At 45.7% G+C, this 141,496-nt stretch overlaps 9 protein-coding genes and 2 long non-coding RNA genes across 18 annotated transcripts; 2 read left to right on the top strand and 9 right to left on the bottom strand.

Moving 5' to 3' along the window:
- Positions 1-4,249: 4,249 nt before the first annotated feature.
- On the top strand, positions 4,250-6,170 carry LOC120666323 (polyol transporter 5-like). 2 transcript variants are annotated; one of them, XM_039946149.1, is made up of 3 exons: positions 4,250-4,435; positions 4,544-4,890; positions 4,991-6,170. In XM_039946149.1, the coding sequence occupies exons 1-3, from the start codon at positions 4,315-4,317 to the stop codon at positions 5,939-5,941; spliced, it is 1,419 nt and encodes a 472-aa protein (XP_039802083.1). In that variant the 5' UTR covers positions 4,250-4,314; the 3' UTR covers positions 5,942-6,170. The 2 variants fall into 2 exon arrangements, with proteins under 2 accessions (XP_039802083.1, XP_039802084.1); XM_039946150.1 differs by having other exon boundaries at positions 4,318-4,463.
- A 12,371-nt stretch (positions 6,171-18,541) lies between these two features.
- On the bottom strand, positions 18,542-20,566 carry LOC120666324 (polyol transporter 5-like). Of its 2 annotated transcripts, XM_039946152.1 has the most exons (3): positions 20,344-20,565; positions 19,886-20,232; positions 18,542-19,772 (listed from the first exon to the last, which is right to left on the bottom strand). In XM_039946152.1, exons 1-3 carry the CDS (start codon positions 20,495-20,497, stop codon positions 18,813-18,815), a joined length of 1,461 nt encoding a protein of 486 aa, XP_039802086.1. In that variant the 5' UTR covers positions 20,498-20,565; the 3' UTR covers positions 18,542-18,812. The 2 variants fall into 2 exon arrangements, with proteins under 2 accessions (XP_039802086.1, XP_039802085.1); XM_039946151.1 differs by having other exon boundaries at positions 19,886-20,566.
- A 6,379-nt stretch (positions 20,567-26,945) lies between these two features.
- Positions 26,946-29,850, bottom strand: LOC120666325 (stress-associated endoplasmic reticulum protein 2-like). The gene is made up of 3 exons (XM_039946153.1): positions 29,710-29,850; positions 28,019-28,175; positions 26,946-27,234 (listed from the first exon to the last, which is right to left on the bottom strand). Exons 1-3 carry the CDS (start codon positions 29,710-29,712, stop codon positions 27,188-27,190), a joined length of 207 nt encoding a protein of 68 aa, XP_039802087.1. The 5' UTR covers positions 29,713-29,850; the 3' UTR covers positions 26,946-27,187.
- Positions 29,851-32,231: 2,381 nt separating this feature from the next.
- LOC120663516 lies at positions 32,232-32,850 on the bottom strand. The gene is made up of 3 exons (XM_039942362.1): positions 32,754-32,850; positions 32,569-32,679; positions 32,232-32,495 (listed from the first exon to the last, which is right to left on the bottom strand). The coding sequence occupies exons 1-3, from the start codon at positions 32,776-32,778 to the stop codon at positions 32,314-32,316; spliced, it is 318 nt and encodes a 105-aa protein (XP_039798296.1). The 5' UTR covers positions 32,779-32,850; the 3' UTR covers positions 32,232-32,313.
- A 4,212-nt stretch (positions 32,851-37,062) lies between these two features.
- Positions 37,063-39,766, bottom strand: LOC120666326. Of its 2 annotated transcripts, XR_005671673.1 has the most exons (4): positions 39,306-39,765; positions 38,921-39,239; positions 37,747-37,999; positions 37,063-37,353 (listed from the first exon to the last, which is right to left on the bottom strand). It is a non-coding gene; the product is annotated as an uncharacterized LOC120666326 (long non-coding RNA). The 2 variants fall into 2 exon arrangements; XR_005671672.1 differs by having other exon boundaries at positions 37,747-39,239; positions 39,306-39,766.
- A 27,505-nt stretch (positions 39,767-67,271) lies between these two features.
- LOC120666327 (CASP-like protein 2U1) lies at positions 67,272-68,280 on the bottom strand. Its single transcript, XM_039946154.1, has 2 exons — positions 68,020-68,280; positions 67,272-67,903 (listed from the first exon to the last, which is right to left on the bottom strand). Exons 1-2 carry the CDS (start codon positions 68,187-68,189, stop codon positions 67,513-67,515), a joined length of 561 nt encoding a protein of 186 aa, XP_039802088.1. The 5' UTR covers positions 68,190-68,280; the 3' UTR covers positions 67,272-67,512.
- Positions 68,281-70,050: 1,770 nt separating this feature from the next.
- Positions 70,051-70,920, top strand: LOC120666328. The gene is made up of 2 exons (XR_005671674.1): positions 70,051-70,469; positions 70,573-70,920. It is a non-coding gene; the product is annotated as an uncharacterized LOC120666328 (long non-coding RNA).
- Positions 70,921-72,969: 2,049 nt separating this feature from the next.
- Positions 72,970-77,635, bottom strand: LOC120666330 (OBERON-like protein). Its single transcript, XM_039946155.1, has 3 exons — positions 77,420-77,635; positions 75,714-76,917; positions 72,970-73,948 (listed from the first exon to the last, which is right to left on the bottom strand). Exons 2-3 carry the CDS (start codon positions 76,891-76,893, stop codon positions 73,341-73,343), a joined length of 1,788 nt encoding a protein of 595 aa, XP_039802089.1. The 5' UTR covers positions 76,894-76,917; positions 77,420-77,635; the 3' UTR covers positions 72,970-73,340.
- Positions 77,636-82,781: 5,146 nt separating this feature from the next.
- Positions 82,782-88,911, bottom strand: LOC120663525 (ankyrin repeat and SOCS box protein 14-like). Its single transcript, XM_039942373.1, has 8 exons — positions 88,771-88,911; positions 87,586-87,666; positions 87,300-87,422; positions 85,827-85,979; positions 85,602-85,700; positions 85,089-85,259; positions 84,933-85,001; positions 82,782-83,240 (listed from the first exon to the last, which is right to left on the bottom strand). The coding sequence occupies exons 1-7, from the start codon at positions 88,828-88,830 to the stop codon at positions 84,948-84,950; spliced, it is 741 nt and encodes a 246-aa protein (XP_039798307.1). The 5' UTR covers positions 88,831-88,911; the 3' UTR covers positions 82,782-83,240; positions 84,933-84,947.
- A 685-nt stretch (positions 88,912-89,596) lies between these two features.
- LOC120667934 (ankyrin-1-like) lies at positions 89,597-91,095 on the bottom strand. The gene is made up of 3 exons (XM_039947913.1): positions 90,886-91,095; positions 90,547-90,735; positions 89,597-89,748 (listed from the first exon to the last, which is right to left on the bottom strand). Exons 1-3 carry the CDS (start codon positions 91,043-91,045, stop codon positions 89,597-89,599), a joined length of 501 nt encoding a protein of 166 aa, XP_039803847.1. The 5' UTR covers positions 91,046-91,095.
- Positions 91,096-92,712: 1,617 nt separating this feature from the next.
- Positions 92,713-102,216, bottom strand: LOC120666331 (poly [ADP-ribose] polymerase tankyrase-2-like). Of its 5 annotated transcripts, none has more exons than XM_039946157.1 (12): positions 101,878-102,216; positions 101,565-101,744; positions 100,623-100,754; positions 99,651-99,790; positions 98,820-98,906; positions 98,400-98,492; positions 98,161-98,283; positions 96,632-96,784; positions 96,449-96,550; positions 95,893-96,063; positions 95,721-95,800; positions 92,713-93,149 (listed from the first exon to the last, which is right to left on the bottom strand). In XM_039946157.1, exons 1-10 carry the CDS (start codon positions 102,044-102,046, stop codon positions 95,935-95,937), a joined length of 1,308 nt encoding a protein of 435 aa, XP_039802091.1. In that variant the 5' UTR covers positions 102,047-102,216; the 3' UTR covers positions 92,713-93,149; positions 95,721-95,800; positions 95,893-95,934. The 5 variants fall into 5 exon arrangements, with proteins under 5 accessions (XP_039802091.1, XP_039802090.1, XP_039802094.1 ...); XM_039946156.1 differs by having other exon boundaries at positions 92,713-93,156; XM_039946160.1 differs by lacking the exon at positions 101,565-101,744 and having other exon boundaries at positions 92,713-93,156.
- Positions 102,217-141,496: the final 39,280 nt, after the last annotated feature.

The following is a 141,496-nucleotide window of genomic DNA, read 5'->3' on the forward strand; positions in this document are numbered from 1 at the left end:
GTAGTATGTGCTCATCCCATCGTCTATACTCGATCGCTGTACGTCGCGTTCCTTGCCCTAGGATGCTGCCGCCGGTCGACTGCAGGTGCGCCGCCGCCCCCAGACCCTTGCCGCGGGCGCCTGACTGCGCAGGCAAGCCATTCCGTCCTGATAGGCCATCACGACTCGCTCCTCCAAGTCGCTGGCTTTACAGAGTTTCCTCTGCACCTGCTCGTGCCATCTTCCAGACGGAGCCTCCTGATCCAGCAATACTCTCAGCTCAGTACACCGTAGTAGAGAACAAAAGCTCCTGCAAGTTGCAACCGGAGGAAGCTACAAGAGACGAGAGAACGGGCAACCGCGCCCACATGCGGCCTGCGACCGCGGCAGGCCCAGATCTGCGCCCGCGGCTGGGGCCGCCCGCAGCAGGCAGGGCCCTGCGCCCGCGCTGGCAGGCGCCCGCGCAGGGGCGGAGCGAGGATGTCAATTTTTTCATTGTTAGGAGGGGTCAACCATACAAATTTATATAAAAATTTAATCAAAATTTAAATTTACAATGGAAATTTGGGGATGATAGGGGGGCCAGGCCCCTGCCCGCCCCCTGTCTCCGCCCCTGCGCCCGCGGAAGGGGATGGCAGCTCAGGGCCCCGCGCCAGCTCAAGAGGAGGACAGCTCGCGCAGTCAGGCGCCCGCGGCAGGGATCTGGAGCGGCGGCGCACCTGCAGTTGACCGGCGGCGGCACCCTAGGGCAAGGAATGCGACGGACAGCGATCGAGTATAGATAATGGGATGAGTAAGGATGGATTCGGATCGGATACGGATGAAATCGGATCCGAATGTCACCTTTTACTACATTTTAATTCGGATACGAATACGAATGCGGATCTCATCGGATACGAATACAAAACGGATAGTTCGAATCCGGATACGAATCCGGATACCTTCTCGATTTGAAACATAGAGCTATCATGAGTATCAGTTTATTTTGTCAACAATTTTATAGTAGATCAAAATTACTATACAAGTAGGGAGTAAAGGATTATGAGATAGCTAATAAAAAAGAATATAATTATCTATGCATAGCTTTTATATTAAACATATAATACTAATTATAAATATAAAATAAATAAATATTTAAATACTTAATAATTAAGATATATAAAAAAGATTTTATCATTAAATAAATAATTAATTTGACTCGTATTAAATAATTTTAATCATGGAATAAATATATTAAATAGTTAAAGTTAATTTTTATATCATTACTAATTTTAATAAATATATTATTAGTTATCTAGCTTTCTAAATAATTTAAATAGTGTACATCATTAGGTAATAGGTATAAAGATAAGTTTAAGATTATCTCACTAGTCACTTTTTCTTTACGGATACGGACGGATACGGATGTGATCGGATATTCTTCGGATACGAATATGGAATCGGATAGAAAAAAGTTCTTAAAATCGAATTCGGATGCATCCATATGATATCCATATTAAATTCGAATACGAATACGGATATCCATATTTACGTTTTAAGCGGATACGAATATGGATAATTCGGATGTTCAGGCATCCGGATCCATCCTTAGGGATGAGCGACGTTGTACAGAAGAGCAATACGGTCCATACAAAAAAGTCAGAGAAATACGTACCTTGCGGGTGGGCTTAATATGTTGAAAGACGTACGAGAGTAACATATCTCCAATATTAAAAGTTATAGTAGTATTTCTCCGACTCTTAAAAGCTACAATAGTATGCTTCCAATTAACTAAAAAAATTTCGAGAAAGGCTTGTGCGCCGAAAAGCTCGCGCGCAGGAGAAGTAGATACATGAGATGAGCATGGCGGCGGGCAGCGCAGCCGATCGAGGGGGATGAGCAAAATGCGGGGGAAAGAAACAATGAGTCCAGCCCAACGCGTTTTTGTCGCTGGTTTCTACATCTTGGAACAGGCGCCGAAATGGTCCGCGTTTGGTTAGGGTGAAAAAAATTTCGCGAAAAGGAAATATTGCATGCATATAGTATGAAATGAAATCTATTTGTAAAATCTTTTCACATATAGATGAAAATTTACGCGCCGAATCTAATGAGCCTAACTAATCCATGATTAGATACAGTAATATTACAATAATCATACTCCAATCATTCTCTAATCGTGTGGTCAAAAGTCTCATTAGCTATAGTACGGCTACAGTAGCCATGGTTGTGGAGGTGGTTTTATAATTAGACTCTATTTAATATATCCAATTAGTGGTCAAAGTTGCGAAAAGTTTTCGCAAAATTTTTTTCGCCCCCATCCAAACACATGCCTAGTCCGCGTTTGGTTAGGGTGAAAAAAATTTCACGAAAATGGAATCTTACATGCATGGAGTATAAAATGAAGTCTATTTGCAAAATCTTTTCACAGATAGGTGCAACTTTACGCGCCGAATCTCATGAGCCTAATTAATCCATCATTAGATATAGTAATGCTACAATATCCATAGTCTAATTATGTGGTCAAAGATCTCATTAGCTACAATACTGCTACAGTAGCTATGGTTGTGGAGGTGGTTTTGTAATTAGAATTCATATATCCAATTAGTGGTCAAAGTTGAGAAAAATTTTCGTGAATTTTTTTTCGCCCCCATCCAAACACAAATACATAGCTAATTTAGAATTTTTTTGCCAAAAGCTAATTTAGATTTCAATATGAACTAGCTAGCACATACATATACATAGCTAACTCCCTAGTCCCTACTAATATATATATATATATATATATATATATATATATATATATATATATATATATATATATATATATATATATATATATATATATATCACCTTAATTACATCCATGGTGGCCGACACCTTGGTAGAGCTGTGTTTAGATCCAAAAACTTTACACCCAAAAACATCACACCAAATATTTGGACACATGTATAAATTATTAAATAAAATCTATTTACAAAACTTTTTGCACAGATGGGTTGTAAATCATGAGATGAATCTAATGAGTCTATTTAATCCATAATTTGCAACAGTGATGCTATAGTAATCATCAGTTAATTATAAATTAATCATGGATTTATTAGGCTCATTAGATTCGTCTCGCAATTTACAACCTATCCATATAAGAAATTTTGTAAATAGATTCTATTTAGTACTTCAAATTAGTAAGATTCTTTTTCAAGCCCACGCCATGTCCACGTCAGCTCCATGCGGACTCACTTGGTGGCCCATGAAACGCCACCTCATCAACCGGCTGGTCGGCTACTTTAGCCTGGTCGCAGCGGCATACGCTACCACGTCCTGCAGGATGCTGATAGTGAAAATTTCACTGTAGCGGCGTACTGCAAAGCGTCCGTAACGATAGCGGACGGGGGACATTTCCTCCAATCTAACATGATGGCGTTCCTCCGCTACGCGCCGCATCGGGCCCACCTTGCCTCCGCACGATGCCGCGCGCGCCATCCCAACGACCACGCGCTCCTCCTCCGCCGCCGCTCCACCCAGCCCCGCGCCGCCGCTCTACCACCCGACGGGCCGCCGCGCCCTCTAGGGAGGAGACGAGCTTGTGGCAGAGGCGGACAAGAACGAGCTCACGGCGCGACGGAATCGAGCTCGCGGACGTGAAGAGAGAGGGGAGGGAGGCCGGGAGCTCGCGGCGGCAGGAGCTGCGGAGCACGCGGAGGCGGGGGCGAGGAGGGCGAGCTGAGGAGTAGGCGGGGCCGAGGAAAGGGAGCAGGGGAGCTCGCCGGCCACCGCTCGCCGTCCTGCGTGCCGCCGTTCCGTATGCTCGCTGTTCTGCGGGGACGAGCCGAGCCCAGCGCAGATCCGGCCTCCGCCCTGCTCCTCCGGGGCATGGCCTGCTCCGCCATGGCCGCCGCCCTTCCCCAGCTCGCGCCGGAGTAGGGGCGGGCCCGCGCCTCCTCGCCCTGCAGGCCGGCAAGCCAGGGAGGGCCGCCGTCGGGGAGGGAGGCTGGCGCGGGAAGGGCCGCCGGGGAGGGAGGCCGCCGTCGGGGAGGGAGGCTGGCGCGGGGAAGGCCGCCGGAGGAGGGGCAGGGCCGTCGGAGAAGGGGGAGGGCGGCCGCCACGAGCGACGCGGGGAGAAGTTTTATAAATAGATTCTATTTAGTACTTTAAATTAGCAAGATTCCCTTTGAAGCCCATGCCCGCACGTCAGCTCCACGCGGACTCGCCTCGTGGCCCATGCAATGCCACGTCATCAACCGGCTGGTCGGCTACCTATATATATCCGTCCGCGACAGTCGCCTACTCCCCTGTCCGATCGGCTACCTAACTCCCGCTGTCTCAGACAGGTCATCCTGAGCCCGCCGCCGGCAAGCCATGGCGCACCAACCAGGAGACGCCGAGGCGCCGCTGCTCGCCAAGCCGGCGGCGAAGCGCAACAAGTACCCCTTTTTCTGCGCCGTGCTCGCCTCCATGACCTCCGTCCTCACGGGCTACCGTACGCATCCTGCTTGCTCCATCTCCAGGTTATTACCCATCTTTTGCATATATATGTATCTACGCATGCTGACCACCCGTGCACCGTGTGCCATGGCATGGGCGGCAGACATGGCGGTGATGAGCGGCGCGCAGATCTTCATGGCGGAGGACCTGGGCATCAGCGACGCGCAGGTGGAGGTGCTCTCGGGCGTCATCAACATCTACTCGCTCGTCGGCGCGCTGCTGGCGGGGTGGGCCTCCGACCGCCACGGCCGCCGCCTTACCATCGTGCTCGCCAACGTCTTCTTCCTCGCCGGCCCGCTCGCCACGGCGCTCGGGGGAGGGTACGCCGCGCTCATGGTGGGCCGCTTCATCGCCGGCCTCGGCTCCGGGTACGCGCTCGTCGTCGCGCCCGTCTACGCCGCCGAGATCGCGCCCGCGTCGTCCCGCGGCCTCCTCACCTCGCTTCCTGAGGTTTGATTGAACAGACTATTGTGCAATTAGGATTCGATCTGAGAGCAGTTTGATTGTTTTTTTCTTGCGGTAATGTTGATTTCTTTATCGGTTCTTGAAGATCTTTATGAACACCGGAGCGATGCTCAGCTACGTTTCCAACTTGGCCTTCTCGGGGCTACCCGTGCACCTGTCGTGGCGGGTCATGTTCGCGGTGGCGGTGGTGCCCACGGTGTTCCTGGCGGCCGGCGTGCTCACCATGCCGGAGTCGCCGCGGTGGCTCGCCATGAAGGGCAGGGTCGCCGAGGCCAAGGCCGTGCTCGACAAGACGTCGGACACGCCCGCCGAGGCCGAGCAGCGGCTGCTGGAGATCGAGGCAGTCGTCAGCAGCGGTGAAGGCGGCGGCGGCGCGTGGAAGGAGGTGGCCACAAAGGCCGGCGTCCGCCGCGTGCTGGCCATCGTGCTCACGCTGCAGTTCTTCCAGCAGTCGTCGGGCATCGACACGGTGGTGATGTACGCCCCGCGTGTGCTGGCCATGGCCGGGGTCACCTCCACCACCCTGCTCCTGAGCCTCAACGTTCTCTTCGGCATCGCCAAGGCCGGCTCCGTCCTCATCGCCATGGCGCTCGCCGACCGCGTCGGACGCCGCCCGCTCCTCCTCGCGAGCACGGGCGGCATGACGGCGTCCCTGCTCGTCCTGGGCTCGCTGTTCGTGGCGTTCGCCGGCGCCAAGGACGACGCCGCGGTGGCCGCGGTGAGCGCCGCCGCCGTGGTGGCGTTCGTGGTGGCCTTCTCCGTCGGGCTCGGGCCGCTGGCCTGGGCGTACAGCTCGGAGATCCTGCCACTCCGGCTGCGCGGCCATGGCGCGGGGCTCGGCACCGCCTTAAACCTGTTCGTGAGCGGCGTCGTCACCATGACCTTCATCTCGCTCTACAAGGCCATCACCATGGCCGGCGCGTTCTACCTCTACGCCGCCGTCGCCGCGGCCTCGTTCGTGTTCATCTACACGTGCCTGCCGGAGACCATGGGCCGGAGCCTCGAGGACATGGAGGAGCTCTTCCACACCAAGTGATTCGTGTGATCTGACCAAACCATCAATTCGATTCGATTCAGTAGCATTGCCAAATGCCAATTTGGCATTGTCGGAGCTTCGTCTAGAATTTTGGTCGATCACGGACGCAAATATGACTCCTGCAAATACAAATTTCAACACTGTAAATTTGTATTCTTTTTATCAAGACCACGGGAATAAAAGAATTTGCACTTCATCATGCTGTTAATGATGATGGAGGCATTATTTACGCAGCAGCATTATTTACGCAGGAAAAAGACAGGTTGTCAGTTGATGAACACAACCGCTCTTAATGATGATGGAGGCTCGATTTGACGGGGTTAGGAGAGGTGCAGTTGCTCCGAGCCTCCAAGTTAAAAGCCAGACGTCCCAATAATGTCCTCTACTCTAATGAGATGTCTGTGCACAAGTGGACTGGAAGTTTTATGTGGACGGCTGGCGGTTGCTAGTTTGCACTAGTGGAAATTATAGCTTTGGTGATGAATGGATTTCATCTTTGTGAAAACCAAATCTGTCATAAAGAAAAAATTCATTGACGAATTTTAAACCATCAAAAACAAAGCATCAAGTTTGTTTATCCATGATGAAATGGGCACAAACGTCACAAAACTATTTTTCCATGACGAAAAACCTTTCATCACATAAACCTTTTTTTGGTTCTATGATACCTAGCAAAAACTCACAGCATGTCCGAATCCATGTGTCCACATGTCAATTCAGTAGACCAGCACGTGTCGTCTTCTTGTTGTTTCATGTGTCGCTTTCTTAGAGTTCTATGTATCTTTTTCTTATTGGTCCACGTATCTTATGCCTATGGGTCCACACATGTCAGTTCAGGGTGCCCACGTGTCATTTTCTAGGTGTTCCATGCATCGTTTTCACAGAGTTACACATGTCACTTTCTGATCAGTCCACATTTCATCACGGAACCATTGCATCATAGAACCATTTTATCACAGAACACCAAATGATACAGAAGAATTATGTGCCAGAATCTATACCATATGTAAGTTACAACAAAATAAGTTCATCACACCACCACAATTAGCAAACTGACTATTCAGAACTGCACATTAGGACATCACACAAGCACTAGAGGTCACGACAACAGTTCCACACACATGATCAGGGATGAGAAGAGGTATTGTCGAGTACCATAATCAGGGGCACCCTAACCTAGGGACTAAACCACCCTCAAAAGTGCAAAACGCAATTAAGCAACAAGGAAAGAAAAACTACTCGGGGAAAAGTGATTACTCGATGGCGATCCTGGAGAGGAAGAAGTCACCGAACCGGCTGGTAGATCACGAAGCCACCAATGATGACAACTCTGTCGTCGTTTTGCACCCGGATACCATGGATCATCTGCAGCTCTCTTACAACACCCAGATCCTCTCCAGGCTCCCAAGAGGCCCAATCCACACTCGGCCCATGGCCCAGCTCCGCGGTATGGCCCATTCGAGCCCCCTCCCCCCCTCTCGAATCCGCAGAGCAATCTCTGCTTCGCTCGAGGCCTTCCCGCTGAGACCCTTGACAGCACACCACATCTCCGCCTCGCTCGAGGGTAGGAGACCTACCCTCGGAGAGCAGACCAACTCCGCCTTGCCTGAGACCCCGCGAGACCCCCTCGACCGAGCCCTCTGCGGGGCCTCGGCTCAGGGGAAACTCCGCCTCGCTCGAGGCCACCCCTCGGCAGATGGAACTAGCAACCCATCTGCTCACCCACCCGACTGACGGAAGCATTCAATGCCAACCACTCCACCGCAGAGCGCGGAGTAAGCCAGTGTAAGGCCACCATTCCACACAGCAGGTGTGACTGGAGTCCCGTCCACCAACTCCGGCCACAGTACCGCCATTCCCGGCACTGCTCCGGTCCTGTGGGAACCTGCGACGCCCTATGCGGACGTGCCCTGCACTGTTCTCGCCGCTGTGCTGCCTACTCCTTGTACTACTTCAATTGCAGGACCCTCGGCAAGCATGGGCGCTACCCTCGGACGTGGTACGGACCTTGACTAGAACAAGACCTCTGCCAGCAGGACCCTCGGTGCTCCGCCAACTCAGGCGCAGAGGACGGTACTTTCAACAGATGACACCACACCGTTCACAGGAGTCACCATGATGCCGGCGCGATCCCCGCAAGGCTAAGGAGCTTCCCAGGACGACTGCCACGCCCGGCGCCATACTCTCTAGTGCTCCACAGTGTACTTCCTACAGCAACCGACCACTGAACACCCCGATTCGGGGGAAGACGACGACCTCCGAGATCTCCCCGTACATGTACCCCACCCCTCCTTGTGTCTATAAAAAGAGGAGGCGGGCTCCTTCCTAAGCCATTGTTGTCGTCCGAAACCCACCGGCGAGCAACGACGGGCAACACGAAGAGCCGGGAGGTCGCTAGGGCGCTAGAGGCACTGCTTCCTCATCGACGGCCCGCAATTTCCGTCACGCGCCCGGAGGTTTTGTGGAAAACCGGGCGTGCCACCTGACCTATACCCGATCAGGAGGGTGCAGACGTTCTCCAAACAGTTTCCTGCATATAAAGACACGTGTAAACGTAAGTCCGAGCCGTGGTCGGCTCCCCGGGATGACTCTTGCATCGGCTTTGAAGAGCCGATCGAGTCCCGGTGTCAGACAGGATCTGATTGTATCTGGATATGATAAATAGAGCAAATCACTATAAAACTGCTTCAATCAAATCTAATTGATCTAATCCACGATGGTAACAGCTTCACTACTAGATCGGAACATCCTACACGTGACTGGGCCTAGCGAACGTAACAGACAACTGAACCATAACCTAAAACAGAGGCCTAAGAACTAGCAAGAGCCGATTCCCGGAACAATCCCTATTAAGGCTAAGATAAAGCATCTACTACGCCACCGGATCATCCAACCCGTTTGCAAGGCCTAACCTAGCAGATATTATGCCAACTCTTAAGATAAGAGCAAACCACAACAGATCGGATCTACTAAACATGAAAGAAGCAGGGTGTTGTCCCTGTGCGACTAATTCTATGCGATAAGAACTAGCATGAGATTGAAACGTGATTGCACAGAGACAACATGATATTCGTAGATGATAAGCAACAAAGCACAATGGATCTACTAAAAGCCATGCTACGAACATCAAGATAACTAGTACTACTCGCCATAAAAAACGCTTCAGTACGAGTAATACCAAGGTAAAAGCAAGAACAATACTGCCCTGATCGCAAGAAGCGATCGGGGCAGCATGGCACTTACTTGGATGAAACCCTAGAATTAGGGGTGGCGATGCGCCGAGAGTTGTTGTTTGCGAGTCGTGATGACGCTCTCTTTACGAATAACAAAGGATACATATTTATAGTCCGGAGACTTGGGAAACAATCTAAACTAATCTTGTCCCGATTGGACTCTATCTCTAATCTCAAACTAAATCTAAGGATACACGGCCAATGTGGCCCAGACGCTCACGCAGGAGCCGATTTACAAGCCTTCCTCATCTTTCGCTTTAAGCCCATCTTGATTTCGGCCCATAAATTAACCCTGTTGTTAATTTATGGCGATAACAGCCATCTTCTTCATCTCTCTTCATCCGCACACCATTCGCAACACACACCCGCTCTCCTGAGCACGATATTGGCACTTGCCTTAATCATCCGCTCTTCTAGCAGAGACTTGGGAGCTTCCCTCCCTCTCTCGCCTCGCTTGTACCCCCTACTACAGGCACCCCGGTGCAAGATAATATAGTGCACTCGCACACCCCTGCTGGACGTACGGCCTCGTGGCCGGAACCAGGATAAACTTTGTGTTACTGTGTTACCTCTTGCATCAACCATGTAGGATTAGGAACACGCAGCATCGATTACTAGTTGGTGCTAGGCCGCCGGGTCTAGACACCGATAGGTATCAGGCGTGTTCACCTGCAAGATTCTCTTAAGTATGAGATTGCTCTCTTCATGTTACTTCTTCAGCTCCTCAAACTGTCTTGAGTTCTCTCCAACGCTTCCTCTACTGCTTCACTCCTCTTCTTTAAATCTTCAACTTCTACATGGAGAACAGTTGCACCTTGTTTTTCAGCATCAAGTTCTTATTCTCTAGCTGATGGAGTCTTCAAGGAGGGAGTGTTTATACCAACATTCTTGAAGAAAATGGCGTTGGAGTTGTTTGGCGAGATAACCTTGGAAACAACCTCAGCACTAATCAATGGGGGCTCTGTCCATCAGCAACAACTTCTGCACGGATAGTTTCCATTGACATCTATAAAATACAAAGATGAACTATTTTACTAATTGTAGTAAAAGAAAGGAGTGTATTAAACCAACCGGGAAAATGCAGATTGGAAAACTACTACTAAATATTGTTAATATAACACACCATCGAACAATAGGGGCAGACATGAATGTTATAACTATATGATGCAACATGTACAAAGTCATGGAAATCTTGGTGGTACTAACTTGTTGAGCAATGTAATGAACAAATTTTAAAACTGTAAATGTCAACCAAATTATTAGCTAGTACATGGACTTACAACGATTTCTATGGCCATGTCACTCATACCCGTCTTACTGTTGTTATGCAGACCTTGAAGGCTTCCACGACATCGATTTCTTTATCATCTTCGGCAACTGTCTCATAGGGTTCCTCCTCGTTGACTTTAGTGACTTCTATATTGTTGTTCTTGTTCTGATGTAACAAAATAGCGGTCACATAAACAGTAAAACCTTAACAATCAAGCAGGAATATATGATAATGAGACTCACTACAAGAGATATTCGAAGTGCAACTCATTTAAGGAAGCATAAGAATAAAAAGGTTACATTACAAGAGTGTTGACAATTACATATGAATGCACATGTGCAATGTAGTAGCAAGATCCTATTGCTTGAGGCCTCTTGACTCAACCACGGTTTCGCTTGTTTAGGTCAGCAACTCCCTGCATGAGACGCATGTGTTAGTCTCCATCATAAGTACATATTTGAGCACAGCAAGAGAAATTACATGTTGTGTGCATTTGACCACTTGTCAACAAGTTGACACCACTGTGTATCATTCATGTAGGGGACATGAGAGGCTATGGGGATCTTATTAGCAGGACGTCAACAAAGTATTCTGCTTTAACTTATATCGCATCTGTCGTATGCTTGACTTGAATACATTCAAGCATCTATTGTTGGCTTGTGCCTTTTCTCAATTGCTAACCTCCCCTGGTGATTAGAATTGAAATATGAGTTACACAAGGGCCATAGAAGATTTTAGTGTAAAGCAGGGACCTGTCAAGATGTTATGTTACTTGTATTCTTTCTAATGGATTAAGATAGGAACTTGAGATCTAACAATAACACCAGCCAATAATGCAAACTTCGTAGCTTGCACCGGTTCATGCAGCCTTAGTTCCCCTCAGCAACAGATATGGGCATCCTTCTTCCCATAGCTTTGGTCATCTTGTAAGTGAATTTTCCCTGGTTGCTTCCCACACCTTCCTTAGGCCACCTCTTTATGTTAGATACTGCAATTCAAATTCTCATTATTCAACAATTATAAACCATTAGCGCACCAGCCTTCAGGGTAGCATAAGAACCAACCTTCTGATCTGGAATCCAATAGCCCAAAGTCGGTATTATGCTCGGCCTACGTCCAGTTTGTGCAGGGCCATGTAGACTTCAAAATTAGAATGTGTAAGCACTTATAAGTATTGGAAATATATAGTCCTAGCATTTGAAATAATTATTGTAGCTTCTAATCATTGCAAATATTGTAGGGTCGAGATGGTGGACTAGAGGGGGGTGAATACTTCTTTCTATAACATAAAACATTGTCGGCTTACTGAAAAAATGTGGAATTAAACTAATCGGTCTAGTCAAGACTACACCCCTCTATCTAAAACTTGCACCTTACAAAGGATGCTAATTGAGCAACTAAGGCCGAGCTAGGTAGAGTTCATCTACACAATTCTAGTTTGCAAGGTCACACAAGTCTATGCAACTAGTACTCAAACAACAGGGGAGCTCCTACACATACTAGTATGCATAGCACACAAAATCTAAGCATAACTAGTAGTTATCAAGAGCAAGACTACACAAACCAAACTAGAGAGCTCAAATTACTTAGCTGCACAAACTAAGCAAAGTGACTAACAAGGCTACTCAAGCTAATTAATCACGCAAGGGAGCAGCTACTATGCTACACAAGCAAGGAAGGAAACTAGCAAGCTACACAAGCTAACTAAGTGCAAGAGCAACTACTCAAGAACAATATATGAGTAAGTAAATACAAGCACAAATGTTGACACGATGATTCTATCCCGAGGTTCACTTGGTTACCACCTAGCTAGTCCCTATTGAGACAAGCTCCAAGGTTGCCGTCAGTCCTCTTGCTAGTGGTGACTCTCAAGTCACACTCTCCCACGTGGAGTGCTCACACGAGCTCTAGCACTTGACCCGGCCGAACCACTTGTTGCTCTTCGAATCTCACTCAACTAGAGTTGCTTTTCGCGGCTCCCGTGGGTGAGCACAATACCCCTCATAATCACGGTCCCGGAGCCTTGCACAATCTTCTTGCAAGCTTCACGGAGACACCACCACAAGACATCTAGGAGGTGGCAACCTCCAAAAGTAATAAGCACCACGAGCTTGCAACTCAATCACCTAGTGCCAATCTCTTGCAAACTCTCAATGCAACACACTAGAATCACTATCTCACTTAGCGGATGTGAATTGCTCTAATCACAAGTGATTTGGGGGGGGGCTCTCAAGCACTCTCACACAAGGACACCAAGTCCCCAAGGTGCTCAACTCGTCAAATGACCGGCCACCAGCTCTATTTATAGAGGAAGGCCACAAACTATCAGTTACACTCAAAACCCATCAAAACAAAGTTATTGTGGATTATCCGCCTCACAGAGACCAGACCGTCTGCCATTTCAAACCTTAATGGCTTTATTCTCAATAAACTCTCCTTGGAGTCCACCGTTAGAGCCCGGGCGACCCGTCTGCAGTTCAAAACACTGAGCACACCGAGTTGGAAACGTCTCTGCTAAATTTGGAAGTGACTAGCGGACTGTCCGCACCCCAAGGGTGGACCATCCGTCGTTCAACCTACACGCCACACCAGAAGCCACATAGTTTATGTCCAAGAATTTTCAACATGGGGCTGACTGTCCGCCCCCAAGGGCCAGACTGTCCGCAGTATAATTTCAAACATCATCCAGAGCCAAGAACGGTTCTATTCGAGCTCAAACAAAAAACCGGCAAACTGTACGCCCCCTAGTAGCGGACGGTTCGCTGGTCCATTTCCAGCAAAACCGATCCTTGGTAAAACGCTCATACCTTTTAACTCCATCAACCAAATTAGGTGATCTTGGACTCTATGGAAAGCTTATTTAGAGGACTACACAACCCAACTGAATAAAGGTTCCAAAACAAAATGGATCAACCCAGAAATCCATTTCAAAACAAACCCATAGTTAGGAGCACAACAAAAACTCTTTTTCCAAAGCATGCCAACTACAAATGATCTCCCACGTGATGATCAAAACCTTTAAGCCTTAGGTAGCATTTTCAAAATATTTTTGTAAAAATTTTGATGCCGCTCGATCCTAGCAACGTATGCAAAGTTAGTTCGCTCAAGTGGCACTGGTGACGATATGCAAACAAGTTTGCCCCTCTTGATAGTACGGCCATCTATCCTAAATCCGGTCAAACACTTCTCTACACAACCCTTGATTGGTAAAATGAAATGCCCTACAACTCATATCTTTGCCTTGCGCATTCCATTTCATCTTCTCAAATGTTGATGCTACACAAGCACCAATCTCCATCAAGCCTTTTTGATCATCATCATGAGTCAACACTTGGCTTGATCTTCCTTGAATGAATATGATCCACTTCATATCATCATGTGACCTTATTGGTTCATCGATCTCAACTTCGCTTGGTCTTCACCATTGCCTTGGTCCATCGGTGCCAAGTCTTTGCTCAAGCTTTCCCGCCACATGTGGTTTTTCACTTCAAAGCCTCCAACTTACCCTTCACACTTGCAACCGGTCCATCGACGCAAAGCCTTGTCTCGATCTTCTCCATCTAGCCATAAGACTCTATATCATGTCTCATATGCAATGAATTCCTTTATCACACTATATGAGCATAGCATTAACACTTAGCTATTTTTCCTCCATGGCACATGTTGCTCATACTAGTGTCTTTGTGTTGACTAATCACATGTGTATGTCAACATAAACACTCATTAGTCCACCTAAGTTGTCACTCAATTACCAAAACCAAACAAGGGCCTTCAAATATCTAATCCCTGCATCCCCCACCCCAAGTTAAGATAGAAGGTGCACCTTAATTGCTAGGGGTGTCGGCTCCTCTTCTAAGTCTATATCATCATCTCCATCATCAGGCTCCTCAACTTCAGGGATGTAATATGATAAATCAGACCCTTCACCCTGACTAGCATTCTTACAAGACTTGTTCCCTTTGCTACCTGGACGTCCCCCCTTTGAAGTTGATTTTTTTTCTTGGCAACGAACTAAGAGCCGATGGCAAACTACTCATGCCAAGCTCCTTCATTATTTTGTTATTGTTCCCGACGTTCACATCCCGTCCCATTTCATATTCACATTTTGACGGTTCTTACATGTGTAAAATAGAGTTTAGTGTTAGTAACCTACATTCACTACATATTCATGATAGGAAGTAGAATACATTCCCACTATAGCCACTAATCTCGAACTGTGGATAAATGTGTCACTAGCAAGAACCATATAAGGTGGATGGATTTCCATACCTCTTGCTGTGGGGCATCAGCGTTTGACTAGTGTCAATAGTCGGGGTAGCTGCTCATCGAAGGTGGTGAGGTTGCTATGATGCGGTGGCAGTCGTCAAAGTGGGAGCAGATCCGTGCGGAAGGCATCATTGAAGGGAAGCAGATCTTGTGTTGTGATCATCATCGATGTTGTAGCACATCTGATGCGACGGGCGGTGTCAAAGGGGTGCAGATCTGGTATGGTGGTCATCGACGATATGGAGTACCCGATCTAGTGCGGAGGTAGTGGCCAACAGAGAAGCGGCTCCGGTGTGCTCAATATCATCAATTAGGTGGAAACTCCAGTGCCGATGGCATTCGTTGGAGGGGAAAGGTGAGAGGTAGAGGCACAACTGAGCCAAGCGATAGAGAAGGGTTCATGGATATGGGGTAGGGATGGAAGAAACTCTGCACAAATGCATAATGGCTCTATGACAAATAACTGAGCACACCCTATAGGAATCTTTAGTGTCTACAATGATGATGGTGTTGGCGGCAAGCTTTTTTTGAATTGACTTATTGATCTTTCCTTGACTGTGGATAAGATCACTCAAGCTAAACTAGGATTAAAGAATTTTAATTTCTATTACCTCCTTTGTAGTATGGGCGTGGTTGGTTCCACCCCTGATCTCCTTGTGGACAAAACCCATTATTGTTGCTTATATACATGACCTCCTCTTGGGTTTCGGGATAGTCATTCCCCATCAGGTGCTCCTGCATACCTCACACATCATGCGAGCATCTAATGCTTGGATTGGTTGCAATTGAGCCTTGTCTTGGGGATAATCCTCAATTTTCTTGAGGAGGAGATCAATCTTTGCAGCGAGCATGCCTGTCTCATTGACGGTGTGCATACCCTGCTGATGTGGCTGGAGCCTTTCATCGCTCCATCCTTGGTTTGATACCAGCTTCTTGATCAAAGTGGTAGGTCCTTCAATGGTCAGCAAGAAGAAGGCTCCATCTGCAACAGCGTCTACATGATTATGGGCTGTCAGAGTCAGCCTGTTTTAGAAGTTCTAAAGAATGGTCAATGATGTCCACCAGGGTGAGCTGGACATCTATAGATTGAACTTTGCTATAATTACTCCAAGTGTCAAAAGAAAAAGATGCTTGTGTGATGAGAAAGTTCAGACCCATAAGCTTGCTCAACTGTAGCTATAAAATCTTTACCAAGTTGTTAACTAATAGAATAAACAAAAGTACTAATAGGCTTATCTGCAGCAATCAAACAACTTTTATAAAGGGGAGATACAATCTTGCAAGTGTGGTAGTTGCCAATGAAATTTACATATTGTGCATCGTACTAACTGCCGGAGCAGTGCTTAAGTTAGATTGTGAGAAAGCTTATGATAGGGTTAACTGGGACTTTCTGCTGGATAGATAGATGTCCTTAGGAACATTTTCAACTATCTTGTGGCGGCTTTCCCAATAACATATCTGGGTATCCTTCTCCACTTCCAAAAACTTAGAAGGGAAGGCCTGCAACCATTACTTGAGAAAATGATCAAAATAATAGCTGGTTGGAAAGGAAAACTCTTGTCATATGCAGGATGGTTAATCCTTATTAAAACTTGCCACTCTAGCATCCTAATTTACCTAATCTTTTTTCTCAAGTTCCCAAAATGGGCTCTTGATATCCTCAAGACCCATATGGCTAACTTTCTATGGGATGACGATGAGGGTCATGGTAAAATCCATCTGGCCAACTGGCAAATGGTGAACATGAGAAAAGAAAAGGGAGACTTGGTAATCCCAAACATGCGAGATTTGAACCTGGTCCTGTTGGGATTCTAGGAGAAAAAGGTTTTTAAGAGATGAAGGGAAGCTTTGGCATGAAATCATTAGAAGAAAATATGTAGGCAGGCTGTGAATATTTTCTGGCTCCTCCAAGTCCCTTCTTCCTCTTTTTGGAAAGGTATCATCTAGGCAGCCCATGCCCCTAAATTTGGCTATCGATGGCATGTGGGAGGATACCTGGTTTGGTACTGCTCCATTAATTAGCAGTTCAGTTCTCGGAACTCTATAGCATTAACAATCAAGTTGGCAAATCATTGGCTGAAATCTGGGATGGCCAAGAGGTCAAATTAAACTTCAGAAGAAATTTCTTTGAAAATATAATGTCAAAATGGTTGGATCCGGTGGAAATAGTCTCTGTTGTTCAGTTTAGTCAAGAAGGAGATGCTCTAGTTTGGGCTTATGAAAGCTCACGCATCTACTCAACCCATTCCATTTATGCCATCATTAATTTCAGGGGGGGTGCAACCAGTTTACATCCCATGTGTGTGGAAAATTGAAGCCCCACCTAGAGTGCTAGTGTTTTTGGCTCCTATCAAACAATAAGTTGATAACCACTCGAAGATAGGTGTCTCAAATCCTTTGCTTTGTCAATTCTGCTCTGAACCAGAAAGTATTCGACACCTCTTTTTTAATTGTATAGTGGCAAAATGTATGTGGGGCTCTATGAGAAACATTATTAGATTTTCAGTGGAAAATTATAATAATTTAGCAAAAATATGATTATGTGAAAAAGATTTGAAAATCTAAATTGCATCTCTGATAGAGTTTCATGGATCATCTGGCTAGTTAGAAATAATTTTGTAATTTTTGGGCAGAATTGGGCAGATATCAAAATGGTGTTGAGAACAAGCTGGAGGCTTGTGAAAGTTTGGATGCTAATGTTCAAGCCAACCCTGTAGGTAACCCTGCAAATGGATTGGAAAGCAAGCTATACCCATACTAATCTATTCTCATGATGAAAATTAATATTACCCTCTACTCCAAACCACCACCACCACATACCAATCCAGCCCAAATATTTCAGCTCATAATATAATAAACCATTAGCCAAACTATGGTTACAACCCAATAAAAACCCATTTTCCAAAACAATTATAGTGTAGGTCTTGCCATACTATTTTTCACATAGTAGCTACAAGTCATACTGAGAATAAATTTCAATAAAATTATAGTGTGATCACGAGATTTTATTTCTAGAGTCCGACTCTTTATGTGGGGCCCATGTGTAGGTCTAGCCATACTGCTTTGCATAGTATACCTACTAGTCATACTGAGTCATATCTAACAAATTTCACTCAATTTTGATAAAACTTTATAGCGTGAACGTGAGATTTTATTTCTAGGGTCCAGCTCTCGACGTGGGGCTCACCTGAAATTCTAGCCACACTGCTTTGCACAGAGTAGCTGCTAGTCATACTGAGTCATCTCCAACAAATTTCAGTCAGTTTTGATAAAATTTTATATTGTGAATGCGAGTTTTTATTTCTAGGATCCCGCTCTTGACGTAGGACCCACGTGTAATTCTAGTCACACTGCTTTGTACAAAGTAGCTGCTAGTCATACGAGTCATCTTTAATAAATTTCAGGCAATTTTGATAAATTTTATACTGTAAATGTGAAGTTTTATTTCTAGAGTCCGGCTCTTAATACATTACCGATATCTATATATAGTCATACTATTTTGCACAAAACATCCATTTCAGCCACGCCAACCCACATTTACATAGAACTCGCCCCACCTTATTACCTAATCCAATCCATTTTAACCCACCCAAATACACTTCGTATCAAAACCCAATCTATTAAATCTATTTCAACCCAACTTATTTGCAAGGCTAGTTGCAGAGAGAGCATGCTCGAGTGCTCAGGACCCCTTCGGCGATCGACAGTTGACTGGAGGGGTGAACGTGGGGCTGATGATGCAAATCGTCGAGGACTGGAGGGGTGAATTTGGTTTAGCACATGTCACACTGTACCAGCACATGTCGCACTACTGGTACAGTACATAATTAATTGAATTTGTAAACAAAACCAAAAGCCTTCAATAATCAGTCATGAAGGCTGATTATTACAGGAAATTATTTCCTGCCATTAGTTTGATTTCCTCTCTAGACTGCTGTAAACCGAGTGGATAGCTCCAAACCATACCGTGGAGTAAGCAGCAACAGAAGGCCTAATTTGGTTTATATGGAAACTTATTTGGGCCAAAGCCCAAAACTCGAACATTTGAATTGAATGATTACAACCGTAGCCTCCATTTGAATGATCAGAAAGATGACACGAATCACTTGGTGTGGAAGAGCTCCTCCATGTCCTCGAGACTCCGTCCCCTGGTCTCCGGCAGGCACGCGTAGACGAACACGAACGCTGCTGCGGCGATGGCGGCGTAGAGGTAGAACGCCCCCGCCATGGTGATGGCCTTGTAGAGCGTGATGAAGGTCATGATGACCACCGCGCACATGGTGCGGTTCATGGCAGTGCCGAGGCCCGCGCCCTGCCCCCGCAGCCGGAGCGGCAGGATCTCGGAGCTGTACACCCACGCCATGGGCCCCAGCCCCATGGAGAAGAACACCACGTACGCCACCACCGCGGCCACGCTCGCCGCCGACGCCGCGGCGCCGCCCCTGGTGCCCGCGGACGCCGCGAACAGGGAGCCCACGAGCAGCAGCGATGCCGTCATGCCGCCCGTGCTCACGAGGAGCAGCGGCCGGCGGCCGGCGCGGTCGACCAGCGCCATGGCGATTAGGATGGACCCCGCCTTGGCGACGCCGAAGAGGATGTTGAGGCTGAGGAGCGAGGTGTTGGAGGCGACGCCGGCCGCGGCGAGGATCCGCGGGCCGTACAGCACCACCGAGTCGATGCCGGACGCCTGCTGGAAGAACTGCAGCGTGAGCACCATGGCCAGCACGCGGCGGACGCCGGGCTTCGCCGCCGCCTCCCTCCACGCGCTGCTGCTCCCTTTCCCTTGGGCGCCGCCGGAGACGACGTCCTCGATCTCGAGCAGCCGCCGCTCGGCCTCGGCGGGCGTGTCCGACGTCCGGTGGAGCACGGATTTGGCCTCGGCTACCCGGCCCTTCATGGCCAGCCACCGCGGCGACTCCGGCATGGTGAGCGTGCCGGCCGCCAGGAACACCGGCGGCACCGCCCCCGCGGCGAACATCACGCGCCACGACAGGTGCGGTGGCAGCCCCGAGAAGGCGAGGTTCGACACGTAGCTCAGCATCACTCCCGTGTTGTTAAAAATCTTCAGAAATCACAAATTAATCAAGTCAAGTAATCTGCTCGAGTTTACATGTCAATTATTGTTCTTGACAGACACGCGCACACATCTAGCCAGTGTGAGCTTGCATAGCATACCTCGGGGACTGAGGTAAGGAGGCCGCGGGAGGACGCCGGCGAGATCTCGGCGGCGTAGATGGGCGCGATGACGAAGTCGTAGCCGACGGCGATGCCGGCGATGAAGCGGCCCACCATGAGCGCCTTGTACCCTCCCGCGAGCGTCATGCACAGTGGACCGGCGAGGAACAAGACGTTGGCGAGCACGATGGTGAGGCGGCGGCCGAGGCGGTCGGAGGTCCAGCCCGCCAGCAGAGCGCCGGCGAGCGAGTAGATGTTGATGACGCCCGAGAGCACCTCCACCTGCGCGTCGCTGATGCCCAGGTCCTCCGCCATGAAGATCTGCGCGCCGCTCATCACCGCCACGTCTGCCGCCGGGCATGCCATGGCACACGGTGCGCGGGTGTTCAGCATCCGTACGCGGAGACACACATATGGAAAGATGGGTAACCTGGCGAAGTAGCAGGCAGGATCCGTACTGTAGCCCGTGAGGACGGAGGTCATGGAGGCGAGCACGGCGCAGAAGAAGGGGTACTTGTTGCGCTTCACCGCCGGCGCCGGCGCCGGCGCGGGCGCGGCGGCGTCGGGCTTGGCGAGCAGCGGCGCTTCGGCGTCTCGTGGTTGGTGCCCCATGGCTCGCCGCCCGGCTCACGGTGACCTGTCGTGTGTCGCCGGCAGCGGCTTAATTGCCCCGGGGGACAGGCGAGTAATGAGCGCGGACAGATATACAGGGAGCCGGGCAATGACGTGGCGGTGCAAGGGCTGTGAGGCACGTCGCGTGGAGCTGACGTGGACGCGAGTGTGGATGCTTGGCTGCCAACGTGTCGTCCACCTAGGATGTAAAAGGTGACGTGTACTGATGTTTTTGTCAATTGGCCTGTAGGCAGTGCCGAATCTAGAATTTTGGGTTAGGGTGGTCCAACTTAACATAAAAATTTTATGACGGCAAATATATGGTACTATACTAGTATAAAACTCATCAAAGATACCTAATAATATAGTAATAAGGTATCGTACAATTTTAAACATTAGAAAACCAACAATTAAATCTTAAATTTGCATACATGTTATTTGATAGCTGAATAACTTTTATTTGTATACCTTGGAGATGCAAAGTTTAGGATGGGCCTGGGCCCACCCGTCCACCCCGCTAGATACGCCAATGCCTGTAGGATGCAGAAGTCGTCGCATCCCTCACCCATCATGCTCGTCGTGTGGACCGACGAACAATCAATTGCCTTTATTTGGATTGGTTGGGCAAAACAGTATTTTGTACAAAACGTAAAACAAAAGAAAACTGAAGCCTCTCCTACTAGTTGTGTATCGTAAGGAATGGCATGGCAGTCTATATGAATACTGCTCTATAGTCGTCCATCCATACTCTATGATCTGTTGCAGCATGTGTGCCTTTGATCTGCTAGCTGCTCATGTGTGAACTGTTGCAATTGTTGCAGGCTATTTTCTAATGCTCGTGTGAACTCTTGCAATTTGACTGTGAATTGATGCCCATGTGTGTTGTTGCAATTCCCGTGTGTGGACTGTTGCAATGCTCGTGTGTACAAGATCAAATTATTTGAATATATTCTGCATATCTTATGTATGCAACACAATGGTTACAAAATCAAATTATGTGTTAGATCATCGTGATTTATGTGTCAAATAATGAATTAAATATCTTGTAGACAGCCAAACAGACGATTCGTTGTACAGACTATCTATTTAGATGTCTATGTATATCAAATAGACAACAGCTGTCTGGACTGTTGTACATACCCTGATGAGGTCAGTTTTAATACAAGTTTCATAGAAAGTTAACTTCCATAGCAAATTTCTTTATAGGATTAAATGTTATATCACATCATCAATTTTGCTGATAAGATGAGGAGAGAGAAAGGGAAGTTTTATAGGATGAGACGAGAATTTCATCCCATAAAACTCAGAAGGAACAATCACTTACTCCCTTCGGACTGTTTGTTTAGAAAATTTCAAACATACTATTAGTATTAGAAAATGAGCATGTTACCCCTAATTAACTATAGCAGTTGTGATTGAAGACCGTGTTGTTTATTTGATTCCCTAAATTCTTAATAAATGAAACTGCATTGGAACTAGAAAAATAACATCTACTTAAGCATTTGATTGGCTTCATATCCTTCTCTATAATTATTTCTTGGTACTTGGTATTACTTTAATTAGATAAATTTTACTATAATCTAATCGAATAGTATTTGTGGAACAAAATTTGAAGTCTAAATGAAATATTTTTGTGAGATAGAGAGAGTAGTTACACTGACGTGATACGCTGTCGTGCTATGCTACAACTCTATCGGTGCTGCAGATGTAACGGCCTATCTTCCAATAAGATTGCAAGAACATGCATGCGTGTTCAGCATATACTGTATTTCATTGGTCGGACAAAAAAAATATCACTTGTCGCAGCGGCATTTACTCAGGAAAACGAAAAAGATTGGTTGTCCGCAGAGGAACAGATCCGCTCTTAATAATGATATGGAAGCTTATTAATTTGACGGATTTATGAAATATCTACTCTGATTAGAGGTCCTCTACTAATTAAAAACAGAAACCGATTTGGCAGATGTGACTGGAAGTTTTATGTGGACGGCTGGCTAGCTACTTAGCTGCTCCCTCCGTCCTGAAATATAAGTCATTCTGAGAGTGTTTTACTATATCCAAATTCATAGAATCTTAAATGAATCTGGACATACAGTTTGTCTAGATTCAGATAATGTTCAATGAATCTGGCAAAATGCCAGAATGACTTATATTTCAGGACAGAGGGAGTAGTTTCGTTCCTAGATACGCTACGATCTAAATATGTAATTGAACACATCTAGGATGGTAAATGATCTTAATTTTTTTTGTCTAGATAATCTAAAAGCTGAACCCTAAAAGAGTCGGGATCTAGTCTTATACAATTTTGAGTTCAAAATATTAAGAGCCAAATAAAATTGGGAAGAGAGCATTATGACCATGAATTATTACCACCCCTAACACGCCCTACAAGAAATTTGAATGTCAACGATGATCGGATGGAGTTTTTCTTTTTGAGGCACATGGAGTTTTGTTATATATAATAATAGAAGTGGATGCAGCTAACGTACGGCTAGACGTATATTAGACCTGCCGCACGACCGCTCACAAAAGGCAAATCATGATTAGAAAGCAGCTGTTCGGATTTGAGTCCCCACGCGCAGCTCGCGCCCCTGATAGGCCCCAACCTGACGTTAGAAAAAAGCAATTCCCGTGCAGCCAACAAACGAGTAGCTAGGGCAAAAAAAAATCCAAACCGTTTTATTTGGAGTTGCATAGGTGGCTGGCAGCATTAAACATCAGAACTGAACAGACAGAGACTGCATGAACCAATATTAAGCATACAGTGTTGTAATGACAGCATGAGGCATCTTACAGCTACACAAAAAGTTAGAACATGTACTCTCAAGATGAATGAACACAATATTTGCTATCTGACTTAATAGTAGCATACTGTATGCTTCTTAGAATATTATTGTACTCGTATTTGCATTCATGAAAACTCCTTGGTCGGACCTGCCATATACGAGGGAAAATGCATATGATATTTTAGTTGAACGCATAAAAAATAGCAAAAATAAACGATACAATAAGGTGGAACCAGAATGTTGCAAAAACTATATTGTTACACACATATTTTTAAAGAGTGGCAAGATACAGCTGCAAAATTGCAAAACCTGCATACTAGCTGTGGATTTGAAAATGGAAAGGGAGGGGAAGGGAGAGAAGTGGAGGGGAGGGGAGGGGAGGGGGAGTGGTAGAGAGTGTTGGCCACCCTCGTCGGAGTCGCTCGCTGATGCCAGTCGCTGCCCCCGCCGTCCTCAGTGAGGTTCTGAGAGAGAGAGAGAGAGAGATTGCCCAAAGTGCGCAGACTGCTGACGGAAAAGCCTAGACAAACGGACAATACGATCGCGGGCCGATGACTGATGGAGCAGGCCGTTCCCAATGATAAAAATACGGGATAAGTCTATTTTACAATCTCGAACTAGTCAAAAAGTCCGTTTTTCAACCTCCTACTACGAAACCGGGTAACCTAGGCCTCGAACTGGCAAAACCGTCTGAATCACCCCATCGAGCACTGTAGCAAGCTGTTTTGAAGGCGGTTTTACTACAGTAACATTTTCGAATTTCTGGAATTTCACACCTCTCTCAATTAAATAAGAAAGAAAGCATAGTTAATATTGTCTAAAAATCATGATATTTTTTTGGGAGGTAGATAAAAAGACAAGGAATTTATTTTGGCTAGATGTGATACATTAAACATAATGAAATTTGAATTATAAAATTTTAAAAATGGGTAGAATTCAAAATTTCTTGAATTTTTGGGTTAGCTAAACCTTTGATAAAAATGAAATAAAAATATGATAATTCATAATTTTTTATTTAGTTTAATAAGGTATTTTTTATTGGCCCAAGTTTTTATGAAAGTTTTTGAATTCCTTCGCAATGCTCAAATTTGAATCAAATTTGATTCCTCAAATTTTAATTTATGAATTTTCTATAGAACTTGGGCCAATAAAAAGTACCTAACTAAACTAAATAAAAAATTATGAATTATCATATTTTTAATGCATTTTTATAATAGGTTTAGCTGACCTAAAAATTCAAGGAATTTTGAATTCTACCTATTTTTAAAATTTTATAATTCAAATTCCTTTATGTCTATTGTAGCACATCTAGCCAAAATAGATTCCTTGTCTTTTGATCTACCTCCCAAAAAAATATCATGATTTTTAGACAATATTAACTATGCTTTCTTTATTATTTAATTGAGAGAGGTGTGAAATTCCAGAAATTCAGAAATTTTACTGTAGCAAAACCGCCTTTGGCTGAGCCAGGGTTGTTTTTCAAACGGTTTCGTTAGTTGGAGGTGTAGGATGTCCGGTTTCGTAGTTCAAGGGCCAAAATCGGACTATCGTGATAGTTCAGGGTTGAAAAACAGAATTTTCCCTAAAAATACGCCCGGCTGGAATGGAGCCATTACCATAATAGAAACTCCTTCATCACACAGTTTGTTATTAAATTGGTGCTACAAAATATCTAGAATAAGTGCGAGAGCTAGTGTAGCCAGGGTTAAAAATCCCGACCGGAATCAGTCTGGTTTTACCAGTAACCAGTCAAGCCGGTCCGGTCCGGTTCCGGTTCCGGCCGGTTTCAAACTGGCCCAAAATTCAAATTTGAATTCCAAAAAATGAAAAATTCCCAAAAAAATCCTAAAAATACTTCAAGTTACGATGAATCTAATGGTATCAATTTTTTTTCAAATATTCGTTCATTTAGTATACTTTGCGAGCATTTGAAGTTAAACAAAAAAAAAGTGTGCATACAAAAGTATACAAATACAATGTAAAAATAGTACAAAAGAGGGTTGGAGGGTTCATTTAGGCTAAAATATGTTATACAAACATTCATTTAGTATGCTTTGCGGGCATTTGAATTTAAACCAAAAAAGAAAAAAATTTAAATTTGGCCGGTTACCACTCAAACCGACTGGTTACCACTCAAACCGGACCTGTAAACCGGTCAAACGGGTCGGCTAGCCGATAGGAACCGGTTGAACATGAGTTTTTTGTTTGGATTTTGAATTTGGCCGGTTTTTCCGGTAACCGGTCAAATCGGTCCGGTTTACCGCTACCGGTGGGCGGCGGTTTTGTCCCACCGGTCGGTAAAAAAACCCTGAGTGTAGCTCAGCTGGTAAGGTTTATTAGGCTGAAACCTATCCACTCGAATTTGAATCCTCAGCTCAACGTGGATGCTCGTATTTTCTTAAATATATTTCAGAGTTTAGCCATCACTATTCTTTCAGGGTAGATGATGTGCTTGTCGACAACAAAGCGATTGTGGTGTCTTCGTCAATCTCGAGATCTGGCAGCTTAATTTTTCAGAGGTGCTCGTGAGAGTAGGGTTGGATACATGTATTCAGAAGAATAAGTGTGCTTGTGAGCGTTTGCTTCTAAGCATGTGCAAAAAAAATATCTTATAGCTTGCTTACATGCCAGCTTTGCACACAATGGTGGAGGGAGACGAGGGGGAAAAAAGTGTGTTCCTCATGCCATTGGAATGATACTCTCTTTCATTTGTTTCAAAATTTTAGGTCGTTTTAGTAATATCACAAGCCAACTATCTAATTTTGGAGAAGTTTTATGTAGTCTGTCAAGTGAAACTAGCTAGTTATTGGATGGTGTAGATATTTGCTATAGCATTTGTTATAGAGTGCTGACAAAGGTTACTGTAAAGAAAATTGTGAAGATGTACCATGAGATTCTAAAATCGGCACTGATTGCACTAACTATATGGCAGAAAGTCTTCTTCGTCAAGGTGGTTCACCAAGCAAACATATGTCCCTATCCGACCGTTGCTTTATGACTTGTTCACCTATCCGCCAAGCAAACATAGTTTAAGTTGTTTCAGTAAACCTTGTTCACCTAGGTTCAAGGTACTTTTAGTTCATCGCGTAACATCATCAATCTTAAGATATACCCGTTTAACCCTCGTAATCATTCATATATGTGAGTACGGTTGTGTGTGTTATAAAGAGGAGGAACAGCAAATGTTTTTAAGCCGTGTGGGTTGGCCTCGGACGATATTTGTGAGAGCCCTTTATTAGCAGCCTATTTGGATGGTTTAAAATTGACTCCTAAATTATAGCACTACTCGTATCCTTGCTAAAAAAAATAATCTTAGTTGAAGTTTAGCACATCCTATAGCACTACTGCTTGGATAGGGTAGTGCTAAAATTTAGATTGGGCATTAGCCCTAAGCAAGCTAGTACATTGCGAACCTCAGCCTCACACAGGACCAGTTAGTCCTTTGTGTACGCGATGGCAACGGAACGCAACGCAATAACACTTTGGTGAACCAAGCAACCTGGAAATCAAGCGAGGATCTGCAGTCAACGCAGCCAGTCTCCAATAGCATAGCACGCTTTCTGCGCAGCATGTCTCAGCCTTAGCACAACAATGCACCCAACCGCACGCAGACCGACTCAACAAACGGCACTGCACAGTATCGACATGCAGATAGAGAGAAATTACAGCTGCTTTTCTACAGATCAAGGTTCTATATCATCATATATTTAAACTTTTAGCCTGTGCATGATCCAACATCCATTTAAACTTAAAACTCTTTGATACTCCAGACAACAGAAAAGAAACGCAAGATTCGCAACACTACAAGACATCATCCAGGAACAAGTTTGCTACAGAATACAGACACTGCCTCCCAGCTCCCGAACACATGCATGGATGGACATGCTTCTGAATTTAGCTCAGTTCAAGCCATCCCGCCGCTTGTCGCTGTCCTGATTATCTGAAACAAGGCTGCATAGAGACCGCAAGAACAAGCTGTCAGATTTCTCTTTGCTTGGATCACTGCCTTCTCTGACATGTTGAGGAAATGAAGGCCTTTCTTTAAAAGCATATAAGCGTAGTTTACATGATTGTTTGACATACAAAGGAAACAGAGACAAACAAAAAACACACATTCGAGGAAAAAACAAAAAACAAGTTACAGCATGTTTGGTAGGCAACTAAATTTGAAGCATACAATGTGTTAGAAAAATAAATTTGCATAATCCATGAGATCAACTCAGTAACGTTGACTTTTTACAACTTCGAACAAAGTGAATAATCTGGGCCAAAATTTTTATATCCTAAATGACAAAAGGAGGTCATGCCAACAAAGCTGATTGCAGTACCCATTTTAGTTTGGGTGATAAATGGTCAGCAAGCAATCCATGGATTTCAGGTGGATAATGTAATGAAAATGACCAATGCTCTATCCAACATCTTTGCTAGGTAAACTGGTCAAACACGTTTCAAACAATATTTCATGCACTTACTAGTGATGACTAACAAGATTTCAGGTTCCATCAGTCACAAAGGACTGAAACTGAGAATCGCTAAATAACTCTTAAAAGGATGAGTCAAACTAGTTTTGTAGTTACACCTTACACGTAAAGTTCATGGATGCAAAATTGTTTGAGCTGTATTTTGATGTGCTACCACTTAAAGAATCATGAGTTCAACCAATTAAAAAAACTCTGGTAACCTAGGAATACCAAAAAAAGAAGGGAGAATAGTTAAGGTTCGGTGCAATCTTTACATGATCCAATGACCACAAAAATGAAGAATCCAAGCAGGATTGGTCCAACAGGGTAGTCATTCCCCTTCTTCACAGTAGTCTCAGGCACAGAACCCCTCTTTGTGATATTCTTTTGGAACTTGGCACTCTTCCTGTCAGCAAGACGCCTTGAAGTAGTCTGGATGAATGCAAACAAAATTAATTTAGAATACAGAATCAAATAAAATTTACTAATTGGACAAAAGTAACATAAGTGACAACATTTATCCAGTTAAGAATTTATATTTTATAGGTTAAGAAAGGACAGCTGAATCGTGTCAAAGCTGAATCATGTGAATCATGTCAAAACTATCTTCTGTTCAATTTCAGCATTTGATAATTACACAACAACAACATAGCCTTAAGCATTTGATAATTATATCACTTATTTCTACAGTACCAGATGTTTACTGAAAAAAAATGAACAACAGTGCAAAATAAATCTTACTAATTCCCTATAACCTAACTGCTAAAGGCACACGTCGCCTGGTGAATACCTAAAACTGTCAAAATAACAAGCCAATATAAAAAAATGATGGTTGTTGGTCCAACAACCAAAAATAGCAGCTACAATTTGAAGTCACACTGAGGAAACCAAAATGCATCAGCTTAGATCATTGTGACACAGCAATAGACATATAGATTGACACAGCAGTAAGCATTACAATTGAAGATAAAAACACACCAGCCACAGAGAACCAAATTGGAGATCACAAAAAAAATGGAGATCACAAAAAAAAAGATCATCCAAAAAAGGTTTACATTTATGTCAGTTCCAAAGTTGGCAAAGATTGCTACCAAACAGGCAAACAGTCTTCCAGACACTGATGGTTTTTCTATTATGGATCACTCCTAAAATAGTAAAAATGACTTCAAGCTTCAGATTGGATTGAAGGTTATCTGATGCCAAACATTAAATGACTCAGCCCCAACCGAAGAACATGATTCCTACATTCTTCCTAAGAAAAAAAAATGTAAGATTAGTGTTTTTATGCAGTTAACAGTTCGAAATAAAAAGCATCATTATCTCCAACCTAAGATAAACTATATCCAGACTTTAGACATTCAAGCTAGAAAGCACAAATTCTCGTCGTCATTGCATAATCCATGACACAATATCCATATCTATTTCAAATCCACATAGGCCAGCACTGGGGGGCGAAATATATACACCCAAGAATATGTCAGGAGCCTGGACTTGGCACCGTCAATAACTATCCTCATTTCCTTCTAGATTCACTTCCCCATTTTTTAGATCTCCCCACAATCCCCTCATGAATAGTTATCCCTGCGAAGATGATCTCCCCCACTGAGACACAAACACAACACCCTCGGCACCGCATCGCTGCGTACTCGCAGCCGGAGAAATGACGCAGGCGGCATCCACCGGACCCGCGCAAATCCCCGACGAGAGATATTACTAATCAAACCAGTCCCCCGCTGGACCAAATCCAAATCGAACAATAGAAGGAACGACAGGCCAGATCAAATCACATGGGGTTAAAAAAAAGGAAAACAAAGCGGAAATTCAACTGATCCTCCAGGCCCGCGGCCGAGGGATCGGGTCAGAAACGCCCCCCCCCCCCCCCCCCCCCCCCCCCCATCCTACGCCAGCCACAGAGCCTTACGATTCAAGAAAGGAGCGCCGGTTCAAGAGGTTTCTCGACGCTTACCATCTTCGCGTGCCGCCGCGGGGTTCGGTCGGGGCGACGGGGGGCGGCGTCCGACGGCGAGAGGCGCGAGGCGGGGCGGGCCGGCGAGGAGCAGTGGAGCGGGAGGTGCGCGCGATTTGGGGGCCGACGCGGGGGGTTTTATGCAAGGTTGCCCTCTCGAAACCGCCAGGCCGTTGGGGACGTGGTCCGGGTGACGTGGCGGGAGCGCATTGGGCGGGACCTGACGCGTGGACTAGGGAGGCAGGGGAACAGTTTGTTTCGCCTCGAGATGCGTGCGGCGCGCGATGGGCTTGGTTTGAGTAGAACGGGCAGAGGCCCACCACTTTGTAGCCACCGGGTAGTGGATTTTTTTATTTTTTATTTTTTATTTCCGTTTTTTACAAAAATATATTTTCGATTTGGAAATTTACAGAAATATACCCCGGCCGCCCCGCTGTCGGGCGGCAGGGGCTTCCCTGCAAAAAAAAAAAGACGAAAACAAATTGCAGACAGGTCTCTGGGAACCGGCCGCCCGGCAGGTGGGCGGCCAGCCTCCTAGGCCGCCCGGCTGCGGGGCGGGCGGCATTTTTTTTTGCAATTTAGTCCTTTTCGCGAAATAATTTCACATATGTGCTCTTTTTGTAACTTTTTGCAGAAATAGACCCTAGGGGTGGGCGCTGTAATATGTGGCGCCGAGATAACACGTCTTGGCGCCACAGATCACGGCGCCGAGGTGCCACGTACGCACAAGCAATCTAGTGAATCTTCGAACTTGCCTTTAATATTTTCGGACATTTCCAAGAGACTAGAATACTGTGAACCACACATCAAATATAACGGTAAGAATTAAGAAATAAAAACTACATTACACAATATAAACCATAGGAATTACATCATAATACAACGTTAATGAAACACACATCAGACATGCAGTGGCATGGCAGAATCCGTTGCAACTACGGTAAACAGATTCTGAACTAAGCTAACATGCCTTAGTTAATTTAGAAAAACACAACAAACACAACGATACAGCATGTGACTAGCAATAGGTAGTCCTAGTAGCCGTACCCCCACGTAGCAAACTGCGTTGAGCCTTCTCCACAGTATCCACCCATTGCAGGTGTTGCAGGCGGTGGTGCCGGAGGGGCAGGGCCCTTCTTCTTGTGACAAGGGCAGTTGCAGTAAGGAATAGTGCATGGTTCATCCTGTGAAGCGGCAGCATTGCTGGTATCATCATCTTCATCGTCTTTGTTACCCTCGCTCAATTCCTCGTAATGGTTTACCTTGTATTCCAGATCAAAGATCTTTATCTGGAGGTACTCGATGAACTCCTGAACTGAATCAATTGGTGCAGGATCGACCCATCTAGTAAAACCACAGTTTTCTGGAGCATCTGAAGACTGCAAAATAAATTTCATGTAAGGTATCTCAACGATGATAAAGAAATAAAACAACCGAGTATTACCCATGCGTGTGGGCATTTGAAGAAACGCCGACCGTCATCCATCCCGTCGGTGCACATCTGCACTAAGCAGTCCTCATCATGTCTGCATTTTGGCCACGGTTCTCTACGGTTATCATATTATCGTAAAGGAGTTTCATTGGTAAAATCACTCTCGTGCTGTGGCGGAAACTCAAACACTGGTTCCGGAAAGGAATCAGGTCCAAGAAGCCCCTCCCATATTATGGGGTCTCCCTTTCTTCCCCCTTTTCCTTTCCCAAAACCGTAGTAATTCTTCCCGCTAGACCCACCTCCAGACATTGGGTATACAATGAGCTTTGTTGTTTGAGTGCTGCTGGGACTTCACAAACTTCGGAGTATTTATAGGCGCACAAAGGTCTGATACCCGGAGTGTGAAGCGTAAATGGACCTGAAAAGCCTACATGACAACACAGTGAAGAGGCTAGCTGACCGAACACTGAAAAGGCTAGATTCAATTATCGAACTGACTACTCGATGCATCTCGGTGCATGCAGAGTATCTAAGTGCATGCAGACTCACAGCACTGCATCGCTGCCGCTCGGTCGATTGTGCCTAGATGCCGCCTTCCCTACTACACGCCACAGACCTTCGCTGTAGAATGACAGTTCCGTCGTCCTCGCCCGAGAGACTGCTTTGAATGTGAGCTGATTGTGGTTGCCGTGTTGTCACACCTTTTTGAAATGGTGAAAGGGCACTACTATTGGGCTGCCGTCTTTTGTCACGTTTGTGTGGGCAAACAATGCGACATATGCAAAACCCGTGATCGCCGTGCTGAGCAGTGGCAACCTGTGATCTCGTACTCGCAGATAGATACACTATGGTCCCTATTTTGAGCTATACGAGCGTGTCACGAAGTTTACTCTGTATGTGGTAATCGTCATCATCGTCGGCGGGATCTCGGCCGCTAACTCCTCCCGCAACTAACTTGTCCTTCATTAAATCACAGAAAAAATTCGCAAGAGATTCCCTTATTTCACGAGCATTATGTAACCCACAAACATAACAAGTTCACATCAATAATATCTATAGAAACAAATGACAAGTAAAATACCACAATCATAATCCGAACAATCGAAACAGTCCATAATGCCGCCGGAGAAACAAGTGCAAACAACTAACGACCCCTACCATTCCGACCTCTCTTACGTTGTGCGTGTACGTGATCTGTAGGGTAGCTTTGACGTTCCGGTGGCCCCCACGTTTCTGACAGGACGGCGTAACTGAGCCAGAGGTGTATGCAAGCTGGGATCATCGTCCTGGGTAGGCGTAGCAAACAACCGTGTAAACTCGTCCATGGAGGCCGCGGCGTTGTCTTCAGACCACCCTACAGATCACAAAAAAAAATTTAAGTAACATTCAAAAGATGAATGCAATTCCGTATAAATTATTGTACGTACCCTGTGTTGGAGGAGGTGGTGGTGGTGGATAGGAAGAAGCTCCTTCATATCCTCCTGGTGACGGCATATGGTGATACGAAGACGGCCCCGCTCCGGTGAACTGTTGTGATCCTGAGTATAAATAATAACGTATGAGCCTTCGACCATAAAACATAAGCAAATAAAATTATGCACCACATATTTACCTAAAGTCCCTCCAGCATGTGGCATAGAGGTAAACGGGGTTCCATGAAATGGAGCCCCTTGCGAGGCACCTAGCCCTCCATAGGGCTGAGAACCGGGGTACCCATATCCTGTGTGGAGTCATATTTAAATAATGCATATAAACATACGGATCGGTAAATATCACACCATACCTTTTGCCTGTCGGTGGTATAAGGGAGGCTGCTGCCATGCGGGACCACAAGGAACCGACGTCGATGCTTGCGACGATCCGTAGGAATCCTCGTACTCCGTCCGCGTACCAAAGGCCTGAAGCATACCTCGGGCTCTATCACGTTGAGTGGTCCAGGCCTCGAGTTGTGCCGGCACGCTCATCGTAGACCCGCCATGAATCCTCATTACATTCAGTGAGCAATCTAATTCAAGCAGCCTGCATGCCTCGAACTGCAACAAAAAAACTTAGTATACAAATATTAAAAGATCGAAAATGCCGTTAACATTTACTCACCGCCCCAGCTAATGCCTCATCCCTATGTCGTGCATAGCGATCCTGCGAAGTCGCAACATGCGGCTGTGGATGCATGTCAACATACGTCAAACGGCAACGAGTCATCGGTTCGTACTAGATCAGGTACGTCCGAAATGAAGGCTCAGTGTGTGGACCGGTATCCTCAGCCAACTGCTCGTCTGCATCATCCCACGCAGCCACCCATGGTTGTAATCGAGTGACCCACATTGTCGAGAAAGGATGCCCAGCCCTTGATAAACTGCACGTTAAATAGAAATTAGTTTCACGTTATTAGTACATGGGTGCTCATACATTTTTGTTACCTATGATCGTGGCGCTGAACACGATCCAACGCTGAAGACACAGGGAAAGACTAGCGTCGACCGAACTGTCTCATGACTCTATCCGGGAAGTGGGCCTCAACTGCAACGTCGTACACCAATGCTGCAGTGGTCATCCATAGGACCTGGTCCTGTGTGCACACCGAAGATATTCCAAGCGGTGCACGTGCGGCTATATCCGAAGGACTGTATGGCTCCCACACAATGTCTTCTGGGGTCAATCGATCAAATTCGGCAACAAACTCAGGATAAGACCACCGGGCCTGTACATGTGCCCATATTTTCTGCAAAAATAAAAATTATGTGTCCATAAGAAAGGTATTGAGGAAACAATGTATGACCATAGTACACATAGAATATAATTTTTTATCGGGTCCATACTTGTCGAGAGTACCAGAGAGTCCCCATGGTGGGTATGTCGTCCTCCATGTCACCGTACATATCCGGCGTGTACGGTGACTGGTCAATCATGGGACGACCGGTCGCAATCCTCTCGCAAGACCAAAGCTGTAGCAGAATTGGGCACCCCGTTAGGACAGCATTCCTATCATTCTGCCGTGATGCCTTGCAGAGTCCACGATATGTGCATGTAAGAGCCGCTGAACCCCAACTATATAAGGGTATGGCATCCTCATCTGCATCGGCGATCTCCTGTGCGTATGGCAGAAGCACCCTATCCACACAGTGCCTGTGTGAGTTGTTGAACAGGATGTACCCAAATAACCACAGCAGGTATGCCTCAAGTGATCTAGTCACGCTGTAGTCATCAGCATGGGCTGCCAACAGATCCGGCTGCAATGAAGTACGAACATTGAGAATAAGAAACACATGAGTTATTTCAAAGCCATAAAATACATCAACACATCGTTTTGTATGAAATTGTACCTGAAACTATAGGAGCCATGACTTGGAAGAGCCTTTCGACTGTGGGTGCTCATTGAAATCTTCAGGATCAATCGTGGTGGCAACACCTGCAAAAAGTTCCTCAAGATCCTCCAGCCACGTAGAAGGTACCACGCGGGGGCCGACGGCGTCTCCGGTGATAGGAAGACCAAGCAGCATCGCAACGTCCTGCAGGGTCGGTGCCATCTCTCCACAAGGGAGGTGGAACGTGTGTGTCTCAGGTCTCCATCTGTCAACGAGAGCTGAAAGTAGAGACCTGTCTAGCTTCACCAAAGCACTCTCAGCAAGACGAGCCACTGTGAGAATACCTGCCTCGCTCAGCCTGCATCATACAGTGCTCAAATGTTAATACATTATATAACAAAATGTATAACGGATAAAAACAGAAAATATATGACATATCACCTGGGCACCCATCGTGGGTCTACAACAACCAACTCTGCAGGTGGACGTGGACGCAGCACATTTAGTTCTTGGTGCTGAACCTTCGCAAGGAATGACCGGTGACCCGAGTCTATTGTTGGGTCCAGCAACGCAGGAGTAACCCCGGCCATACCTACCACGTAAGATCAAAACAATACAATACAATCACACACATCTAAATATTTCTAATATTTCCTTATATTTCCTAAATAATTTATAAGATTTTCTAACCATTAATAATAATTTCTAATATTTTGTAATATTTTAGAAATTTTCTAATATTATCTTGCAATTTTTAAGATTAATTAATTAGATTTCTAATGTACTATATCAACGCTAATCACTACAATTAACTACACCTAAATGTACCATTAATCAGTCCTAATAATAATTAAAATGATTGCTAATCTACTGTTTAAACAAAATAGTTTCTATAATTTTTTATATTTTTCTAACATTCTCTACAATTTTCTAACATTCTCTACAATTTTCTACAATTTTCTAACATTTTCTACAATTTTCTAACATTTTCTACAATTTTCTAATATTATCTTGCATTTTCTAATACTTCTCTAACAATTTTCTAGTATTTTCTAATACTAAATCTAACACTTAATGTACTATATCAACGCTAATCATTATAAGTAAATGCACCTAAATGTACCACTAATCACTCCTAACAATAATTGAACTGATTGGTAATCTACTGTTTCAAAAAATAATTACAACATAATCTATTTATAAAATGTGGAAAATTTTAGTTACCTAAAGTCGCCGCCTTGAAAATCCGACAGGGCTTCGCCGCTTTGCCTCTCCCTCACCCCTCCTCTCCCTCCCTCCCTCTCTTTTCTTTTTTTTGGATTTTTAGCAAGCCAAATGAGGGGGGAGGGGCAGCCAACACCCTTATATAGAGGTGGGGGGCGGCCGCCCCCCAGCCGGGCGGCCTGGGAGGCCGGGCGGCCGGTTCCCAAGGACCTGTCCGCAATTTTTTTTCCTCTTTTTTTTGTAGATAAGCCCCTGCCGCCCGGCAGCCGGGCAGCCGGGCTATATTTCTGTAAATTTTTAAATCGAAAATATATTTTTGTAAAAAACGGAAATAAAAAATATAAAAATAAAAAAAACCGCACCGTGTAGTTTTCCGCTCCCGCTGGCGTCCTGCTAGGCTGCTAGGCCTCTGCTGGAGCGGCTCCAGCTCCGTACTCCAGTGTCCGGAACACTATACATTACTGTAGCACGAAGCTCAAATAATTCAGCTCCACGCTGCAATCAACTACGGGAGGGGAGCAGACTGTGGAGCTGGAAAAATGCGGCTCCTCCGGCTCCGTCCTACATGGATCTACAGTACCACTGGAGTAGCTAGAGCTGTCGGAGGCAAAACCCTCCCAAATAGAGCCACGGGGCTAAAGGCCCTCCATCATCATGCCTGCCATGGGGCTAAAGGCCCTCTCTCTGTGTCCGTTCTATTACAATTTTCCATATCATGAGGGGTGAATGGCTGAGCTTGAGCCACCAAGGGAGGGTAATCATAGATGCACGTCATGAGGAAGTTGTTAGGGTAAATTTAGTGGGCTATTTCAATTTTATTGGGCTGCTCGAGCTCCAAGGTGACCTGCTTGGGCCTCAAGTTTCCTAGCCTGTTTAGCTCACGAGCGAGCCAGCTTTGTTATAGTAATGAGCAAAAATATTAGCTCGAGCAGGTCGTAACTCGTAAGGTAGCCGACGAGTAGGCATTGAGTCAAGGAGTTAACGAGCTATGAATTTTTTATCACTACAAGAGATTTGACATTAGGTGATGTTCTATTTGTCACAGAATAGTTATTTTTGTTATGATTTATATTTTGTGACGTTCGGGTGACGAAAAATATGATCGTCGTCTAATGTGGGTCATAAAATATATTATATAATGAAAATGTGTTTTTTGTCACAAATTTTATGACAATCCTTACGATATCACTAATTTGTGACGGTAACTTTTTGTGACTACCAAACCCGAGAAACGTCACGAAATCTATACCATGACTGACTAACTATGCTAGTGCCACGTAAGATGATAAACATCACAAAAAATTGTCTACTGACGTCGCGATGATTAGGATATGACGTGGCAGACCCTTTGTGACGATTTGATTCGTACAAAACAATGAATAACCCAACACATCAATAAAACATAATTTTTTGCAGGCCTATTTTCATTGGCACAAACCATTTTTAATCACCATCAAAACATTTACAACACATCATCCTGAACATGTAAGGTACAAATTATACCCAAATAAGAGATTACAGCCACTTAATCATGAACAGGAGTTATAGATAGACCAAAACCATCAGTCTCCTCTGTTGCCTTCTTCAAATTTCCTATCTCTTCTAACTGCTTGTCACTGGATGCATCGGATCCTCAACTGATCTGTTCTAACTATTGGTTCCTTGGTACATCTGATCATTTCCCTAAAAAGAGCACATCACCAAATACTTATAGCTGACAATATTGACATGAAAAATACTAAAATGCTCTGTACAGCCATCACAACTGTCCATTCTACGAAGCAAAGTTGTATCACCTCAAGATAGCAAAAACACAATAGCACATCCATATGGTACAGGACACTACATGGTATGTAGCCAAGAAAAAAGAAGTAGCCTCCAAATCACACTAACCAAAGAGATTAATCATGAATATGCAAGAATAAGTGATTGTTTGTCTTCTGAATCATGCTAAAAGTATATACAGATGAAGCACTGGTTTCTCTCCCAGTCTTGCAGTGTAAAGTACTAGGTAAAAAGAAAACAGATAGCATTAATTAAAAAAAGTTCTTAGCATTAATTAAAAAAAGTTCTTACCTTCATCGTGCTTCATTGCTTGACCATATAGTGCGTGCACCATAGCATGTCCAGTTCTGTCGGCATCACATGCACAACTGTAGTTGCTTGAAGCTATCATTTAGAAACTATTTTAAGATAAATATGTCGCTATCTTTCCAACATCAAATACATGGTGACAACTATTATAAATTAGCTTATCAAGCCAATCGCCATACACATGCAACCTCCAGTCATCCTCAGTCATGATTCCAAGTGCAGCATTTATGCTTCCCTGATAACACATTCTTGCAAGCAAAGTTCAGCTAGGCGCTAGGCGGAATCTAGGCGCTGACCCATTGCCTAGCGCCTAGTCGGGAGTACTCGGTCCTAGGCGCTCCTAGGCGTTTTCCTAGGCGTTTTATATATATATACTAATATACATATATTATCTTCTAAAAGAAAAAAATAAACAGCTGAATAGTGGGCTCAGATAGGTAAAAAGACTGATTTAGGGAGATAGAAAGGCCCAAGAGACAACCTGTCCAGTCCATAGAAAGGCCCAAGAGAGAGGCAACCTGTCCAAATCCTATCCATCTCCCAACTCCCGCATCCTTCGTGAGGCTCGTCTCCAGCCTCAGCCGCCGCCGCCGACGATTCCTCTCCCTCTCCCTCTCCCTCTCCGACATCTCTTTCTCCTCTGCTGGGCGCCCGCGCCTGCGCCAGCAGCTGCCCGTGTAAGCCCCTGCCGCCGCCCGCAGCTCCTCTCCCCCCCCACCCACCGGCGACCTCCGCCAGACGCTCCTCCACCCCTACTGGCTCCGCCGACGAGCTGCCGCCGCCTAGAAGAGCGACTACGGCCAAATCGACGCGGCAGGGCTTCGACTAGCGCCTAATCGCGCCTAGGCGCCGCGGAATCGCCGCCTAGCCGAACCATGCTTGCAAGTTAATGGATAACTGAAGCTCATAAAATGGCAGCACATGGTACTAGAGCAAAAATATTCATGTGTCAAGGAAGCACATAATTAAAAGCAGATGGCCTATAGAAAACAGAAGCGAAAAATAACCTACAGCTCTCTTATATATCTTGGGGGCAAGATAGCAAGTAGCAGATAACAAGCAAAAAGACCTACATTACAATAGTTATATATCACAAGCAAAAGGACCTACATTAGAATAGTTATGTATCATAAGCAACAGGAACTGAAAAGAAAACCTTAAGAGGAGGAGCAGGCTGCCGACGCCAAGAAGAGGCAGAGCAAGCCGACCTCACAGTTGTCGACGTCGCCCACGGTTGCAAGTAGGAGACAATATATTTGTAAAGCAAGAACATAATTTCAGGTTAATATTAAAATACCCTCTTTGCAATGTTCGGCACTTCATTTATGGCATGTCAGATGGAGTTCAATTGGTACTAGTTCGATTCAAAAATTAAGCATCAGGGAATGGGAGAAAGGGAATCAAAACTAACCTTCACTGCTTGAGCAGTCGTTGGGGATCCCCGTAGTCCAGCAGCAGCTTCCATGGCCCAAACCCTAGATCATGACCTCAATTTGAGGAAACCAGAGAGAGGGAAAGGGAGGGAGACAGACATGCCTGACCTGAGCGACGAGGATGGCCTACAGTGGAGCAAGTTCCGCATCAGCAAGCACACGAGGTTGCTCGGAGGCGTGCGGGCAAGCGCGGCATAGATCCCGCGGCGGCGCTGGACCCCCTGGCGGCCACGGCGTGGGGGGCTTGGCGCGGCAGCGGCCGCGCGGGCTCACGCCGGCGGCAGCGGCTTGCGAAGGCGGAAGCCTCGGCGAGGCCCTGGCGGCGGCGCTGCGCGCGAAGGCGGCGCGCGGGAGGCGGTGACACTGCGCGCGAGGGCGGCGCGCGGGAGGCGGCGGCACAGTGCGAGCGGTGGCGCGCGCCAAGGCGGCTGCACGCGTGAGAGGTGGAGGCGCGCGGGAGCAGCGGCCACAGGGAAGGGGCGGCGCGCAGGGGTAGGGCGGCTAGGGTTGGGGCTGTGAGGTGAGGAAGAAGAGCGTGAGGGGTGTGGGTGCTTGGTGGGCTGGGCTAAGGTGGGCTCTTCTTTTTTATTTTTGTATTTTTCAAAAAAAAATTACAGAAATATATTTTTGGTTTTAGGTTTTACAGTTTTATACCCCTACCGCCCGGCAGGGGGCGGCAGGGGGCCTACCGCCCGGCAGGGAGGCGATAGGGACCTATATGTAAATAAAAATAAATTTAATTTGCACAGAGGTCTTTGGAGGGAGCCTGCCGCCCCCCTGCCGCCCCACCAGTTGGCGGCAGGGGGCCTGCCGCCCGGCAAGGGGGCGACAGGCTCCCTCCTCAAATATAAAACTCCGGCCCTTCTCTATGAGCCCTCATTTTCTACCCACGAAAGGGAGAGAGGAGGGGTGAGGGAGGTAAAAAAATCGGCGAAGCCCTGCAGGATTTTGGATCTGAACCGCAGGTAACCAATATTTCTTAATTTTATCATTCCAGATTTTTTTGTATGTTTAATTTTATGATTAGTATTTTTTATTATTGTAAGCACTTAGGGTTCGGATTAGTGGTTATAATTGAAAGCATAGTATATTTGTAGATATTAGATTAATTAAAATGAAGTCTTTGCATGGCCAGATATGTCGAGCAAAGTGGCATTTCAAGTTCATTACGGTGACTTCTATAGAATTACTCATGATTCATATGGAGTAAATCTATCAGCATTGGAAAGAAGACAGTACAGTCTAGATAAACCCCTAGAGAGGAGTTTTGAGTCCATACGGAAATGTCTTCACAAGATGTTCAATGTGAATCCAAAGACCCATTTGCTTACGGTTCATACCTTAACTTCCTGGGAAGTTAATGAGGATTTCTGGGAGTTGACGCATACCTTGACTTCCTGGGAAGTTAATGGGGATTTCTAGGAGTTGACACATATAAGTAGTTCGGAAGAATGGCAACATTACATGCACGCAGCTCTTGAAAGTGGGTGGCCTCTCGCAATGGTAATTCAGATTCACCAGAAGACCACTGATTTAGGTGAAGGGTCAACACACACAACATCTGACTGCAATGAAGAGATGGAAGAGGATAAAGAAGAAGAGAACATGCAAGCTCCAGAACCAGAACCAGAACCACAAGGTTTAGCAGATGAAGGCGAGCGGGTACCTGGAATTTTGGAGGACATGGAGAAAGAAGACCAGGATTCACAAATAATAGAGCAATGTGGGGACTCATCGGATGATGAGGACGATGAGCGCTTCCCAGTGTTAGGTGAATGGCGTAAAGAGGGTTTTAGTAATCCAGTGGTACAAGATATTAGATGTCCGGAGTTTGAATACAGAGTGAATGAGGTCATACAAGGGGCAAAGTATCGTACCATTGAGGATGTGAAAGATGCTGTGAAGCTCTGGGCTGTATCTCTGAGGAAGGAATTCAGAGTACTGAAGTCTATCAGCAAAGAATACGAGGTGAGGTGTGCAGATAGAGACTTTACATGGCGAGTGCATGCATACAAGGGAATGTTCAAGACACACTGGGAATGTTCAACTGTTACACCACTATAGCAGCTCCGTTCAAATTAAACCGGCTTAAATGCACCAACCATCATCTTAATACTTAATCAAGTTACTGTGCACTTAAAACGGTGTAACCTGACAGGCTGTCGGGTAAAATCCCGATTAAACTACTGTACTCCAGGATCACAATTGCACTTAGACCCGTACGAAGACGAGCTCAGGTGTTACCAGCATACAGAAATCTTCAAATTAATTTACAACACCAGTTTTACATAAAAGTCTGAAATACAAACAACAGAGTTCAAACGCACAGCGGAAGTTTAAAACTGAGTTCCAAATACAATACGATAGCTACGACGACGATAAAAGGTGAGCTCCACATCCTGCCCACCGATGTGACGCCAACCTGCCCAATCTTTACGGGGAAGACGGGGCCCACCCGACGGTCCAACCTGGAGGAAGCGGCTGTCCAATCCAGGACGCACAGATCTCCTTGAAGTCCGCAGGGACACAACCTGCTCAGAAGGGTTACAACAACAACCCTGAGTATACTAATACTCAGCAAGGCTTACCCGACCTTGGGTATACTTAGCCCATTACCTAGACATGCAAGGCTTTTTGGCTCTGGAGTTCTTTTGCTGAAATGCTACTAGGAGTGAATCCTTACTTTCAATATTTTAGCTCCATTTAGTACAGTGAGTATTAACTAAATTCGCCTAAACATCTAGAGCACACATGGTGGAGAAGATTATTCTTCAGAACAACATATACAACATTCCAATGCTACCTTTCAATACTTATTTCACTTCTTACTACGATGTGACGCAGTGACCAAGGTCCTCTTAACCGAGAGAGACGGCGAATCGATCCGATTTAACCTTGCAAGGTGGACCTAACTCACACGACACATGTAAGCCCCGCCGGGCCATGCGTGTCAACTGTTTCCACATTACCACGGCATCTGAACTACGCCTGCTAAAACCCAGGTGATGGGCCCCTCGCGGTGAACTCCCGGAGAACCCGGAGGCGGCATCCTATCCAACACCCGCCAACTCCCACGCCCAGCGTAGCATGGCGGAATTCAAATCACCGCTGTAATGTGGTACACAGCTTACCGGTTTCGACTACCTCCTACTTCCGGTATGTGGTTAGTACTGTTCAAACTCGGTCATCAGGGCCAACAACGGTACGGTCCTCAATCGACACAGGCGGGAGTTCATTTTCTCACATAAACCAACTCATTCCCGCCCGGTCTCCAATTCTTTTTACTCATCAACGTATTTCCAAGCCAAAGCTAAGGGATCAAGATCCTAAACTCGCGAGTGACAGCAATCACTCGACTTCTACCGAAATCCTATTTAGCAAAGCATTTCTATCGACACCTGCATACTAGTATATGCCCACGGTACCTAGGAAAAACATGCATACTATGGTTTCATTCAACTCCTAGAACATAAATGCACAATACTTAAATAAATATTGAATAATTTTAAATTATGGTTATGCTCCGGGGCTTGCCTTGCAGGTCAGCGGGGTTAACAAAGTCTGCTGGAGCATGCTCAACGACGTCCTCCTGCTGCGCTCCTGCTCGTGGCTCCTGGATCGGCTCAGCAACTAGCTCGTGGACAGCGTCGTTCGTGGCGTCTACACGAATAAAATATGTCATGCAACAGATAGGACACAGAGCAATGCATAAGTGCTTACGATGCGAAACCAAAGATCAAACATTTAGCCTGAAGTGATTCCTTCCAAAAACAACTAACAACACTTAAATAACGAAAAGAGCATGGCTAGGAGCAAACTATAAGCAAAACCCTAACTTGCAAACATGATCTGGCAACACAATTAACCAGCGTAACGTGAAGACAGTAAAGCATGCCACAGAATTTTTCCAACAATTAGCGACGATCGAAAGCATTTATCTTAACCCTAGAAAAGCAATTACACAACAAATAGATCCACACACTTGCATAAAGAACAAGCACCTGAAACTTTTTCAGTGAACTACACATGCAAGAACTAAGCCACTACAAATTTTTCATAATTTTTAGAGTTCTAGAACAAGTGGTACAAAATAAACTAGGTTAAACACAAATTAAATTTTCATCAGAGAACAAGTGATAAAAAGCATGCTTAAGCATTTTTCCTCTGAAGATCATGATTTTAGAAACCTAACAAAATTGGTTTGGCATTTTTCGCATTCTTCTATGAATTTCTAGGCAATTATGGAGTTTCAGCCGAAATAAAGGAATAAAAACAAAAGATAAAACATAAAAGGGATGGGGGGCTGACCGCCGGGGCCCACTCGTCAGGGAGCCCGGCCCAGCTCCCGTTCCCCCCCTTCCTCTGTTCCGCCCGCACGGGCGGCCGGCGCGCGGCCAGGCAGCCGCGGCGGCGCTCCCCGCCGGCGGTGCTGCTGGCCGAGCTGTGGCCCGGAGCGGCCGGGGGTCTGGGGCGGCAGGCGGCGCACACGGCGAGGCACAGGGGCGCGCGCTGGTAGGGCGGCGGCGGTTTGCAGCGGCGGCAGGGGTGGCGCGGTGGTGGCGCGGCCGGGTCGGCCGGGGCAAGGCCAGGCGGCGGCGCTGGGCTGGCGGGTGAGGGCCAGTGGCCCCAGGCGGCCGGGCGGCTCGCGGCAGCGCCTCGCGAGCGCGCGCAGAGGGCCCCCGCGGCGTGTGCCGGCGGCTCACGGCGGTGCATGGCCACGGGCGGCGGCGGCGGCTGCGTTCCGGCGGCGGCAAGGCCAAGCGGCGGCAAGGCGAGGCGGGGCGAGCACCAGGGAGGTTAAACGGCGGCGGGGCGCGCGGTGTTGGCCCGCGGACGGGCACAGGGAGGCCCGGCGGCGCACGCGGGCGGCGCTCAGTGCGTCCGCGGCGGCGCGGCGGCGCTGCGGCGGCGTTGGCCGCGGATTTGGGCGGGGAGAAAGCCGGGGAGTGAGATAGGGTTGCGGCCGAGCTCACCGTGGATCGATTTTGCGCGGAGGAAGGCCGGAAGAGGGTCGTCGACGTGAGGGTGAAGCTCGGGCGGAGCTTGACGGAGGTCGGCGATGGCGAGCGGCGGTCTGAGCTCAATTTCGGCCGAGGTAGAGCACGGCCGCGCTCATGGGGGGATGGAGGAGCTTCGGGGCGAGGTCGCGCAGCTCGGAGTGCGACGGATTGAGGTGGGGCGGCGAGGGTTGGCCGGAGCGACGAGCGACGGCGATTTCGCTCGGTTCTGCTCGCTCGAGCTCGACCTAGCTCAGAGGGAGGAGGAAGGAGGATTGGGACGGCACTGGAAGCTTCGAGGCGTCCGCGAGGTGAAGAGCGGCGCTCACACGCGATGGCCGACGCGTGGAAGCTCGCCGCCGGCCATAGTCGCCGGTATGGCGTCGGGCGTCACAGTGACGAACACAGTGGAGACACTGTTTCTTCGTTTAAATGATTTTTGCCCGAGTTTGACCAGTTGAAACTCAAATTTTCATATGGGAACATGAAATTTGGCCAAAATAAAAGTTGTAGAGAAAAAGAAGATCTACAACTTTTATTTTGGGCGAAAGTTGATTTGGAGCTCGGATCAAGGACAAAAACGAGATCGAACACAGCTAAGAAGATGCTTACTATGCGAACGCGATTAGCGTTAACGACGAATTTGAGTCCACGATTAGCGAGTTAACTCTTGATTAGCGAGACGATTAACACAGGGGTGTTACAACCACAGACTTGTAGATTGACAGATGTTGTGGGACATCATCGTAATATCACATCAACTTTCGTGGCTAAGAAGATGTATGAGGTGATTCTTGACAAAATGGATTATGAGCCTGCATTGATAATTAGGGACATTGAACAGAATTTTCAGTATGTGATCAGCTATGCAAAGGCTTGGCGGGCTAAACAAAAAGTATTTGAGATGAGGTTTGGCACTTATGAAGCATCATATGACAACCTACCTCGTATGCTTAAAGCTATTGTGCACAGAAATCCTGGAAGTGCTTTTGATACATACAGTGTACCGAGCTTGTCAGGGGGGCCAAGCATTCTGCTGCGAGCTTTCTTCTGCATTGGAGCATGTGTGAGGGCATTCATTTACTGTCTTCCTGTTCTGTGTATTGACGGCACTTTCCTGACAGGGAAATATAAGGGAACAATATTGACGGCAATCGGAATTGATTGCAACAAGCAGATAGTTCCCATCGCCTTTGCCTTTGTTGAGAATGAGAACACAGAAAACTGGTACTGGTTTCTTGAATGTCTGAAGATTCACGTTGTTGCTGGAAGGCCTAATGTTTGCCTTATCAGTGATAGGCATGCAGGTCTACTTGCAGCTATAAGGCAGCTCCAAGAAGGTAGTCAATCTTCACCTCCTATATGGCCAGATGTTGTCAATAGGTGGTGTGTGAGGCATATGGCTGCTAACTTTTATGAGCGGTTCAAGAATAAGGATCTGATGAATTTGTTCAAGCGATTGTGCACTCAGAATTAGCAGAGGAAGTTTGATGCTTTGTGAGGTATAATTGATGACATGAGCGCTGAATTGCTTAAGAGTCAGGCCTCATCATCCAGCAGGAGACGTTCTACAGATTCATTAGTTGGACATGCTAAGCCATTTTCACAGTGGATTGATGGTGCGCCTAAAGAGAAGTGGTCACTTCTGTATGACACAGATGGGAGACGTTATGGGATCGAGACGACCAACCATGCTGAATGTTACAATATGGTAATGCGTCGTGTTCGTAGATTTCCTCATGTTGGCATTGTTGTGTTCATCATGTATGGATGTATAAGGTATTTTCGGGAGTGATACGCATCGGCCGCTCCCTTACTTAATGATCCAGGAGTGCATTTTTGCAGAAGGGTCAATGAGTACATGGAGAAAAAAATTGAAAAGGCTCGATTTCACTCAGTCATATCGATGGGCACAAAGGAGCAAAGATTTGAGGTATCATGCAGGGACAGGACCGGACAGGGTGTCCGCAGACAAAGGGTAATTCAAGAAGTTTTGATTACCATTGACGGGAGGGTGTTCTGCCGATGTCAGAAGCCAAAGGTGCATCACTTACCATGCTCCCATGTCATCGCGGCTTGTTCTGTATCTGGGTTAGATGCTGCGTCCTATGTTTCTCAATATTTCACAAAAGAACCCGCAGCACAGACTTGGTGTCATGAGATATACGGCATTGGTATTCTAGGCCCATTCACTCAAAAAAATCCCCATCCAATGCTCATCCCTAATGCAGTTACGAAGCGGGGCATAGGCCGACGGCAGACACGTCGGATCCGGAACGGAATGGACGAGTCCGAGGCTGGAAAGAAGAAAAAACATTGCAACTTGTGTGGAGCGGACGGTCACACCTACAAGAAGTGCCCACAGCTTTCAGTACCCACTGTTGCTGCCGAGGCTGGACCTTCCGGGAATCCGATGGATGGATCGGCTCCACCTACAAGAATTCGCCGCATCTAGTTGTGCACTTAACAGCTTGCAATGTATTTGTGTGTACGAAACTAAGTATATTATGTATTTGTCTCAAATTTGGTTGTAACGAATGAAACCTTCAATGTAATATGTTATGTGGTATTTTGTTTAACGTTCTATTTATATTTCGTTCATTGTATCTTATGTGGTATTGTATCATAAATATAATCATTACAATCAAACATAGCAAACATATAAGTATTGCAATTAAAGGTACAGGTGTCCCGTCACAATTTACATCACAATCTAAAATTGATGTCCATCATAAGTTACAGATCATGTCATGAAATTATCTAAATCGTCATCCTAGTTGACAGATGGTGGTGTTGTAGGTGGTGCAGCATTACTTGACGAATCTCTCGACTTTCCTTTTCTCTCTTTTCTGGTTTTAGGTTCATGTACAGGGGGAGGAACATCAGGTGTTCGAGGCCATGATTTGGGGGGCATGAAGTCATCCATATCGTCATCCCAGTTAACACAACTAGGTGCTCGAGGTGGTGCTGCATGACTTGACGAACCTCCAGTCATCTGTTCTTGCGGAGGCCGAGAACTATCACCCGAAGATCTTTTACACCTCCTTCCCTTAGTTTGCGGCATAACTCCACTGAAGATACATACCAATTTACGGAAATTTGGTATCGATTTGTTAATCAACTCCGTGTCCTCGGGGTAATCCTAGCATATAATCACACAATAATTTTACTATTTCGTAAATATGGATTACAAATAACGGACGTGATTAGAACTGAATAAGAGTTACCTTAATGTGCATCTCATACACCTCTGGCCGCATCCATATCTTACAATTAGTTTGTAAGAATCCAATAACATAAGGATGATTCGCTTGTTCACATACCCTCATGTATATTTTCCGACGTTCTAGCAGGTGTTCCTTTAAATCTTTCGTTGTAATACCTCGAAACAATGTCAAATCTTTAAACTCAACTAATTTGGACAACACCATCTCTATCGTACCATCCGCTAATGGATCCAACTTCTTACTGATTACAAGATGTGTCATGATCTCAAAAAATATACTAGATTTTTCTTCGGTCCATGAAAATCTAACAGAATTCGAGGCAGCCATTGCCTTATGCTGCAATAACAATAAGGTACTGTCATTCTAAGTTTACTATTCTATATTTCACTATCCAAAAACAAAATCTATTCTAATTCATAATTATTTTAGAAACAAGTCTATAATAGTTGAGAAATATTGATTACCTGCGGTTCGGATCCAAAATCCTGCAGGGCTTCGCCGGTTTTTTTACCTCCCTCACCCCTCCTCTCTCCCTCTCCCCTCTCTGGATCTCGTGGGCAGAAAATGAGGGCGCATAGGAAAGGGCCGGAGTTTTATATTTGAGGAGGGAGCCTGCCGCCCCCCTGCCGGGCGGCAGGCCCCCTGCCGCCAACTGGTGGGGCGGCAGGGGGCCTGCCGCCCGGCAGGAGGGCGGCTGGCTCCCTCCAAGGACCTCTGCGCAAATTAAATTTATTTTTATTTACATATAGGTCCCTACCGCCTCCCTGTCGGGCGGTACGCCCCCTGCCGCCCCCCTGCCGGGCGGTAGGGGTATAGAACTGTAAAACCTAAAACCAAAAATATATTTTTGTAAATTTTTTTTGAAAAATAACAAAACCAAAAAAAATGCTTCTGGATCGCGAGTTGAGTTGGGCGTCTTTTTATTTTTATATTTTTGAAAAATATTTTTTTCAGAAATATATTTTCAATTTCACAATTTACAGTTTTATAACCCTACCGCCCGGCAGGGGGCGGCATGGACTTATATGTAAATAAAAAAATTATTTGCGCGGAGGCCCTAGGCGGGAGCCTGCCGCCCCCCTGTCGGGCGGCAGGCCCCTTGCTGCCACTCCACTGGGCGGCAGGGGGCCTGCCGCCCGGAGGGGGGCGGTAGGCTCCCCCATACTGTATAAAAGGCTTATCTCCCCCCTCCCCCCTCATTTGCTTCCCACGACATCCAGAGAGCGGGAGGGAGAGAGGAGGGGTGAGGGAGGGAGTTGTAACGGCGAAGCCCTGCCGGATTTTGGATCCTAACCGCAGGTAATAAATATTTCTCAACTTTCTCAATCTAAATTTTTTGCATGTTTAATTCTATAATTAGTGTATGCAGCAGTAATGATATTTTAGCGATTTAGGTAATGTTTTTAATATAATTTAGGTAGAATTAAGATTAGTTTTTAGAAAAACCAATTAGGTTTACCAACAAATTTTGTGGTATTGATTAATTGTTTAATACGAGAAAAAAATTCGAGAAATAGTCAGAAATTATAGAAAATGTTAGAAAAGTATATGAAACATTCAGATAAATTGTAGCAAATGCAGAAAAATTTAGAAAATGTTAGAAAAATATATTTATAAAAATATATTGTCAAAAATTGTAGGAAATGCAAGAAAATGTTAGAAAAGTTTATGAAAATTTAAGATAAATTGTAGAAAAATGCAGAAAAATTGTAGAAAATGCAGAAAACTTATATTTTTTATGTTAGGTATGGCCAAAGATACGCCAGCTCTATTTGACGGAGTCATAGACTCATCGCACCGATCCTTCCTTGCAGTGGTTCAGCGCGTGAAACTTAACGTGCTGCGTCCACGTCCACCAGCGGAGTTTATTCCTGTTGACCAACGATAGGTGCCCAGGTGATATGTCGTCGGATTATGTTTCTAAGAATACATTTGTTTCGTATACGTTTCGTACATAATGTACTTACCTTTGATCGTTCTATTTTTCAGGTTGAGTGAGGCTGGTCTTCTTACTATAGGCCATCTTGCTGAGAGTGGTTCAGTAAAGCTGGACAGGTCCCTACTGACGACTCTGGTTGATAGATGGAGGCCTGAGACAAACACCTTCCACCTCCCTTGTGGGGAGATGACACCGACCCTACAGGACGTTGCGATGCTGCTGGGTCTTCCTATCAGTGGGGATGCCGTAGGGCCTCGTGTCGTCCCGCCTACGTGGTTGGACGATCTAGAAGAGCGTTTTGCAAATATTGACATCGCGATTGATGTAGAAGAGCACCCAAAAGCAACAGCGCCTGCCAAGGCATGGATCCTGTAGTTCCAGGTACATACCTTGTTTTGTTACGATTAATGTTAGAGTTATGCTTTTGACTAGTGCAGTTATGATTTTATTTTATAATTGATCTCGTACTCATAAATGTTCATCTTTTCTATGCAGCCCGACAATTTGGCACATGATGCTGATGAGGATAGCGTCACTCGATCCCTTGAGGCATACCTGTTGTGGTTGTTTGGATACATAATGTTCAACAACTCACACGGGGCCTATGTGGATAGGGTGCTTGTGCCTTACGCATTGGAGATCGCAGAGGCAGCTGTGGAGGAAATGCCTCAATACAGTTGGGGTGCAGCGGTACTTGCAGCCACGTATCGTGGCCTCTGCAAGGCATCGGTGCAAAATAAGCACAATGCAATTCTTATAGGATGTCCGATTCTGCTACAGCTTTGGTCATACGAGAGGATAGCAATTGGTCGCCCGCTTGTCGACCACTCACCGTATGAGCTGGATATGTACGGTGACACCGAGGACGATAGGCCCACCATGGGGACTCTCTGGTACGCTCGTCAGGTACGGAAATGACTGCTACTCATACTATTCTGTTGGCAATTCTGTTGCTTTGTTTCACCCTCTTTGTATTTCTTATTTGTACATATTATTATTAATTTTGTGCAGAAGTGGTGGGCCCACGTACAGTTTCGTCGGGCCTATCCTGAATTTGTGGCTGAGTTTGATCGGTTGACACCTGAAGACGTCGTGTGGGAGCCCTACTCCGAGTTGGCTATAAACACTCGTGCACCGATCGGGATATCTTCGGTTTGCTTTCAGGACCTGGCCTTTTGGATGACAACTACAGCGTTGGTGTACGACGTTTACATTGAGGCTCACTGCCCGGACAGAGTCAGGAGACAGTTCGGTCAAAGGCAGTTGTATCCTGTGCCGTCAGCATTGGATCGGGTCGAACGCCATGACCACAGGTAACAATTCATATACTATTTCAGTGACTATGCATTATATAGTTAACTAATCATATTTGACTAAATTGTTTTCAATATTTAGTTTATCGAGGACTGGGCAACCCTTCTCCAACATGTGGGTGACAAGGGTGCAGCCTTGGGTCGATGGCTGGGACCAGGCAGAAGAGAACGTGGCGCTTGCGACCCCTGCACACATGGAGGCTTCGTACAGGGCGTACCTGAGCTGGTACAAGCCTCAGACTCGTTGCCGCTTGATATATGCTGACATGCAACCACAGCCGCATGTTGCGACAGCACTGGATGGCTACGCACGACATAGGGATGAGGCATTAGCTGGGGCGGTGAGTCAAAGTTATCATCGCTTTTCAAATACTTTGCATTACAGTGTTAATGACTTTCTTTTTCTTGCTTGCAGTTTGAAATGTGCAGGTTGATGGACGTAGATGCCAGGGCGAATTTGATGAGGATTCAAGCGGGATCTATGATGGATAGGAATGAGCAAGAGTCGGCCTGGACCGGAGTTTCACAAAGAGCTCATTCCATGCTTGAAGCCTTTGGTAGCCGGACATCGTACGATGACTCGTATGGTTCGTCTCAAGCCTCGACCTCGTTTCCTTGTGGTCCCACACAGCAGCAGTCTTCCCAAGCACCTTATTGGTCTCAGCAGCATTATCCAGGTACGTGAGGATACTTACTAACTTTCTACTTTCAAGCCAACAATTAATTCTCAGTCCATACAGGTGATGCACACCCACCTTATCAACCTCACGGAGGGACTCAGTTTAGTACCATGGCACCAGCTGCAGGGATGTCATTTCAACCAACACAGGCACCACCACGACCTTTCGGTAGACATATAGTCAATATCTTAATTTCAATTAATTGTGGTATGAACTCTAATTCCTTTTGTATTTACATATAGGATCACAACAGTTATATGATGCTGGACCTTCTTCGTATTACCCTACGGCGACAGTAGAAGGAACGCAAGGTAAATACCTAATATGTAGCCCGAATTTATCATGTGCTTCTTATTTCTATGAATATTTTAAATAATTTGAACGGTTTACAGGATCGCACCACCAGCTTCCTGATATGGGTCATTCTTCGTATCCACCACCACCAGGTACGTATGATGAATATGTAACCAAATATATGACTTATAAGACAATGATTAAGATATCTTAATTGCTACTGTATAGGGCCCACACAAGATACCTTTGAGGCGAACTTCGAAGATTGGAGTCGGTTATTTTCTACACCTAACCAGCAGGCCGATCCTACCTTCCAGACACATATGGCCACCGGACGTCCAGGTAGAGACGTAGGGCCTCCAGAGCGGCACACCTACTCTACAGACCACGTCCACGCTCAGCGTAAAAGAGGTCGACATGGCCGGGGTGGCCGGGGTGGTTAGGAGGTGCTTCTAGCTGTTTCCGTATTTTTGTTATGGACATGTCGTCATGTTATACTTATTTCGTTCTCATACATCACCTATTTCGTTCTCATTTGCTTATGTGTATGAATTGCTAACTTATACTTTTCATATTCATATACTTTACTAATGCTTTTTATTTGTATCTAAAATATCTAAAACCACATCTAATGGCCCATTGTGCGGGGAGGGGGAGCCTGCCGCCCCCCTGCCGGGCGGCAGGCCCCCTGCCGCCCGGCAGGGGGGCGGCAGGCAACCGCCAAGGGCCTCCGCGCAAATAAATTTTTTTATTTACATATAAGTCCCTGCCACCCCCCCTGCCGGGCGGTAGGGGTATAAAACTGTAAATTGTGAAATTGAAAATATATTTCTGTAAAAAATATTTTTCAAAAATATAAAAATAAAAAAGACGCGTTGAGTTGGGTTAGAGATAAGCAAATGGGACCGTGGGTCGGGCTAAGGTGTGGAGTAGGTTTGGATCAGGATCAGTCTGGGTTCGGTCAATGGGTTAGGCCGGGTCAGAGTTAGAGGGTTAGTAATTGAAATTAAATTTGAAGGGCACACTTCAATTTTCAATTTAGTTTCCACACAATTCCTATCAAGCAAAAGAATTAAATCCAATTCAAAATCAAATAAACAAAGTAGATTCAATAAAATCCAAAAAACTCCAAATATAGTTACACTAACAATTTATTTTCTTAATTAAAATTCAGACATACAAGGTTAGTTCTGAAAATATTTCAAATATTTTATTACAAATTGAATAATAAAAATGACTTGTGCACCTACTTCTCAATTATTTGGAAACAAATTTTATGACGAATCAATATTGTTAATTTGTCGTAAATCTGTGACGTCTGTCGATTATCTTTCATGACGACATAAAATTTGTCATAATTTAGAACAGCAATCGTTTGTGACGATTTCGAGTTGATCTTAGTGACGGACAACTCATTTTCGGCACTAAACTACTAAACTATACTGCTCAATAGAAAACGTCACAATGCAAACTGTCGTAACGACGAATAGCCCCGATGCCACGGGGTATTCGTCACAAAAGGTCATATTTGATGTAGTGTATCCAGCTCCACGTAAACCCATGCCATCGCGTTTCAAATTGAAGTTAGGTTTTGTTATTGAACTCGTGATGTTGAAGAAGGAATCACAATTGATCTCTCTTAGGGTGTATACTCCAAGAAAATAGTTAATGGCTTCATGATTTTTTTATTATAAATCTGTTCTATAATTTTGGTCAAGCATAAAAATAGTTTGACTCTCCCAAGAAATTGGAATGGCTACAATTTGAAACGGACGTGTATAAAATATATGTGTTGTCATAGGTATTTTTCCTTCTCCAGTTCTTATTCTTAAGAAATAAAGAAATGATATCACTTTTACAAAAATGAAAGGCAAGATACGATCACCATTTCAATGTTTTTATTAATTAACACGCACATATATCTAAAGAAAACGTCAAAAAAGTGTTTGGTATCACAAACTGAAGCGAGGAACTACTGTAAAAGGCATCACGTTGTTGTTGTTTTTTTTTGCTCCTTTTCCTGCAGCAAAAGCAACACGGATGATGTCCGTAGTGGAGTTGCTGCACGCGTGAGTTGCTTAACACATCAGGGACGGGCCACTTGCCCCTTTGCGCAGGTGGCTGCCTGACCTGCCTCGCCGCCCGGGATTTCGGGTCAGATTACGTGCTGCGACGCCACGGACGACCCTTTCTTCATCGGTATCCAACCTACATGGGCGTTTCCAGTTTCCACGATGCGACTCTGCCGTGCTACTTTGTGTTACATTTTTTATGTGTTTGTCGAGTGTAGGAAAATATTGATATTAGAATTTAGAAATAACAATGACCAAATATGCTCCTTTTTCTTCCATTTGTATCTTTGTATTTGTGAGTACTTTTATGGAGCATGCATTGGAGGGCCATAGCCATGAACACTGTTGGTGTAGTGGCTCCTTAGTGCTAGAACAGGTGTTCATATAATTTGGTTCCTCTATCCACAAGAGAATGCAATTATAGAGTCTGTGCCGGCCAAATTGGTTCAAATTTGACAAATTTTATCGTAAATAGTATTAACATTTATATCATCAAATAAATTTATTGTAAAATAAATCCTAGAACTAATCTAATGATACTTATTTTGCATCATAAATGTTATTATTTTTTATATAATTTTAGTCAAATTTTAAACTGCTTGACTTATCGAGAATTGCATTCTTTTATGGATGGAGGAAGTATTGTTTATTTCTAGGTGATTTGAGTTTTGATATTGCATTTATTTTCTACAGCTTAATATTACTAGTTTGAGTCCCTTTTTCAAAACAAAAATATTGTTGAAAAGTTTTGCTTGCTGAATTCAAATATTCTAAAATCCCACAAAAGTCATGTACAATGGTTCAAACAATGAAACTATAGGTTCTTTTTAAGAAATTCTAAAACTCTGTGGGTATCTACACTTTCAGATTTTAGCTAATTATTTTATTTATAGTTGCTGATAATTTAGCACCCGCATCGAGGCACTTGAAATGATTTATCTCAAGATCTGCTATAGATAGGTTATGTGTATGTACACATTTACGCGCATACTATACTTTGAAAAAAAAAGAAAAAAAGTATAGTCTTCTAGAAACTTTCCTTTTATGTCCAAACACCACTCCTTGAATTCTTTGTTTGCTCATGTGGTGTATCCAAACACTTCAATACAAATTTCATGGATTTTTAACTTAATTAAACTCGTGTATACATCACAATGTAAAATGGCTGGAAGAGTCCTTTCCCTTTATCTAAAAAAGTTAAAAGTTTTATAAGACCAGTCTCAGTGGGAGTGTGAAGCGCCCCGACCCCAAAGATCGAGGCTAAACCATGTATTAATAACCGAAGCAAGTCTCCGGTACAATACATGTTACATCAAGTGGAGTCCAAAGTCATACAGAGCTTTATTCAACCCGCACACGAGTAAAGTGACAACACAAAGCTACCGCAAATAACCACAGGATAACGAGTAGCATAACGACATGCAAGACTATCTCTTCGTCCATCACGGCTCCACACGATCAGCTTGGGTGCGGACACGATCTACTCGTAATCTTCAAGCACAAAGTCAGGATCCTCTAGAAAAAAAATCAACGAGGGTTGAGTATGAAAGTACTCAGCAAGTCCCACCTCACCCTTACGGGGAGGGAGTTACAGATTAATACACAAAGGTCCATTAATTAACCAGAATAAATAACAAATGTAGTATTAAAGATAACCCAAACAGTCATCCATCTCCGGGGCTAGGTGGCTCAACTAGTTGAGATGTCCACACCGTAACCTGTCCAAACCGAGGACACGGACCATTCGAATGGATTGTACACTCTGCAGAGGTTGTACGCTTTACCCACACACACTTCACCGTCCAGAGACGGCTCCGTCATAGCTGACACCCAGCCATGGCTCAAACCCCGACTAGTCGCCCAGAAACCCCCGGGGTCTTGACCAATCCAGGTATCACCCAAAAATATATCCACCCCGGACGACTAACAGGTTAGCCAGTGGGATTAGACTAAGGTTTGCCCATACAAACTCATGTGGTCGTACTGATAGTAGGTTAGGTGAGATGGCACCACAACACACGGTCCTTAAGGTTCATCAGGGCAGTCAACAACCATAACCAACCAAACCCGAGGTGTCATCACGACAACGCTCGGTCGCAAGTCTACCACCACGGTAGCGCATGCTCCATCACATTCCACACTGCCCTGGTCTCATTTCCATTCCAGTTTTATTAATTAACAAGGTCTGATAATATGCCAGTCTGACAGTAAATCGATATGCAACATGGTTTCAGTCAATGGTTTCTCTCAATCCCTCAGTGTATCGTCTCATGCAATCCCTAAGTCTAGCAAATTTTTTATTTAACCTTACTTGGGTTCAATCATAGTCAACGTAAGAGATCGATGAGACTTGCCTTCGCTTTCGTACGCGTCGGCGGCGGTGGTCTCCTGATCTCCCGGCTCCTCTGGTTTCTCTTCTGGAAACGGTTCTACTTCGTCATACGCGGCGGGAACAGCACAACCGACAAACAACATAAGCAAGCATAAACATAAAATAAAATGAGCTCGAATTGGAAACAATTTAAGATATGGGGACAGGAATAATATTTTTGGAAGATTTTCTAATGGCATGGCCAAAACTATGTTAGAAACGGCGTGATAAAGTTTTAGGTCGATCGGAGATTGTCTGACGCATAAAATGATAAGTTAACAAGGATCCAGGGACTTGTTTGTAATTAGTGAAAGGACCTGATTAGGATTCTGGGAAGTGTTTTGGGTTATTCTGGAAAAGGTAGGGGTTTATTTAGAATTAAGTTTATATGGTGGAAGGGTTTATTTTGAAATATAATAAAAGAGGGGTTTCTTTTGCAAAATGGTTAGAAAGGGGGAGGGACTCTTTAGGAAATAGAGAGAAGGGGAGGGGCTTAAGGGAAAAATAGCCCTTCATCCCCTTCCTCTCGATGCAGAGCAGGGGAGGGGGCTCTGGGCGCAGGCGGCGGCCCTCGCCGGCGGCCCAGGGCACGGCAGCGGCCGGAATCAGGGGAAAAGGGAGAGGGAAGTGAGGGGGTTCGATTCCCCACCTTGGCTCGGGCTGGGGTGGAGCGAGGAGGCGGCTCTGCGATGGCCGGTGGGAGGCGGCGGCTGTGGTGGTGGTGGCGGCGCTGTGGGCAGTGGGAGGGGCGCTGGTGGTGGCGACCGGGGTTGTGGGAGCGAGGGCGACGTCGAGGACCCTTTTATAGGCGGTGGCAAAGGGGGCCGCCGATGGCCGGCCGGTGCTCTGCGCACGGGCAGTAATGGTGGATGGGGCCGGTGTGGCATCGTGGAGGCGATGGCGCGTAGCGGCTGTGGGGACGAGGTGTGCCGAGGGTGGTGGCGTGGGCGTCAAGGACGTCGTCGAGCACGTGGAGGAGGGGGCCGGTTGCGGTGCCTGTCGTTGAGCTGTGCGGCCTATGCGGCTCGGCGGGCAGCGCGGCGTCGGCACTGTGCTCGAGCAGTGCGAGTACGGCGGCGTGAGCGGCGAGATGGCCAGGTGATGGGACAAGTCCGGCAGCAGCGAGCGGCACGGCCGCATGGAGCGCGCGGGCGCGTGGGCGGGAGGCGGTGTCGCGGCGTCCGGTGCGCGTGCGGTGCGTGGAGCGCGCGGGCGCGTGAGCCGGTGTCGCGGCGTGCGGTGCGCGGCGGGCGTCGCGGCACGTAGAGCGCGTGCGCGGGGGGGTGCATGGGCGCGTGAGCACGCGCGAGCTAGGTCGCGCGGCAGGGGAGAGGGAGGAAGGAGAGAGAGGTAGAGGGAAAAGGAAAATGGGAAAAGGAAAAGAAAAAGAAGAAATGGAGAAAAACAAAAAGAAAAAGGGGAAAGGGAGAGAGAGAGACACGGCGGGAATCGCGGCGGCGACCGCGACTGAACTCGCACGCGCGCCGGTCGGGCGTCACGCACGGGATGATGACGAACAGGGAGATGGGACAACGATGAATTCGGATGTCGGGTCCGATTTTTCGGGAGATCGGACAGGGAACGATTTTGAGTGGACTGAGCTCAACGATTGAAAAGAGATTATTTGGCGCGTGATTTGATTTGGTAAATTTTCGGGATGTTACAAACCTACCCCACTTAGGTCGAATCTCGTCCCCGAGATTCAGCTAAACTACTAAAGAGACTAGGAAATTCAGCTCGGAGTGCGTCTTCTCTTTCCCAAGTTGCTTCTGCTTCCGGATGTCTGCTCCACTGAACTCGACAAATTCTAACTATTGAGTTGCGGGTTCTTCTCGTCACAGTGTCCAAAATTTTCACTGGCACCTCTTGATATTTGAGATCATCTTGCAGGTCGATTGTCTCTGGGGCCACTTGTTCTTCCGGTACTCGCAGACACTTCCTGAGCTGGGACACATGGAACACATCGTGCACATCTAACATCTCTGCTGGCAACTGAAGCTTGTAGGCTACTGCTCCCACTTTCTTGATAACTGGAAAAGGTCCAATGTAACGTGGGGCCAACTTCCCACGCACTTGGAATCTGCGTGTGCCGCGAATTGGGGAAACTTTCAGGTACACATAGTCTCCAACTTCAATGCTGAGAGTACGTCGTCTTTTATCGGCATAACTTTTCTGGCGGGATCGAGCTGCCTTTAGATTCTCTCTGATTTCTGCTATCTTATCTTCTGCTTCTTTTATAAAATCTGGGCCCTCAATGATGCGGTCGCCAACTTCGGTCCACATGAGAGGTGTGCGACACTTCCTCCCGTATAGGGCTTCGAACGGCGACATCTTCAAACTTGACTGGTAGCTGTTGTTGTAAGAAAACTCCGCATATGGCAAATTGTTTTCCCAATCTTTGCCATAAGTAACAACACAGGCTCTTAGCATGTCTTCAAGGATCTGATTAACTCTTTCTATCTGGCCATCAGTCTGAGGATGATAGGCTGAACTGAAGTCCAACTTTGTACCAAGTGCTTCATGTAACCTACTCCAGAATCTCGAAGTGAACAGGGTGCCTCTATCTGACACAATCCTCTTAGGTACTCCATGTAACTTCACAATACGCTCAATATACAACTTGGCTAATTTATCACCTCCATAAGTGGTACGCACTGGGATGAAGTGTGCCACTTTAGTGAGTCGATCAACAATCACCCAAACTAAATCATGACCGCTCTGGGTTCTTGGTAGACCGGTGATAAAATCCATACTAATTTCATCCCATTTCCATACTGGAATCGGCAACGGCTGAAGTAATCCACTGAGCTTCTGGTGCTCTGCCTTAACCCTTTTGCACACATCACAATGAGCGACGAATCGAGCGATATCCCCCTTCATACCATTCCACCAATACTTCTCCTTAAGGTCCAGGTACATTTTCGTGGTGCGGGGTGAATGGAATAAGCTGAGTTGTGGGTTTCGTCCAAAATGGTCATACGGAAATGTCCTTGCTTAGGCACACATAATCTCTTCTTGAACCACAAGACTCCATTTTTATCTACTCTGAAATCTGGGGCTTTGCCTTCGCTGTTGCGACCTTTGATCCATACCAATCATTTATCCTCCATCTGAGCTACCTTGATCTGGTCGTCCAGGACGGGATGAACACTAAGGTTGTAGTTGTAAGAGCGGCGTACAACCCTTAGGTTCAACCTTCTCATTTCTTAACTCAGCTCTGGGGCTTGTGTAACTAAGTGATGGCAATACGCTTTACGACTGAGCGCATCAGCCACCACATTAGCCTTTCCAGGGTGGCAGTGCATTTTCAAATCATAGTCTTTGATCAACTCCAACCATCTTCTCTGTCTAAGGTTGAGATCTGACTGGGTGAAAGTGTACTTCAGGCTCTTGTGATCCGTGTAGATTTCACACTTGTTCCCGATCAGGTAATGTCTCCAAATCTTGAGGGCATGCACAACTGCTGCCAACTCCAAGTCATGGGTGGGGTAGTTCTGCTCATGTATTCTTAACTGTCTTGAGGCATAAGCTACAACTCTTCCTTCTTGCATAAGTACACAACCTAATCCTTGTCGGGATGCATCGCAATAAACGACAAAGCTCTTCTGATTATCTGGCAAGACTAGCACTGGGGCAGAAGTTAGTCTCCTCTTCAACTCTTGAAAACTTCTCTCGCAAGCTTTAGACCAGACAAACTTTGTGTCCTTCCGGAGCAACTCGGTCATAGGTCGGGATATCTTAGAGAAACCTTCGATGGATCTCCGGTAATAGCCGGCTAATCCCAAGAAACTCCTGATCTCCGAGGCTGAGGTTGGTTGTTTCCATTCTGATACTGCCCTGACCTTTTCTGGGTCCACTTCAATGCCTTCAGCTGTTAAGACATGACCCAGAAAACTGACTCTCTGCAACCAAAATTCACACTTACTAAACTTGGCATACAACTGGTGTTTTCTGAGCTTTCCCAGCACAACTCTGAGATGTTGTCCATGCTCCTCAGCACTCTTAGAGTAGACCAGTATGTCATCTATGAAGACCATGACAAACCAATCTAACTCCTCCATAAACACCTTATTCATGAGGGTCATGAAAAAGACAGGGGCATTAGTCAGACCAAAAGGCATCACTGTGAACTCATATTGGCCATAACGGGACCTGAAGGCTGTCTTAGAGATGTCCTCTTGTCGCACTCTGAGCTGATGATAACCTGACCTCAGATCTATCTTGAAGAAGAACTTAGCTCCCTTTAGCTGATCCAACAGGTCATCAATCCGAGGCAGAGGGTACTTGTTCTTGATGGTGACTGCATTCAGATCACGGTAGTCCACACAAAGTCTCATGCTTCCGTCTTTCTTCTTCACAAAGAGCACTGGGGCTCCCCATGGAGAAGCAACAGGTCTAATAAATCCCTTTTGTTGAAGCTCTTCAAGCTGCTTCTTCAACTCGGCAAGCTCTGGGGCTGCTAACCGATAGGCATTCTTTGCTATAGGCTTGGTTCTAGGGACTAAGTCAATAGTGAACTCTACATCTCTTTCTGGAGGCATACCGGGTAATTCATCTGGAAACACATCTGCGAATTCCTGAACTACTGGCACATCTTCTGGGGATTCTGCTTGGATGTGGTTCACCATGGAGTCTGATAGGCTAGGCTGGATTAGGCATGTGACTGTTAACCCTTGGTGGTTGGTGACTGTCACTGCTCTCTCAGTACAGGCTATGTTTCCTCAGTGCTTGGTGAGCCAGTCCGTACCGAGTATGACATCTATCCCTTTGGAAGTAAGGACTACTAGGTTGGCAAGGAATACTGCCCCACTTAGGTTTATAGGAATATCTATGACACCTAAGTGGCAAGGTATATGACCTCCAGGTGAACGGGTCATTAGCGGCCTCTTAAGGGCTATAGTAGGTATATCATGTTTTTCCACAAAGTGGGAGGATATAAAGGAATGCGATGCTCCAGAATCAAAAAGCACTGAGGCTAGAGCTGATTGGACCAGAAACTCACCGAAAATCACTCCTGGTGCATCCTCTGCTTCTTCAGCGTACACATGATTCACCTTTGCCTTGCCGAAGGACTACTATTGGCTCCTAGCTGGTGCTGCACGATTGGCTTCAGTCGGCTGCTTTGGTCCTTGAACAGAGTTAGAGAAAACAGAAGGGGCGGGCTGGCTGAGATACGGGCAGTTGGGCTTGAAGTGTCCGGCTCCACGGCAGTAGAAACATGTCCTCACATTTGTCACTTGACTTCCACCAGACTGCTGAGTGCGGAAGGTACTTTGGGTCTTCGCAACTGGAGCTGACTGAGCTGGCTTCTGGAGAGAATCGGGGTGCACCTTGAATGAGAAGGCACCCTGGCTCCTCTGGCCTGAGTGAACCGGATACTGGGTCCTCTGGAACTTCTCCAACTGCTGGGGCTTTTTGCTTTCAAACCGACGTTTGCGCTCACTGAGCTCTACCTTCCTGTTTCTCTCGGTGGTGATGGCCCTGTTGACCATGGCATTGAAGTCACTGTGGGTGGTGACTTCAACCAAGGTCCTGATTTCAGGGTTAAGCCCACCAAGAAAAGCTTCTTGCTTTTTCTCATCATCATTAATATCCTCTGCTGCATAACGAGACAGCTCTGAGAATTTATGAAGATACTCTGTCACAGTCATCCCACCTTGACGAAGCTTTCTGAACTCATCCTTCTTGAGTTTCATAACACTGCTGGGAATGTGATGTTCTCTGAAGATCTTGACAAAGTCAGCCCATACCATTTCGTTAGCATTTTCGTTTATTTCCCTGTAACTCTGCCACCAAGCAAGGGCTGGTCCCCTTAACTGCTATACTGCGAGCAAAACCTTGTCTCTGTCATCAACATGGACCACTTCGAGCTTCATTTCAATCTCTCACAGCCAATCATCTGTCTCGATTGGGTTATCAGATCCTCCAAACTTAGGTGGCTGCAAGTGGTTGAAATCTGCAATTCTGCTGCCATTGCCATTAGGATGTACTGCAGGTCTATGGTTGCCAAGATTGCCTTGAGCTTGAGCTGTGAGAGTGGTCACAAGAACTTGAAGGAGTTGGTTCTACTGCTGCAATATGGCTGCCAGATCAATGGGTGCTGGGGCACGGGGAGGTGGCGGCGGTAGGTGTCCATTTTCTGGTGCTTCTGGGGCTACATTCAGAGGGGCTTGGTTTCTCGGGTTGACCTCGTCACCGTCTTCTTGAGCATGGAGTCCTTGGACTCGGCTCGAATGACGAGACATCTACGGTCAAGGAGGGCAAGATTAGGTGACTCCCCTAGTATATTGCTGGGGTAGATTGTATATATATATATATATAATATTTTGTACTGCACAATGCACATAAGCAAATCATTCAAGCCTCACACAAGCATTCATTCAAACAAGCAGGGATACATGACACGACGGATTACAATAACGCGGCTCGACTTTTAAGGGTCGGCTGGAACAACTTGACTACTGAACCCTACAACACGGTCTTCGGGGTCACTGTTTCCGGGATCTCGAGGAGACGCGGGAGGTGTGGGCGGCACTGATTCACTAATCCTCCTGCGTGGTTGGGACAAGGGGTACAACGGAATTCCCTCTAGGATTGGCGGCTCCGCGGCAGTCCTGGGATGGCGTTCCTTGCGCTTGGCACGGTCCACTAGGTAGACACCCCTAAGGAGCTGACTGTGGTGGTCCGCTTGCTCCCTAAGGTTCTCTTCGGCTGCAGCAAGGCGGCTTTCAGCTTCAGCTGCTCGGGCTTCTGCCTGAGCTAAGGCCAGCTTAGTCTTACGCCAATGGGACTCCGCTCTCTCAGCACGTTGGATGAGGTCTTTCACACGCTGGTGCAGTTGGTCGCACAAATCGTCAAGGCTAAGCAAATAGGCAGACATAGCGACAACTGTGGGGTCCTTCTCGGTTCCTGCGGTGCTCTCCAAGTTGCGGATCCTCGCCGCCCAAGTAGGACGGTTACGATCCAGCGGGGGAAAGTACTTCATGGGGGTGGAACCCAAGTGCCATTCAAACATCTGGCACAGGTACCGCAGCGCCTTGCGAGCTGCAAGTTGAATGGTGTCAGGCATACGGGCTCCAGTGGCGGTGACGCTCCAGGGTTGCATCTCCAAGTACTTATCACTGGCGCCAATATGGATGGTGACCTCACAGCTTTCGGTGCCATGCTCCATGAACTCGCGACCCATGTACTCCGGATGTTCCGGAATACCAAGTCGCACAATGGCAGCATAATGCACCTTGGGGAATCCATCTTCGTTGATGCAGTAAGTGGTGGTCCAATCATCAGCCATCTGATTTACAAGGGTAGGGATAGCATAACAACGATAAAATTTAAGGAGTAATAGGGCTTCAAGGATTGACCATCCTAGGGCTCCTACGGTCATCGTTCACTACCGGTTCGCATCCTATAGCCAAGCATGGCTCTGATACCACATGAAGCGCCCCGACCCCAAAGATCGAGGCAAAACCATGTATTAATAACCGAAGCAAGTCTCCGGTACAATACATGTTACATCAAGTGGAGTCCAAAGTCATACAGAGCTTTATTCGACCCGTACACGTGGAGTAAAGTGACAACACAAAGCTACCGCAAATCTTCAGAATAACGTGTAGCATAACGACATGCAAGACTAGCTCTTCGTCCATCACGGCTCCACTCGATCAGCTTGGGTGCGGACACGATCTACTCGTAATCTTCAGGCACAAAGTCAGGATCCTCTGAAAAAATAATCAACGAGGGTTGAGTACGAAAGTACTCAGCAAGTCCCACCTCACCCTTATGGGGAGGGAGTTACAGATTAATACGCAAAGGTCCATTAATTAACCAGAATAAATAACAAATGTAGTATTAAAGATAACCCAAACAATCATCCATCTCCGGGGCTAGGTGGCTCAACTAGTTGAGATGTCCACACCGTAACCTGTCCAAACCGAGGACACGGACCATTCGAATGGATTGTACACTCTGCAGAGGTTGTACGCTTTACCCACACGCACTTCACCGTCCGGAGACGGCTCCGTCATAGCCGACACCCAGCCGTGGCTCAAACCCTGACTAGTCGCCCACAAACCCCCGGGGTCTTGACCAATCCAGGTATCACCCCAAAATATATCCACCCCGGACGACTAACAGGTTAGCCAGTGGGATTAGACTAAGGTTTGCCCATACAAACTCATGTGGTCGTACTGATAGTAGGTTAGGTGAGATGGCACCACAACACACGGTCCTTAAGGTTCATCAGGGCAGTCAACAACCATAACCAACCAAACCCGAGGTGTCATCACGACAACGCTCGATCGCAAGTCTACCACCACGGTAGCGCATGCTCCATCACATTCCACACTGCCCTGGTCTCATTTCCATTCCAGTTTTATTAATTAACAAGGTCTGATAATATGCCAGTCTGACAGTAAATCGATATGCAACATGGTTTCAGTCAATGGTTTCTCTCAATCCCTCAGTGTATCGTCTCATGCAATCCCTAAGTCTAGCAAATTTTTTATTTAACCTTACTTGGGTTCAATCATAGTCAACGTAAGAGATCGATGAGACTTGCCTTCGCTTTCGTACGCGTCGGCGGCGGTGGTCTCCTGATCTCCCGGCTCCTCTGGTTTCTCTTCTGGAAACGGTTCTACTTCGTCATACGCGGCGGGAACAGCACAACCGACAAACAACATAAGCAAGCATAAACATAAAATAAAATGAGCTCGAATTGGAAACAATTTAAGATATGGGGACATGAATAATATTTTTGGAAGATTTTCTAATGGCATGGCCAAAACTATGTTAGAAACGGCGTGATAAAGTTTCAGGTCGTTCGGAGATTGTCTGACGCATAAAATGATAAGTTAACAAGGATCCAGGGACCTGTTTGTAATTAGTGAAAGGACCTGATTAGGATTATGGGAAGTGTTTTGGGTTATTCTGGAAAAGGTAGGGGTTTATTTAGAATTAAGTTTATATGGTGGAAGGGTTTATTTTGAAATATAATAAAAGAGGGGTTTCTTTTGCGAAATGGTTAGAAAGGGGGAGGGACTCTTTAGGAAATAGAGAGAAGGGGAGGGGCTTAAGGGCAAAATAGCCCTTCATCCCCTTCCTCTCGATGCAGAACAGGGTAGGGGGCTCTGGGCGCCGGCGGCGGCCCTCGCCGGCGGCCCAGGGCACGGCGGCGGCCGGAATCAGGGGGAAAAGGGAGAGGGAAGTGAGGGGGTTCGATTCCCCACCTTGGCTCGGGCTGGGGTGGAGCGAGGAGGCGGCTCTGCGATGGCCGGTGGGAGGCGGCGGCTGTGGTGGTGGTGGCGGCGCTGTGGACAGTGGGAGGGGCGCTGGTGGTGGCGGCCGGGGTTGTGGGAGCGAGGGCGACGTCGAGGACCCTTTTATAGGCGGTGGTGAGGGGGGCGCCGATGGCCGGCCGGTGCTCTGCGCACGGGCAGTAATGGTGGCTAGGGCCGGCGCGGCGTCGTGGAGACGATGGCGCGTAGCGGTTGTGGGGACGAGGCGTGCAGAGGGCGGTGGCGTGGGCGTCGAGGACGTCGTCGAGCACGTGGAGGAGGGGCTGGTTGTGGTGCCTGTCGTCGAGCTGTGTGGCGGCGACGGCACTGTACGCGAGCAGTGCGAGTACGGCGGTGCGAGCGGCGAGACGGCCAGGTGATGGGACAAGTCCGGCAGCAGCGAGCGGCACGGCGAGCAGCACAGCCGCGTGGAGCACGCAGGCGCGTGGGCGGGCGGCGTGGCACGGACGCGCGCGCAGCGAGCCGGTGTCGCGGCGGGCGGTGCGCGGCGGGCGTCGCGGCACGCGGAGCGCGTGCGTGGGGGGGTGTGGGCGCGTGAGCACGCGCGAGCTAGGCAGGGAGCAGGGGCCGGCGTGCGCGGGCAGGGAGCGGCCGGTTGCGGGCCGAGCGTGCGCGCAGGCGCGCGGCAGGGGAGAGGGAGGAAGGAGAGAGAGGGAGAGGGAAAAGAAAAATGGGAAAAGAAAAAGAAAAAGAAAAAGAAAAAGAAGAAATGGAGAAAAAGAAAAAGAAAAAGGGGAAAGGGATAGAGAGAGACACGGCGGGAATCGCGGCGGCGACCGCGACTGAACTCGCACGCGCGCCGGTCGGGTGTGATGCGCGGGATGAGGACGAACAGGGAGACGGGACAGCGATGAATTCGGATGTCGGGACCGATTTTTCGGGAGATCGGGAGATCGGACAAGTAACGATTTTGAGTGGACTGAGCTCAACGATTGAAAAGAGATTATTTGGCGCGTGATTTGATTTGGTAAGTTTTCGGGATGTTACAAAGTGTCATCGTCACTGTTACCAAGTTAACTAGGTAATCAAGCCAGAGAAATGTCGTGGTGATGACACTTCTTTCATAATAAGTATTATAGCAGACTATAAGTAGACTAAATTTTACGTAGAGGAGAGAGAGGAAAAGAGAGAGAAGAAAATGGTCGCTTCACTCATCGCCGGCTGAAAAGGGCAGAATCCTCTCTGCTGGTGGGTCGAGAGGCAGACAAAAGGCTGGCTTCCAGCCTGCAGCCGGCGCAGAGCCAGCTTACGCAGCTGACGGGCGGGCTGGGTTTGGGTCTGTTTGGATGAAAGGCAAAAACTTTTTGCGTTAGAATCTTACTAATTTGAAGTACTAAATGAAGTCTATTATAAAATATTTTGCACAGATGTGTTGTAAATCACGAGACGAATCTAATTATACTAATTAATCCATGATTAGTCAATAATTAGTGGATGATTACTGTAGCACCACTGTTGCAAACATGGATTAAATAGGCTCATTAGATTCGTCTCGCGATTTACAACCCATCTATGAAAAAAAAAATTGTAAATAGACTTCATTTAATACTCCATGCATATGTCAAAACATTCAATGGGACAATTTTTTTTTCATTTACGGGGTTTATGGGGTGGGAAACAGGGCCTTAGTAGTATTGCTCTCACATCCCTAGACACTCTCCCACATCTCTCTCCTAATAATGAGACTATTATGTTAGTGAATTTAATATCTATGACACTATAATGACATTTCCACTAAAATTAGTCTAAAGATTGCAAGCAGCAACCAAATTTGAATCCTGCGATTTGATAACATTGCAGCATGTGCACGAATATATATATATATATATATATATATATATATATATATATATATATATATATATATATATATATATATATATATATATATATGCACGTCAATCCATCTCATTGGGACATGCAACTAACATTCTTTGCAGCAAGAAAGCTCAGAGTTGTTCGTTGAGGAGATAACGCATCGAGAATTCAAGATCCGCCATGAAGCAGAGCTTCGTTGAGTGCACATCGTCCCTGCAACGCTTGCATTGCAAGAGAACGAAGCACCTGGTCTCGATTTCGCGAAGCAGTGAAGCCACGCACTAGATCTAGCAATAAGCTCAAGCTACACACTACCACGTCGCGCCGGCGCCGCCGCCGGTCTTGCTGCCGTAGAGCCTGAAGAGGTTGAAGGCAGAGATGAAGGCGACCAGCACGGCGGCGAGCCCCGCCGCGACGGCGCTGGCGAGCCCCGCGCCGGCCTGCCTGCAGAAGGCGCCGTACATGGCGCAGATCCCCATCCACTGCAGCTCGGGCTGGCCGCGCTTGGCGATGACCGACGCCTGCAGCGCGGCGGCGAGCGCCGCCAGCACCGCGTACGCCAGCGCCTGGTCGCAGGAGAAGACGCACCAGGCCAGGGCCCGCCGGCGCGCCGGCGGCTGGAGGCCGCCGCAGCAGCAGCAGCACCGCGCCGCCTGCAGCAGGCTGTACCCGGCGGCCACGCCGGTGACGACCACCAAGAACCTGTGCAGCCACATGGAAGAAAGAATCGAGCGATTGAGCAGCTGGATGAATTGAAGGTGGATGAATCAAAGATCGACAGCATGGCCTAGCTAGCTAGTACGGCGAGGAGGACGTACACCATGGCCTTCATGTCCCTGAAGGTGGCCTTCTTCTGGTAGGAGAAGAAGGTCCGGGTCTGGGCGTCGGTGGCCACCAGCGCCGCCGCCAGGGCCGCCAGCCCGCAGAGGAGCGCCCGCAGCGCCAGCTCCGCCACCCTCACCTTCCGCTCCGCCGCGGCGCCCGCCATGGCGGCGTGCTGGCGGCCGCCGTGCTCGTGCAGCAGGGTGAGGCGGCGCCTAGCTAGCTAGCTAGAAGCAATCAATCAGAGATTAGAGTGGAGTGGAGGTTCACGGGATTGATAAGATGGTGTGGCTCCATCGATCGATCGATGATTCGATGCCCATTTTTGGCCCTGTTGAAGCGAAAAAAAAAATTTGTGTTGGAATCACACTAATTTGAAGTATTAAATGAAGTTTATTTACAAAACTTTTTGACAGATGAGTTGTAAATCGCGAGACGAATCTAATGATGTTAATTAATCCATGGTTAATCAATAATTAGCTGATGGTACTGTAGCATCACTGTTGCAATTTATGAATTAAGTAGGCTCATTAGATTCGTCTCGCGATTTACAGTCCATCTATGTAAAAAAAATTGTAAATACTTAATTTAGTACTCCATGCATGTGTCAAAACATTCAATGTGACTATTTTTTTATGTTTACGGGGTTTATGCGGTGAGAACTAGTCTTTTACAGCGGAAGAGAAAACCAAAAGATTCTTCCCCCGCTACGATTGTTTGGCGCTAGCTAGTGCGCGCGAGTGTGAGGGGTCCTCCCTCTGTGTGTGCAGTGCGTCTGGTGATTTATTGCGGCCATCATCACGGGAGCTCCTTCCCAGAAAGCGGTCTCAGGCGTGAGCACGCCAAGGCCTACTCTGGCGAAAACGGTTTCACACATCATCGTCTTTCCTTCGCCACGTTCGCTCTCGTTAGCTCTCGTTCGCATATGCTTCCTCCATTCTACATTATTAAATTGTTAATCATTTTGACATCATAACAATATCTATATATTTTAAAAAATCTATATTTATATTTATTTCTAGAATGAGTAAAGTTTTCATCTAATTTTTTTTGTTTGGTTCGTTTTGCGTCATGAATAGATGGGTCTTAGGATGCGAGTCAAACTAGCCCTCCGTCCATGACTTCGTCATATAAGATATTTACAAATTAACGGAATGACAACTATATATATTCGATACTTATATCAACTATGTAGCAATGCACGAGCATAATTAGTTAGTGATAATAATTTAGGATGGAATGAGTATATCAAATACAAAATATATATTTACTTACGGGTAAGCATTAAATATGCGGAATAGCAATAATATTTGTCCTATTCGCATACTACGTATCATCTCACTTGCGTATTCCAACAAAGTTTGAACATTGAGATCTCGTTTAGTTCGCGAAATTTTTTAAGTTTTGGTACTTTAGCACTTTTATTATAACTGATAATTAATATCTAATCACGAAATAATTAGTTTTAAAAAAACTGTGTAATTAGTTATTTTTCAACTGTATTTAATGCTTCATGCATGTGTCCGAGCATTTGATATGGTGGCGACTGTAGAAATTTTTTTGAGAACTAAACATGCCCTGAATACTCAGTTACAGATATGACCCGTTTAGTTTCTGGATCCCTTCGGTAGGTAGTTCGTTTGAACGTATGGACGGATCCTGCTTTCTCCATTTCAAATTGTAAGTCAGTCTAACTTTTTAGAAGAGTCAAAATATTTTCAAGTTTGACCACGTTTATACAATAAAATACTAATATTTATGATATTATATAAGTATCACTAGATTTTCATTAAATATGCTATAAATCTTTATAATCCCTTTTATACTTTTAGTTAAGTATAAAAATAATTTAACTCTACAAAAAAGTTAGAACAACTTACAGTTTGAAATGAATGGAGTATTTGTGTTACGTGCCACCAGTCATCTCGACATTTGTCACCGTCATTTTTCCAGTGTATAGTAGCTCAATATACTGCCGATTGATTGTACAGTACAAATATCTTCAGATAAGATGTTACGTCCCTCAACACGCTTCCACACTCTTCCTTCCCCTTCTCTCCTGCTACAGTAGAGAGCGGCGGAAGACAGACGATTCGGCCCGCCTGCTCGCTTTCCCCTCCTCTCCGGTGGCCTCGTCGGCGCCGGAGAGGGAGGGGAAGCCGGATCTGCCGTGTGCTGCACATAGTTTAGGCCTAGATATATAGTTTAGGTGCTAAATAACTCATCCCATGGAGGGTTTGTTACATGGGATGCTTGGTTTCTTCCCCATCGGCGAAGCTGTCTACAGCGAGTCCGACGTGGTGAAGCTTTTGGTCTTTCAGGGAGCTTCCGGTGGCTTTGGTTCCTCCGGTTTGCCTGAGAGTTTCTTCTTCCTCCAAGATGGTGATGTGGAGGTACGCGGTGACGGTCACAGAGCCATCGTCTTCTTCATCGATCTAGCTTGGAGGTTAGTGTCTTCTCTCTCCTTTGCGAAAGGAAGGGAGTCAGCCCCTCCGGGAGCTTTCTGGGCTACCGATTTCGTCGGCAGAGCCAATCGTTTGCCTTGCCAGGGAAACAAGGATGACGGCCGATGCGCGCCAGGGGGGAGATGTCTTGCGGCTAAACAAAGCTTGTTGTCTCCTTGGCGTCCTTGGTGGTGGCTTCCATCTCCAGTTCTGGGCTCGTCTTTTTCACCTCCGACGAGGCGGAGAATGGTGCGCGGCGGACTGGATACGGTGCGGCGGACCATAGATGTGTTTTCTTTGTTTCTTAGGGTCTTGTTCGCAAAAGTTGCAGCTGGAAAAAGGAGAGGTTCTGGCTTTCGTTGTATTTTTTTCCTTTTCCCAGGGTGCTTGATGTAAACCTGAGGGGTCAGTACTGTGCTTCAGCTTAATCCATCGGGCTTCCTGCCCCTTTCGCAAAAAAAAAAAATGTTACGTCCCTCAATTCGTCTCTCACTAGCTACCTACCGAGCGAGCGTTGCGCTGGGCTTCAATCCGACCTCGGCGAGCCCACACAAGCACAGGATAGATGTCGAGATCCGACACGTACCGGACCAGTGTGTCGATCGCTACCTCCGATCCGTCTCGGCCTCTCGGGTATATTTTCCAAGCTACAGCTTCTTGCAACTTGATCTGGCGGCGTCAGAGGCGACGACGGCACGTAGCGATCAGGAGTGACTTCGTTCCTCACCGGACTGGAGCCGATGGAGAGATCGAGCGGTCACGTTGAGTGGAGCTGCCTAGGCTATAGACTATAGGCGGCTTGGATTGGAGTGGACACCAGGGTTAACGTATCCGACCGGTGACCGGTAACCGCCGGCCTCCGGTTCCGGTATACCGGTCCGGTTTGGCCGGTTACCGGTCGGAACCGGTGGAATTCAAATTTGAATTCAAACTTCCCCGTTCAACCGGTTCCTACCGGTATACCGGTCGGTTAGACCGGTACACCGGCCGGTTTGGCCGGTATACCGGTCGGTTTGGATGATAACCGGCCGGTTTGACTGGTAACCGGTCAAATTCAAATTTTTTTCTTTTTTTGTTTAAATTCAAATGCCCACAAAGTATACTAAATAAATGTTTGTACAATATATTTTAGTCTAAATGAACCCTCCAACTCTTTTTTATACTACTTTTACATTGTATTTGTATACTTTCGTATGCACATTTTTTTTATTTAACTTATAAATTCCGCAAACCATACTAAATAAATGAATTTTTGAGAAAATTTGACACCATTAGATTCTTTGCACCTTGAAATATTTTTAGGAATTTTTTATTTTTTTGAATTTAAATTTAAATTTTGAATTTGGACCGGTTTCATACCGGACCGAACCGGAACCGGTCCGAACCGGTTTGACCGGTAACCGGTCAAACCGGACCGGTTACCGACGGTTCGGTTAACCCTGGTGGACACACGCCTCGCTACCTCTCGTACCCGTCGGCCAGCTAGCAGGGGGATACGCATACGTCTTGCTTGCACTTGCACAAAGGCTGCCCGTGAGTGCGGTGGTGTGACGTGGCGGCGTCCACCGCGAGACAGACGGGAAAGCACATCCGGCAGCTACGGTGGCGGCGAGTGGCGACATGCGGCGCCGGTGCGGGACGGGGGCAGCCATGATTGCCGCCCGAAGGCGAGGCAGGAAGGGAAGCGGAGGACAAGCATGGCACATGTGTTTGCAGTGGCGGATCCAAAGGGGGGGCTAGGGAGCTCCAGCCCCCCCTAACTCCATAAAGTCCATGGGAGCCCCCAAGCCCCCCTACAATTTCCAGCCATAGTTGAAAGGGAGAAGGAAGAAAGGAGGAGGAAGAAGAAGAGAAAGGGAAGAAAGAGGAGGAAGAAAGAGAAGACGAGCCCCCAATCTTCAGCTTCTAGATCCGCCACTGGGTGTTTGGTGTCAAATACTCAAGTGGGGCACACCTTAGCTTTTCTAGTTGCTACATACTACTACCAGTGGTATATCAAACACTAAAAATTTAGGATCCAGCAGCACAAAAATGTATGGACAGGGCGACAGGCTAGTGAGTAAACCTTGGAAATTGGAATTTCCTACCGCATATGCATTCTTTCGCTCTTTCAGACACGGGCCCCTGTCAGACGTTGTTGCAGTTCCTCTCACATTTCCAAATTTTACAACCAAAAGACATGCCTGCCATGTGTGCCACCGCCGTCCCCTTCCTCCATTCGTCCCAATTTCACATTTGCAGGCAGGAGGCATGCCACTCTGCTGCTGCTCCATACCGGTAGTGTCCCTTGCACCAACCCAAAACCACGCCACCGACCGTGCCTAGACCACCTTTCTGACCGGCGCACTCTGGATCACACCTGCCGACACGGTAAACTGCACCGCACCACTGGGACTCCACTAGTGTACATTTGCCCTGTGTGACTCTGTCACCAATCCTGCCAGCTCGGGCCTGTTCAGGTGCAACATGTCCTTCAGCGGTTACACGAGAGGCATCACTTACACCGGATCTATCTATTAGCATCATGCAAGATTACATATATACTCACAAAGCATACAATATGTTTGGTTTGGTCAATGAAAATGTAAACATAGAACCATCACTGTTTGCTCCACCTGTTTCATATCTGCCCGACTCTTTTAACTTCTAACAGTTTTCGGAATAACAAAACTACGACGGCACATCATAAGCACCAACCAGCACAGCTAATGATGGCATTACTACGACACCATCCACACATTACCCCTCTGCTAGCTCTTTACACTGACCAAGGTATCAGCAATCAGCAATGCATGCATCAGCGCGGCATCACACATACAGTTACCGATCTGATCCGAGCGGCGATGTGATGCGCTGCTCTTGTTCCGACCGGCTCAGTGCCCCTCCGACTTGGCCGGCATGCTGCGGACGTTCTTGAGCAGGTCCTGGATCTTGGACAGCATCATCGTCTGCGCGGGGTCTCCACCGGCGCTGCTGCTCGCCTGGTGCGGCGGCGTGGGCTTCTGGTTCTCCTGCAGCTTGATCTTCTCGAACAGGAACTGCTTCTCCGCCTCCGCCTCCTCCAGGCGCCGCTTCAGGTAGATGCTCGCGTAGTCCTGCTCCGCCGTCTTGGACTTGGCCAGCGCGATGCTCTGCAGCCGCTCCGCCTCCTGCCGGGCCTCGCTTGCCTTCAGCTGGAACATCTCTGCCTCCGCCTGCTTCAGCCGCACGATGCTCTCAAGCTCCTCCACCTGCTGCTTCTTGCGCAGACGCTCCGCCTTCAGCTCCTGCACCTCACGGAGCTTCTCCTCCAGCTCGCGATCACATGCATCCACGGCCAGCCGGGCCTTCTTGTAGAGGCGCATTTTTTCTTCCGCAACAAGCTCCATCTTTTTTACGGCTTCTTGGACTACCTCTGCTATGCGGTTGCAGGCCTCCTGGGGTGTGATCAGGCGTCCTGCATCCTCATTTTCAGAGATCTTTGGGGAGTCCATCTCAAGCTCTGTGTACAATTGCATCAATCCATCGGTTGTTAGTGAGTTGCCAAAACCAGTGGTATAAAACCAGAGAAATTAGAAAGCCAGGTAATATTCACAACTGCGGTAAAAGAGGTCAGATAACATATCATGTTAACCACATAACGTAAAGAAAGAACAGCTTAGTCCTCAAAACTAGAAAGGAAACATCAAGATTCATGAAGTGAATATCCAAAATACATAGAGTTCAGCCAACCAAATCATACACTTGTACAAAGAGAGGACCCAGGCCAAATCTGGTGCTATACCCATTTGATCAATAGTGTTATCAGCCTTGGTTGCAGACTAATCATACAAGTTGGAAATAATTGTCAGGTTGCTCTTGATGTCTTGAAGGCACAAGCAGCAAATCGTCATGATGATCATAAGCTAGACTGCTCAAGAGAATAGGGGTAGAAACAGAAAATTTAACAATCCCCCTCTTATGCAATGGATCCCTAACAAATCATGGAAATTAATTTTTAAGGAATATAAGAAGTATAAACTTATCTCTATGGAACCTGCAGCTACTAGATAGAAAGCTTACAGATGATACTCATGCTTTCAAAATATAAAAACTTTCCATATCAAAATTTTCCAACTTTCTAAGTGTTCTAGACAAGGTCTAGCAAGAAATGCTTACAGTTAAGGAGAACAATAGCAAGAATGTTGGATACAGAGTTAACCTTTACCAGTTATTTAAACCCTTACAGCAATTTGTTTCATAAAATCTAGACACCTACTGCCTACCTATAAGATGAAGATATAGAATACATCAAATTGAAGAACCCTGCATGCGTCAACTTGAATTCTTTCTGTTGCTGCTAAATCAAACGATAACGTGCTTCAGATCCCTATCTACATCAATTCATCAACCATACAAATTACTTTTTATTGAATTTCTCACCTAACAACCAAGATTCAATAATTTTTCAGTATAACTTAAGAAGGTAAAATGAAAGGCAAGGTAGGTGAAAATTTTCATTGAATGGTTAGGGAGTGGTAGACTTGCAGGAGTGGAGGTGGGGTTTGTGAGAGCAGAGTGAGGATCAGGAACAAAGGCTTTGTGTTGTAATAGGTCAATTCAGGTAGGCGGAAATTTTAGTGGTACAAATGATACTCCCTCCCCGTCCCAAATTATAGGTTGTTTTGGCTTTACTAGATACATAACTTTGGCACTTAGATATACTTTATATCTAGATACATAGAAAAAACTATGTATGTATCAAGAAAAGCCAAAACAAACTGAAAAAGGCATTTCTTAGTTATACAAAGTTAGTGGCATTTCTTGGTACCCACTCCCAAAAGTGGCAAATCATCAGTTTGCCCTAATTCAGACCATTTACAAAGCACATACAAGGGGAAACAACTGAAAAAGGCAATTAAACAATATTACAGCAATTGTTCTCATGAGGGAAAGTAATGACTTTTTTTTTCCAAACCAGGCTCTCAGCTCTGTCCCATTTCCCTTCCAAAAGCAGGAAAAGCAATAGATGACTGGCAAAACATATGTTCTTAAGTGAAATAAACAATTTCCATTGCATGCCAATGTAATCGAAATGCATACGACCACATATGACTGAGCGGTGGTAATAGAAGCACAGAACACCTTCACAGGTGTGACAGAACAGTTCGAGGAACGTTGTAGACAGAAATGAGCATTCAGAAAATGAACAGGGCAGAAGCAGGTAAGAACTAAGAAGTAATAAATCAAACATAAACATAAGTCTTAGCGAAGGAAAATAGACTGACCTTGGAGCGCCTGTAGTATCACCCTAGAATTGATGGAATCAGCAGGGGTGTTCCTCAACCTTTCAATCAGATCCACACATTTCCTGAACAACACCCTACCCTTTTGGTCGTCACTTAAACGGAATATCTTACAAACAAACTCAAGCTCTCGTAACAATGCATCCCTGTCCCAACCAGGAGCGCATTGTTGGAAGACATCCTTAACCCAGCCCAGCAGCTCTGAGGTCCTCTGGCAAGCCCGGCACCTAAAAAGCATCTCAAGATGGCCAATGCTGCTCTTCACTGATTGCCCCATTGCAATCTGACCATTGTGGATTGCACAATCCGTATGTGTCCAGTGAGAGCAGAAATCACACCCAATCCAGCGGCATGTGTTGACTTCGAAATCAAACTTGTTGCAAATGACACACATGCAGAGGTTGCAAAATCCATTCCTGCTAGCACACACATTGCACCTGCAGTCCTCAGCAGGGAGAGCACTCTGGCAAGCAATGTTCCGGCACCTCTTGTACAAGAAGACCTCCACTAGGCGGCCCTGCGGGATGGTAACACTTGGGTGCAGAAAAGCCTGTATCCCAGTCTTGATCGCAACAAGGATCTCCAGCTGCACATGGTGTGCCAGTGAAAGCATGGATGGTGTCAAATCAGTCCTGTCCTGTACAAGCTTCTGCAGGTACAAGAACTCCTCGATGTGCTGAGAACCCCCAGTGCCCTCCAGAATTGACCTGAGCTCATTCTTGATCTCCTCCAAGTGCTCCTCTGGCATCACCTTCATCTTCTCAGCGACCAAATCGACCCTCTCCCGCGCAACCTCCCTCAGAAGCATCCCGCCCACACGGGAGGAGGGTCCGCGGATAACCTGCAGCTTGGAGACGCCATTCGCGACCTCCTTCTCCTTCTCCACGGCCTTACTCACGATACCAGCAGCCGCAGTGCCACCGTTGCTCTGGTTTGGCTCAGCAGGCCACGTGTCCCTGGAGCTGGCGCTCTCGGTGGCGGAGTCGTGCCCTGGGTCAGAGTTGGAGCCAGGCTCCTGCATGTCCGGCGAGCCCACCTGCTCGGACGAGGCCAGCGAGAGCGAGGTCTGCGGCCCCGAGGGGCGCGAGCCGTGCCTCGGCGGCAGCATCCCCTGGGCTGACGGCGGCTGCTGGTGGAAATTAGCACCGGAAGAGGTCCCCATCTTCCACAGACCTTAAGCTGCAACCTGCAAGGAGCAACATATTCCATCTGTAATTACAAGGATACTGATGACTGAACGCTCATAGAGCAAAAAAAACAAGGGAATCGCATGTGTCCCTAAGAAGCAAAACCTCTGCTCTAGATCTAAGCTTCGGAACAGGTTTCCTCCTACTCAACCAGTCACAGATCGATTCGATACTCCATGCTCCCGTGATACTCACAGCTCGATTCCTCAGCGAAGGGGACGCCTAGAGCAGGAATCAGTACCAGAAATTCGGTAATCGGGGCCTAACCATCCAGGCACAGTGCACGAACCAAAAACAGCAGCGGCGCATGCCCCCATGCCCTCCGCCGCGAGAGGGGAGCCGGCCCCGAGCGAGCGTCCGCAGACCGGAACCCGCCGCCGCCGAATCGAGCATCCCCGGGCCCGGGCTCCGCATGCGCGCGCAGACAGCCTAGCTACCGTACTAGGGACGAACCGGCCGGCGATTTGGGGCCCAACCGGGGGGGTCAAGCTAGCAGCTCACCTGGAGGCCGAGCGGGCCGGATCGACGGGGCGTGCTGAAGCCGGCGCAGGATCGCCGCCGCTGCTGACCGACGCGGGCGGCGAGGATCCCCTCCGCCGCGCTGCGGAGTCTTCTCCTTCTCTTTTTCAAAATAAAAATTCGAGGAATGGGGGGTGGGGGCCTGGGGGGAGTGGGAGTCCAACCGAGACGCACCCGCGTGGGCGTGGGCGTGGGCGTGGGGAAGACAGGCCAGGGCGGGGGCGGCGGAGATGAAGACCGGCTGTGGGCGGTGAGGAGCGGGGCGGGCGACTGGTTTGACCGGTGGGGCGACGCGGTGAGGCTGTGTGGGCCCCGCCGGCCGCGGTGGTGGCCTGGTGGTGGTGGGGGCTGGCTGGGGATAGAGTTGACCGTCGTGCGCGCGCTCGTGCTCGTGCAGGGGAAATGCAAACTCCCCTCGTGACTCTATCATCAACGAGCTGACGCCGTTTTAGTCCCTATAATATTTTTATTTTAAAAATCTTGCTATTTAGAAGTATTAAATAAAATATGTTTATAAAATTTTTTTTACGGAATGTTGGTAAATCGTGAGACGAATCTAATAAGTCTAACTAATCTATGATTAGCGAATAGTTACTGTAGCACCACCGTTGCAAATTATGTATTAAGTAGGTTCATTGGAATCGTCTCATGATTTACAACTTATTTGTGTAAAAAGTTTTGTAAACAGATTTTGTTTAATACTCCTAAATAGCAAGATTCTCTTTTTATGTGACAGAATGTAAAATTTTTAAGAAGAGAACTAAACACACCGAGAGTGTAGTGCCCGTAAACTGTTTGCTTGCAATATGGTTTATTTTGGATTGAATAAATTGAGTCTTAGTGAAGTAATCCAAAGTGTTATGTATGTGTTGTACACAGAGCAATGTAGGAGGACTCGAATCTATACTTAATTTTAACTTTTTGTGATCTGGTAGAATGGCTACATTCTACAGTATGACATCATTGACTCTATTCGGCTAGCTTGTCGACCAATCAGACATCAGTTGTCGGTACACTCAGACAGGGGTACCCTCTCCCACAGCAATAAGCCCAAAGAGGCGCGAGGTTCTCCGTAACCTCGCACTAAGCCTCTGGGCAGCTGGACACAAAAGCCCGGACCTGACAGTTGGGGACAGCGACCTCCGGGTCCGCTCCCCATGAGGTGGCAGGTCCGGCGCTGCCACGTGTCCACCTGAACGAAGTGCTCAGGGCCGGCTTCCACGGGTCCGGACTCCCGCGGACAGGTCCCGAACCCCCGTGGGCTGGTCCTGGAACCCCACATGTGGAAGCCGCAGGAGGCCTGAGACTTCGAGCTAGTCAGGGCGCCCGGACCCCGCTCCCCGCTCGGGAAGGGGTCCGGAGCCGCCCCGTGCCCCTGTAGGCGCGGCCGCCAGACCCCCGGGTCCGGCGCCGCCACGTGTCCCTGTGGGCGCGACCGCTGACCTACGGGTCCGGTGCCGACACGTGTCCCACAGGCGCAAGCCTTCCGCCGGAAGCCAACCTGCCTGCCGCATTAAATGCGGGCGGAGGAGGCGTGCGCAGTTAGAGCAGGGCATGGGCCGCCCTCTGACGGGTTGGATAGGCACGAATGACAACACGGTAAGCCCGCCAGTTACCGAGGCGGCTCGTCAGTTACCAAGGCAAGCATTAAAGACTCAGCGCCGCGCGCATGGGCGACGAGTCATGATGATCAGCTACTGACTAGAGCAACAGTGCACGCTGCTACAGTGGACTGAGTCAGTAGTTCGGCGCTTCATCATGATCTCGACGCACGGCTGCAGATGCTAGACTCTACTCCGATAGGACAGCTCAAGACCACGCCTGATCAGAAGATTCGTACGTTGTAAGATAATATATCGCCGGGTCCATATGTCGGGGCCCCGCCCAGTGTACGTGCTCCCCTTGGTCATATAAAAGGAAGAGCACGCACGGTAGGATGACAAGTTCACACAGACACAAGTTCTCGGGACTTCTTCCAGGTCTCTCTCCTCCTCCACACTCTCGCTCAAGCCCAGGGCTCTAGCAAGATTTCATACAGCACTCTCTAAGCTCTGGCAATACAACTCACAGTGGACGTAGGGTATTATGCTCCGGCAGCCCGAACCACTCTAAATCCTTGTGTGCTTTTCGTATTCATACGCCTCTAGATCGAGCATTCCTTGGCTGTCCCCAAGCTCATCCTGCACTTAGGATTAGGCGGGTGCAATCCGCCACCCGGCTGGAGAAATTCTGCGCCATTTGGTGCGCCAGGTAGGGGACTGCTTGGCTTTCGCTTGATCATCGGCTCGGCATCACCATGTTTCAGGTGGCGAGCGCCCGGGGGGCAGAACTCGCGTGACAAGCGCCCGCGTCAGCAGGACGGCGACAGTGGATCATGATCTCCCAGCTCGTCATCAAGCAGGTCTGGGGGAGCACAGCTTCAACAAATCCCAGTTCGCAGCATATCTCACTCATGTGAGGAAGCCCGCTCCGGCAGAAAGTCGACTCCGGTCGCACCAAGCCCGCTCCGGCGGAAAGCCGACTCCGGTCGCACCAAGCTCGCTCCGGCAGCAATTCGACTCCGGTCGCACCAAGCCCACTCTGGTGACACGCTCCGGCAGAAAGCTAAACTCCGGTAACGGCGAAAATCTCCGTAAGTTTAATCCTTGGGGGCCCGACCGAGAATAAAACCCTTTTAGAGGGGTCCGGACCCCTGTGAACCTACAGACCCGGGAAAGCGCACTCATTCTCTGGGGAGGTCCGGAGCCGTGTAGCCGCTTAGCCTGGTTCCGTACCCTGAGCCTGCATGCTCCACCTCCTGTGAATGAGTGCCGTAGTACCTAGGTCTGGGAACCTAGAGGTCCGGACCTTCTCTTAACTTTTTCCTTTGTAGCTAGGGAGTACTTGGCTGTCCCCAAGCTCATCCTGCACTTAGGATTAGGCGGGTTGTAAGGATCACCGGGGTGTCCGACCCTAGAGGGGGAGGGGGTGAATAGGGTCGCTAATCGCTTTTTAACCTAGGGCTCAAACTACTTGCATAAGATAAACCTAACACGTCCTACGCATGCTAGTTATGACTAAGGTTTATCTATGCTACTCTCTACTTACCCCTAAAAAGACTTGCAACCTAGCTAATCCTAATCAAACTAACTAGGAAAGTAAAGGTATGCAAGATAGAGTAAGTGCGGAAACGTAATGCGGTAAGTAAAGAGGTAAGTGCAAGAGGGATGCAAACTCCCGAGTAGACACGGTCATGTAACATGGTTCGGCATAAACGCCTACGTCCACGGGACACCGAGGCTCTTCCGATCACCGTCTTGCACTACGCCACCAATGGCGATGCCGGCAAGCAAAGGCAAGTGCCCACAAGACACCGAGTCTCGTGCACCGCCACCGTCTCTCTCGGTCACCCGGCCGAAATCCACTACGGAGCTTCTCCACCAAGGAGGGGGCCTTCTCTTCCCCCGCACAAAGTGTCGTTGCCACTCCACACCAAGTCGGAGGGTCACACGACGAATCACAAGGATTGCTTGCCGCAGCAAGACTTCTCTCAAGGGAGCTCTCGCAAGAACTAATCCCTATTACAAGCACTAAGCACTCTCACAAGTGTGCTTAAGCCTATATGATGTACAATGAAGCTCTATGGTGGTTGGAGATGATCTTTAGCTCTTGTATACTTCCTTGAACTCCAGCACTCTCAAATGACCCGGCCTTGGGAGTATATATAGGCAGCACAAGCAAATATAGTCGTTGGAGAAAAGCTGCCTGAAATGTGCTTAACGCCGGTTAATCCGACGTACCCCAAAAGCCATCATCGGTTAAACCGGTGTATGTAAACTGCTACTTGAAAAACTAGCCGTTAGCAATTAACCGGTGTATCGCCGGTTTAACCGATGCAATCAACCGATGTATATAAAATTAGCGTCGGTTTAACCGGTGATTGTAACTTCTTCACGTTCTTCCAAAAACCACATCTCTGGACAACTGAACCGATGCAATTGACCGATGCATCGTCGGTTCAACCGGTGTATGTATTTTCATCGGTCTTCGTTTGGCAATGCACCGACGTATGCATTTTCTTCAATGTCGGTTAATCCGGTGAGTGTATCTTCAGTTTCCAGCTTCTGGACAATTACACTGGCGTGTGTCTTTTCCTTAACATCGGTTCAACCGGTGTATTGAATGTTAGCGGAACCCCCGTAGGGGTGGCCCTTCGGGCCTTGCTACGCCTCTCTTCTCTTTGTCATCACTTGAACCTAAAAGCCTGAGAATAGTCATCTTAACAATCACATTAGTCCACGTGTTGTGTGTGTCATCAATCGCCAAAATATTATATTGAAATATGGCATGAGAGGTCATTTTCGCTACACGGGTGCAATCCGCCACCCGGCTGGAGAAATCCTCCGACAGCAGTGATTTTCTCTCACGCCAAATAAGCATCAGCCACCAGCCACCAACCAACCCGCAGTATTTTTCTCTCGCAACAAATTGCACCGGCCACCAGGCACAGTCAGCCGAACAAAGATCTCTTCATATGGCCCTATTTTGTTTCTAAACTAAAGGAACACAGTGATGGAAACTAAAGAGCAAACCAAGATGAGAATCTAAGTGTACTGGGAACAAAATGCTGGCTTACTAAATGCTGGATCTTCCTGTATGAGACTCCATGGACATTCACTTCACTAAAATAATAACTACATTGCAAAAATAATGACAATTTCATTAGCTCCAGAATAGAATTTGACAATATAGTGATCATGATTGAGCATAATGTGTGTGAGGCTGTATATTCTGTATTTCTTATGTAGAATTTGTACCGTAAAAAAAGAAAAATCTTTACTACAAATAAGACATCAAGCCACTGCAAGCCTCTAAATCATTGGTCCTGAGCTCTTTCCATCAGTACAAAAAAAAAAGGCAAGCTCAGTTTGATCTTGAAGCACCAAGGGAACGAACTTAGGAAAACATGCATAGGAGATTGAATTTAGCACTATAGTGGCAGTACTGAACATAGTATAGTACAGTCTAAGATTGTTTTGATTATGCTGAAAGTTGTAGCATGCCACTGAAAGTGAAAGTGAAGACAGGAGGTGAATCTCCAGCCGCAGTGCCGCACGGCTGGACGCCGGCGGGCCGCGACGGGGGAGACGCGACGGGGGAGACCCACTTCCAGCCGGCGTCGCCACACCCGGAGACAGAGGGTAGTTTGGTGGTGGTTCACGCACATTTTATAAAAAAAATGCATTAGTGCTATTTAACATCTTGACCAGAGGGAAATGCTTCATTTTAAGGGTGCCCTTGGTTGAGGTGATAGAAGCATTGACGCCATACTACTCATTTGGAAAAAAAATGTACAATGCAAAAGATAAAGGTATCGACCACGTTACGTAACTAACAACAACATTCAAGCTAAGGTCCCTCCAGAAGAACGGCTTTGTGACCTAGGAATACACCGAACTTATTTGGTGTTACCAATGTTAGCACAACCCACACTATCATCTGGATTAAGCTCTACTGCACAGTTTGATCCTATATAAGTGGCGGGTCCAGCATCGGACCAGTTTCACAGCTTTAGTAATTAGTATACGCAGAGCACGTACACAATGCACGTACAGAGCTCCGCAGGTTTTCCGACGGAGAGACTTCCGTTAGTATCGTAGTAAGTAGTAACAACTAACATCCTGTTCTTGCATGTGTGCTATACGACCACGAGTAACAGATATCAACAACACTTCTTGCCTGTGCTCCTGTGCAGTAACGACTTTCTTCTCTTAATCTCTTCTGGTCTTTACACTAACAATCTTTCTTCACGGATGGCCCTTCCCTGCAGATATGTTTACAAGTTTTATTAGCACCGCACAAACAAGGTAAATAAGCAGATAGACTCTCTCCGCCAACTTCCTGCTTATTAGATATATCACAGTATTAATTTGTCAGACACTACACTAGGGATTAAATACGGGGGTTAAAGTACATACGTTTGTCAGGATACTAGAGATTAAATTGTGTTTACTTTAAGCCAGTGGAAACAAAATAAAAATAGGTAGCAAAGAAAAAACTTTGTATGGCATATGAAACATATTTAAGTTATTATTGTTTTTCCAAGATGAAACAGATGGTAGCTATAACTATAAGCATGCTAAAGTTGGTCCAAGAACTGTAATTGTACAGTCATTCCATGGATAAATATGATCTATGTTATTTGCTATTCATAAATAAATTGTTCTTGACCTCAACCACTAACTTTGATCACTAGAGCTCGAGCGCAAACTCTGATGGCAAAAGGTTAGATTCATGGAAGAAACTAAAAGGAGGAAGAAATTGTAGATTTCGAATATTTCCATTTTCCCTGTTATTCCCATAATTAGTTCACTTCTCTAACCTTACTATTTGATCAGACAGAATTCCAAACATTTAATATAGAATTCCAACCATTTTAATTTTGTTTTCTTAGCTAAACAAGAGCCTATCCGGATAAATATTCCTTCCATGAACATAAACCCAAAACATTTAGAGGACATGTGTGCTAGACTTTAGTGCAGCATGTGGCAATCGAGTTTCATCACAACTTGGTAGACTCAGCCATTTTGGGTGCCTTGTTTCATTCTTTTTTCAAAAAGAGTCGATGGTTTTTATACTAGCAATTGTTCTCCACGTCTGTGTCCTCTTGTTGCTAATTTCTTTTGTATTATAACAAAATGGATTAGATCTATGTTGTCTGATTGTTGCAGTTGAAGATCGCTCTTCTGCCAGTCTTGCTATTGTTGACCCTACCTTGAATGTAGGCTCTGTTATGCCTGTTGTATACAGGGAAAGTGAGGAGGATTTTGCAGTGCTTGGTGATACCTGCGTTAAATCTGACGAAAATGATGTGCTTTCAGCAAGAAGTTTGATTCAGCAAGAAGTTTGATGCTCCAATGATTAGGCGTGTAGGGAGAAAACATAAGCTCCAAGCACGGATAGATGGGTTGAGTTTTAGGAAGATCAGGGTGGAGATCTTCCTCATACAGATGTTGATGGCGACACTCAGCGTGTTTATTGTGCAGAGTATAAGATGAAGCAGAAGAAGCAGGCTTGCCACATGAAGCTAGCAAAGTTTCAGAAGTGTTTTGTTTCAATCTTGTACTGTAAACTTGAATAGAAATCCATTATGAGATTTTTGTTGTGCTCTTTGTAGCTTGTTTTGTTTCAATTCTGAAAATCGGCAAGCTTCAATCCTCTCAGGCTCCTACCATCTACCAACACTATAAACCTGGCCATGGGGACAAATTAAACCTTGGCCATTGACTTTTTTTGTGGGGAAACTTTGGCCATTTACTCTTATTTGCACAAAATTACCACTGGCCAGCTCAAACTTGGCGCGGCAACGCCGCACCATCAGTTTTCTAGTTAATTTCGACATGGAGAATGGTACAACTACTGTAATTAATTGATCTTAGTATGTTTAATGACAACCCCAATCTGCTCTAGCAAATATATTTAGCTAAAGAACAGAAGCAAATAGAGCAAAGGTTACCCGAATGCTTTCGCTTCAAATATCCAAGTTCAAACTGGACAAGACTGCTTCAGAGGCCTTGCCACACTCCTAAAATTAAGACGAGCAATATGTAACCAGAGAATATGATGCAGTGTGGAAAATCAAAGGCCATTGTTGCATGGCAGCACAGCTTACCTCCACCAGAAGTAGAGCTGCTCTGTGCACATAGCAGGATTTTGACAAATCCGGCTGCATATCTTTGTAGGTAGTAGCATCCTCCAAAGCCTTTACTTCGTGTCCTGTATTCAGAAAGCAAAGGCTCCTCTTTGCATACAAGCTTGAATTCTCAGGGTCAATTTCCATTGCCTGCAGCCATTTTACGATGTAATTTACTAGACAAAAAAATCATGTTTAATCCTTACAAGAAGGGACTAAGAAGGCAGTAGAGAAAAACATCAAAATTGGATCATCCAGTTCTTGAGGATATATGAATAGATTTGCTTTCTTGGAACTTCAAAATTGGAACATCAAAATCAAGTGTTAAGGTAACGTAACCCTACTTATTGATTGATCAGGACTGGTGTGCAGTTACGTACTATTTTTTTGAGGGCTACTTAATTACATACTAGGCGTGAGTCAGAAGTGAGTTTTCGTCAGCAAATGGAAGTGCACCCCGAATGTAATAAGATGCATGATACGAAAATTTACCATAGTATATAGGGTCAATGCATGAGAATAATCCCTTCTATCGAATGTGGCATCCCCTTCTGCTTCATAATCATCATCACCTTCATAGAGCACATGATCCTAAAAACATGCACAACTGAATGTCAAATAGAATACAGAAAAGTACGATGAACTGAAACTATAAGAAGTTAAGAAGTCAAACGATATTATGACATAATTTTAGCAATCCGCAAGTGTTGCTCATACTTGTGGCCCAGAACTCAAAAGTTTTGCATGTTGAATTATTCCATCGATGCTCCAGTCTGCAACTCTAGCCAAAGGGGTCGTTACAGGGAAAAGAACCTCAACACATTCCCACCATCCTTGGATTGCAGCAATTTCTATCGCAATCCTACCACTCTGCTTAAAACAGGATATCAATGAGAACTTTGTCAGGAATAGCAAAGTTAGGCTTTCTGTTGCACAACTGAGTAAAAAAGAATGTGGAAAGTCATTGTACTCTAGTAGAACTAAATCAGAAATTAATGCATCCAAGGAATTAGAGGCAGTTGTCGAGGGCATGCATTGTGTGCTATAGTATGACAAGTCTAGACAATCCTCAGGCCTCCTTGATGGATCCCACCATAGAGGCTAGTAACCCTTCTGAAACAAAATCTAAGGAGACTGATTGTTCTGGTGAATTTAGGTACATAAAAAATGCAGGAACGAGATATCTCCTTTTTCCTGCCTCGCTCTTGGATTTTAACTTGAGAACCCTGGTTTTAGGAAGATGTGATCACCATTTGCAATATTTACTGCCCAATCGAAAGAGGATAGCTAGCTAATGTGCCCTACATGTCTACTTACTGAACAGAGTATTTGGACTGAGATCTACTTATTGAACAGGGCATATGGACTGAGATTCCCATTATCCCTCAGACATGTGTTGAGAAAGAATAGGCCAAATTAAGACCAGGCTCTTATAATTACTTTGGTCTTTGCTAATGCCATGGAGGGATCATATCATATTTAGTATAGGCAAACTAAGAATTTATTTATTTCTTTTCTTATATAAAAAGGAGATAGCGTAGGACTTCTATGGCATTTTACCCTTAACTGCTACTACCTCCATATATCAAAATATTTGTCCTTGGCTAGTTCAGTTTTGAACTAACTGTCGTACCTAGGTTCTCAGGGTCGTCCACACCGAAGGCAACATTTGGTGCAGTGCAGTGCTTATGTTAAGTTCACCGGCCTTGGGCATTTAGGCCCTTTAGGTCCTTGGTCAAGTTCCTAGTTTTTGTTGTCGCACGTCGGTTTTAGAGAGGGTGTTTGTGTGTGGCATTCTGGGTCCGTGTACTTGTACTTGTTCTTTTCTACCTTAATGAAATGACATGCAGCTCTTCTGTGTAGTTCAAAAAAAAAAAGAACTAACCGTCGTCAAAACATTTTGATATGGGGCTAATAGTTGCGGACACACCAATATTACTACCGAGTCTTACATTAGTCAAACTTATGGGCATTATATTCAACTATTTTGTCAGAATAAAGAACTTGGAGAAGTGCCACGATCCATCCTAGCGTGTGATGTTTTGTTATTATGACCTTGGAATGTTGTGGAAAGCCATTCATTTGGTAACATATTAGATGTTTATTTTAAAACTATGAAAGATAGATAATAAAAAAAGCTTTTCAAAAGTGATGAACAACTAAGTGTTACTGTGTTAGGACGAAACTGACAGCATCAGGTATGTTTGCATCGGCACCAGCTCCCAACAAACACTTGACGAAGTCAGTTAAGCCAGTGGCTGCAGCTGCTGTCAGCGGAGTTTGAGGCCGACCAAAATTAACGCCAGCATGAGCCTGTAAAATAGAATATATACGATTCAGAATCTTGAACACAACTTTAAATTTTAAAGATTCAACTTGTGCTCATTCCTAGGAATGACATATGAAAAAATTTCAGTTCTCTTGGCAACATCTTGTAGGGAATCAGTAACAACTCTAAGAAGACAAGCCACTGTACCTTGATAAGTAATTCCACGCCTATCAATGAACGAGCGAAGATTGCTGCTTTCAGTGGTGTATGTTGTAACAAATTGTTAGGCTGAGGCAAGACAAAGAACACATTACTTGTACAAGGACAATGACAAGGTACCAGAGAAAAAAAAGTCACTAAATTATAGAATAATAAATAAAATAATTAATCACAAATAACATCTCTGATTTGTTTACTTTATCCTAATTTCTCTGTAGGAGGATAAACATGCAGATGGGAAAATTACACCCCCATCATTTTTGGGCAAACTCTAGCTTTAACTAACAGAGTCCCTCATGCCACTGTCCCACTGCACTAGTCAAATGAAACCTAAAAACAGAACAACAACAAAATTAGGGACCCATGCTCTATTCTCATTAAAGCATGAGTCTATGTATCGAGTCTGCAATGTAATTCTGCTCCATTCTCATTAAAACAAAATAATGCTTTTTTACCAACGACTATCCTGGAAGGTGATTTGGATATCAGGTTTTATCGAAACTACATTTTTAATCTGAAATTTGAATTTGAAGTATAACAGAAACAATTGTTTGGTTTAGTTACAGGGGAAAACAGATATCAAGAAACAAATAGTTTCTAGAGTTCAACTTATGAAGAAAGTCTTAATGTTTCTGCGGAACTAGAAGGTCAGTAGGTCACCAACCAAATAATTGAAACTCAGTCATAGCTAAACAGTACACACTGTTTTCTCTATATTCTCTACTTTAACCATATAGATGACTGAAAATTCAAGTCATAAATTTATTTTTTAATGATGCAGGAGAGTTCATGTCAATGTCACAAATATATGCAGGACAAAGAAAACTGTTCCAACCAAAATTTGAGATTCAAATGGCCATTAGGAAAATGTATAATATGATTCTAGTTATCATGAGTTATCATGTGACAAATATACATATTCTGTTATATGGTAATAGAATAAAATCTGCAGAAAAGCCAAATAGATTTTGAGCCAGCCAATAAAATAAAAGTCCAGTTTCCAGGCAAGGGGTTAGAAAATATGCCAACCAAAAGAGCATTTCTACCCCAAACAAATTTGTCCAACTGTTAATTCTTTGATTAATTTATCATGAATAGGATACTAAACTCGATACACATTGTACATTGGTAAGAATACCAAATTAAAGCTAGTAATAAGAAAGAAATTGTTACATGTGCCTTATGATGCAACAATAATTTCATCATTCTTGTATCTCCCCATTGGGCAGCCATACATAGTGGACTTCTATGTTCCCATAAAAGGTCAACACTTGCTCCTCTTGACAATAACTCCTCTGCAATTGTATAGTTAGAATAGCTACCTGGATCAAATGCAAGGAAAATAATCACACCATGTTGCATTTATGAATATGTCAAATGTGTATGCATTTCATAACTAAAATCTTAACCATTCCAAGAGCTTAACACATCAAATTTATGTCTATAAAGCATTTCTACAGAACTATAAAGTAGATTGAATGATTGTAATGATGGTTTTGAAAAAGCAGTAAGAAAACTGGGTGATTTACCACAAACTGAATTATTAAGCTTCTCAGCAATTGAGGAAATAACATGGTCAAAACACAAAAAACAACGTTTAACTCAAGCAGCACAGCACCAAAAATAGCTGCTTCTCACTCAAGGACTGCTAATGGTATGTTCAACGCACAGTAACAGGTCTCACCTTTGTTTCAGACACATCAGTCTTCCAATGTTACTTCTAAAATTCAGTGTTACTTCCCTATATGGAGTATGTTTATATTGACTATAGATTGAGTACGCTGTACTAAGCTCCAAACTAGGACTACCAAATAAATGTTCTAGTAAACCAACTCAGTGCTGAAATAAGGTGTAACCAGAATGTGCAACCAATAGGCATTAGGCAACAATATTACCTAAGTGCTGAAATTTACAAGAAATGTAACACGGAAAATTTTTTTGGCATGATAAGCTCAGAGAATAAAGCTTGAAGAATGGCAAAAGTCCAAAACACACATATTCAAGGGTAAAGAGAACCTTGAATCACTGCAATGTGGAGAGGAGCACACCCATAAATGCATAGTCTGTTTGGATCAGCATTATGATCGAGAAGAAGCTTCACAACAGCTAAAGATCCACTACTATGTACCGCGAAATGTAGAGGTGTCGCACCTGGAAAGTGGCAAGGACACAAGAAATTTCAGTCAGAAGATCAGCACAGTTTTACTGCCTCTGATCTACTGAGGTGGTATATAATAGAAAATGATAGCAGCATGACAGAGGTGTATCCTGTATTGTGGCATAAGATTAAGCTAAACAGCAGGATCCACGACTCAAACTGCTATCACCACTTAAATGTTCCCCTGGTAGACCATATTTCGCAGATACATGAGTTAGCATACACTTCACAAGGGCCAACTATTCGCAAATATTTCTCAAGCAGACAAAGGTATCCTCCTTTTCACTCTGGAAAAAGAAAATACAGCCAATCCCATTCAAATCAACACAAAAGAAATTGGCAATCGCATATAATCTCCACGGCAACCAATCCTTCAACATGACAGCTTTGTACTAGTATTTCTTAATGAAAACTGGACTGAGGGATTGGTGAACTACAGTCTGGACACTGGGCAGAACCTGAAGTAAAATACCAATTGCACTCCAAAATACTGGGAAACACACATGATCACCGGTTATTTCGTCTACTATCATGCACAGAACTCACATCAGTCAACACAAGCAGTTTCCAGCAATTTTCTACCAAACAAATAAGCCAGCAAACCTCTCTAACATTAAGAAACGTAACCCTCGATCTACATCCCACAAATTAGAGCGAATTCTCTCCCTTCTCAATACCCATGCTCGAGAATCCTACCAACCCGCGTCCCCCCCAGGCCCCAGCGCTCACCCAATAGACCCAACCAAACGAACGCCACGCAAAAGCAAAAATAGCCACAAGCAGTTACGAACCATCGGTGCCGGCCGCGCTGACGTCGAGCTTGAGTTTCCTGATCAGGTACTTGCACGCATCCACCTTCCCAGCCGCCGCTGCCATATGCAGTGGCCCGTGGCATTTGCTCCACGGGGCCTGGAAGAGGACACTCACTACCGCCTCCGCCACGCCCATCCCCGAATGCTTCTCCAGCCGCTCCACCAGCTCTGCACAACAACAGCAGCGCCACAACAATCCAATCAAACCCACCGAAACCCAAACCAACCAAAACCAAAAGCGGGATATCGGAATCATCAGTTCATCCAGATCCCAGCGAAGCCGAGATTCCGGAGTCCGTCCGCGTCTCGATGGCTCACTCTTGATTTTGGGGACGTAGCCGTCGTGCGCGGCGCGGAGGAGCAGGGCCACCCTGTCGTCGACGGAGGGGTTGTGGCTGCGGCTGGGGTTTCCGAATCCGAGCTCTAGCGGGGGCAAAGTTCGCGGAGGCCGCCTAGGCACGGAAGAGGAGGGATCCATGGAGAGGGGAGGGTTCTGGAAGCTTCGCGGCGCAGAGAGAGAGAGAGAGAGAGGAGGGGAGGGGAATGGAAGAGGTTGGGGGAGAACCCGAGGAGGGGAATGGAAAAGAGCGGGAAGCGAGAGTCGGCTGGCGCTCGCCTGGCGGTGCGGGGTTTGCGTACGGAACAAGCCACCTACGGGTTCACGTTTAATGGGCCGGTATTGGTTGGGCTGCAAATCAGCTTTCGTGAATTCGTGGTTACGCTGTACAGCCTATACTACGCTGTTTGTGCGTTCTTTTTTTATTTTATAAGATGTGTGCGTTTTTTATTTTTTCAATACAAATGTATACTAGATAAGGTTTTATTATCCTAAAAAATCATATTTACCGGAATGTCGGCTCACACAAGGTTTAAGTGCTAAGATTTGCTGTTACTTTTATATTGTGTTTCTGCTTTATAATTACATCAACTGCTGATAAATACTACGAAAGGTCCTCCCTAACTCGATGGTAGATCGGTAGCAGGAGACTACGATTCACTGTGAGGTTAGATATGATTCACTGTGTGAGCTGATTACTTAGACTATTGCACCTACACTTCGTACACATGCTGTGAGTTTGGCGCAAAAAAAAAAGAAATGGCGGCGAAGGGATAGGTCAGTTCCATCAGTGTTTTTTTTTTCTAATTTCCAATAATGTTTTAAAAACACTAGATTGCAGCATTAACGCCTAGGTGTTGCCATATGAGAGGTTGTATTTTTTTTCTACTCGATTGGAGTACCTCGTTAAATCAGTGGAATATGTCAACCATAAAATTGAAATTTGGCATTACACGCATCCATGATTTCCATTACAGCAATCCATATTACTCCATGTCTAATTTATCTTAGTTTTGAACTTAGAGAGTACTAAACCACTCTAGGCGCAAAAATGACTAGGTGCTAGGTAGTGCAGGTCACTCATCTTCTTTGAAACAGAGCTAATTCCTTAGGTATGCATAAGAAGATTTCTTCTCAAGAAGAACTAATATTATGGGATTTGGATACTATATTATACAAGGTTTACCACTTAGTACTGTGGCGCTATTCTCATTTCTCTGTGTGCTTGCTCTCTATACAAACTGACACCACCAAATAATTGACAGCTAGCTTCAAACTGACTCCACCAAATAAGTGGCAGCACATTTGAAAGCAGGTTGCACAAACTCTGGATCTTGTGGTTATCTACACATAAGTTTTTTCCCAAAAAAAAATTCGGCACTTAAAATGATTGTTGACATCAGATACTATATGCGAGACCCACGCTGCAAAGACATAGTTAAGGACCACCGACTGTATTAGCATTATAGCATGGTTAGAGAGCCCAATCAGCTTTACGAAAATTTCTAGTCAAGACTCATGACCAAAATTTGGCAAGGTTGATTAAGGCTCAAATCAAACAAGCCCGTCATATATATCAGCATCAACTGCTGCACATGCCCTATCATCACTGAAACGATGCCTTTCGATCGCATGAAAACTGCTTTCATACCTCTTTTGCACTGGTTTATGAAGTTTATGCACATAAATGCTTGCTTTCCTAGTTTCAGAAGAAAACGTACTTCTAAGGCGTATAATGCATTACGGAGATGAATGTTACTCTAGTTTATATCCAATAGGAGTAAAACAAACATTCACGTGGTAAGAACTAAGAAAAACAAAGTATCCTTTTGATATCTCAATTATGCCATCAACTTTGAACACAGTTCAAACAGCCTTCACTACACAGGTTTAAAGCGATTTTGAGGATATGCAGCATTGTAACTAAACTCTACAGCGTCGAAACCTGCAACAGCATTATCATTACTGGTTAAGCTGTTCAGGCTTGCATTGTTTGATCTTTACACCCATCTGGTCCAGTTTCACAGTTTAGCTAGTATAGGTACAGCACACTGCACACATACTATGCAGCATCGTCTATCTTCACAAAACCTGGACAGGTCCCAAAACAAAAAAGAGCATCCCAGCTTTCATAGGATGTTTGACCTGTCCAGTTATGTTTTTTTGCCTGTGCAGTACTAACACAATATCTTGCCCACTTATTCTTGACTTTGCAGTATCAACAATTCTTCACTGATGGTCCCCACTCCCCACTACAAATATGGTTATAAGCAACATTAGAATATATAGTGACAGCCTGTTTTCAAAAAAAAATAGTGACAGCCCAGCATAAGGTGAATATTAAAGCTCACTGGGACAAGCCCCCTGTGTAGCCAATTTGCCAAACTAAATGAGAAAACAAATTTTGGAAACAGAGCCATAAGTCAGTTATATTTTGTTTCTGTGGAGCACTACATATATGTAGGAGAGAATAAACAGATATATTCCTCCAAACCTTAGAAGGGTGGAATATATAGTTCCTATACATGGGCCTCTGGATGAGCCTCTATACATGGGCTCAATATACACCAACACCCCCCCCCCCGCAGTCTGAACTACCGGCACAGCGATGTTCAAGACTGGACAACAAGAAAGCCAACACCCCCCTACAGTCTGAACTACCGTCGCAGCGGTGTTCAAGACTGGACAAGAAGAAAGTACAAAGGGCAAGTACCCCCCGCAACCACAACTAGCCACCTGCTACGTTGAGGCTGGAGCGAAACTCCGAGAAGGTCGAGGAGGGTAGTCCCTTGGTGAAGATGTCGGCAAACTGGGAGGGGGTCGGGACATGGAGTACCCGAACATCGCCGACGGCGACCCTGTCTTGCACGAAGTGTAGGTCGATCTCCACGTGCTTCGTCCGCTGATGCTGAACGGGGTTGGTGGAGAGATACACGGCGCTGACGTTGTCGTAGTAGACGAGCGTGCTCTTGGCAAGCGGACTGTGGAGCTCCGCCAAGAGCTGTCGTAGCCAGAACGCCTCCGCCACGCTGTTAGCGACAGCCCGGTACTCCGCCTCAGCACTGGAGCGGGAGACAACCGGCTGCCGCTTGGACGACCAGGAGACAAGGTTGCCGCCCAGGAAGACGGCGTAGCCGGAAGTGGAGCGGCGAGTGTCCGTACAGCCAGTCCAGTCAGCGTCGGTGTAGACCACCAGCTCAGAGGTGGGAAAATGGTGAAGAACCAAGCCGAAGCCAACTGTGGCACGGACGTAGCGGAGACGCTTCAATGCAGCAAGGTGAGACTCCCGGGGATCATGCATGTGAAGACAGACCTGCTGAATGGCATAGGTGAGATCCGGCCGGGTGAAAGTCAGGTACTGCAAGGCACCGGCGAGGCTCCGGTAGGCAGTAGGATCAGCCACGAGATCACCCAGATCAGCAGACAGCTTCGCCTGAGTATCGACAGAAGTGGAGTATGGCTTCCAATCAGTCATCCCAGCCCGCTCCAGAATGTCGAGTGCATACTGCCGCTGGTGAAGGAACAGGCCAGACGAGCGAGTCTTAACAGTAACGCCCAAGAAGTGGTGGAGCTGACCAAGATCCTTCATAGCAAACTCCCGCTGCAGAGAGGAGATGACGCGCTCAAGCAATTGCTGACTGGAGGCGGTGAGCACAATATCATCAACATAAAGCAGAAGGTAGGCAGTCTCATCCCCACGGCGGTAGATGAACAGAGAAGTGTCAGCTTTGGCCTCGGTGAACCCCAAAGTCAACAAGAACGTGGCGAACTGAGAGTACCAGGCCCGAGGAGCCTACTTCAGACCATAGAGGGACTTGTTGAGCCGGCAGACCATATCCGGACGACTCGAGTCTACAAATCCCGCTGGCTGAGAGCAGTAGACAGTCTCTGACAGAGTGCAGTGAAGAAACGCATTCTTCACATCCAGCTGGTGCACAGGCCAGGAGCGAGAAAATGCAAGCGAGAGGACCGTACGCACCGTAGCGGGCTTCACAACTGGTCTGAAGGTCTCATCATAGTCCATACCAGGCCGCTGGGTGAAACCCCGAAGAACCCAGCGAGCCTTGTAGCGCTCCAGTGTGCCGTCAGCCCGACGCTTATGCGTCCAGATCCACTTGCCTGTGACCACATTGCCACCAGACGGACGCGGCATGAGGCCCCACATCTGGTTGGCGAGAAGAGCCGCGTACTCCTCTTCCATCGTGCGACGCCAGTGAGGGTCCGCCAGGGCGTCGCGGACAGAGGAGGGTACCGGAGAGACCCGTGGCTCTCCCTCGGTGGCGGAGAGAGTCGCGGCCTGAGACGCCATCCGCCGAGTCACCATGGGATGGATGTGCCGAGGATCCCGATGGACGACTGGCGGGTGGTACACCTCCGGCTCGACTCGAGAGCGAGTCGGTGGAGGCGGCGGCGGCGGCGACGGCTCCGGTGTAGGCATCGCAGGAGCCTCCGGAGCCGGAGGCGGCGCCGGTGTCGGCGTCGAACGACGCCGGTACACCTGCACCGGCTGAGCTGATACCATGTAGGAGAGAATAAACAGATATATTCCTCCAAATCCTAGAAGGGTGGGATATATAGTTCCTATACATGGGCCTCTGGATGAGCCTCTATACATGGGCTCAATATACACCAATAATATATTATGGTGTTGAGTACAAGGATTTTTTTTGTTTTGTACTATAATGTTTTTTTTGTTTTGTACTATAATGATATGCCACACTATAAGCTTTCGTTCTCATGAGACATCTCTCTAATCTTAGCATCAAGTATACAAACTTTCCCAACCAAAGGGTTAAATCATAATAGCAGAGGTTACCTAAATGCTATCTCAGTTGGTTTGCTTCCAAAATCCAAGTGCAAACCAGACATGAGTGTCTCGCATGCTCTGTAATACTCCTAAACACAAAAGTGCAAATAGATTACAATGTAATGTGATGCAGAATTGGAAATCAGATGTCATTGCTACAGGGTAGCCTAGCACAGCTCACCTTCACCAGTATTAGAGCCGCTCCTTGCGCATAGCATGACTTTTATAAGTTCGGCTGCATACCTTTGTAGGTACCAGCATCATCCAGAGCCTTGCCTTTATCACCTGTATGCAGTGAGCAAAGGCTCATCTTCACATACAAGGTTGAATTATCAGGTTCAGTCTCCAATGCCTGCAGCCATCAAGTGTTATTAATTATTAAACCAAAGATCAAGTTAATACATAAGTGGCACTAATTATAGTCATCATAACAAATATACTTGAATTTTTTTATCTTTAAAAAACATTCAAACATTAACTAATAGGACAGGCATTCACAATTTAACGAATCATCTTAGAAACAAAGTTTAACTGATGGCCTTCACAAAAGGTACTGAAAAGGTGATAAATACAAGTTAAATAACTAATTAAACCACCCAGTTCTGGAGGATATATGACCAAATTTTTGTTCTTCAAATTTCAACATTGGTGCACATCAAAATAGAAGACAATGACTACAGAAGTAGAACCTGAAAGATAAGTATAAATTTAATGAATTGTATGATGGAAGAATTAACCTTAGTGTAGAGAGTCAACGCACGAGCATAATCCCTTTCAGAGAATGTGGCATCACCATCTGCCTCAAAATCAGGTTTACCATCCTCCTGGAGCAGATGATCCTAAACAACACAGACAACTGGAAGTCGGATATATCATAGGGGCATGAAATAAATTCCAGAAATCTGCACGTTTACCCATACTTGTGGGTTTGATCTTGTAAATTTTGCATACTGAGTTATTCCACCGATGCTCCAATCTGCAACTCTAGCCAAAGGTGTCGTGACAGGGAAAAGAATCTCAACACATTCTTGACATCCTTGGATTGCAGCAATTTCTACCGGCACTGTGCCATTCTGTCAAGAAGGATATCCAGGAGAAACTTCACAAACATACACAGCTGAGCTTATGCCTTATGGAAAAACAAAGCATGCTTTCATGCCGCACAATGCGTATCCTTTTTTTAATTGGCTCCGTCACATAATGAGTACCACAAGAATGTAGGAAAGCATTGTACACCAAGAAAATTAAGATCATAATAGAGTGAAAGTAATTTTAGGTGAGTGTTCAGGTTATGCAGTGGTATCATGAAATCTAGTCAATCTCTCAGGCCCCCGCAACAGATTGTACCAGAGAGGTCCAATGGCTATTAACAGCGCTCCTCGCCCACCCAAAAACAACTCCCAAAATCTCAAAACAAAAGGTCCTGATTTGAAATCACCTTCTAAGTAACAATTCCTCTCCCCTTTTTCTAATCAATTATTTGATACTAACTAAAGAATGCTGGCTTTAAGAATGAGTGATTACCCTTCCCGCCAAACAGGAAAGAAGATGGCTAATGCGTACCGCAGTTCCACTTCTTGAACAGGGTATAGGGTATTTCTATAATGGTTCCAATTAATTTAGGCATGTCCAAAGAAAGAACAGGTGCTGCTCTTAACTTCATGACAACTTCAGTATCAGCAAGATATTTACAGGTTGTTTGGTTTAGAGAATCAACTCATCTGGAATGAGATGGTGAATCACATGGAGTCACCCCATGAATTTTGGTGGATGAACCCATTCCTCAATATTAAGCTAATAATGTGCTTGTGACTTGTGAGCCTCTCGTGTGCTGAGACCTGCTGCGGGCTACGCCGGGCACTATAACCTACTGCGGGCTACGCCGGGCTCACACGCCGTAGGGGGAATGATGGATTATGGATAAAAGCCCCCACCCCTCCCACTATAACACCTAGGTTTTATGGTCGGGTTGGCTAGGTGGGGCGCGCTAACAGGATCAACCCATTCCATTCCCCAAACCAAACAAAAATGTGAGGGCCAAGGAGTGAGAAGATACATGGACCACCACATTACTCAAACCAAATAACCCCATAATTTCTTTTCAATTTTTTGTTGAGAGATAACATAGGACATCAAGGTGTGAAATTTACACTAAACCATGACCAGTTATGAACAAATGCCAAATATTACAACTGATTAACTTCGCATTAGTTAAGCTTGTGAGCTTGGTTCAACTGTTTTATCAGAACAAGTGCCATATTCCATCTTCTAACCTGTGAAGTTTGTTATAAGCAGGCCTCCAATAAAATGTTCTAGTTAGGGGTATGACAAGAATCACAAGATCATGGAATCTTACTGCAAGCCATTCATGTCATAATGTTTTTAGAAGATTATGCTGCAAGTATTATAGATTGACAGCCTAGAAGCTCAATAGTAGGATAAAACTCACATTGTCAGGTATATTGGCATCAGCACCTGCTTTCAACAAACACTTGATGCAGTTAGTGTAGCCAGCAATTGCCGCTAGCATCAGTGCAGTTAAAGGGTGACCAGCATTGACATCAGCACCAGCCTGCAATATGGAATATGTACTATAGATCAAATAAACTTCAACCTGTGCTCATCCTAGGGAAAATAAAACCAAACTTGATCAGTTTCCTTGGAAACATCTTTCTGTGGTTATTGTACCTTAATAAGTAGCTCCACACCTTTCAATGAATGAGCATATGTTGCTGCTTTCAGTGGTGTATGTGTATGCGCTGAAAGAACTGCTGAATTAGGCTGTACGGAAAAAAGGAAGAACATGTTACTTACAAAAACTATGCAAATGTACTGGAGAAAAAAATGTATATCACTTCAATATGAATTAATTGGCATAGCAAGAAAAAAAATTGACTGAAATACAATATTTGATCTGACCACTTTATTCAGATAAAAAACATGCATGTAAAATCAAAATACCCTAAATGTATTGCTTTCTGAACATAGCATTGAACAACATGGAATATGTAATAGATAAAAAAATAACTTCAACCTGTGCTCATCCTAGGAAAAATAAAACTAAACTTGATCAGTTTCCTTGGAAATATCTTTCTGCAGTTATTGTACCTTAATAAGTAGCTCCACACCTTTCAATGAATGAGCAGATGTTGCTGCTTTCAGTGGAGTATGCGCTAAAAGAACTGCTGCATTAGGCTGTAAGGAAAGAGGAAGAATACGTTACATAAAAAACCTATGGCAAATGTACTGGAGAAAAAGTTGTATATCACTGCAATATGAATTTATTGGCATAGCAAAAAAAAAGTGACTGAAATACAATCTTTGATTTGACCACTTTATTCAGATAAAAAACATGCATGTGAAATCACAATCCCCTAACACACGCATTGTTTTCTGAACATATCATCGAACATAATGGTGTATAAGACAACAATGTTTAGGTGAAATACTGCTTTCATCAACAGAATCTTAATGCATAGATCAAACGAACACTCAAACAGCCCAGCTACAAAATCAGGGTAGTATGCTTTTACTATGTTACCAGTTACAATCTATCATTGTATCATCCATGCTAACATATGAGTATGCTTGTGTACTAACTACCCAGTATCCATGGACAAGCAAGCATATGCAGGACATGACAATGATAAAAACTGGGACAAGAAACAAGCTCTGTCACACTCACACATGAGCAGTAGGTGAACTATAATATGGGTGACTATGACTGGCCATATAGAGCCGGAAAATACACCTCCAGAGTCAAGACCAAGTACATAGAACTGGAGTATTAGAAATAGAACAAAAAGAAAAACATGATTATTTATATGCCCAAACAAAATCGTCCAGGTGCTACTTCTTTATTCATTTAGCCATAATACCTTAATACATCATATATTGGTAAGAAGAGGAAACTGAAGCTGGAAAGAAATAAATGTTTACATCTGCCTGATGCCGCAATAATAATTCCATTATTCTATCATTTCCACATTGACTAGCAAGGAATAATGGAGTTTTTTGTTCCCACATAGGGTCAACATATGCTCCTTTGGACAATAATAATTCTGCTCCTTCACAATTATCTGGATTAAACACAAGGATATTAAAAATACTCACATTACTAAACAAAATATGTGTTTCCTAACTAAAATACCAGCTCGTGCTTAAAAGGTTAAACTAAATATGTTAAGAATTACAAACATGTTTTGAAGAAGCAGTAAACAAACTGGGTAAATAAAGAGGGCTTTTAAGTTTACTAGCTGAGATGGGAAAACATGGTCAAGCCAATTTTTATGCAGGGGCATATATCGGTTGCGATTCTGGAACATGCTATCAAAGGAAATAAATTCTTCAATAATTCTAGATGAAATGATGTAATAATTAACAGTCTGAATGCATCCGAGGATGCCAAATGCCAGAACACACTTTCCATTACCTACAAAGATCAAACTACAGGCGATGCAGAACCAACTAGAAGACAAAAATAATTGCTGTCCACCCAAGGAATGCCCTTTATCGGTGAAATCCAGATTTCACTCGTTATTTGTGTCTAGCTTCAGGTAATGCATGTTCTCAAGCAAACTGAAACAGGTTTTGCCTCTCTTGCCTTTTTATGGTTGGCAGTGTAGTCTGAGTTGAGCTCAAGTTCACTAAATATATCTGAATGATGAACCAAGTATGTGGAAATTGTTCGTATTGACTAATTATATGAGCCCCAAAATTGACCATTAAAAATTTCCTGCTATCAACTCTAGTCATTAGATAACTACAAAGTGCAACCACTCGACAAATAGACAGAGGGTTGAAATTTATTGCAGGACAGATATTGCAAAAAAAATTGTCATGACAAGCCTAAATAAATCTCAAAGAACTACATAACTATAATTAAAAAGACTCATCCAGGGATGTAGAGACCTAGAGATGCTGCCATATGGAGAGGAGTAGACCCATTACTGGATGCTTTGTTTGGATCAGCACCATGACCAAGAAGAAGCCTTCCAACGGCTGAGCGCCTATATTGTATTGCAAGCATTAGAGGTGTCGCACCTGGCAGCAGCATAGGAAATGACAAAAATTCATCAGAACGATCAGGTTTCCTTGCCTCTGAATAAAGAATCCTAAGACCTTAGCATCCTATATTCATTGCCAAAACAGTTGCACAGGTGAATCATGGGACAAGATTCAAAATGAAGGGCAAGATCAATCACCACAATACTTTTATGGTGTGACTGCTACCTTGAAAATTTCCATGATGTGTCGTGCATTTCCACAGAAACAAACTTTTTGGATAATTTCTCTTGAGTAGACAAGTTGTGAGAAAACCATTGAGAGCTACCATGTATCAATTAAGTTATTCATGCTCTGCTCCAAATACAACAAAATAGTCGGGTCCCTTTGGCACCAACACCTAAAGGAGATGATGATAACACATCGTCCCCCCATATATTTTGATAGAAACTGAGACTCATCAGTGAGCTACAGGCTCTGACAAAAATAAGCCTTCCTTTGCAAGCACCATCGCTTGCAAAATCACACATACTGAAGAAAGGAATAAAAGGTACTTATATACTACTTATATACCAATCACAGTTCTAAAAATTGTGCAAGGCTGTACCACCGGCTGCAATTACCATGTTCTCCCATATGGCCATACACATCCGTGTCACCAGTCATCACCATAATCTCCCAACAATTCTCCCCCAAGCAATCCAAAATACCTTCCGTTGCACAAAGCAGCGCAAAGGCTACACGGCCCAACCCATCCCTCCCAATGCACAACCCACTTTTGCACACAACCTGCGCCATGGAGCAAGGAAACTAACCAGCCGAACTGCACGAGGAAAGCAAAAATGTTACCAAAGGCCTCAGTCGTGTCGACTTCGAACTTAAGATCCTTGATCAGGAACTTGCACATCTCCGCCTTCCCATGCAACGCTGCATAGTGCAACGGACCGTAACCTGGATGCAACGGGGCCTCCATCCCCACCACCACCTCCGCCATGCTCTTCCCCGCCTTCTGCAGCCGCTTCGCCAGCTCTGCACAAATAGTCCGCCCCCAAAGCCGGCCCCCACCACCAGCCCAAAAATCAGAATCGAGTATTCCAGATCCAGGATAACTGGATAAGAGCGCGAAAGCAAAATAGGGGGGCCTCAGCTCGCGAGGACTCACTCTTGAACTGCGGGACGTCGCCGGCGTACGCCGCCTTGATGAGCTCGAACGTGTCGTCGTCCCTGGAGAGGTTGGCCCTGGGGCTAGGATTCCGGAGCATGGGCAGGGGCGCCCGGGCTCCCTGCAGCTGCGAGGGAGGCCGGCCGGTGGAGGAGGGCGAGGATTCCATGGGGAGGGTTCTGGAAGATTCGAGAAGGCTAGGGCTAGGTGATTTCGCGAGCAGCTCGCGGCGGCGAGGGGGAGAGGGAAGCGGCGAGGCGGAGGGGAATGGAAAAGAGCGGGAAGCGTGGGGGCGGTGAGCGCGGCGCTTCGGCGTACAGCAGAAGGAAGCTAACCTTCCGTCCCTGGCCCAATTGTTGCATCTTCGTTCTTCTAGATGCGTTTTATGGGCCGTTAGTAGGTAAGTCTTTTCTGATCTGTAATTAAGTTTGGACACTCATTTAGTATGTATAGTTCGGTTTATCCATTTTTAAATGAAGGCAATAACGAATCAAAACATGCAATTTTTTATTTTTTGGGTTTTGTTTTTAACTAAAATGTTGAACAACTTATTAGTTAGTCTTAGCCTTAAAAAAAAAATCAACTATACAATGGTGAGGCAATACAAGCACTTTTATAATGAGCATGCTTAGGTCTCGTAAGAATCATAGTAATCTAGATAGTGATAGGGAGTATAAGAATATGGATTCTGGTTAATAATAATCTGGGCACTTTGGATTTCAAGATTATGATATATGTGGATTCTATCCTTAAGAAATGCTATCTATATTTTGCAAAAAAAAAGAATAAGCTTTGCAAAAAAATATTATATATTCCTATCACTCTATCTCTATGGATATGATAGTGATGCTATGTAAATTAGTCGGATCCACTCCATTACTTCGGGTGGTTGCATTATTTCCTCTAGCCTGGGCTCAGGGATTAGTTGTTATATGTACCTTCTTGGGCCTGGCTTGTCTCATGCAAAGAGTCTCCTAGAGCCTAGCTCTGGAAAAGCCCAAGAATTAGACCTCTAATTCTTGGGCTTATAGCTTAATTTAGCTAGGTGAAATATTTTCCTACACAAACAATGTTATTTGCATGTGACTATTCAAATGAAGTGATATTCACTACTATAGATATAGCTATTGTAAACGACCCATCGATCACCGCCAGTCCTTGTCGCCACCCTGGAATCGTGGTGAGGCGCTTGATGGCTGCGGTCTGGAACCGTGGCTCGCCGGCCGTGATGTTGGCGAACGGAGCTTGCCGGCGTGAGGATGGTCGCGGTGTCTCGTACCTGTACATGGTCGGGTCGATGGACGGCGCACCCAGGGCCGTACGGGCAAATACGAAGGTCCTGTACGAAACTATAAATTGATGCCCTTGATAGACACGGCCATCGCACCAGCCAGGGCGCCAGGCCACGCGAGCGAGACGTTTGGGTGTTGCGTTGCTTAATCGCCGCTTAGTTGCTGCGACATGCGAGTGCCTAGTGAAGTCTAGAAGACAAAAGTGCAGACGTCGCGACTTGCATTCAAAGTATTGACCATGTTACATAACTAACAGCACCATTCAAAGTATTGACCTAGGAATCAGCGGCGGAACCAGAAAATTTTTGAAGGGGGGGCCAAGAGGCTAAGCCAACATATGGCCATGGCGGCGGCCGGCGGCGTTACTGCGACGTATGTACGTCTTCAGTTCGGCTGAGGTGTCCGTTAGTTTGTTATACCATTGCAAAAACGATTCAGAGTCTATGTGCCATGTCTGCGGCTAGGGGCAAAGCTACCTCTAAAATTATCATGGTGCAACCGTTAAAGACCATAAAAAAAATTAACAATACATGGTAAATGCAAGTCTAGCTAGTGCTAAATTTTTCATTACCCTGGTGCATCGGTACCAGGCAAACTGTACGTAGCGTTAACCCTGGCTGCGCCGCTGCGGCTCCTCCTAAAATAGCTCTGGTACAGTTTTTTGATGAAGTAGAAACTGAAGTTGTGTTAAAAAATTGTTTCCTAAAACGGCTTCAGTCGCCTAGGATCATGGTAGCCGCGAGAAGCCACAATTTTTTGCTCGCAGGCAAAGCCGTTTTATGGCTTTATTCACGGCTCCCATGATAAAATCATTTTGAAAATGATACTTTGATAGAGCTTTCATCAAAAGTCGGTGAGGAAGCTATGCAAAACAGACTACTTTTTGCTTGTAGTTATTGCCTCTTAGACTATGTACTTGATTTTAATTGAAAATACAACGTGAGCTACTAGATATTGAATTTGTTGTAGAATCACTTATCTAATTATTTGTTATATACTGCAAAAAAGAGGGAGGTTCAATTTTTTTTTCAGCCTTAGGGGGGGCCGTGGCCCCTGCTAGCCCCCCCTGGTTCCGCCGTTGCTAGGAATACACCAAACTTATTTGGTGTTACCAATGTTAACACATACACACTATCATCTGGATTAAGGATTTCAACCCTACTGCACTGTTTGATCCTAAGTGGCGGGTCCAGCGTCGAACTAGTTTTACAACTTTTTTTAGCGTACGTGCCTGAGCACATATTTCATTAAGAGGAAGAGAATTTTGTGACGCAACTTCGAAAGAGCCCCTGAAGTGCAAGAGTTACAAACAAACCAGTGGCACCACTAGCTTCCAACACAAAGAGAAAGCAACCACCTTAACTCTAAACACAACAAAGAAACGGCAAACTCCACCAGCACCTCATCAGGCGGATGGATTGCGCTTCCCACCATGGTGGTTTTGTGTTGCGTTGGTGGAGAGGAGAGCAGCCGAAGGAATTGAAGGTGCAAGAGAGGCAGCGATGGTGCGAACACGAACACGACGATTGGCCGAGGGACGCGGATTTGATTCGTTATATATCCGTGCAGCTCAGGCCCGGCAGCGCGGTTTAGTCGTCGAGTCTCCACACTTGCCTAGGCGTACGGTACCTCATTATTGGGCAAATATATTGCTCCATGTCAGCGATCTCATAGGTCGTTTTATGGAAGTCTATGTAAGATTTTTCATTAAGTAGTGGAGAGAGAATGGTTTCGCGAGACAACCACCTCATATGCTAAAATTTAGAACTATGAGATCACTTTCTCACCATTGTACAAGTTGTTGTTGCCATGCAACTGACAATATTTTCTTTTTCAATGCACAAATTATGGAATTATGTAATACTACGAGACAGGTTATAAGACAACTCATTGTATATATTGCCTTTTACAATGTCTCAAGACCCTGTGGCAATGCATGAGACCGCGTATTAGACCAGACCAATGTACTTGCCCTTATAAGTAGGGAGTGAGGGAGATTCCTTCAAAGTGAAGAGGCTTGGAGTTGGTGACTCCCCCAGTTAGCGGATTGATTAGAGTCGGTTAAATATTAAGTTCTGTTCGTCTTTCTCACCTTTTGAGATACTCCCTCTTTCTCTTTTTAAGTATCACCATTAGTGTGCATGCTATAATTTTAACTCAATTTGTAGAAAATAAGTACAACATTTGTATCTCCAAATAAATTTATTAAAAAACTTGATCCAAAGATCGTTCCAATAATACTAATTATGTATCATTAATATTAATATTTTTTAATACAAAATTAATCAAAGTTATTTTTCGGAAGTGAGAAAGACAATTATTTAGAGATGGAGGGAGTAGGAGTAAAGCTTTATTTTGAGAAGTGGCCGATCTAACGACATGTAATAAGATTTGTTTGATATATGTTAAGTGTGTAATTCCATACTAGTGAAGATTTGTGGCACGTGTTTATAAAAAAATTCTACTAAACAAGAATTTATATTTGGGACTATAAAAATCTAATAGACATGAATTTTTAGATAAAAGGCTTATCTACAACATACTACAACACAAGGATGTACCTGCATAGCATAGGAATAAAACAAGAAAACTTTTGATACCGATGTATGTATTTACAAGGTTCAAACAACGTACACAAAATTTCAAATCCACACTTTCATATATTCATCCTTAAACACAACCACGTCCTTAATGGGCTTGATCCAAAGAATGTTTTTTTTTATGAAACAGGAGGGGTAGTCCCCTACTGATTATATATTAAAAAGAAAAAGGAACTGTAGTACAAGTAAGCCAGTTCAAGAAACAAAGAAAGAAACGAAAAAAACCAACAAAATTACACAAAATTTTTCTATCCATGAGGACATAGCTTGTTTAGCACTTTCTTTTGCTCTTAGGATAACTAAGGCAAATTCTTTGCAGAAGTGAGCACGGCAGTTGTCCTGTGAAGGTTGAATGCCCTTGAAAATCAGATCATTGCGTTGCATCCATATGCACCAACTCAAAAGGATGATTATTTTCATAATGAAGGGAACTGCTAGCTGAGCCCGAAGCTCCTCCAATGTGGTGAAGGGATCATTGTCTCCGATGGTTAGCCCAAGAATTGCCCAACAACTTTGTGCAAAGGGGCAATGCAGGAAGAGGTGAACCAAAGTTTCTTCTAAACCAAGATTGCAACAAACACATGAGTATGATGGTAATTCCATGTTTTTTCGTCTTAGAATATCTCAGGTAGATAGTCTATCATTAAGCAATAACCAGAAAAAGACTTTGTGCTTGTTCTGACAAGCAGACTTCCATAGCCATTTAAAGGAGACATGAACTATGCAAAAACCAGTGAGGTGCTTGTAGGCTTTAGAGGAGGAGAAAAAGGCCGAACCCCAGATATAAGACCATATGTCTGATTCGTGCAATTCCTGTATGGTTGACAGATCCTGTGCTAAGATTGCTAACTGCTGCAAAGCAATGTTTGAAATCGGAAGGTCAAAGAGATCATGTGGCCCTTCCACTGAAAGAGCAGCTCGCAAAGAGATGTTCGGCACTGATGTGAACGAATAAAGCTCCGGGAAGTGCGTTCTAGGCCCTCTATTCAACCAAAGATCATCCCAGAATTTGAACCATCACCAACTGTAATAGTAGCCATGCCTTTAAATGCATCCAAAAGCTTGAGAATATCTCTCCACCAGAAGGAACCTTTCTTCTGATCAGATGGCAAAGTCCCATTGCTGTAATATTTTTCTCAAATGAGATGGACCCAAGGTGTATCCACTTTGTTAAAAAAACTTATGGAGCTATTTGAGGAGAAGGGCCTCATTTTGAGTTCTTAAGTTGAGAACACCCAGGCCACCTTCAGACTTAGGCAAGGTCACAAGCTCCCAAGCAGCTTTAGGTGGGGATTTAGCATTGATGTCTGCTCCCCTCCAAAGGCAGTGTTTCCTGTATTTATCAATCTGTTTGATCACCGTTTTGTGCAGCTTGAATGTACACATAAAGTACATGGGGAGAGCTGTAAAAATAGAGTTGTTGACCTCTAGTCTTCCAGCTTGAGAGAGGAAAGCTGATGTGCAGGTTAATCTTTTTTCACATTTGTTAACCATAGGAAGAAAATCCACAACTTTTGGTTTAGTGAGACCCAGAGGGAGCCCAAGGTAGGTGAAAGGCAATGATCCCAGAGAGCAACCAAAGTTTTGAGCTAAGCTGAGTGACTCATGTTCATCCAAGTTAATGGCCACCAGCATTGATTTAGAGTAATTAACCTTGAGACCTGTGGAAGCTGAGAAAGTCTGGAGAATCAATTTGAGATTGTTGAACTGATTACTATCTCCCTCCATAAAAATTAGAGTATCATCAGCATACTGCAAGATTGGAAAATCCTGTGTATACTCCAACTGAATTGGTAGGTTTAAGTTACCCAGACTCCTTTCATGACTCAAAATTGATTGTAGGAGGTCAGCAGTAAGCACAAAAAGAAGGGGTGATAGGGGATCACCCTGTCTGACTCCTCTCTTATAGTGAATTGTTTTACCAGGAACACCATTAAGCAAAACCGAGGAGGTACCTGTTGAAAAGATGAGGTCCATCCACTGTAGCCATTTAGGCCCAAAACCTTTGTGTTCCATAATTCTTCTCATGGCCTGATGCTCAATTTTATCAAATGCCTTTTCAAAGTCTAGCTTTAAGATGATGATTTTTTTATGTGATTTATGACAGATATGAAGATATTCCAAAGCCCAGGCAAGGCAGTCTTGAATGGTTCTTGACTGAATGAACCCATACTGGTTCTTATGAATAATGCCTTGGATGACAGCTTGTAATCTGTTGGCTAAAATCTTTGTGATAATTTTCATAGAAGTATTGAGAAGGGAAATAGGTCTGAATTCAAAAGCTTTGTTAGCACCATCACACTTTGGGATAAGGGAGATGAAAGACCCATTAATGCTCTGCAAGCAAATATCACCAGAGAAAAAAGCTTCACATAGATCATAGAAGTCTGATTTAATGATTGGCCAACATTTCTTGATGAAATCAGTATTAAAGCCATCAGGTCAAGGAGATTTGTCTGATGGTAAATTACTGATGACAGAGTCTATTTTCTCATGAGTGAATTCCATTTCAAGACAACCAAGTTGATCCGAGTGCTGAAGGACGGAGGTTAAGTCTAAAAACATATCCTGAAAATCTGTCTGGCCAAGTCTTTCTTTGAAAGCTTCCCATAAGATGGAAGCTTTGGCTGAGTGATCTGACTGTTCCAAATCATTCTGGTCCAAAAGGCTTGTAATAAGATTTTTTCTATGCTTTATTGTTGCAGCAGCATGGAAAAATTTTGTACCAGCATCACCCTTGGTAGCCCATTTAATTGTACCACGCTGTTTCCAGTAGATCTTCTGCTGTTTGAACAAAGAGATCAGCTTTTCTTCTAGATTTTTTCTGAAATTCCATTCTTCTAGTGTGAGGTCCCTGAATTCCTCTAGCAAGTTTAAAAAGGTAAAGATGAGCTTCACATTTGCAATATTTGCCTTTAGACTAGATAGATGGGACTGCCAAGCTCTTATCACTCTTCTTAGATTTTTGAATTTAGCAGATATCCTTTTAGCCTTGTCACTCTGTGCCACTGGAAGAGACCAAGCATGTTGCACCACACTCATAAAATGTTCATGTTCCATAAGATAATTCTCAAACCTAAAAGTCCCACATCTGGGGATATTAGAATTTACTGTCACCAGACAGGGTACATGATCTGATGTTTCCATGGAGAGCGTGCTTACAGAGGTGCCAGGAAATAAGGAGGTCCATTCATCTGAAGTAAAAAACCAGTCAAGCCTTTCTAGGAGTGGTGGTTGCTGTTTATTAGTCCAGGTATATTTTTTTGCCTTGGAGAGGTAATTCCACTACTCCAAGGGCACTAAGAGCTTCATTAAACAGAAGCATTTTCTGAATATCTCCCTGTCATGTGGGGCAAGCAGTACACACGCCGGGGACGTCGCACGGAAGCAGTTCTGGAAGGTGCCGCAGCTCCTTAGTCGGTTGGTTAGTTGGCCGTCAGGGCCTAGATTTCAGGATCTCCTTCCAGGTTGTTGGAGGGAAGACATTTATTTAAGCAGATGTAATCGGGATTGATTGGGAAGCAAGTTATCAACCTCCAAACCTATCTCTCTCTCTCTCTCAATCTCATCCCCTTCACCATTGGTTCGTCGGCAAACAACTCCGGCGATCCCTACCGCCCAGGCTATGAACTCCGTAGCAGGGGTCCAGCCGTCTTGGGCACGAACGCCCTTGACAACCTGGTATCACGATCCAGGCGTTCCTCCACCTCCAATCCGCAGTCCAACCCATCCACCAGTTCCCCACCATCACCATCGCCATCTGTAACCTCACCCATGGCCGAACCAACACCCACTGAATTGGCGGCGCTCATCACCAAGCTCACGGCGTCCGTTGAGACCCTGCAGTCCAAGGTCGACGCCCTCCAGCAGGACCGCCGCACCGACACCTCATCGTCGGGTGCGCACGGACCGCACGACGGCGAACACCACAACGACCGGCCTCCGCGATTCCGAAGCTCGACTTCCCGCGGTTTGATGGCAAGTCGGATCCGCTCATCTTCATCAATCGTTGCGAATCCTACTTCCACCAACAGCGCATTGCCGAGGAGGACAAGGTCTGGATGGCCTCGTACAATTTGGAGGAAGGCACTCAATTGTGGTATATCCAGGTTCAGCGCGACGAGGGCACGCCGCCATGGCGGCGCTTCACTGAGCTGCTCCATACGCGCTTCGGTCCTCCCCTGCGCTCCAACCCTCTCGGCGAGCTTATGGCTTGCAAGCGCACGGACCAAGTCGTGGAATACCAGAATCGCTTCGAGGCCCTATTGCCGCGCGCCGGGGCCCTCACAGAGCAGCAGAAGATCCAGATCTTCACGGCGGGCCTCCAGCCGCCGCTCAGCCTCGACGTCGAGATCCTCAACCCTCAGTCGTTGGCCACGGCGATGAGTCTTGCGCGCAAGCTGGAACTCCGGAACCAGTGCGCCGGGCTGCCGGCGGCCTCCTCGACTCCACAGAGCACCTCCAACCGCGGTCTCCTGCCTACGCCGAACCGACCGGTGCTACCTGCACCTCCGGCCACAGCACCGCAGGCAACATCCCCGGTCATCGTGGAGGGTCGTCCTGTCAAACGACTCTCCCAGGCGGAGATGGAGGAGCGGCGCCGCCAGGGTCTATGTTTCAATTGTAACGAGAAATTTGGGCGCGGCCACAACAAGGTCTGCCAGCGTCTCTTCCTTCTCGACCTCGACTCTGAAGATGACGCGACCCTGGATCAGGAGGAGTCTGCGACTGATGAGCCCCAGATCTCGCTGCACGCTGTGGCAGAACCGCCTAAATTATCCCGGCTCAAGTGCGTAAACCATCACCATAAAGGCAACATTAGCTTAAACGCACTTCAAACGGAACAATTTTTGGTCTGTCGGGTAACGTCCCGATACAACCACCGATTCTCGGATCGAACAAGCATACCCCGCACGAAGGCGAGTCCAGAGATATTACAACCATAATTTTTACAACACAGGCATAGTAATGATTACAAGCCAGTTAAAAACATTATTACAAGGCCAACTTAAAAAAAACAGTTATACAAGTTATGATCATAAGTTCAGAGTTTAAACAGCGGAAGATGAGACACGATAACTACAACACGTCGCAAAAGTATACCAAGCTAGCCCAAGCATGGTATTACTCATCACAGTCATTGCCGGCCGAAGACGTATCCCATTCTACGGATCAGCCAGGAGGCAACGAGCAAGGATAGGTCAAGCTAGCGATCTGATCCTCAAAACTCATACCTGAAAAAGAGTTTCAACAGCAAGGCTGAGTATTCTAATACTCAGCAAGACTTAACCGACAATGGGTATAAGTAGCCCACCTTAGCTAGACTATGCAAGGCTTTGTAAGGCTCTGGTTTTCCTTTGCTGAAAAGCAATAAAGAGTAGGTCCTTACTTTCAAGTTTTAGCTTCAAGATTCTAGTTGATTAACCATTCTATGTAAGCATCTACTATCCAATCATGGTGGAACTTCTAAGCAAACATCAAGATTAATAAGAATATTGTTGCTCTTATTACTCTGTGTGGCAAAGAGATCAAGCAGTCTCATTTCATCGTGAGAGGCGGACGATTCTGAATCGAAATTCAACCTTGCAAGGGTAACCTAGCACACACGTCTGGAATACCGTCGGGTCATTCCCAAACAACCGTTAACCTTTCTTTCCGGCTTGTGGATAGTGCCACTCTCCCCGACTACAGGGCTCCAAGGCCGAACCTTGTCCCTAGAAGTCGTAGTGTTGCGCAACATATAATAAAACCTATCCCTACTGAGAGAGTGGGAGGTATATCCACTCCCCGGTCCAATCGGCTACTAGGCTTGCCGCGTACCATATTTACGGCATGTGACTAGTACTTTCAAAAACTTAACCAGCACTACCACACACCGCGACCTTAGCAAGTTCATCAACACAGATGGGGTCTCACATAGGACATGATATCGAACACAACCCCGTCCGTCGTCCTTATATTGATAACAGAAAGTAAACAAGCAATTCCTATAAAGCTCGCGAGTGACAGGCAATCACTCGACTTTTACCGTCCCTATAAGCTTAGCAATTACTCGAACTCAAGTCTAGTGTTCAGTACATAGGTTCCTAGGATCATGCATCTAGGGTTTCAATCCAAATCCTAAGAACTGTAAATGCACAAGTAAGTAATACAGTAAACGATATTAATTTGAAGTATAGGTTATGTCCGAGGCTTGCCTTCTCGGTAGTTGCTAACTATTTCAGCGCTAGGCTCTTCCGAACTTTGGTTCGGGGCTTCAGTTAGTTCCGCTGTGTTTACTTGAGCTTCTAGATCACCTCCGTCAGATTCCGGGATCAGCTCGTACGTCCCGTCCGATAAGGCAGTCGTGTCTATATGTAATGCAAGAACAACATTATAAACAAACATGGGCAATCGTTTATAGAGTAGTTAAATACCAAATTTAACTACACAAGGCATCATGATCAACAGCACAAATGAAGTTGACTAACTTCATAAACAAGTGGGGGTGATTTCCTATACAATTAAGTCACGGTTTACAAATAAATCAACAACTCAGAGTACAAATAGAAATAAATTATACCAAAATTACACTAAACAGAACATGAACATACTAAGCTACCCTGTAAAAATCATGCCAAGACATTTAACCATGTAATCACAATAAAACATTTATGCAGGCAACACCTAGTACAAGCTTGAATTATACAGATCAAACTAGAGCCAAACAGAGGCTCAAAATTTAACAGGAGATCTACACAGGGATGATTTATCTACTGTGAATTTCTCACGATTTTACCTACACAGAATTAATTCTGAGAAAATAAACAAAACAGACAACAGTTTAGAAAGATTCAATTTTAGCTCCTGTTCTAGCCATTAACTGATGCTCAAACTTCCTGGACAAGTTAAGATATTCTAGATGAACACTCAGGAATATTTTCAGGATTTAACAAGAACATAAACTATTTATCATAAATAAAGTATACTAAACAAGGATTAAATCAAATAAAAAGCTACAACAAAGAACTGATCATGAAATTTTTATAGAAAAGCTAGTGTAACAAGAGTAAACTACCACCAAAATTTCAGAGCAATATCAGTTTTCAAGTATCACATAAGAAAAAGATTAAAGAACTAGTATTTATAAACCTAGTAACACAAATCGAAATCTACAACAAAAACTTGCAACTAAAGCCTAACATATTATGGTTCTACTGCATAGAGCTCTTCAAGAGGATTCCAAAACATCCAGATTTGCTATTTTACGAATTTTCTACGAATTTATACTGAATTTCAAAGTTTACAGCAAATCCTAGCAAACAAGTCCCTGAAGGCACTATTCATATGTGTCTTGGGTTTGCAGACAGCCCCCTGGGCTTTTCCAAATTCTAACACGGGGTCCTCAGCCCAGGTCAGAGAGGGGCGCGGGGTTTGACCGGCCTTTACCGGCGAAGGGAGACGTCGGCGGCGTGAAGGGAGAGGTCAGGGAGCTAGAGGGGACCACGGCGCACCGGTAGATGCCCGAAATCGAGGTCGGGGTGGCCTGGGGTGGCGGCGCGACGCGAGCAGGCGGTCGGCGGCGGAGGAGAACAGCGGAGGCGGCGCTCCGGTGAGGGATTGGCGAGAAGAAAGGGTGGGCGAGCTGCGCGGGGGCGAGGCGGTGCTAGCTAGGGGGTCAGAGAGGGCGGAGGAGCGGCGGTGAGGCGGCTCCGCGGCGGCGTCAAGCTTGCTGGAGTACGGGGTGGAGCGGCGGCGGCGTTCTATAGCGTGGTAGCGAGGAGAGAGCAAAAGAAGGAGAGGAATAGGTCGCTGGGGTCTTTGAGGTGCTCGTGCGCGCACTGGAAAGGGTCCTGGGGCTCTGCGGTGAGCTCGCCACGGCGGCCGCGAGGAGGTTCTGGGCGCGTGGCACGGGCTGGAGAGGGCCAGCGCGAAGCCAAAGAGCGGTGGAGAAGGTCCGCGCGACGCGTGGGCGACAGAGCACGACGAATTAATGGCCGGGAAGGCCGGGAAGCCTCTCCACGGCGCCGGCGTCGGTGCCGTCGGTGGGCGGCGGCGCAAAACAGAGCAGGGGGGTGGAGGTGGAAGACAAGGGTAGTTTTGCAATTTCCAAAAATTCCAGGGACCCCACTGTAAAATAGCGATAACTTTTAAACCAAAACTCAAATGGAAAAGTGCCCAACATGAAAGTTGTTCAACTTTTCAAGATCTACAACTTTGATGTTGTGCAAAAATTTATTTGACCAAAGATTCAAGAGCTAAAATTAAAATCATTGAAGGGATTTTGAATTCCAGGAAATTTGTCTTTTTCAAAGCAATTTCACTTCAAATGTAGACCTTCAAGCAAAATTGGATGCCATGCATTAAATGCACTGAAATTTTGCAAAAACACCCTCCACTAAAGCTATAATTGCACACCCTATTCAAATTAACTATAGAAAGGACCTTGCATAAAATCATAATTACACATATAACCTTTATATTTACAAAAAGATCCTTTTTCAAGCAATTCAAGCACATGATGCATAATTTGGTTCTAATTACCCTTAAATTGGCTATTTAAAAACCTTGGGCCGTTACAGCCTACTCCCCTTAAAAAGAATCTCGTCCCGAGATTCCGAACGAAAAACTCTCAAGGGAAGAGGAGTAGACTAACCATCAAAGCCAACAGGACAAAGTCACAATAGAGAAGGTTGATGTTGACGATATGATCTTTTGTAGATAAGGATTGAGAACTTAGAGAAAGTTCAAGAAACCAGGTATGAATTTATGAGCGAGAGGAATTACTGTGCGATTGTGTGAACTAATCAATTGTTTTTCCACACTAAAGGCTCTAGGATTTCATTCTTTGCAGTAAGAGTCGGTGGATAAAACATGAGATCACAATCACCATCAAAGTCGGCTGGAAAAGACCGGTGGATTATTCTCGTACTAACATATAGTAGGATTTTTGTAAAGAAGAGAGGACCTAAGTTCTGGTAGAATCAAGGTCTCAATTTGGTGGTGAATCTAGATAGAAAAGATATCAAGGTGAGTTTTTGCTCAAGGACATTCTTTCTCAAACTGTTGATTAAATTAAACATTATGATGCGAGATGCATATGCTCGATGACCATGAGAATGATGCATCCTCAAGATGTATGATTGCAATGCGGGTTAGTGACCCAGAAGGATATACCAAAACTCACAGTTTTTGTTGGCCGAATCAAAACCCCAAGTTAACACAATATTCAGGTCGCGAAAAATGGATTGTCGGGGTATTGCTTACACGTACCAAGATACCAGCGCGCTTCTAGTGGCACAAACGTATGGCTGCAGCACACACGAGGCCCTAGGTCCCGTCGCGGCACCATTGGTCAATGACAGACACCACGACAAGGTAAAAATATAGCAACCTAAATAATGTGCATGGCTAGAAAGAAAGACGGAGGGTTAGGTGATAAACTCAAAACCCTTCCCAAATGCATATGATGTTAATTGTAATTGAGCCCCATGATGCACATGTTTAAGTAATGGCCATGCAACAACCATACTAGTAATGATCCTGCGTGTTATTCTAGTATTCTTGATTGCCACTCTTTTTAGTTTTCAAGGAGAGTTATACGAGCAAGGAGGGTAATGAGATTTCCCTTTGATATGCAAAGTAAGGGCTAGACGGTTTGAGAATAGAGAATATACCCGTCATAACCGGTGCACCTTCAAGAAGATCGGATAGTGGGGTACCTCCAACCTTTCCTTGTAAACTATCCTGTCTCTTTCCCTTATTTTTGTTGTTCTGCATAGAATCTTGACCCCGTTTTGGTCGTCTAGGCTGGGAGCAGTGTCGAGCGAAGTGGTTAGGATTCCCACAATTGAAGCAACATTTTATTTTGCCTGAACCACCACGTGGGATGAAGTCCGTGCAGGTAATTTCCCACCCAGTCAAGTCTATGTCGCTTGGGTCATGCTTGAGAGTCCGATGCTTTGCTTGGCGAGCCTTAAATTCCATCGGAGGTCGCGATGGTGGCGTTAGGGAGTCTAAGTAAACATCCCTCATCTCCTTTATTCCTTCATTGAGCTCTGGATATTCCGCAACCAGAGGTTGGGGAACATTATACCCACCCCCTAGCTGGTGTTGCTGCTGTAGGAGTTGATAAATCTCTTGCTGTCTCTGAGCAAGTTGCTGGATTAGTTTGGTCTGGGTAGCCACGAGTTCAGCCAGGTTGGACAGTAGTGGCTGTCCGCTAACACAAGCACTTCCCAACCCTGCAGGAGCATTGTGTGTCCCTTGCACCATCTGCAATGCGTAATTCTTTCATTAACTAGTAAAAATTTAGTAGCAGCCAGAGAACACATTTTCCGAACAAAACTTTCCACGTGATCAACTATAGATCAGGTCACATACTAGGCCAAATAATTTTGTATTTCCCAGATACAATAGAAAGGCAGATTTCTAGATAGATCTTCGGTGATTGAATAGACAGGGTTCTGGTGCTACGCTGCTAATTAGCAGAGATCAAAGAAGTGATTGGACTAAAAATATAGTCTCACAGACTCAATAGGCTAAAATTTGATGAGCACCCATGTCACAAAATTTGCAACATTTTTAGTATTCATCAAACAGCGTAGAAATGCACAAATAAAGAGATTTGGCAAGTAGAAAAGGATTAAGATCTTCCAAACTGGTAGTCGCTACTTATATTACATCCAAAGCAGCATTTTTCTTACAACCTAATATTACTCACCCTTACCACATATAATACAACAAGTGGTACTCCTACCTAAGGCTATCTTACAACATCTCTTTCCTATGTACAAGCTACCACAAGAGAAAACACGAACTATTTAGGACTAGTCTAAGGAGCCTAGAAGTCGTCGAGGTTGCCCACAGAAGAGGCACTGCCGGAAGAAGAGTCATCCGGCTGAGGGTTAGGCTCAGCAAGTGCGTGCTCTGAATCTAAGTCAGATACTCCCTCAATCTCCTCTGGGTCCTCCTCTGCTGCTGCAGGCTCAGCTGGGGCATCGAGTTGCTCTTGGAGCATACCAACATGTGCTAAAGCATCTGCCCAATCTGCTTGAAGCTCATTCACCTGCCCCTGAAGAAAACCAATAACTATGTTGCGCTGCTCTATCTTAGCACCATGCTCCATAGCCTGATGCTCAAACTGTGAAATGGCCAGATCCCTCCCAGCAACGGCATCCTGAAGTCCCTGAATCTGAGTATCCCTCAAACGAAGGCCTCGCTGAAAGCTCTGGGCCAAGTCTATCACCTGGTCCATGTGTCGCTGCTGAAGTATCTGGTAGTGAGACTGGGCATTCATATATCTGACTACTGCCTCGATAGTCTCATCTGCTACATCTCCAATCAAGTGCCCAAAGTGTGTGACCCTGAACAGCCACTCTGCATTGCCAGCACTGACTGCTGGGAACAAACCAATAGGATATGCTGCTACCTCCTCGGGATGGTGCTCACAAAAAGTGGTGATAGCGTTGAGAGCTGCTTTCTCAAACGCATCCACAAGACGGTACCCAATCACCTCGATCTCAATCGGTGGCCACTCCAAGGTGGGGTGCTGAGGAATGGTCATCTTAACTCTGTTCTTCTTAATTCCATCCTCCGAAAACTGACGTCCCGTGTACTGGGGTGGATCTGGGTAGTGGAAGATACGAAGTGAATCCCAAAGAATCCTCGGAAAACCCTCCCAGTACAGACAATCGGTATGAGCATTTCCCTCCTCATCCCAAAAGATCTGGGAACAAGTCGCCATCTGAATCAAAAAGGATTCAAATGTGAGTAATACAATTATCTCAAGACTTCTCAAATAAAGCTTTAAGAAGACTGCGGTAAAACAAAAGTGATTCTAATTCACAAGATGATACGATTCCAAACTCAAAGAATAATAAACCACAATTGGTACTGGTTCATCATTTGAGATTCTAAGGAATGAAAAGATCCTTATAACAGCAAGATGGGGCTTAGGAGGAAGGCATGACTCGAAACCATATTTTTCATCTAAGGAAACCTAAGCATTTTACAAACATGCTACTAAAATCAGAGTTTCACTCACTCATGTTTTAAGCACACTAACACTTATCTTATAAGGATTCATACTAGAAATTCCTGAACAAGCTCATGTAGCCACTTCAACTATTATGAACCAATCAAACATCAACCAAATATGCATGCACGTCCTGACCGTCCTCACAAGATAGACAATTGCCAACTATGGTTGGGCTTACGTGGTTAGCACGGTGGTATACATAAATACGGCTCTCCCTATATAACTAGTCGATGCATTCTAACCGTTCTTATCTTATCGAATCGTGGTTAGTGTACCTGCATAAGATTGACAGAACATATATATATCCAATGAACCTTTCATGCCAGCACTCATGAAAGCGTTCCCAAACATTACCGCTCACTATAGAAGCGGCAGCCATACAATTTCCGCCGTATGGCCAACGTTAGCATACGCTACTCAGAGGCGTATTCACAAGTTCCTTTACTCCCAATATAGTCGACCGAGATCGATATATTGGCAGCAGCTCAAGTAAGTCACTGCTTGAGCGCAGCGTTCGGTTCGCATCGCCGACGGGAAGGTCAGACTCCCTCAGCTGACTGAGTACACTTTACTCCCAATATAGTCAACTAATAGTCGGTATATTGGAAGCACCTCAAGTAAGCCACTGCTTGAGGGCAGCGTTCGGCTCGCATCACCGACGGGAAGGTCAGACTCCCTCAGCTGACTGAGTATCCTTACCATCTTACCTCAACGTAGGTGCGTCGTTACAGAAATTAAGAGTTGCTTGTGAGTATGGTTTGACAAAATGTAAAGTGCTGGAAGTCAGATAACATAAACCATACAAAAATAACCACCTAGTAATTCCCATAAATTCCCTAGGACTTTACGTTCTAAACACAACTCTTAACGAATCCAACGTAGTTTTCCGAAATTCTTTATGGTTCCAATTTTATATGGAAAGCGATTTTTAAGGTTCCAACACCTCTGGTATACGCTTGTAGCTCTGATGCCAGCTGTGGCAGAACCGCCTAAATTATCCCGGCTCAAGTGCGTAAACCATCACCATAAAGGCAACATTAGCTTAAACGCACTTCAAACGGAACAATTTTTGGTCTGTCGGGTAACGTCCCGATACAACCACCGATTCTCGGATCGAACAAGCATACCCCGCACGAAGGCGAGTCCAGAGATATTACAACCATAATTTTTACAACACAGGCATAGTAATGATTACAAGCCAGTTAAAAACATTATTACAAGGCCAACTTAAAAAAACAGTTATACAAGTTATGATCATAAGTTCAGAGTTTAAACAGCGGAAGATGAGACACGATAACTACAACATGTCCCAAAAGTATACCAAGCTAGCCCAAGCATGGTATTACTCGTCACAGTCATTGCCGGCCGAAGACGTATCCCATTCTACGGATCAGCCAGGAGGCAACGAGCAAGGATAGGTCAAGCTAGCGATCTGATCCTCAAAACTCATACCTGAAAAAGAGTTTCAACAGCAAGGCTGAGTATTCTAATACTCAGCAAGACTTAACCGACAATGGGTATAAGTAGCCCACCTTAGCTAGACTATGCAAGGCTTTGTAAGGCTCTGGTTTTCCTTTGCTGAAAAGCAATAAAGAGTAGGTCCTTACTTTCAAGTTTTAGCTTCAAGATTCTAGTTGATTAACCATTCTATGTAAGCATCTACTATCCAATCATGGTGGAACTTCTAAGCAAACATCAAGATTAATAAGAATATTGTTGCTCTTATTACTCTGTGTGGCAAAGAGATCAAGCAGTCTCATTTCATCGTGAGAGGCGGACGATTCTGAATCGAAATTCAACCTTGCAAGGGTAACCTAGCACACACGTCTGGAATACCGTCGGGTCATTCCCAAACAACCGTTAACCTTTCTTTCCGGCTTGTGGATAGTGCCACTCTCCCCGACTACAGGGCTCCAAGGCCGAACCTTGTCCCTAGAAGTCGTATTGTTGCGCAACATATAATAAAACCTATCCCTACTGAGAGAGTGGGAGGTATATCCACTCCCCGGTCCAATCGGCTACTAGGCTTGCCGCGTACCATATTTACGGCATGTGACTAGTACTTTCAAAAACTTAACCAGCACTACCACACACCGCGACCTTAGCAAGTTCATCAACACAGACGGGGTCTCACATAGGACATGATATCGAACACAACCCCGTCCGTCGTCCTTATATTGATAACAGAAAGTAAACAAGCAATTCCTATAAAGCTCGCGAGTGACAGGCAATCACTCGACTTTTACCGTCCCTATAAGCTTAGCAATTACTCGAACTCAAGTCTAGTGTTCAGTACATAGGTTCCTAGGATCATGCATCTAGGGTTTCAATCCAAATCCTAAGAACTGTAAATGCACAAGTAAGTAATACAGTAAACGATATTAATTTGAAGTATAGGTTATGTCCGAGGCTTGCCTTCTCGGTAGTTGCTAACTATTTCAGTGCTAGGCTCTTCCGAACTTTGGTTCGGGGCTTCAGTTAGTTCCGCTGTGTTTACTTGAGCTTCTAGATCACCTCCGTCAGATTCCGGGATCAGCTCGTACGTCCCGTCCGATAAGGCAGTCGTGTCTATATGTAATGCAAGAACAACATTATAAACAAACATGGGCAATCGTTTATAGAGTAGTTAAATACCAAATTTAACTACACAAGGCATCATGATCAACAGCACAAATGAAGTTGACTAACTTCATAAACAAGTGGGGGTGATTTCCTATACAATTAAGTCACGGTTTACAAATAAATCAACAACTCAGAGTACAAATAGAAATAAATTATACCAAAATTACACTAAACAGAACATGAACATACTAAGCTACCCTGTAAAAATCATGCCAAGACATTTAACCATGTAATCACAATAAAACATTTATGCAGGCAACACCTAGTACAAGCTTGAATTATACAGATCAAACTAGAGCCAAACAGAGGCTCAAAATTTAACAGGAGATCTACACAGGGATGATTTATCTACTGTGAATTTCTCACGATTTTACCTACACAGAATTAATTCTGAGAAAATAAACAAAACAGACAACAGTTTAGAAAGATTCAATTTTAGCTCCTGTTCTAGCCATTAACTGATGCTCAAACTTCCTGGACAAGTTAAGATATTCTAGATGAACACTCAGGAATATTTTCAGGATTTAACAAGAACAGAAACTATTTATCATAAATAAAGTATACTAAACAAGGATTAAATCAAATAAAAAGCTACAACAAAGAACTGATCATGAAATTTTTATAGCAAAGCTAGTGTAACAAGAGTAAACTACCACCAAAATTTCAGAGCAATATCAGTTTTCAAGTATCACATAAGAAAAAGATTAAAGAACTAGTATTTATAAACCTAGTAACACAAATCGAAATCTACAACAAAAACTTGCAACTAAAGCCTAACATATTATGGTTCTACTGCATAGAGCTCTTCAAGAGGATTCCAAAACATCCAGATTTGCTATTTTACGAATTTTCTACGAATTTATACTGAATTTCAAAGTTTACAGCAAATCCTAGCAAACAAGTCCCTGAAGGCACTATTCATATGTGTCTTGGGTTTGCAGACAGCCCCCTGGGCTTTTCCAAATTCTAACACGGGGTCCTCAGCCCAGGTCAGAGAGGGGCGCGGGGTTTGACCGGCCTTTACCGGCGAAGGGAGACGTCGGCGGCGTGAAGGGAGAGGTCAGGGAGCTAGAGGGGACCACGGCGCACCGGTAGATGCCCGAAATCGAGGTCGGGGTGGCCTGGGGTGGCGGCGCGACGCGAGCAGGCGGTCGGCGGCGGAGGAGAACAGCGGAGGCGGCGCTCCGGTGAGGGATTGGCGGGAAGAAAGGGTGGGCGAGCTGCGCGGGGGCGAGGCGGTGCTAGCTAGGGGGTCAGAGAGGGCGGAGGAGCGGCGGTGAGGCGGCTCCGCGGCGGCGTCAAGCTTGCTGGAGTACGGGGTGGAGCGGCGGCGGCGTTCTATAGCGTGGTAGCGAGGAGAGAGCAAAAGAAGGAGAGGAATAGGTCGCTGGGGTCTTTGAGGTGCTCGTGCGCGCACTGGAAAGGGTCATGGGGCTCTGCGGTGAGCTCGCCACGGCGGCCGCGAGGAGGTTCTGGGCGCGTGGCACGGGCTGGAGAGGGCCAGCGCGAAGCCAAAGAGCGGTGGAGAAGGTCCGCGCGACGCGTGGGCGACAGAGCACGACGAATTAATGGTCGGGAAGGCCGGGAAGCCTCTCCACGGCGCCGGCGTCGGTGCCGTCGGTGGGCGGCGGCGCAAAACAGAGCTGGGGGGTGGAGGTGGAAGACAAGGGTAGTTTTGCAATTTCCAAAAATTCCAGGGACCCCACTGTAAAACAGCGATAACTTTTAAACCAAAGCTCAAATGGAAAAGTGCCCAACATGAAAGTTGTTCAACTTTTCAAGATCTACAACTTTGATGTTGTGCAAAAATTTATTTGACCAAAGATTCAAGAGCTAAAATTAAAATCATTGAAGGGATTTTGAATTCCAGGAAATTTGTCTTTTTCAAAGCAATTTCACTTCAAATGTAGACCTTCAAGCAAAATTGGATGCCATGCATTAAATGCACTGAAATTTTGCAAAAACACCCTCCACTAAAGCTATAATTGCACACCCTATTCAAATTAACTATAGAAAGGACCTTGCATAAAATCATAATTACACATATAACCTTTATATTTACAAAAAGATCCTTTTTCAAGCAATTCAAGCACATGATGCATAATTTGGTTCTAATTACCCTTAAATTGGCTATTTAAAAACCTTGGGCCGTTACAGCCTACTCCCCTTAAAAAGAATCTCGTCCCGAGATTCCGAACGAAAAACTCTCAAGGGAAGAGGAGTAGACTAACCATCAAAGCCAACAGGACAAAGTCACAATAGAGAAGGTTGATGTTGACGATATGATCTTTTGTAGATAAGGATTGAGAACTTAGAGAAAGTTCAAGAAACCAGGTATGAATTTATGAGCGAGAGGAATTACTGTGCGATTGTGTGAACTAATCAATTGTTTTTCCACACTAAAGGCTCTAGGATTTCATTCTTTGCAGTAAGAGTCGGTGGATAAAACATGAGATCACAATCACCATCAAAGTCGGCTGGAAAAGACCGGTGGATTATTCTCGTACTAACATATAGTAGGATTTTTGTAAAGAAGAGAGGACCTAAGTTCTGGTAGAATCAAGGTCTCAATTTGGTGGTGAATCTAGATAGAAAAGATATCAAGGTGAGTTTTTGCTCAAGGACATTCTTTCTCAAACTGTTGATTAAATTAAACATTATGATGCGAGATGCATATGCTCGATGACCATGAGAATGATGCATCCTCAAGATGTATGATTGCAATGCGGGTTAGTGACCCAGAAGGATATACCAAAACTCACAGTTTTTGTTGGCCGAATCAAAACCCCAAGTTAACACAATATTCAGGTCGCGAAAAATAGATTGTCGGGGTATTGCTTACACGTACCAAGATACCAGCGCGCTTCTAGTGGCACAAACGTATGGCTGCAGCACACACGAGGCCCTAGGTCCCGTCGCGGCACCATTGGTCAGTGACAGACACCACGACAAGGTAAAAATATAGCAACCTAAATAATGTGCATGGCTAGAAAGAAAGACGGAGGGTTAGGTGATAAACTCAAAACCCTTCCCAAATGCATATGATGTTAATTGTAATTGAGCCCCATGATGCACATGTTTAAGTAATGGCCATGCAACAACCATACTAGTAATGATCCTGCGTGTTATTCTAGTATTCTTGATTGCCACTCTTTTTAGTTTTCAAGGAGAGTTATACGAGCAAGGAGGGTAATGAGATTTCCCTTTGATATGCAAAGTAAGGGCTAGACGGTTTGAGAATAGAGAATATACCCGTCATAACCAGTGCACCTTCAAGAAGATCGGATAGTGGGGTACCTCCAACCTTTCCTTGTAAACTATCCTGTCTCTTTCCCTTATTTTTGTTGTTCTGCATAGAATCTTGACCCCGTTTTGGTCGTCTAGGCTGGGAGCAGTGTCGAGCGAAGTGGTTAGGATTCCCACAATTGAAGCAACATTTTATTTTGCCTGAACCACCACGTGGGATGAAGTCCGTGCAGGTAATTTCCCACCCAGTCAAGTCTATGTCGCTTGGGTCATGCTTGAGAGTCCGATGCTTTGCTTGGCGAGCCTTAAATTCCATCGGAGGTCGCGATGGTGGCGTTAGGGAGTCTAAGTAAACATCCCTCATCTCCTTTATTCCTTCATTGAGCTCTGGATATTCCGCAACCAGAGGTTGGGGAACATTATACCCACCCCCTAGCTGGTGTTGCTGCTGTAGGAGTTGATAAATCTCTTACTGTCTCTGAGCAAGTTGCTGGATTAGTTTGGTCTGGGTAGCCACGAGTTCAGCCAGGTTGGACAGTAGTGGCTGTCCGCTAACACAAGCACTTCCCAACCCTGCAGGAGCATTGTGTGTCCCTTGCACCATCTGCAATGCGTAATTCTTTCATTAACTAGGGAAAATTTAGTAGCAGCCAGAGAACACATTTTCCGAACAAAACTTTCCACGTGATCAACTATAGATCAGGTCACATACTAGGCCAAATAATTTTGTATTTCCTAGATACAATAGAAAGGCAGATTTCTAGATAGATCTTCGGTGATTGAATAGACAGGGTTCTGGTGCTACGCTGCTAATCAGCAGAGATCAAAGAAGTGATTGGACTAAAAATATAGTCTCACAGACTCAATAGGCTAAAATTTGATGAGCACCCATGTCACAAAATTTGCAACATTTTTAGTATTCATCAAACAGCGTAGAAATGCACAAATAAAGAGATTTGGCAAGTAGAAAAGGATTAAGATCTTCCAAACTGGTAGTCCGCGACTACGGCTCCATTGCGGCGCCACTCACCGCTCTCCTGCGCAAGGAGGGGTTCTGTTGGACGGATGATGCCGCCAAGGCCTTCGAGGCGCTCAAGCTCGCCATCACCTCGGCACCGGTTCTACGTCTTCCTGACTTCACACAGGAGTTCACCGTCGAGTGCGACGCTTCGACATACGGGTTCGGCGCGGTGCTGTTGCAGGACAAGCATCCGGTGGCCTTCTTCAGCCGGCCAGTAGCGCCGCGCCACCGGGCCCTCGCCGCGTATGAGCGGGAGCTCATCGGACTAGTTCAGGCGATCCGCCATTGGAGGCCATATCTCTGGGGCCGCCGTTTCCTGGTGCGTACTGACCATTATAGCTTGAAATTCCTTTTGGATCAGCGCCTTGCAACAATTCCGCAGCACCACTGGGTCGGCAAACTTCTGGGCTTTGACTTCACGGTGGAGTACAAGCCGGGCTCCACGAACGTCGTCGCCGATGCCTTGTCGCGCCGCGACACGGACTCCGCCATTCTGCTCGCTGTCTCGGGCCCGCGTTTCGATTTCATCGACAGGCTCCGACAAGTGCAGGCCTCGGACCCGGCTCTGGTCGCCATTCGCGACGAGATCACCGCAGGGGACCGGTCCGCGCCCTGGTCCATCGTCGACGGCATGATCGCCTACAACTCCCGCCTCTACATCACGCCATCATCACCACTGCTGGGCGAGATCGTGGCCGCCGTCCATGAGGACGGTCATGAGGGAGTTCAGCGCACTCTACATCGACTCCGCCGCGACTTCCACGCGCCAAGTCTGCGCCGCGTCGTCCAGGACTACGTCCGGGCTTGCTCCACGTGCCAGCGGTACAAGTCCGAGCATCTTCATCCGGCGGGGCTCCTGCTACCGCTGCCGGTGCTGTCGGCGGTTTGGACTGACCTCGGCCTTGATTTCGTCGAGGCCCTGCCGCGCGTCGGGGGAAAATCAGTCATACTGACGGTCGTCGACCGCTTCAGTAAGTATTGTCACTTTATTCCTCTGGCTCACCCATACTCGGCGGAGTCCGTGGCGCAGGCTTTCTTCACAGATATCGTCCGTCTGCATGGCGTGCCACAATCCCTGGTCTCGGACCGGGATCCGGTCTTCACATCGGCATTCTGGCGTGAGCTGATGCGGCTCATGGGCACCAAGCTTCATATGACCACGGCGTTCCACCCGCAATCCGATGGCCAATCCGAGGCGGCCAATCGGGTCATTGTGATGTACCTGCGCTGCTTCACGGGGGATCGTCCTCGCCACTGGCTCCGATGGCTTCCATGGGCGGAGTACGTCTACAACACCGCCTACCAGTCTTCGCTCGGGGACACGCCGTTCCGGGTCGTTTATGGACGCGACCCACCGTCCATCCGATCCTATGAGCCGGGCGACACCAGGGTGGCCGCCGTCGCTCAGAACATGGCGGACAGAGACGCGTTCTTGGCGGACGTCCGTTACCGCTTGGAGCAGGCGCAGGCAATTCAGAAGCGTCACTACGACAAGAACCATCGGGCGGTCTCCTTCGACGTCGACGACTGGGTGTGGCTTCGCCTCCGCCACCGTGCACCGTCGTCCCTGGCCACAGTCATGACGGGGAAGCTGAAACCGCGCTTCTACGGGCCCTACCGCGTCGTCGAAGTCATCAACGAGGTCGCCGTCCGACTGGCGCTGCCTCCGCGCGCACGCCTGCATGACGTGTTCCACGTTGGCCTCCTCAAGAAATACGTGGGTACCCCTCTTGAAGCTTCGCCGCCTCTGCCGCCAATTCACCATGGGGCGGCTGTACCAGAGCCGGAACGCGCCGTGCGCGCGCGTTTAGCCCGTGGCGTCCGTCAGGTTCTCGTCCAGTGGAAAGGAGAGCCCGCTTCTGCCGCCACCTGGGAGGATGTCCACAGTTTCACCGACCGCTATCCGTCCTTTCAGCTCGAGGACGAGCTGCTCGTCGAGGGGGGGAGAGATGTCATGTGGGGCAAGCAGTACACACGCCGGGGACGTCGCACAGAAGCAGTTCTGGAAGGCGCCGCAGCTCCTTAGTCGGTTGGTTAGTTGGCCGTCAGGGCCTAGATTTCAGGATCTCCTTCCAGGTTATTGGAGGGAAGACATTTATTTAAGCAGATGTAATCGGGATTGATTGGGAAGCAAGTTATCAACCTCCAAACCTATCTCTCTCTCTCAATCTCATCCCCTTCACCATTGGTTCGTCGGCAAACAACTCCGGCGATCCCTACCGCCCAGGCTACGAACTCCGTAGCAGGGGTCCAGCCGTCTTGGGCACGAACGCCCTTGACACTCCCCCTGGCCTATTCCTATCTTCAGGCTTTCTCATCAGGTTGAAGTCACCCAGTAAAAGCCAAGGAAAAGCTTCTGGCATTTGTATATTTTGAAGCCAATTAGTAAAATTCTGTTTGCCGAAGGAGGTACAAGGCCCATAGACATTGGTAAGAATCCATTGCAAATCATTGTGTTTTGAGATGAATTCGACCGAGATGCTAAACTCATTTGCGAAAGCCAGAGTTCCCTCAAACAGGTAGGATTTCCAGATAATAATCAAGCCTCCAGAAGCACCAATGGAGGGTAAATATTCAAATGCATCAAAAGCAGCAGGGCAGAAATTTCTTATGAATTGCAAATCAAAACTATCTTTTTTGGTTTTCTGCAAACAAATGATATCACACCCAGGCTCTGAAATTTTGTCACGAAGAGAGTTCCATTTCTTATCAGAGTTAAGACCTCTGATATTCCAGCAAAGGATCTTCCAAGATCTAAATTGGGATGTGCTTGCCATAAAGAACAAAGTGGTGAAATGGTCTTGAGACATTATAGATAATATAATGTTCAACAGGAAGGTACCACCAATTTAACATCACAGGATAAGATAACAGAGTAATTATTACATGAGACCACACAAAAGACACGAGTTCAGTAAAAGGACAGATGTTTTCCACAAGATTAGGCAGCACAGGAAATGAAAGAGATCCTAATGGATAAGATAGATACGGCACAGACTGCAAAAGGTGCCCACAAAAGACGAGTTGGAAGAAGAAATTATTTCTTGGATTTCTTCTTATCCTTGGAAGTATCATCTTGAACATTTTCATCACTGGGGAGTTTCTTCTTGGATGCCTTCTTACCAATATTGGCTAGCAAAGAGTCTTTCTTGTCTGCAACAGTTGAGACTGGTAATTTCTTCTTTCCTTGAGCTGGTGCTGAGGGCTTCTTCTTTTTCTGCAATGCAGCTACACTAAGGTCCTGCTCATCTAGTTTACAAAAAGACGACCCAAGATTTTTTATGACAGAAGGGGACAGACTGGGTGGAATTGTTTTGCAACCCAAGCAACCCTTGGATGAGCATTGTGGATCTTTAAACCCCTTCTTCTAATTATGCATTCTCTGACTTCTTCTTTTTAATGGATCTTCTAAAAACTCCTCTATCTTTTCCTTATCAGCTTTCTGAAGGAAAGTCTTTGCCCAAGGACCAGGGGAAGATGACACTTTCTTTTTGACTAATTCTTCTGGTGTGCAAGGGGATGAACCTCCTTTGGATGCTTTAGCTAGGCATGAATCCAAAGCAGAACCCTGTGAAGGAGATGAATCCAGTTCATCAGGGATAACTGGTAGAGTCAACTTCTCTTGACACTTGGATAACTGAATCTTGGGATAAGTTTCTGGTAGACTGAAGGTTAAGTTGGAGGGTGACTGGTTGAAAAGCTTCCAAGCCTCAGACTGCAGGAGCTGTTTTGTCCAAGAGAAAGTTACAGGGCTAGCTAGCAGGGCTGTGATAAACTCAGACCATTGAAGTGGAACTTGAACTGGATTTCCAGAGTAGGCAGAGAAAAAATTGGCCCAGAGTCTCACAAGATCAGGGTGCATTTTGGGCATAGATGCAGAAGATGAAAAAATAGGGTCCACTGGAGGTTCAAAAAGTTCCACAAACCCCACCTGGAGGTTGTCAACCCGAAAGTTTTCTGCATTTTTCTGGCTATCATCATCAGATGGGTCATGATCCATCAACTCATCAGGATGGAATTCATTTGTATTAATTTGCTCCAATGGGATGAAAACTTCTATCTCATGCAAAGGATTAACCTGCTGCACATTCATATCATGCTCATTGTCAGATTCTACATCAGAATTAATTCCAGCATCAATGACCTCTTCAGGATGAGGCCCAAAGACTTGCTGAGCATCCATATGTTCTGCAATCTGGATGAGCTCCTCAATACCCCCCAAATCATCCTCAAGTGGCGCATTCAGATCAATTTGTGGTGCTACATTAACCTAAAAATCATTCATTTCAATAAAAGCTTCTCCTGCAGGGATATCACCAACTTGTGGAGGTTGTTGCTCAGGTAAAACAATATTGTTAGGTTGCTCTGGCCAAAGCTCCCAAGCATCAGCATCCATGTCCTGCACCCCATCATTAGCTTGATCATTAGGGGGCTGATTAGCATTAACCTCCTGGTTGGCATGGGCTGCTTGTGGTACCAGTCCTGGGCCATTGTTTGGGCCATTGCCAGGCTGCCCAAATCCAAAGAACTCAAAAAGGTTGGGCTGCAAACCATCAGGCCCATTGGGTGGGTCATCTTCCACAGGTGGACCTCCACCCAACATGTTCACTTTCAGGATTTCACACTGAGCTGTCCAGGAATCTCCCTCAAAGTTCTCACCTTCTGAGCAAACTAAAAACAACGGTATCTCAGTGAGATCAACCACTCTTGCTTTTACTATCACTCTAGCAAGATGACTATGATCCTCTTCCCAAACAAAGATCTTTCCAAATTCAGAGATTGCTTTCTCTATGTCACTGTGCTCCCAATAATCAATGTTAAAACCAATTAACATGAGCCACACATCATAGTTCATAACTGTTGTTCTATTATTCCAGGCCCTATTGTGCTCTCTGAAAGTTAACTGGTAATTGCCATATGCATGTGGGCTATTCTGAACCAAAAAGTCTCTATCATGGTAATAATTAAGTCTGACATAAGCTTGACCATGTGGACAGGGCTGAATCACTCTAAAACCCAACTTCTTATGATTGCGAAGGAAATCATCGACAAGCTCTCTGATCGACTGAAAGGATACCTGCTCAGCCGGGAGAGGACTAATGCTGACGATGGCCAGATCACTGTTATGACATCTGGGCGCCCCAAGACCGCTCGCATCATCGTCTTGCGACCTTCAATCTGCACTCTGGTGCAACCTCGAGGGAGAAAATGCTCCGGGTCGATGAACCGATACGCCATTTGGCCTTGAGTGCACGGCGATTCACCCGGGGCCGGAGAATGTACTGTAGCACCTGGGGTTTTCAGCTACAGCAATGTTGACGGTGGAGCTGTGGTAGGGTTGGAAAGGGAGCGATTGTGGGGGGGGGGGGGGGGGGGGGTGGGGGGGGGGATGGGATGCGAATGGGGATGGTGTTGAGCCAAGGACACCTAATGCTTGATTTGCTGAAGGAGGAAGATCCCAGGTGACAGAAATTGGAGGAGAATCCAGCGACTTCCCAAAGACAGCTCGCGCAAGGTAGCCGAACGAGGTAAATGAAGGTGCACCAATACATGGTGGCCCACCGGTCGGTGACACTTTTGTAAACCATTCAGGTGTTGATTCGGCTTCTGCAGATTTCGCAAAGGAAGGAAATGGAGCTGTTGTGCACAAACCCGGAAATCGAGGCTTGAATCTGCAGTGCGAGGAAATACGGCCCAATCTAAAACAGCCCATACATCTTACACGGTTCCAGCAATTAGGCCGAGGGTCTTTGTAGGAGAGACATCTAGTGCAAGGTATGTGGCCCACAGTTTCCCGGTCAACATAGGATTGATGAGAATGATTATGGCGAGAATTACGGCAGTTCAAATCCAAATTTGAAACTGGAGTCAAACGCACCATGTTCTTCGCCAGGGATGATGAGGGTGCAGAATAGGAAAGATTATGCAAAAGATCCTCAGAATTTAGATGACTGAAAACAGATTTTCTAAAGATATGATTACTGGATTTACTTGAATTCCCGAGTGGAATCTGATTTGCACCAGTGAGAGGAGGGATTCGTGCAACTTGAGCATATGAACATTTATCCTTTTTTGAATGGACCGGGATCCAAGGTGAATGAGTCCCAAGAGAGGTGGAAACAAATATCTCGGCAAGTGGCATGCCACGCTCATTCCATAGATTAAAAGACAATTTGAAATTGGGATTATCTATCACACCCAAATTGTAGACCATGATGCCTACTTCTCGAGAGATGACCGTGAACTTAAACAACCAATCTTTGATTTCAACCACAGCAAATTCAGAGGCCACTCCTCCCAAGACCGATTGTAAGATGAATCCAACATTTTGCTCGTTAATTTTCAATTTCGAGCGAGCAAAAGAAGCAATGAGCCAAAAACTACTATCTTCATCGGGAAAGGGCGAGATCACAGGGGTCCCGGTTGGGATTGTACCTTATTGGAGAATGCCAAGCCAGGAGAAAAGTCGAGGATGGAGTGATCCATGTTGAGATGGGAAGAGAGATTTAGAAGAGTGCGCCATCACCGACCAATGCAAGCGGAAGAAGATGCAGACGTCGCCCAGATGAGAGAGCCATTTTGCTATTGGTCGCCGTTCTTGGTCATCGAAATTCTCTCCTCTATCTCCCTGGCATTTGTTTGTGGGATATGATCCAAAGAATGTTGAGCCCTTAACTCCAATAAAGCTGACTCCTTGGTGTAGATTCTTCCAAATTCCAAAAAATGGTCCATCAGTATGATAACTTACAGCTAGTTAATTTCTTGACCCTTGTTGAGTGACACTAGTAAACTGCTGCTGGTTCCATAGAAACTACTCTAGGCCTCCTGCCACTTAAACGGGACATAATGAAAACAAGAATCTGGAAAAGAATCGGCAACTCATCTGAAGAAAAAGACCCAATATATAACAGGATAAGAAACAATTTTTTAGAAGGAAAACAACAGTTGTACCTCTGCATCTCCTGCTCCAGAGACTAGTACTTCATCAAAGCTTTTCGGGTGGGCAATGCGTTCGGACGCCACTGTTGGCATCCAAAATTGGCCAGGTGCGAGGCCGACCGGTCAGACCGGTCTGGTCTTGTGTAATCCGAGTTTGGTTAGAATTGCTTTGTACAGTCCGTTTGTAACCCGATTTAGAAGGGGTACGTCCTCCCCGGCCTATAAATATAAAGGCCATAGCCGATTGAGGTCCTACTACCCAATCGAATCAATCAATCTACTATTTTTCTGTTTTTCCTCAAACCCTAGCTTTTCCAATCTCGTGCTATTCTTTGCTCATTTCTATGGCATTCAAGGGCGTCTTGGGTGGCCTGCCGACTCAAGACAATCCTAGATCTGCGAGCTCCGACGGGGTCCCTCCCGATCTCGTGGCTTTAGGTCTTCGCGAAGCTCTCTGCGCCTGACCGATCTGACCGGTTGGCGCGACCGGTTTGACCGGTCGCCGGAGGTCTTCATCAGGTTGCGGTCGTTGTGATCCTGCGCGTTCTAGCGCTTGTGTTTTTACCAATTTAGCATTAACATACTTTTTGGTGACTCCGCTGGGGAAAGATCTGCATCCATCGGTTACAATGACCGGTGACAAGATTAACCCCTCCAAGGTACATTCCACACTAGTTGATGTCAAGTATGAGGACATACCTAAGGAGAGCCGCAAGCAATTCGAGGCTGCGCTCTAGAAGGAGAAGGAGGAGGCTAAGAAGAGATTGCTTGCATGCTATGGGAAGACTCGGCAAGGCGTGTTTGAGAAGGATAAGTTCGTCATGCCCACATTCACGCCGCTGCCGCCGAACCCATCTACTACAGCTACAGCTGCTGCTTCATCTGCTTCCACTATAAGCGATGTAAATTTTTCATTCGAATCTATTAAGCAGTTTACGGAAGCCTTCTTGGGTAGATTCGAGCACTCGCAAAAGCTTACACAAGATTTACTTATTGACTTGAATCTACAAAATAGGGGTAAGAAACCTGTTAATGATTATCTCAATCAAACCCCTAACCCTTGTCTTTCGGCCGCACCAACAAATTATCAATATGGTATGCCACCGAATTACTTCGTGGGACAGACACCACCGCCAGGTTTAGTGCGGCAGTCCAGGGCCAAACCGGTCAGATCGGTCGCTCTGACCGGTCAGACCGGTGCCTCGGCGGGCAGACCGGTCAGACCAGTCACTCAGACCGGTCAGACCGGTGCCATGGTGCTCGGTTCTGCATCACAACCACCGTTCGCGCCTCTTCCTACTTTGACTGTCCCAAGCCCGGAAGAAGAATTGGCCGAGTTTGTACCGCCGTATGCTACAAAATCATACAGCGAACCTCTGTTTCCTCCGCCGTTACCCAAGGGTGTTTGGGATGATTGGCTTAAGGCAAATCCACAATATGCCACACAAACGATATCCACTATTGATCCCACGACACATTGTTTAGGCCAAACATCTGCTGGTAACTATGAGGCCGATCTTCTTAGGATGAGAGAAGAATTGGCCAGCATGTTCAAATCTAAACTTGGTTTAGACGTGGGTAGGAGTCGGCTATACCAGAGGCCGTATGTTGATGCTTTCGATTTGATCCCTTACCCCGCTGGTTGGCGTGTTTCTGATTTTGTCAAATTTAGTGGTGATGATAACCGATCCACTTGGGAGCATATCAGCCAATATATCGCTCAACTTGGGGAGGCTGGTTCTAGCAAGTCTTTGCGTGTTCGCTTGTTTTTCTTTGTCTTTAACTGGAACCGCTTTCTCTTGGTTTTCGTCATTAGCCCCAAACTCGATTTGTTCTTGGGACGAATTAGAGTAAAAGTTTCATGATCACTTTTATAGCGGGGATAATGAAACTAAATTAATGGATTTGACATCGGTTAAGCAGGGTAGAGATGAATCTATCCATGAATACTTTAAGAAATTTAAAGATGTTAAGAACTGATGCTTCAATTTAATGCTTTCTGAAGAAGACTTGGTCGATTTGGCTCTTGCAGGTTTGCGTTCTAGTTGTAAGGAGAAGCTTGATGGTTTGAGTTTTTATTCTTTAAATCAGCTTCAGGTAAGAGCTGTAGGCCAAGAGGCAAAGTTTTAAAAGGAAAAATATACTTACAAGTCCCATCGTTCAAACACTCACATTGTTGAATATGATTCCGATTCATCGGGCGATGAGGATAAGGAAGTATATGCTACTGAATTTGTTTGGCCCGCTTCGGCCAAACCATATACTTGTACATCTCTCAAGCCGACTCAAAGGAATCAGCAAGAGGAGATGAAATTTACTTTTGATGTGTCCAAGTGCGATCGTATCTTTGATGTACTCATGTTATACTGCTGCTTGAGGAGCTAAAATGGCGTGCTTATTGCAAATTTCATAATTCTTCATCTCATGCAACTAATAATTGTAATGCTTTTCGTCAACAGGTACAATCGGCCATAAATGAAGGACGATTGACCTTTCTAGAGATGAAGATAGACAAAGCTCCGTTCTCTGTTCGCACCATTGATCTGAACAATGCAAAGGTGCTGATTCGGCCGGATCAAGCCGAAGGAGCAAAAGGCAAGAATGTGATAATTGGTGATGAAAGGCCATTGACTGTTGAGAACAAGATTCTGGCCAGGGAGGTGATTTAGGAGAAGGCTCTTGATGGGAAGAAGAATATGAAGATCATACTTAAGCCTCGTACGCTCGGGGGGCAAGAAAGTTCTTCTTCAGGCGACCGGTCTGCTGCTCAGGCTAGACCGGTCAGACCGGTTGATCCGACTAGTCAGACCGGTCCTGGTGGCCAGTCAGACCGCCCTGGTGGTCAGCCCCAGACGTTTAAGCCTAAACGCCCAGAAGTGGGTACATGGAAGACAAACCAGCCAAAGGTGCAAGGTAGGGTTGCAAATCAGAAGCCCACCTTTGGTCAGTTGCTGAACAAGTACTCAAAGGCCGTTCGAAACGATCGATCCCTAAAAAAGAGTCCGAGGTCACCTGTCACACCCTGAAATTTTTGAATTTCAGGATGTGATTGAAATTAAAAATAAAACAACAATTTTCTCATAATTTTAAAATTCTCCCAACATTTATTTTCTTTACAGAGAATTTAGTGTAAAAGAAAATAGATTGGTTGTTTTTTTAATTAAATAAGGTCATTTTGTTTGTGTTGCATTCATGCTGCAATGCATTATTTTATTTGTTTGTTCAATTTGAATTTGAATTCTCTGAATTTGAATTTAGATTGAATTGAATTTGTTTGAATCAGTTTCAAAAATGCAAAACCTTTTCTTTTCCTCTCCTTGTTTTCATCCCAACAAGCCTATATCTCCCTCTCTTTTCTTTCCCCTGCAGCCCAACCCGCGCCGGCCTGAAGCACCTCCCCGGCCCAGCTTTTCCCGGCCCAGTCCAGCGCTCCCTCACGCCTCTCCCTTCCACCGACGGGTGGGTCCCGCCGGTCGGACCCGTCTCCCCCGCCGTGCCGAGCCGGGACTCGCCCCCGAGTCCGGGTGGAGCACGCGCCGCTCCGGCGTGGCGCGCACGCCAAGGAACCTTGAGCCCCGCCCTATATAAGGTGCCCGAGCTCCCCGGTATCGCACCGAAGCCGCAGCACCGCCTTCGCTCGCAAACCCTAGCTCTAGCTGCCGTGCCGCCGCCATTGGAGCTCCGAAGCTCGGGTCGCACGTGTCTCGCCGCTGCCCTAGACGCGTTCGCCGTGCCGCGCGCGTGCTCCCAGAGCAAGACCCGAGTTGAATCGGGGCCAGAATCGCGTAGACGCGACACGCCGGCGATGCGCCGCCGCCTAGCTCGCCGCCGGCAGCCTTGCGCCGCCGCCAACCCGCCCCATCAAACCCTAGCCGTCCGATCTGCGATCCACGGCCACGATTAGATCTAAACTCGAGTCAAACCTAGCCTTACCGGTTAACCAGGCCAATTTTTCAAAAGAGCCCCTAGGCTTTTAGGAAATCGACCCTCCGTCCACCGCAGTTCAAAACTATTTCTTTTTTAGTCCAAATCTTTACAGAAAACACTCCGATCTTTTCTAAAATCGAACCCGCCATCCTTAGCCTGTAGTTTTGCAAGCTAGCCCCTGAAGTTAAGGTTTAATCTTGTTTATACCCTCAGTTTCTTCACTCAAAACTTTTACAAATAAGTCCTTAGAACCTTATTTTAGCCATAACTTTTCCGTTTTAGCTCCGTTTTCATCAATTTTTGCGCTCACGTGATCCTTGTGACGTAAGCAATAGCTTTATCACTTTGTTATCCTCTGTGAGCATACTTTGTTGTGTCTTACAAATCTTTTCTGTTAGTCCTTAACCCTTTAGTTAATCGCGACTAGATCCCTGAAGCACCGTTTAATCAATAGAATCGCCGTTTTAGTTCTATTTTCCGTGTTTCTTACTCTCGTAACCGTAGCAGCGAGTCTTATCCTTTAGTATGCTCTTTTAAAGTTTTTCTTTTGTTCTGGTGTGTTGTTCTTAGTTGTACTTGTTTGCTTTGTATGTTGCCCGATGATTGCTTCGAGTAGAAAGATCGTTGTTCGAAGATTGAAGAATCAAGATTTCCAAGTGAGCCAGAGCTGAAGAGCAGTAAGAGTAGCTTTTTGTTGGAGAAAGGCAAGTGACCCTAACCATACTTCTATCTATGCTTATTTATGAGAATACTTGATTTAATTGGAACATGGAGAACCACCCAAGAAAACCGTACAACCACAATACCATATGGCTCTGGTCTTGGCTAAGTAACTAGATGATCTATATGTCGTGCTTGGGGCATTTGATTGGTGGATTTTTGGGTTATCGAGCTTTGAGGAGCGGGTGAATGAAGCTTCGTCTTCTAAGGTACCGCAGAAAGCAAGGGACCAGTGCGTATATATAGTGATTCTTTGGAAAAGCCTCGTAGCGTCCCTATGCAGTCATACCTAAGGAAGTGTGATATGGTGCTTGGCCCGCACTTGCATGGTTGGGTTCAAAGTTTTTCGGAACTTTTACGCGAATTGTGGTGAAAGTGTACAACCTCTGCAGAGTTAAAATTAACCGGTTAGCCGTGCTCACGGTTAAGAGCGGCTTGGACCCTCACATGACTAATTTAATTTAAAGATGAAATTAAATCACTTTCTGGTTATTTCTTGTGGCCTTGCTGAGTACCAACCATAAGTGTACTCACCCTTGCTTACTGCTGCTCAGAAGAGAAAGTTGAAGTATTTGAAGATGATGCTGAGTTCTAGGCGTGCGCAACCCCCAGTCGATTGCCTGTGAAGTTGAGGCCATCGTTTCCAGGATAAGCTATATAACTCTGATAATCTTTTAATTATTGCTTTTATGTGATACTGTTACTGATTATTCACTTATAATGTCTCTATATGTATGAAACTTGATCCTGGCATACATAAAGCTATGCATTCGGTTTTGTCCTTAAAACCGGGTGTGACATCACCTCCGCGACAAGGCGCGCCTTCATCTCCTAGGGGAGAATCAAGCAAATGCAGGGGTGATGTGGTTAACTTGTTCCCTCCTCAACAGATGCAGCCGTTGTATGCCACCATGCCTTGGCCGCCACCGGCATCGGATTCTCAGTTTCCCACATGGAAGAACGGGGGATTTTGGATGCAATGCTATCCGATGCCATATCCACCACACTTCCAGGGGGTGGGAAGTTCTAGAGGACCTGTGTTTGACAGGTTGAAGCAGCCGGTTCACGACCGATTGGGGCAACACCAATCTGGTCAGGGGCAGAACCCTGGACCGATCAAACCTTTCTCAGCAGAAGCCGGCTCAAGTTCGTCCAGTGCGTCAAGAATATCCCGTCAAAAAGAAGAAGGACGAACTGGAGCCAATGTAGGTTGATTCTGAGAAGGTTCCAGCTGTCAATGATGTGCAAGTTGAAGATGGCAAAGACAAGACTCAAGATGCACAAAAGGGACCGATGATCGTTGAGAAGTTGGTCAATATTTCTTAGAAACTTGTGTTGGCCAATGATCATGAGGCCAGTGGCAGCAACTCCAAGGACCAGGGCAAGGAGAAGTACTTTCAACCTAGGTGGTGCCCACCGGGGTTGACACATACTCAGAAGAGGAGGTTGCAGCATCTTCGCCGCCAAGAAAAAAAAGGAGGCGGAGAAGTTGAGGGATGAGCAATTCGAGAAGTACAGGCCGAGGATCCCTCAAGGCAAGGTGTGGTAGGTCAAAGCAGTTGACCAGCCTACATGACCGGTCAGACCGCTCCAACCAACCGGTCTGACCGGCGTCACCGACCGGTCTGACTGCTCAAAGTAACCGGTCAGACCGGTCTAGTCTAAGCTTGAGCAGAAAGCCAAAGAGAGCGTTCCCACTTCGGCTCCTAGTGCATCAGAGGTTCTGGCAGCTCCTTCCACAACAGAAGATGAGGAGTTGGTGGATTATGAGGTTTCTCCAGAACGCACAAACATGGAGATCAATGTTGTGCACTTCTCCGAGGATTACTTGGTGATTTCGAAGGAAGAGACTGCTCATCTGGACTTTGGGCCGCACGAAGCTATTTTTCAGAAGCCTAAGGATTTAGATAATCACTTGAAGGCTCTCTACTTAAGGGGGCATATCAATTGGAAGCCAGTTTCTCGTATGCTTGTGGACAGTATGGCGATTGTGAACTTGATGCCCTATTCACTTCACAAGAAGCTCAGCGGGATGGATGAAGAGCTAATGAAGACAAACATGATGGTTAGCGGCGTTGGAGGAGGTGATCCCATTGGTGCCAAGGGGGTTGCTTCAATGGAATTGACCGTTGGAAGCAAAATAGTTGCGACGGCGTTCTTCGTCTCTGAGGTGCAAGGTAACTTCAATCTCATACTTGGACGTGATTGGATTCATGCCAATCAGTGCATACCATCTTCCTTGTACCAGTTTCTATTCAGTGGATTGGCGATGAAGTTGAGGTTGTGCATGTTGATACCTCTTCTTTCATTGGGACCGCCAATTCCGAGCTCATTGGTGCGCATGATCACATCAAGTGCTTATCGGGCCTGGACTTGACTGATTATGACTTGATCAGTTGCACCAAAGAGGGTTTTGTGTCTGCAGTCCTAAAGCCGATGGAGAATCGACTACATTTACTTCTATGATGCAGCAGGGCGACAACACAGAGCCGACCGGTCAGACCGCTACCTCTGACCGGTTAGACCGGTCGACCGGTCAGACCGGTGCAACAGATCGGTCCAGTGCAGACTAGCTGCAGCAGCGCATCGAGTACTATCGGGACAAGGCGAACGATATGTGCGAGGCCATTGAGGATTTCGATGACTTTGATAAGTTAGGCCAAGGTTTTACGTCGGCTGATCCATTAGAAAAGGTAGATATTGGAGATCGTTCTATTCCTAGGACGATTTTTTGCAAATGCAAACTTATCGAATGATTGTAAATCCGATTTAATAAAGTTATTGAAAGAATATGTCGATTGCTTTGCATGGGAATATTCTGAGATGCCTTGTTTGAGTCGTCATTTGGTTGAGCATCGGCTGCCGATTAAAGCCGATTTTAGACCTTATAAACAACCTGCTAGGCATTTTAATCCTCTTATGTATGACTGAATAAAAGAAGAGATTAATCATTTACTAGTTGCTGGATTTATTCGGTCTTGTCATTATGCGGAGTGGATCTCTAATATTGTGCCCATTGTGAAGAAAGATTCGGGCAAGATTAGAGTATGCATTGATTTTAGAGATCTTAATAAAGCTACTCCTAAAGATGAATATCCTATGCCTTATAGCCGATATGTTGATCAATGAGTCTTCTAGACATCATGTTATCAGTTTTCTTGATGGTAACGTGGGTTACAATCAAATATTTATGGCCGAAGAGGATACGTCTAAAACAGCCTTTAGATGTCCTGGTTTTGTTGGTTTGTTCGAGTGGGTTGTTACAATCATGTTATCAGTTTACTTTTGGATTGAAGAATGCTGGTGCTACTTATCAAAGAGCTATGAATTTGATCTTCCATGATTTACTTGGTATTATATTGGAGGTCTATATTGATGATATTGAGATTAAATCGGCCGGCTTGAGTCATCATTTGGCTGAATTAAGGCTTGCTCTTGACAGGATGCATCAGTATGGATTGAAGATGAATCCGCTCAAATGTGCTTTTGGTGTATCGGCTGGAAAGTTCATGGGCTTCATTATTCATGAGAAAGGCATAGAGATTGATCCAAAGAGAGTTAAAGCCATGGGAAGGGTAGAAGCTCCTACTTGCTAGAAAGACTTGCAAAAGTTTTTGGGCAAAGTGAATTTCTTGAGAAGATTTATATCCAATTTGTCTGGAAAGATAGAGGCTTTTACTCCTATTCTTCGGTTGAAAGATGAAGCCGAATTTACTTAGGGGGCAGAACAGCAAGAAGCTTTTGACAAGATCAAGAAATATTTGTCTTCACCACCGGTTCTCAAGTTGCCTAAGAGAGGTATTCCTTTTAGGCTTTATGTGGCTACGGAAGACAAAGTTATTGGTGCTGTTTTGACTCAAGAGACCGAAGGGAAGGAGTATATTATTACATATGTGGGCCGACAGCTTATTGATGCGGAAACAAGGTATACATTTATTGAGAAATTATGCTTATCATTGTATTATGCTTCCACCAAGTTGAGGCATTATCTTTTATCAAGTACTTGCATAGTTATTTGTCAAGCTGTTAAGCATATGCTACAAAATCCGATTTTGAGTGGTAGAATCAGAAAGTGGGCTTATGCACTTGTTGAATATGATTTGGCCTATGAATCTTTGAGAGCTGTTAGAGGCCAAATTGTAGTGGATTTCATTGTTGAACATCGGATTAATGATGAACATGATTTGAAAGTCGGCTATGTGACTTGCACGCCATGGAAGTTGTTCTTTGATGGATCGGCTTGTGATGATGGTCAAGGGATTGGTGCTGTTTTAATCTCTCCATGTGGCATTATTTTTTGTTCTCAAACCGATTGGAAGAGGAACACACGAATAATCAAGTTGAATATGAAGCACTTCTATTTGGCTTAGAATTCTTGGAATCAATGGATGTTAATCATGTGAAAGCTTATGGTGATTCACTTCTGGTGGTGCAGCAAGTATCCAAGGTATGCCACTATTACAATGGATCATTAAATGCATATCTTAATAGATGTCTTGATATTATCTCTTACTTTGATGAATTTGTAATTCGACATATTCCTAGAGATAGTAATAAGAAGCCAAATGCTCCTGCTCAGCAAGCATCTGGCTACAATGTTACTAAAAAATATTTTGGTCTGACCGCCCAGACCGGTCTGACCAGTCCAGAGACCAGTCTGACCGGCCGAGCAGCTGAAGACAGCGAATCGGCCATTATTTCTAATTCCAAAGAGAAGGCCGAAGTTGCTGATTGGAGGGTGCCTATTATGACATATTTAAGGGATCCTGGTCATGGTGCAGAGAGAAATATTCGGCGTTTAGCATTTAAGTATATTTTGATCGGCGATGAGCTTTATCGTCGGACCGCCAAAGATGTGCTTCTCAAGTGCTTGGATTCTGATCAGGCCCGTGTTGCTATGGGAGAAGTTCATGAAGGCATTTGTGGTACGCATCAATCGGCTCCTAAAATGAAGTGGTTGCTTAGGAGAGCCGATTTCTATTGGCCAACTATGATGGCAGATTGTTTCAGATAAGGGGTGTGAAGAATGTCAGCGGTTCGGTAATGTTCCGTTGGTGCCTGCTGCGTTATTACATCCTATTATCAAGCCATGGCCATTCAGAGGTTGGGGTTGGATTTCATTGGTCAGATTTATCCCCCTTCTTCAAAGGGACATCGCTTTGTGTTGGTTGCTTCGAATTACTTCACTAAGTGGATCGAGGCGGTTCCTTTGAAGAATATGACACATCGGGAG

The sequence above is a fragment of the Panicum virgatum genome, chromosome 3N, assembly GCF_016808335.1.
Source record: "Panicum virgatum strain AP13 chromosome 3N, P.virgatum_v5, whole genome shotgun sequence".
Taxonomy (NCBI): domain Eukaryota; kingdom Viridiplantae; phylum Streptophyta; class Magnoliopsida; order Poales; family Poaceae; genus Panicum; species Panicum virgatum.

What these genes read in the sequence shown, in the direction of transcription:
- LOC120666323 (XM_039946149.1), top strand. Translation starts at nt 4,315, where the DNA reads ATGGCGCACCAACCAGGAGACGCCGAGGCGCCGCTGCTCGCCAAGCCG. An exon ending in CTCCGTCCTCACGGGCTACC is followed by an intron (nt 4,436 to 4,543) that starts GTACGCATCCTG and finishes CATGGGCGGCAG; the next exon opens with ACATGGCGGTGATGAGCGGC. An exon ending in TCCTCACCTCGCTTCCTGAG is followed by an intron (nt 4,891 to 4,990) that starts GTTTGATTGAAC and finishes CGGTTCTTGAAG; the next exon opens with ATCTTTATGAACACCGGAGC.
- LOC120666324 (XM_039946151.1), bottom strand. Translation starts at nt 20,497, where the DNA reads ATGGGGCACCAACCACGAGACGCCGAAGCGCCGCTGCTCGCCAAGCCC. An exon ending in TCCTTACCTCAGTCCCCGAG is followed by an intron (nt 19,773 to 19,885) that starts GTATGCTATGCA and finishes TGATTTCTGAAG; the next exon opens with ATTTTTAACAACACGGGAGT.
- LOC120666325 (XM_039946153.1), bottom strand. An exon ending in TTTTGTGGTCATTGGATCAT is followed by an intron (nt 27,235 to 28,018) that starts GTAAAGATTGCA and finishes GTCTCTATGCAG; the next exon opens with CCTTGTTTCAGATAATCAGG.
- LOC120663516 (XM_039942362.1), bottom strand. Translation starts at nt 32,778, where the DNA reads ATGCCACATGCTGGAGGGACTTTAG. An exon ending in ACATGCTGGAGGGACTTTAG is followed by an intron (nt 32,680 to 32,753) that starts GTAAATATGTGG and finishes ATTTATACTCAG; the next exon opens with GATCACAACAGTTCACCGGA. An exon ending in ACCACCTCCTCCAACACAGG is followed by an intron (nt 32,496 to 32,568) that starts GTACGTACAATA and finishes TGTGATCTGTAG; the next exon opens with GGTGGTCTGAAGACAACGCC.
- LOC120666327 (XM_039946154.1), bottom strand. Translation starts at nt 68,189, where the DNA reads ATGGCGGGCGCCGCGGCGGAGCGGAAGGTGAGGGTGGCGGAGCTGGCG. An exon ending in AGGGACATGAAGGCCATGGT is followed by an intron (nt 67,904 to 68,019) that starts GTACGTCCTCCT and finishes GTGGCTGCACAG; the next exon opens with GTTCTTGGTGGTCGTCACCG.
- LOC120666330 (XM_039946155.1), bottom strand. Translation starts at nt 76,893, where the DNA reads ATGGGGACCTCTTCCGGTGCTAATTTCCACCAGCAGCCGCCGTCAGCC. An exon ending in GATACTACAGGCGCTCCAAG is followed by an intron (nt 73,949 to 75,713) that starts GTCAGTCTATTT and finishes AATTGTACACAG; the next exon opens with AGCTTGAGATGGACTCCCCA.
- LOC120663525 (XM_039942373.1), bottom strand. Translation starts at nt 88,830, where the DNA reads ATGGCTGCCCAATGGGGAGATACAAGAATGATGAAATTATTGTTGCAT. An exon ending in TTTTGAGTTCTGGGCCACAA is followed by an intron (nt 85,701 to 85,826) that starts GTATGAGCAACA and finishes GCATGTTTTTAG; the next exon opens with GATCATGTGCTCTATGAAGG. An exon ending in CAGCTCTACTTCTGGTGGAG is followed by an intron (nt 85,002 to 85,088) that starts GTAAGCTGTGCT and finishes TCTTAATTTTAG; the next exon opens with GAGTGTGGCAAGGCCTCTGA.
- LOC120667934 (XM_039947913.1), bottom strand. Translation starts at nt 91,045, where the DNA reads ATGGATCCCTCCTCTTCCGTGCCTAGGCGGCCTCCGCGAACTTTGCCC. An exon ending in CTACGTCCCCAAAATCAAGA is followed by an intron (nt 90,736 to 90,885) that starts GTGAGCCATCGA and finishes GTTGTTGTGCAG; the next exon opens with AGCTGGTGGAGCGGCTGGAG. An exon ending in CAGCGCGGCCGGCACCGATG is followed by an intron (nt 89,749 to 90,546) that starts GTTCGTAACTGC and finishes GCCACTTTCCAG; the next exon opens with GTGCGACACCTCTACATTTC.
- LOC120666331 (XM_039946157.1), bottom strand. Translation starts at nt 102,046, where the DNA reads ATGGAATCCTCGCCCTCCTCCACCGGCCGGCCTCCCTCGCAGCTGCAG. An exon ending in GTGTGGAGCTACTTATTAAG is followed by an intron (nt 98,493 to 98,819) that starts GTACAATAACTG and finishes TTTTCCGTACAG; the next exon opens with CCTAATTCAGCAGTTCTTTC. An exon ending in CGTTGACTCTCTACACTAAG is followed by an intron (nt 96,064 to 96,448) that starts GTTAATTCTTCC and finishes TGATGGCTGCAG; the next exon opens with GCATTGGAGACTGAACCTGA.